Below are 144,179 nucleotides of genomic sequence, written 5' to 3'. Positions count from 1 at the left end.
GCTCCACAATAACAGGTATATATTTAATGCATTAGCAAGAGTAGATACATTGTCATACATGTTTGTGATCATTGTACTATAATCATATTAATGTTTTACGTTATGTTGGGGTTAATACACTAATAGCCAACCTTTAGATTTCTAGCCTCATGTAAGATACATGTAGTATTATAAAAGCCTGGCTATGTTGAATAAAGAGAACTACATTTACTTTTATACCTGCGGTTACAGAGCAAAGAAAAAAACCAAAAACAAAATAAAAAACATTACCGGTGTTTACCTACTGCGGTATTACCGGCATTTCTTTATTTATACATGTACATCCGGGGTGTCCGCGAATCACTACAGTTGTCGTGAATAGACTGACTTACATGTAGCTTATTATGTGATGGCGTGTACAGCTCCCTAGCGTGCTTGAAGATCTTGTTACACATCTTATTACAATAAATACCTAACCTTGTTTTTACATATGTAATCCTCCTATCTTGCTCATTACCATGTACCAGGTGCCAGGTACTTCAAAGTGATGTTTACTCAGGGTTTGAGTTCTCAAATTCCGATTGCTATAAAGTTCAATGTAATGAGTAAAATTTGTTCTAAACACAAAAAGTATTTAAGAAATGAATTATTATTGACAAAACATTCAAAATTTTTACTTTATTATGGAATTAGGCTCAAACAAAAATTGACTTTTAGCCAAACAGAGGAAATTCGAACTAAATTTTGCAGATTTTGTATTCTGCTCAAAGTTTTTTGGCAGTAGTCTAATATTAAAAGTTAGGATTTTATATTTAAGTCTATGTAATTTTGCATATTTTCCATTGGTTTTACCTCACTTATCCATTAATATAATCTTATGGCACGAATTATAAAAATATTGAAAAATGCTTAAAAACAATAAAAGATACCATATCTCAAAATTTTGATCATTGACCTCATATAAATTTTATGCCAACAGAATAAGGTCAATATAAGAAGTTCAATACCATACATGTTTTTGCATTATCATCATTCAATTTTTTGTAAAACTGGATCAAAAATGGGTAGGGATTTGAAAACTGATAGAGGAAATTCGGACTGAATTATTTTTTTAAATTGTTGCTGAAAACTTAATGCTGTGTACTTATTTAGTGCCACCACCATTCATAAACTGTATCTTATTTTTTAAAGTGTTGAATTATTTGTTTTAATCTCAGTCGTAGTGTAAAATTTTATGGGATTTTTCTTGATTTTTCAATAAATATTCAATGGCCATTAACTCAAAAAGTAGGTCATTGACCTACTTTTCTGAAAGTGAAAAATAACAATACAAGCAAAGGTCTACAACACACAATAGATGGTTTGTCATTATCATCAGTGGATTTTTTTTTCATTCTGAGTAAACGTCCTCCTTAAACCCGTAAACAATTGTGAAACAGGCATAATAACGTCTAGTATAGCGTTCCGTCATAAATGTGTTAATCGGTGAATTATTCGAAAAATTCAGAGCTCATTATTTATTTTTCTATAGAATAAAATTGATTAAGTATTCACAAGTGGTGTCTTATTTTTCATAATTCCCAAGCAATACAACAGCAGTCTTTTAATTTACATACACATCTGTGGATTGCTTAAAGAAAAAAAGATTGCTTTTTAAGTTATATAATATGTGTTAGATGCTATCTATGAGCGCCAGTATTTCTTACCGTAATCAAGGGTTGTTTAATTCAGTTTGTGTTGATTTTTCAGTTGCCTTCAGCCGACCTTACCAGAAGCGACTCTTCTATAAGCGATGTCTGTTGAACTAGCCCTGGTTCTGCTACAACCATTTTAACAAGTTAGAGCTTGGACTTAATGTAGTTGTGTTAAACAGCAATGTGACCTAATAGACATGTCTCTTTCATTGCTAGCCACTCCGCCATGGTTCTTTGAAATCAACAAGATTTCCTGGCTTTTGAGCAAAGACTACGCAGTCTGTGTAATCACTTGAAACCATCGTTTTAAACTTGTTTTGATGCAAGAAAAAGATACTAGTTACATTCTACCAAAGTCTAAGGTCTTGTTTAAGGTTCTATTTATCCAAGACGGTATTGCTATGATAGGCGGTCCCACGTTTCTTAATGTAGTTATACCGTAGTCCTGTTGTCATCGACGTGTTACAGTACCAAGTCACTTCAGGAAAATAAACAGAGGGGTGTAGTGGTTGTGTAGTGATAATTCCATGTATCTACATGTAGAAACAATCAAGTCATTTCCCACGGAAGCATTGTTAATTTTCATGCAAAAATTGGCCGTCAACGTTATCAGAATTATGGAAAATGAATGTATCGCAGTGTAAATCTATATCTTCATACGGTTGTTATGGTGAAAAATGGTAAACAATCAAACTGTAAACATAGGAATATACAAACATGTTTTGGATAAGTAGTGTAGATCCATGTTTGAAGTAGGAACCCGGTGTCTTTAGTATGATCGTATGGTGTTTCTGCATGGTAAATAGTTCATGGTACGGAAAACTAATGAAAGCAATTTTCCCAAAACACTTCTTTATAATTTCCTTGAGTAGTGACCTTGGAATACATAATTTATTATTGTTTGTGATGGGGGTGGGGGTGAGAGAAATTTTTATTTATACTTCCCTCGCTATACAGCAAATAATTTAACTAGTCTACATGGAACGGTGAAAAATAAAAACCTTTAAGTACTTGTACACTTTTTTACAGGATCAAGATGTGATATTCATATGCACCTAACTGAAACAACTTGAAAATCTGTGTTTCATTTGTATAGCAAACAATTCTATCAGAGCAACGCAGTCCGTGGGCGTCCTATACCTTTGCAATTTTAACCATCCAGCTACTATTGCTTCTCTCACCGGAGTATTATATTCTATTGTTATACTTTCATGTTAAATACTGAAATCTGATTGGTTAAGACGCAGTTAATAATATTTACTACTACCCTCAGCGTTAGCAACGCACTTGGCAACGGGTAACATTAAAAAATATTACATGCGCGAAAATTATGCGCGTACGGTTCGCTGTAAAATTTACGTTATTCCTATATAAAAGCAGTAAAATTTTCTTAAAAATTTAAAAAAAGACATTCAGTATAACAAAATAAATAGTGCCTGTTTGGGAGGATAACAGTTGAAATTGACACCCCTCGAAAACCATTGTCAACCTCCGCTTCGCGTCGGTTGACAATGGTTTTCTCGGGGTGTCAATTTCAACTGTTACCCTCCCAAACAGGCACTATTTATATATTATGAATGTATGTACAAATTTCATTTTATCAATAAATGAGTAATATTAAATTCATAGAAGGGGATTTTGTAGATTTATGATTTTTTCCCCTTTTATATGCGTACGTCTGGTCGAATGTTATCTTTAATTAAAATACCGGTACAAGGTTGACAAATCCGACATAAACTTGATTATTTGATTGATAAACTGAATAGGATTGGGATATGGGCACAGCTTACATAAGCCCTCTATATCCAGTTTATTGAATTTTACTTTACATAGCGCACATTCATATCTCTAGTCATTTTATTTTATAAAAATCGATTTTTTCAATCCATCTGTACTTAGACTCTTTTCCAACTGAATAATTACTACTGGTATTTTTTTTTCATATTCAATTATTGACTGGATGGTTCCTTTACTATTTATTGGCAATATAATTTAATTCTTTATCCAGCATAAATCCTTTCCTTATTACAATTAAATACTGTGGAATCATTAGAATTCGTGGTGGCTCAATTGTCGTGGTATTTGTGGGTAGCCCTCCCCCACGAATTTAAATCATCAACGAAAACAATTTTAGAAAGAGTTATCTTTGTTGCTTTATCTTTAGTAACCGACGCATCCACGAAATTACATCCCCACGAATCAGCAAAAAAGTCATAATCCACGAAAATTGGCCTCCACGAATTTAAATGATTCCACTGTATATGTTTTTAGTTTTAAAAAATGTTTTCCGGGAGAAAGTACATGTAGACAATGCGATGTACATGTAGCACTTTAAAAAGGTCAAGGAAATTAATGGAGCTTACAGGAGATTTATGAAGTTTAAGATAAAGAATCCTTTAATGCTTTATACAATATTTTGATTAAATAAGACGTATTCGAACATTATTTATAACTAAACACGATAAAGCATTATCTTTTAACATCATTCCCATTGGCTCGCTTTACCTTATTCAATACCTACGGAGTACCTGTTGAACTTATAATTTGCAATGATTGTGAATTTATTTTCTACGTTAGAAATTAACTGAAGGTCAAATCAAATTCCTCTTCGAAATTACTTTTCATTCTAATGCCATTTTGAACGGAGCCCTTAGAAATGGTCGCCATCTCGATGAAGTCTACCTGTAGTTGACCTCAAACCGCGTTGTTCAGCTTACTAAGTGACAACTTTTATTCATTACCCACAATAAATAGTTATTACTATTGTGACTTGCATTATACGTTTGAGGTTAACTGTAAGTAAATTGTTTAGTCGAAACTATAATTTTCAAATTTTGAGCACAGATTGTAGATAACCGCTATTGATGAAAATGCTTTATGTGCCATGTAACGTTCCTCATGTTCCTATCGACGATAACAATAATTCAAGTATTTTTTCTCATCCTTCATTTACCAAAAAAAGTTTTATTTAAAGTTCTTTGGAATACTCACATAAAGACTTAAACTTCTTGAGTATTCTCTATGATGTTTTCATGCCTAAATATTGTTATAAAAACAAGTAGAAGGAGGGGACATTTGGTAACCCGAATGGATATACATTTATTAAGAATGTAAATTATTCATATTTTAAATTGATTTCTTGAAGCGAGACAATGTAAATTAAGCTGTTATCAAACCGTCGGTTTTTTTTGGATATGAAATTTTGACTTGAAATTACGACGGACAAAAAATATGAAATAATCATTATTAACATCGTCATAGTCATCATCTTGCAGTATTAAATAATGATGAAAAATTGACAAATTGAGCCGAAATAGGTCACCAAAAAACCAGATAGTACTTATAAATAAAGTCTTACTCTATCATTTTTTATTATACAAAACGTATACTGTAACAGTAAAAACAAATAATAAAAGTTGGTTTACATCATCTCAAGTACATTTAAACAAGACAACAAAAACCAAAAAAGGAAAACAAAACAAAAAACTGTTTCGCCATTTCTTGCACCAATCACTCGTTAATTCTCGCGTAACAGTCACTGTTGGATATACGTGTACATAAGTGTGCATTTAACATTTGTTTGTTAAAAATCTTTTAACATGTTCTTTTTCATCCATACACTAGTAGGTGTAAAAAAAATCATCTTATTTTAATATGCACGCCCTTCAATATATAGAATATTAAGAAAAACGTTGGGGATTAGGACAAGAAAACTTGTCCAGGTTCAATTTTCTCTGGTGACTTAGCTCTGTATTGATTATGTTTTGTTTACTGTAATGTATCTATATAATTAACAAGTAGATCTTCTTACATAAACTATCGACCCCTTACCCTGTCATCCATTGTGATGAAAAAGACAAATATGACGTTCATCGAAAAAAAAAATAACAATGACAAAACTTTTGATATAAGGGAAAAATATTGTATGTTTCTATACTTCGCAAATTTTTGATAATATACGTTCATACGATATGTACAATGTATACAAAATACATAAATAAATGAGAAAAAAACAACAAATCATCACAGTTCATCTCGTTAAAATATAAATGACACAAGTCACCAATCATAAACTTGTAACTTGGTTCGTGGTAACATCATTGTTGACCGATTCCGGTTCTTTCCTGTGTATACACCCCCCGGAAACGTTGCCATTATACCCCCCGGAGCAATATATATGTTGGCTATGATCCGAAAAATTGGAAACTCTGCACACGATTCGAAGAACAATGGAACGGAATTTTTGTCCTGTAGCACAATACAGAAAAAAATTCATAGAATGATTAAGGTACATTAACAGTTCTGCTGTGGTGCGTACCAGCCACAGTTTGGCCATTTCTTTGGGGCTATCGCTGATTTGATAACTTGCTATCATTACTACATTCATTGGGAGAGTCGTTACACAAAACGCAAACGATATTGTTAGCAACATGATTGTTAATTTCGAGCTCTTGTTCTTCGACCGTCTCTTTAGCTCCATGTTGTTCAATGGAACGTGTTGTAAGGATTTGCGACTGTGGGTGGCGCGAAGCACTTGTCTTATGATAAGAATATTAAAGAGTGAAATGGCGATCACAGGAATCGTAGAGTACAGTGCCGCATCGATCCAAGGAAAGACTTTTCTGACGAGAAATTCATATTCACCAAGGCCTTCGCATTCCGTTTTTCCTCGATCTGACCGTATTCCAATAGTCCAAATAAGATGAGAATTGATGAGGATGAAAATGACTGCCAATAGTATTACTGTTTTTCTGGCCCGTTCCCTACTACACCAACGAGATGCATGTAAAGCATGGCACACGACTATATATCGCTCAACAGTCACGGCTAAAATCAGCCAAGCAGAAAATTGACTAGAACTGTACGTTAATAAACTCAAGAATTTGCACATGAAATCTGACGTGTTTTGAAAATCTACATCTGCAACTTCGCTAATCCACAAACCAAGTAGTCCAACGAACAATACGATGAGATCGGCGATTGATAACGCAGCAAGAAAAACATTGGTTGAATGACGCGCCATTGACTTGTGACGTAATATAAAAAAAGACATCACATTACCCACGAGACCAATCAGCATCAAGAATGGAGGAATGTACCGTTGAAGGAAACGATGAATTTGGAATTCTTTATAAGACTCAAGGGTGTCTTGAGGCTGCACGGAGTTAGAGATAATACCAGAGATTTTGTTTAAAAAATCCTCCTCCGATTGGTTGTATATTCGAAGGTATATTTCCAGTTCCTGTGATAAAGCGTCCGTCACATTGGGACTTTTAGAATTCATCAAATTTTTCACCAGCCGGGATAGATTGCTATAAAAAACAACTGCAAAGTATAATATCATGTCTGCTATCATTAAAAATATAGATACATCTATCATTTATCAAAACTTTTCTTTGTGAAAAAAGGGTAGTAAGTACGTAAAGACGCTTTGGTTTCTCAAGCGTTTTTTTTTCTCAAGAATTCACTGTAAAAGCTTAATATAACGATTTTCTGTGTTACCCATACATCTATATTAAACCATGGTTTGAATAGAGGTTGAATTCTTTATAATCATTTAGACTCATTCCGTTAAAAGAAAAAAATAGGGCCTTAATTTTTTCATCAAAATACTAAATATAGATTGATTGAAGTACTGGCTTAATGAAAACTGCTTTTATTGTTTTCGTAACTCGCAATGAATTTGGATTTTAAAGATGAAAATGATCAAGGAGGGAAAGACAATAAATATCGGGAAAGCTAATATTAAAAAAAAAATACCACAGATGGGCATAAAAGTGTTTCCATAAGATAAACTAGCTCTAAAATTATTTAGGCCAACGTTTCATTCACTTTTTTGCATTATCATTGCACTCTGCTCTATAGTCTATTGAGTTTTCTTTTTAAAAAAAGATTTATAGTTGTATGTTTAGTTGTAGTGATAGTTTCATGTTTTTTTTATTGTTCTTGTCCTAAAAAATGGACAGCTTGTCCTGAAATTTTAAAATTGATATTGCTCGTGGCGTAGGTCATTTCGAGTGTTTTTAACCCCCCCCCCCCTTTTTTGTGCCTGAGATTCAATTATATGTGGAAATTATTCTTAATCTTAAATATTCACTGAAAATATTCCATTAATTCCATTTTCAGTGGAACATTATATATAAAATATATTTATTTTTCTCTTAATGTTTTTTGTTATTTAGTTTCATGTTAAACATCATAATACTCTCCAATAATGTGGAGGAAATAAAGAATATCTTATCTTATCTTATCTTATCTTATACTAAATTACCTCAAATTCTTTTTTCTACACAGTCTACAATATTTTATATCACTATATAACTCATATTTATAAAGGAGATAATGCATTTATACACTAACCCGATAGTCTAACATTTTCTCCCAATTAGCAATTGTCGCAATTTTCCCCCCATTATCTTGTAATACGAAATATTCCACATTAAGAATACATGTGTTCTAATGTTCGGTCACAAAGACTCAATTTAGAGTCACGTAAATAAATATTAGTATCATACTCTGGTCAGTAGGAATTTGTTAATGGCAAAGAGGTGAAAACAACATATGCTTCCCTTATGAAATCTAGAATAAAGACACTTAAACTGTTATCGTATCGTGATATCCGGTAAAGAGTCGCAGTTCTGAGCATGCGTGATAGTGTCGTAATACACGTGCATCAGCATTTTGGAAACCCAAGTCGATTTTGTAGAGTGAAATTCAATTGTAAAACCGTTGTATTAGTGATAAAGAAATAAGTGGTATTAGTTAATAATACAATGTTATGTATTATTTCGGGGTTCTTATCTTTGTATTTTTTTTTTAAATTACCATTAACACCCACTCTAGGCAAAACAGATTCGACCTTGCTACCATGCAGAATAATTATGGGGGATTCTGATGCGCCAGCGGATTCAATTTTCCACCTTAACTCCTCTCTAGATGTCAGTCACTTCCCGTTCTCATTAGAGATGAACCGTGCTTCGTAATTAAGACGGTTTGATGCTAAGAGCGAATTTCGTCGTCTACAATGATAGATTTGTGCTCGGACATGCAGTCGGGTCCTTTATATTCATATACAGGATGTAAGGAAACAGGATTTCATTTGTCTAATATCAAGCTCATCATTGGAATTAATATCTTAATGTTGAAAGTTAATGCTGATATGTTGACATGGACTAGATCCCTTACTCATTTTCAATAAAGCATATATTGATAGAGGTCGTTTTTTGTATTGTATGCATAACTTTTGGTTTATGATAGATTCCATATGTCTTTATTTTTAATTCAGTGACGTAGGGGGGGGGGGGGCTTGCCCCCACATTTATTTTTAAATTTACACAAATAAAAAAATTGAATAATCATGGAGTTTCCCCCTCCACTTTCTTGGGAGAGTAAATGGAATAATAATGAAAGTGAAATGAGGAAATCAACAATTCAATCGAAGCTAAACAAAATATTAACACTATGCAGCTCCCTCCCCCAAGGATAAGGATTTTCATGATTTCGACGTGACCCCCCCCCCTCCCCCCCTGCTTTTTATTTGGCTTGTCCAGAATTTTTGGACGAGGTTGCTCTCCACCCCCTTCCCACTTCAAAAACGATGCTACATGTACATGCACATGCTTGCAATTTTTAAAAATGACATTCTTCCTCTCTACATTTTTATTCAGCAAATACCTTGCTGCAACATACGTGATTGCGTCTAGTATTAATTCCTGCACTTTATTTAGTCAAAGCAAAGTTTGATTTGTTAGAAACCGATTTTATGTATAACAATAATTTATTTACTCAAAAAGACACAATCATTTCTGAAACTATAGCTATTTTCAGATGGCTTTATTACTGTTTTGAAAGTTATCTAGAAAATTGTGTCTTGTGGTGGTAATGACAAGAACATTAAGTTTTGAAGTTGAAGTTCTACATTCAATAACATGGACTTGAAAATTAAGCATACTGACAACCCCATTTTTTGGGTTGCATTAAATATTTTGTTAGATGCATTACTTTGTAATAAATGATATTAATTCACATCTGCGGTGAAGTCTCACGGTTTTAACAAAACTCCATACCTAAAGGTTCAGTAATGATTCCAAGACTGGGGATAAATGAAAAAAAAATTCATTTATTCCATAAATAATCCGCCATTGGTATGCCGTAATGCTACAAAAAGTGTGATAATACGATTACATGTATGCTGAAGGTGGTGGTTTTGGAAATTGGAGTCGCGCAGATTAACATTTTTTTCTTCAAAAAAAAAGGGAGTGGGTCACAGGGAATAATTTTGTCTGTTGGAGGGGGGGGGGGGGGGACCGAGACCATTTTTCGGTAACAGTTTTAAGAAGTTTGAATTTTCAAGAAGGGAAGTCTGTAACCCCCCCCCCCCCCCCCGACGGGTCTCCCGGTCCCCCCTAGATCCGCGCATAAGTTAGACTTGTCCTCTATTGTGAGTTCACCTGGTACATGTAGAAAACCCGATCTTGTGTTATTAGACATTTTTGCCGGTTGTTAAAATGATTTAGCGGTATATGACCTCGGCCTATTTGACATCTGCGGGCCTAGCACTTAATCAGTTAGCCAGAAGGTGTGCTTTCTAAGATGATAGTCATGTCCAGCTGAATTGATTTAGATTATGAACAGATCAGAGACTGGTGTTTGTGTACAGACTACTTTTGAGGTTTGCTTAAGTCAATAATTGACCAATTGGAAAACTGACGCAAAGGCTCAAAAATAGGTTAAGTCACCTAGTTATTTGAGACGTGAAAAGTAGGCCACAACTTATTCACATTAATTTGTGAAATATATTGGATTTATACTGTAGTAACAAAACATCGTGATTAAATAATCTAGCACATGTATATTTTAATTTTAAATCTAGAAGTTATACTCAAAAGTTTAAATTAAGTTTTTTCTTTAGTTTTTAAAAAGTTCAAAATATTATCAAAGTGTTGGAAGTACTGATAATCATCGATTATTTGCGATCTCCGTGAATCTTCCATTCAGACAATGACGTCGTCAATTTGAAACCTTAACAGAGCGTGTCGATTCGTCACGTGACCAGCGAGGATGCATTTCAGTGATTTGTTTGGTTACATTCTGTTCATTAAATTGTGATAACAAAAGTTCTGAAAAAGTATCAAAGGTCAACACATTACCTAGCCTCGGGATCAGTAAGCATTTTGATCAAGTTAAAATTTCAGTCAGTCATAAAATGATTGTTTAGAACAATTTTAACAAGAGCTTGGACTTCGGGTAATTGTGTCAAACAGCAATGTGACGTAGGCCTGTCTATATATCATTGTAGGCACTCAGCTATGGCTCTTTGAAATCAACAAGATTTGTCTGACTTTTGAGCCAGAACTACGCAATCGGTGTATATTTCGCTTGAAAACGCGTCATTTTAACTTGTTTTGACGCGAGGAATAGATAGCTACGTCCTACTAAAAGTCCAAGGCCTTGTTGAAATGGTTCTATCCTTATATGACAATTGAAATTTGTACTTAACAACGTTATTAATATCACAACACTTCTAATACTTTTTCAATTTTTTCAGTGTTTTAATCAAGAGACAATAAGACAGTGTACAACTTTTGACTTAAGTCTGAGATTACTTCATGACCCTGGGGCCTGTACGCATTACAGTGCATAAAAAACAAATATAATAAAAGACAAAGTGTATGTAGTTGTTAAAGACAACAGGTACTTAACTAGTAAGCTCAAAACTCTTTAAAATCATCCGTACGCTGAAAAATAGATTTTCATTTTTCTGCAAGACATAAGGATTCATCTTTCCGTAACAAAACATGGGTGTCTACAACGTGTAAATTACCTATTCTTAAAATATCATTAAACAGTTCATTCAAATTTCTTGAAACACTTTGTTTCGTACAAAAAAAGAAAAGAAATAGTAGTAGTTATCTTCTTATTTTCCACAAGAGCATAGAGGACCATCGATAATTTTAATTGCTACATTAATCTTTATTTAAACTACTATTGCGTCTAAATCTTGTTTAAATGACATTCCAATATCGTTTTCCCAAAGAAAAATAAGAAGGCCTGGAAAGTAGAATAGGGAAACTGTTCTAGAACGAGATTTAAGTTTGAGATTTTCTGATTCATATGAGTTGCATTCCATAAATCAATGGCTGTTGGCAGAAAAGATGATTTGAAATTATTAAGTATTACCTTAAACATAATAAGATTCAAGAAAGCCATCATTTGGAAATATATGTGAAAGTTAATCAGGTATCAGAATGTGATATCTGTTATACATAAGTGTTCTCAGTTTTTCATTTCTTTTATCAACAAGTGCTTCCCACCCGATTTCATAAAAACAGAGAGTATCATGAAGCTAACAAGGTCAGCAAGTGAATTTTACAAGGACAAATGGTCAAGTACTTACCTTCTATATTTTTCTCACTGAAACTTATAAGGAATACACGTTTTCATAACTTTTAGGTCTGTAGCGGCCGTGATGCCACCCACAATTCTACACGATTAACTCATATCAAATGAAATTGTAAAGTTAATAATAAATATTTAAAAAAACCCACAAGTATGGTGATTTCCTGGTATATACAGCGTATCAACTGAAGTTAACTTTAAAGTAGGAAGAACGAATGGTATTTGTTTAGTAAAAATAATAGAGAAACTAATATACCAAAGAAAAAGTAATAATCACAAATTTCCTTCACATTTTAAATTGATGCCCTTTGTTAAATGAGGAAGCAATAACCCTTTAAGTGCGGCTATGTGTCCCCGCTGCCATGGTTACAGGACCAAAGGATGTTTAGGTTGTGGAGAACAAACTGTAAGGCATCTCAACAGTTTCAGATATCAACACTCTTGTTATTCAGAATAAAATGTCAATTTTCAAATAAAATAAAATAATTATACCATAGTTCATGTAATTACACTATACATTAAAGATTTTTTGCCTACTTGATGGCAATTCATGGACTTTTTCGTTCATTGTAAAGTCTGTGGCGTTCTTGCACCCGTTTAAAAGGAGCAATTTTACAAAAAAAATCAATGTATTAAATACATATATTTAACCATCTCCTGTTATATCTCACATTAACATTGGGTTTCACTTTTAATATCTGATCTAGTTTAATATTTATAAAGCATTATTAAGTGGGATATTCGATCTTCCAGAGTTAATTGATTATGTTTTAAAAAGGAAAACTATCACATTCGGAAAATATTCAATGGTCACCATTGTCATGAAAACACGTGACATTCTTAAAACATTAAATCTACGCCCCCAAGTCTATATATTTTGAAAAATATGTTATTTTGAAATAACAAGTTAACAGATATACCTTCCCCTATAGTATGCATGTATCGGCTAACTTACCTTGTCATATGATTTAACAGTATAAAGATGTGCGATTTCTACATTTTTTTCAATCTCTTCATACGCGACAAAAGATACATATAGTAACCAACGTATACGAATCTTTCGACTTTATATATTATTAAATAGCATCAAAAGGTACACCTTTATAGAACTCTCATTTTTGCAGAGAGTTGTCCAAACACAGCGAGCGGTACAAGAATTGCAAAACGATCGGCCTCTTGTACGACCAAATAATTCAATAACACGTTGATAGCTGAATAAACTACTGAAAGCAACGAAGATTAAAATAGTTGACGAGTTCAGAAGTTTATCCAAGGTAGTTGATTAGGCTATGTTGTCTTAGCAAGAATCTGACGGTCAGTGGTTTAAGTGCTTTGTGGAGATCGCACATATTGTAACTTGGAATATTTAGCTCACCTGAGCTGAAAGCTCAAGTCAGCTTTTCCGATCACTATTTTTGCCTGTCCGCCTGGCAGTAAACTTTTTTACATTTTCGATTTCCTCTTCAAAACAACCAAACTTTGCACAAAGTATCTTAGGTCAATTGGATTCAAGTTTGTTTAAATGAAGGGCCACACCCTCTTTAAAGGAGAGGTAAATAAGAATTATTAAAACTTTGTTGTTTTTTTCTTTCAAAAATCTTCTTTTTAAAACCAATTACACCAGAAAAGCTGTAATTTGTGTGAAAACGTCCTGAGGTATTGAAGATTCAATTTTGTTAAAATCATGATCCCCGGGGGCCACAATGGAAGAGGGGCGAATTTTTACATAGGAATAGAAAAATCTTAAAAATCAAATATAAAAGGATAGGACTAAAATGGGAATGGTGAGTGTTTACACAGGAAATAAACTTTATCATTATCAGAATATATAATTTTATTGTACATACAGTCATGTAGTATTACTAAATTTAAATATGCAAGCATTTTCACATTTGATAATTCTCAGTTGGTTTAGACTGTGGCCCCGGATAATTCTTATTCAGCTACGAAATGGGTTTAACATAAGAACATCTTGAGAAAATTTTGAAAATCTTGTAATACAGGATATATATATATTTTACTCGTTCATTGTCCCGTTATTTTGGATATGACTTCATAAAGGTGATATTTAATTATTATGTCTATTGTTGCTTAGGTAAGCGATGTGGCGTTGTTTCCTTTCAGATTGGTTCAGTGTCAAGTAGGTAAGACCCAAATACAAGAATGTTATTTCTACCCCTATTTAGACTAATACAACGTACATCTTAAACAATGGCTATAAGGATAATCATAGCAATAAATGTACACGTTAAACGAAGATTCAATACTAGTAGAACATGTACATTGTTGAGTTGGGAAGGCCGGAAATGGGATTACTCTACTGGAATCGTAACATAAATCTGATATCCCAATTCACCAGAGCTGTTCAATCTTAATAAACGGCCGACTATGATATTTTTAAAGCCCGAGATGATCTATAATGGAGTGCTAATGGAAGGATATTACTGTTTGTGTAATATTTGTCTGCTATAACAAAACGGGTGTGAACGATTCGAAAGTTAGACCGTTGTAGCTCAAATTGGGCTCATGTTTGATGGCCTAACAGACAATAATGCTAGGCCAATGACGTGCTTAATTGTTTATTGTTATTGAATAATATTTTTTTTGTTTAGATTTGTGTTATCATTTCAAATTAGTTTTATTTACATGTAACATGTAATCAATATATGTTCATTAGATACATAACCCTTTAAAATTAGGAACATTGTTTTCAAACATTAAGTGATTAACAATTTTGTAAACAACAAGCATATGCATGTTGTTTACAAAATTGTTAATCATGTAAACAACAAGCATATGCATGAAGAGAACAAATCAATTAATGCATTACTAGAATGTTAAAATGTAATAGTCGTAATCTTATATCTTTAGTTGTTACCCTGGATCGCAATTCTTGCATTCTCATTTAAAGAAAACCTTATAACATATTAAGGAGATATGCCAAATAAAGATTGATTTCTCTACCTTTAAAAAAAATAAATACATCCTCATAAAGATTTCAAGTAAAACTAGTGATAAAATAATAAACTGAGAGGAATTGTCATTTTGTCATTTGTCTGCTTTCGCGTGTCTTTCACATAAAAAAAACTTTTTGTGTTATCGGTACATGATGATGATAAGACTTTATATTATTAAATTCAGCGAAGGAAATTAACAGAAATCTGGAATTTTATGTGGGGTGCCAAACGTGCTGCAATTTCCAATTTATTTGAAACTTCTTTAATGTTTACGTGGGATTCTTTTTCATAAGCAAAGTTGAGAACTTTTAATATATAAAAAAAACCATTAAGCCATTCAGAAAACCTCTAACAAAAATGAACATATTTTACAAATAATGAGAATAAAACTAAACGCAAAAAAATGAAAAAGTTGAAAAGATATAAATATAATGTTAAGTGTAAAAAAGTACAAAAATTTGGATGAGTTCACTGAAATACAAATTGAAATTATACGTAAAAAATCATGATTCATTTCTTAATACGTGTCATCGTGTCATTATAAGCATCCATTTAATCGTACAAAATTACAACTAAATAGCAAAATCTAGAAATCATCTGATTTTGCTACTTCAATAATAACTGTTAAAGTCTTCTACAGTCATTACAAAAAAACCCTATTGATTTTTATCCTTTCAGACTTCCATTAAATACGTATTGAAAGCCTCTCTTTTTTCCTCAATCAAAAGGTCTATCCTCGTTTTGTTTAATCTTCTACACTTCTTTTGCCATTAATCAAATTTATGGCCAAAAATCTTATGCATCGACAACTATCTGAAACAGACAAAGCCTTTCCGTCAGTTTTCCATTAAAGTTATATCATATACAAAATCGTGAGAATTGTCACCACAATCTATTTTAAGTCGACTCGCATTTGCATGCTTCTGACTCTATTCCCATAGAACTGGTAGCCTTTAGACTTCAGTTGAAAGGAATTATTGAACAATTTAGTTTAGAAACAAACGATTGAACAATCCCTTAAAAGATATTTTTTTTTTCTAACTTTATGCATTAAATACACGACCAATAATGCAAATTTATACATTGTTTACGAACTTTGTAAATTAATTTGATCATGACATCGGCAGATTTTGTTTATTTGATTTGTAATATGACGTCGTCTTACTATTGCCCCCAACTGTAACAGCTCTCCGTCATTGATTGAACAGCCATGGCACGTGATCTATAGAGTCTGGATATATATATATATATATATATATATATATATATATATATATATATATATATATATATATATATATATATATATATATATATATATATAAAACATGTTTTTATTGTTATAATCACTTGTCGTAATTTTTTTTAATAAAATAGCCCCAAAATTAAAAATGTAACATAAATTAACACATGGATACTTGAATATTAAACATCTAGAAAATGATTATCAAATAAGACAATCGTGACGTCGTTAAAAGTGTATTTTCCCTTATTCTATTAAGTTTTCGGGTTGTTTCTTTTTAAAAAGTGGACATTTTTCTATTCGAAAAAAAAAATGAGAAAAATATACCCTTTTCATCAACAGCTGAGGAAAATTACATTTTGCTAAAGTCTTTTTGAAAACAGAATGTGAATACCCTAGTATTTTTTACTCATTAGTGTTCAAGGTTCAATGTTTCTCTTTTCATGAGTTTTTAAAACAACTTTTAAATTTCAGGACATATATTGAAAGAAACAGTAGTTTTTTTTTTAAAACGCACGAGAAAAATGAAATGGAAAATCTTGAAAATGAAATCCCATTCTTGTCCCCTGATAAAATTCCATAAGGTCCTTATAGTTTGAGATTTATGACCGTGACGTTTATAATCTATTTGACCTCTGTACAACAGGTTATTAGGCATTTTACAGGTATGTTTCATAGTTGCAACGATTCCCCAGCTAACGATGACTATTAAGTAATGGTTATATATGTAAACTAATAGAAATCAGTTTATTTCTACTGTTTTTGACAAACGTATGATTTGACACATATGTACGTATATGAGACTCCATGATTATAATTTCTTCATCTCAGATGAGCAGATGATGATATAATACATGAAACATTACACCTTAATATATCGATGGATAAAACCAATGTATCGATGCTTATTTCTCGACTTTATCTGGCGTATTAGCATCACACAGTACAAACTGATTTAGTTGTAAACTTGTTTAGTTCTAAAGTTTTCTACCTTCCTTTAATGATTCATAATGATGCATAATCACATATAGTTTATACATTAATCACGATTAAAAGCATTGATTTTGTTCTCACCAAATTGAAAGAAATCCAACACAATAATGTCAAAAATGCCTATTAAGTTGACAAAGGCTTTATACGACATGCAAAAACCCTTCAGCTAGACCCTTAAGTATAAAGGAGAGTGGGAGGATTATATTGATTATTTTGATATCGTACTCTTCACAATTATAAATATGCTTAAATTCCAATATCAAACATATGGTTTAGAGTACCATTCGATACTTGCAAAAATGAAATCACTAGTTTTCATGATAATTAAGCATTTTTTTTCTCTGAAACCTTATACAAGGTATCCTGGAATCTCCAAGAACTATTCAATGTCCAATAATCATGGTACACCTCTCTCATTGACATGTAAATTACTGGCCTTCGCCGCAAATGCCTTCATATGCTTCTGTTGCGACCATTAAGGCGATTTTCTCATGTTAATGACTAAACAAAGCCGCTAAAGATACGTGCTTTTTTTTTAAACAAAGACAGACACATTCTATTACGAATGACATTATCTGCTATTGAGAAGCTGTACGGGTAACTTTAAAAGAATTATTCCAACGATGCCTTTTACTGCGGGTTCAGCTATTGATGAAAAATTTACAGTTATAAATTTATAAACATAAATACAGTAGACATCAGATTATCACACAGACAGATTCAATATCAACGATACGAAATTGGCAGTTGCGATCACAGTTACTTTGATTTTCTGTCCAAATCTATGAATCACAACCTTTCTTATCAAGGAAAAACAACCGAAGTGTGACATCAATTTCATGCATTCTATATCTGTACCAAGTCTCCCAATCTTATCACACGAAACCCACTTACATTTGCTCCTATACACTGTTGCATACAATTAATAATGATCCCACCAACCTGACAGACTGAAAATTTTTTTTTGTATATATGTTAAGTTTCGAGTACTGTATGAACATACAAGATCGTGTACATTTCAAAACATGGAGAATACGGAGAATGAGATGAGAGGGTGTTAACTAATCATGTATACAAATTCACAATGAATGCAGCATTTGAGTACAGCATTTAAAAGACCTTTAAAACCAATGAAAATGAAACCGGTTAAACAAATAGAACCTTTAATTCGTTTAAGTTTATGGGGCTCAATTTTCGAAGACTCTTAAGACAAAGTCAATAAAACATTTTTTTCAACCGACTACTTGTCTGAAGAGTTTACTGTTTTTTATTTACACCGAGAGTTAATGGGCCGTTATTTTAGGAGCAGCGAGCTATAAATAAAACCAAAACAACAGAAAAAACCTTCTTAAATCCAATTTTTTGTCAGATCTATATTTTTTTCTCCAACAGCTACCATGCTTTGTTACCTCTTCATTGTTAATCTGTTATTTTCCCAGGTGTATCTTGATTTATGTGACATATGAAAAAAAAAAGGAACGGCGAAATGATTAGAATCACAGGGCTCAGCTGAGTTTCAAGCCAAGCATTTGAACGGAAAAATATTCATTGCTGGTTTTTTCGATGCAATGTGTCAACAAGCTGCACAATCAACAGACCTTAAGCAATGTGCGATTTACTTCACTTCTTTTCTGTGCTTTAGAGAGAAAACAATACTCCAAAATTTCATCCTGTTTGGTTTAATAAATTGTATGTCTAACAAAAACACCGTCTTACTATTTCATACAACCTTTAAATACAAGAAAACCATTTTAATAAGAATATATCCTTCTAAATTAAAAATAATGATTTTTATCAACTGCAAAAGATAAATTTCCTTACCTCAGATGTTCATCCATAATTCTGCTTCTCTAATAACTTTATTAAACAATCCCCAATGTTAAAACAGACACTACTCCATTTTGTCTAGCATAACGTTTATAAGTTTCTGTGTCGCTCGTCTTCCTATGCAGCATGCGTTCACGGTCTTGTCCTCACCAATACCTCGCCCAGTGATCGACTTGACAAGGCGCGCGTCGCCTCTTCTTTAACCAATAGTATATATCACAGATTTTCCTAGATCGATCTGAAAAAATTTGATCCAAATTCGCCTCATCATTCTCAAAGTTAAAAACCTGCGACGCCAAGCTCTTGTCTTAATGTTTAACCGTGTTTAATTTACTTTCGTTTTTTTCGGGGTTTTTTTTTTTTGCAATACTTCTTTTTTTTGTTTTTATTTTCTTTGAGCAAGCGTTGATCAAATTTTCTCTAGTATATAGTTCCCGGTCGATTGTCGAATCGATGGGATAGCTAAAAGAGGTAATTGTGCATTGTACTTTTTGTCGGCTTGCGGATCAGGAACCAACGGCAAGAGTTGCTGAACTACAATAGCCTTGAAAATACTTTTTGATCGAGTTGTTGACTCTGCCAAGAGAAACTAAATAAGCTGCTAAGTCTAGCGTTGTATTACCTCCATCGAAGTGGATGCAGCTATAATATACCAATTGAGAAGAAGAGTTGGGCGCCACTATTAGGGTATTTGTTCTTAACAACATTTTCTGAGCGGAGTCGCTGGTGAATAGAATGTAACGGACGAAGTAATGATGCGCAATGAAGTTTTCTTTGCAGTTTGAGCTTGATTATTTCCATTGACAGCCAATTTTAAGATTGAGGGAGGAAAAGGCGATTATATAAAAATTATAACGTACATCGATTTTTTTCGGGGGGGGGGGGGGGCATAAAAAGGAGGACCCTTGAACATTTGGATTTCTTTTATAACTATATAAAATAGGAACATTTCAAAAAGTGAGAGTGGCCACTCATTCCTTCCGCCAAGTGCCTTGTAATAACACTTTTAGTTTAAAAAAAAGTTAGTTATCATGTATTGATACGGAGCACACATGTGTGTCTTTAAAAGGTAGTAACCTTATTGAAAATTGAATGTTAAAAATATTAATTTCAATTCAAATAAGTTGATATGTGATTTGAGGTTATTAAACCAGTCTTGGATTTTGTTTCTAAGTCACATTGTATCACAATAACGGGAGGTTAACCTTGAGTAGTGGTTAAATACTATTAGCGCCTACTAAAGCAACGGTATTCCTATACAAAGGCTAGAATGTCTCTTTATCGTGTTTTAATGGCGACAATTGTGTGCCACTGTACATAAAATTGGGTTATTGTATTGTTGAGCATTATTGACCAGAGTCCTATTTGTCCATTATCTTATTTCGCTTTGTCGGTTATTTATTGTTATATCAGCATAAGCCTACAAAGCGAATAAAGATGAAGTACATGTATATCAAGTTGTATTATGAAAATATTACTGTATCGTACACTTTCATTTTTATCAATGTGTGTTTTTTATACATGTGAAATAAAAGGAGAACATAAGAATGACAGTTGTGTGAATGGTTTTTAAGTAAATACTATCAGAACACTTTGGTGTGCTTTTTATGATAGCGCCATGATCAATTCTGTCAGTTATGTCAAGCATATTTAACAGTACAAGTCATCGGTGTTAAAACTTCATGATTTGTCAATACGTTTTCGGGGTTACCTACAAAGTATACACGCTGACGCAATGCCAGCCTGGTGCTCGTAACACAAGGTACTTAATACAAAGACAGTGCTTAAGTAGGACTTATGTATATTCTTAGACTTAAGTCCGTAACTAGAAGAGTGCTAACCTAGGACAATTTACCTAAAACTTAGGCGGCCGGTAGAGGTGACTTATTAATAAGTATGTCTTAAATATTGTTTTCATACATTTAAAAGTTTATTATCAGCATTTGAATACAGTGTATTAATCACATATTTACACAAAATTAATATCTTAATATTCACCAATATAAAAGTTTTGATTTAATTGATATAAATTTTAACAGTGGTCGTAATGAGTTGTATTATTTCCTATGGAACGCCTCAACTGCCTTATGTAGGTAATCTTCATAATATGATGATACTTTAACATTACATGATGGAACTTAAACATTACATACTGATACTCCAACATTACATGATGGTACTTTAACACTACGTGCTGATACTTCAACATTACATGATGGTACTTTAACATTACATGCTGATACTTCAACATTACACGATGGTACTTTAACATTACATGCTGATACTTCAACATTACGTGATGGTACTTCAACATTACATGATGGTACTTTAACATTACGTGCTTATACTTTAACATTACGTGCTGATACTTTAACATTACATGATGGTACGTTAACATTACGTGCTGATACTTTAACATTACATGCTGATACTTCATTATATGATGGTACTTCACTATGCGGTGGATCTAAAAATGGGGAAGTTTTAACATTGGGCTGGTTCTCAGTTTCAGAGATTGATTAGATAGGACTAAGGTCCACTGAGACTAGTTTGGATCATGTAAAAAAGCTGGAACTGAAGAAGTACACAGTAAACTACAGCTCATAAGAGAGGATCTCTACTGAATAAAAATATTGTCGAAACATACGATTTGTTTTGGTGCAATGTATTAAGGCAAACGACAACCACACGTGCAACTTATAAGATCACGGCCCCATTCATGCAAAGGATAAAGCATTGCATTGCTGTTGAATCCTATTTTAGCAGTTACTGTACTGTTGAACAAATCACGTGGATCTCCAGGGAGAACCCATTAATCCCCATAAGTCCAATCTACATGTAACATGATTGACAGAAGTCTTTGTTTAGGTGCTTTTTTTTTAAAATTAGCTGTCTGCTCTGACTAAGCGCCAAAAGACTGGGTTTTGAATGCACATTTTTCGACCAAAATTCCCTGAAAGACTTTTTGTACCCCCTGATTTTTATGCGCTGAGCCCCAATGGACTCACCATGCAGCCATTCTTTAAAATTTAAAATGACCCATTTAAAAGACAACACTTAATCAAATAGTATCATTTGTTGAGTATCTCGATCTAAACTAGATTTAGTGGACCTTAGTCCAATCTGATCAATCTCTGAAACAGAGAAACAGCCCAGTGTTAAAAACTTTACAGGCATCCACGTGTTCTAAGTTTTAGCGTAGTCGCTTCCTTATTTTTAGAACTACCGCATAGTGAAATGCCATGATCATATAACGAAGTATCAGCATGTAATGTTGAAGTATCAGCACGTAATGTTAAAGTACCATCATCTAATGTTAAAGTATCAGCATGTAATGTTGAAGTATCAGCACGTAATGTTAAAGTACCATTAAATAAATAGTGCCTGTTTGGTAGGGTAACAGTTGAAATTGACACCCCGAGAACACCATTGTTAACTGACACGAAGCGGAGGTTGAGAAGGGTTTTCGAGGGGTGTCAATTTCAACTGTTATCCTCCCAAACAGGTACTATTTATTTTATTATACTGAATTTCTAAATATCAGAGAAAATTTTACTGCTTTTATATAAAAATGACGTGAATTCTACCGCGAACCGTACGCGCATAATTTACGCGCATGTAACAATTCGTTGTGTTACCCGTTGCCAAGTGTGTTGCTAAAGTTGAGGGTCATAGAACGGAATATCAACTGCATCTAAACCAATCAGATTTCAGTATCTAACATGAAAGTATAATAACATGTAATGTTAAAGTATCAGCATGTAATGCTGAAGTATCAGCACGTAATGTTAAAGTACCATCACGTAATGTTAAAGTATCAGCATGAAATGTTGAAGTATCAGCATATTATGAAGATTATCTACATAAGGCAGTTGAGGCGTTCCATAATTTCCCATATAAATGTACAATGTAGTATGCTGAATAGGCCTATTCGTAAACACATTATGGTCAGTTTACAAGAGGTTACTAAATATATATATATATATATATATAATATATATATATATATATATATATATATATATATATATATATATATATATATATATATATATATATGAATTGCCTTATTGGTGTGGTTAAATGTAGAACAAAAGCTAAGATAAAACAGAAATCCACTATATTATTCTATCAAGCTTTAACGGCATGGCGATATTGCGCCACAAGCAGTCTTCGAAAACGACTAAAATAGTGAATATTCGTCAAAACAAAGAAGTAAACAAGTAATTGCTTTGGGCTGTTTAAAAATTTTAGGTACATACAATGTATGTATGTATGCTCATGCCACCTTGAATTTTGTGTCTGTTCATTTACATCTATCCCCATCTAATATCAAAGATATCAAGAATAAACAAGTTATTAACCTAAGACAATGATATTTTTACCAATGCATTGAAATTTGAAAAAATAAATGAAGAATTTGTTTTTTGTAAACTTTTTGACATAAGCATGACTTAGCTAAGACATTGCTAAGTTTGCTTTATGTTATGGTTTAAGACATACTTAAGTAGGACTTATGTAGGTATGACCATACTTAAGTCAAAACCTTAGCATGATTTATGCTACAAGGCCCAGGGGCTCGTTACATAAAGCATGCTAAGATTTTGACTTAAGTAGGGTCATAAGTAGGACTTAGGCGAAATCTTAGGACCTACATAAGTCCTACTTAAGTATGTCTTATACCGTAACATAAAGCAAACTTAGCAATGTCTTAGCTAAGTCATGTTTATGTTAAAAAGTAAAAGCGTATTTTTCATTTGAATGTATTGGTTTTTATAGGTACACGTGCATGACATCTTTGATATTAAATGGGGTAGATGTAAATGTACAGACAAAACATTCAAGGTGACATGAGTATATATACATATGTGCCTAAAATTTTTAAAAAGCTCAAAGCGATGGATCTCGGATAATATATTCAGTCTATTGTTGTTGCTTGTTTGTTTTGACCAATATTCACTATTTTAGTCGTTCTCGATGACTGCCTGTGGCGTAATATTGCGATGCCTTAGAACTTGATATAATTATATAGTGGATTTCTTTTTATCTTTTGTTCTACCTCTTACCTCACCAATAAAGCAATTCACATAATCTGGGTATAATTCCTTCATTAAGTCGATATATTGAAATGAGGCAGTCGTCGTCTTTAAAATCGCTAAGGGGTTTTCTGTCTTTGAACATCCTTCTTTTAGTTTCTCAAGTTTCGCGAGTTTATATATATATATATATATATATATATATATATATATATATATATATATATATATATATATATATATGCAGTTACTTCTTGTAAACCGACCATTACGTGTTAACAACCTATTCAGCAGTCCACTTGCATACTACCTGCTTATGGAAAATGTGACAGATTATTACGACCACTATTAATATTTATATCAATCAAATTAAGATATTCATTCTGTGTAAATATCATCATGTGATTAATACTCTGTAAGTATATGCTGAATTTAAATAATTAATAACAATAAAACTTCTAAATGTGTGAAAACAATACTTAAGACATACTTAAGTCACCTCTACCGACCGCCTAAGTTTTGGGTAAATTGTCTTAGCTAAGCACTCTCCCTTCTCTCTCTCGTTGGTGTAAGAAGGTGTTATACCATAGTCGCAAGCCACGGTTCAGAATAGTCACTGCTCTCTCCTAGATGGGGGATATCAGACATATGTTACATGATATAAGCAGTGTCTACAGTCTACTTTCTGTATTCTGATCTGGTCTGAATACAAATGTATGTCATCACACGTTTTGAGTTTATTTATTATTGTAAGATTAAATGAAACACTCGAACTTACATAAATAGTTTGATATGCACTTAGGAAAAATAATCATTAAATCATACCTATTCGTTAATTTTAAAAAATCTCTCCAAAGTCTCTAGCACTATATCTTTAGTAATGGAAGCAAACTAAATACCATATAAATATGGCTGGAATTGTTTTAAATATATACTGATGAATTTTTATTATCAAGTTTCCGATTCGTTTATTTCACCTTTATCCCTACAACATTCTTTGTAAATTGAACCTATACTAAAATACCCTCCTACATTCTACAGCAGATGACTTTACTTCAGTTTTTTTTAAACGCCATCATCAGCCCCATAAAGTGGCGTGGTATATTTTTTACCTATAAAAATGGCGACTCTTGATCCGCTTTTCTAAGTCGGTTATATGTTAAATTACATTTTAAGAAGAGCAATAATGTCTCCCATAACAATCCGAATATAGTTAATGATGTTTTTGTAGTAGTATACCAGTTCTTAGATGGTTATAATGCACATGCCGTACCAAAAAAATTATATAGAGTAAATGAAAGGAGCCCACAAAATCCCTGGAATCAATTTTTTAAAAAGAGAAAGCTAGTTCAGTAAGGTACATATTATATTATGGCATAATGGCATGGTACACACCATGTACAATTTTGTTTTTACAAAAAACATTGTTTTAACATAAACATGTTTTATACAATATCATGACAAAAATCAAGAAAATTTGTTACGATAATGCCAAGGGGATTATTTCCCTTGGCAAACAATTGAAACACTCTACACTCTTCGAAATAATTTTAACATAAATGTACACATGTTTTAGTATGTCTTCTTCCTTAAAATTATATATTTAAACTTAAAATGTTGTTGACATCCTGTAAAGAGAAAACTAAATATCTTTAAATTAAGATATGAGGTCCCTTTGTTCAGGTTTGGCATAATTATCCAAGCCATGATATTCATAAATATATGTTTTACTATAGGGGGTCGGTAAACTGCATAATATATCGCCAAAAGATTTATCGGAGTATTCAACTGTTTCTCCAGACTAAGGTGACCCATTTGATAGTGTATATATATATTTTTTTTACTTTTACTTTAATAAATAAAGTACATTTCTTTTGCTGTTTTGTTTTTCCAGATAACATCAAAATAACCAAGTCCAGCCGTCCTGGTTCTCGATACCTACTAGAAACATTGAGGCCAGGTGTAGTTGATCACGCACCAAAATAAAAATTATACAGTCTTTGTCCCAATCGGAATCCATGTACCATATAAAATCTCAAACACCATTTAGATTGAATTTCAATAAAAACATATTGCGTACAATGCAAAATCAGTTGGTAAATAAAGTCAGCTTAGTTTTATTGATAATCACAATGAAACGTAGTTAAACGCCGAATAATCATGACTGTATCTTACAAACATGTTTCCCTAGAACAAAGAATGCTAAGATGTCGTAAAAACATCACCATCGCCAGACGAGGACAATGGTTATATCAGATTGAGTTTGCTCTGACGTCATCTGTTATTAATAATCATCATGGAACACAACACCGAAAATCAATAACCGTATCCTAATTTTCAGTCACTTCATAAAGAAAGAACAAGGAAAGCATAATTATATAGATATCTGTATATCTATGGAGATTTTAGAATAGAAAGTAGTATTAATTTTACCAAAAGAAAAGAGAGAGAGAGAGAGAGAGAGAGAGAGAGAGAGAGAGAGAGAGAGAGAGAGAGAGAGCAGCACCACATCCAAGTTCATCAAAAATCAATCGGATAGGAACTCATATTTTCATTTAATTAAAAGGAAAAACATCTGCCAACATTCCCATCATCTATACTGGTGTGTGTGTGTGTATATATATATATATATATATATATATATATATATATATATATATATATATATATATATATATATATATATATATATATATATATAAGCACAAATATTGCAATAACTCTCAAATTGACCATAAGTGAAGGATATAGATATACATATACAATGTATATATATATAAGCTCTGGCCGGGGCTTGAACTCACGACCTATGAAACCCACTCTCCTAGCATATAAATATATAATTTATATATATATATATATATATATATATATATATATATATATATATATATATATATATATATATATATATATATATATATATATATATATATTGTGTAAATCAAATTAAAGTTCGGTATCATAATTAAATATTCAGTAAAAAACACGAAACAGGAATAAACAACTCCACAAATACATGCCAAACCAAAAAATGCGTTTACAATAAGTTTACATTTATATATATCACAAACCTACGTATCCAGACGATAAACAGTTATTATATCATTAACACAGTCAAAATCACAAAGTATATCGATATACCTAAAACAAATTTACAATAATAATTGCTCTGTTAAATAAAATTTACTCATGTACTTATTACCGATTGTTAGTAATCATTAATAAAAATTTTGAAGCTTGTTATACATTCTGCACACTGCTTTTCTGCGATTGCCATACTTTAGCGTACTTGTACAAACTCAATTCTGAAAACCGGTGTACGAATTTGCAAAATAATTATTCATGTCCCTTAATTGCTATCCCGTCTTAATTGTATTACACAGAAATACATATTAAAGCACCAATTTTTTTTTTTAAACCTGAATATAAGAAAATGTACAGTGATAAATTTGAGCGTTAAAGGATGTTAGGGGATGTTGTTTGCAAAAATACTGAAAGTGTTCAAGGTTTATAAAAAAAGGGCGATATCTTGAATCACAACGAAGACAAATTGTACCTGTATTTAAGCTATTCTTAGCTAGATTTTAATATGATTTTTTGGTTTAAATGCATAAGAGACAAAATTAATTGTGGTCTATGTGACCATCTTCAATTTATTGTAGTATTCACCGATTTTTCACTCATTAAGAAATAGAAATCGGTAACAAAATGAAAAAAACCATAATTAATTTGAGTGACTCAAAATTCTTTTCCTTTCTTTTTAGTAATTACTTCCACTTTTTTGGTTTCCTTTATTTACAAAAACGTTCTTGGAGTGTCAGAACAACAACAGAAAATATTAGACATAAAATGTACTGTGTAACTCTCATTTTCGGCATTACCCCGGATAAAAGACGTAGCTGTCAACAAGCCATTCAAACTTATAGGAAGACCTTGCCCCGGATATAAGATCTAGCTGTCAAAAAGTCATTCAAACTGATAGGAAGACAATTCAACTTCCGGGATCTGGTGATTTAGACCAGAAATACACTGCAAACCGTAAAGTGTTATGCATTTCAACGTAATTTAAGAAACACCTACTCACTGTTTACAGACCAAAGCTGAACAGTTTTCAGGCTATGCCAAGATAACTTATCATTTTGTTTGCACCTTTTACAAAGATGTTAAAATCTAAATTGTGTGAAGTTATCATCCCTTTAAAGTAAATATTCCGGACATAGAATCAGTCTGTATCAAAATGTGTCAGGGTTACTTACACTGTTTGTTGAATAACGGGGCTAAGGAAGCATATTCATTACATTTCATTTACGTTGGAATGAATGGTAGAATGATTCAAACCTAACGGTTCGTTCATTATTACATGTAGTATAAAGCATTAGTCTAGACACTCGTTTGATTTTCTCGCCCGCAAATATTGCATCATCATGGCAGAGAAAATTTAATTAATACAGCTTTTGTCTTTTATACCAACTCCACAAGACAGGATCCCACGTTAATGTAAACCAGCCAGCATTTTGTCTGGAAATTCTCAAACACTAAACATTAGATGGATCGTGTACTACAATATCCTTTAATGCGAAAGTGAAAAGTAACAGAAATTTAATAAATGAACATATTTGTACGAATTTTCCGTTAGTAATTAATGCAGTCATGCATCAACAAGGTTTGTCTGGCTTTGAATAATGCCTTCGCAATCTCGCAATCTGTGTATATTTCACTTTGGATATTTTAGATTTAAACTTGTTTTGATGCAAGAAAGAAGATATATTCGTCCTACCAAAAGTCCAAGGCCTTGTTGAAAAGGTTCAAATCGATAAATGAATAATAAAGAGATAAAGTGATGGAGAATACATTTACTTCAATGGTTTATACATGTGATAACAGGGAGGGGGGGGGGTGAATTAGACACGTTTAACAACAAAAATGGAAACAATGCATCATTTATGATTATAAACAAAACACTTCGTTAGCTGAAAAATAAATCATACATTAGATGTTGCATATTTATTACTAGATTATGTACAGAGTATTACACGTTTTGACCACTAATGGTGAAAAATTACTATCAAATTTACTTTTGCAATACCGGTGCTAATTCGAATTGATCATAACTACATGTATTATTTCTCACGTTGATGTTTCGGAATAAACAATTTGACTAATGTTTCGATGCGAATTAAATACCATTTTCGCAAGTAAAGAGTTTTCGATCGGTGCTTATAGCAAAGGGAAGGGATCATAAACACTTGCGAAGGTATTCCAATCCGTGCTAACATTGTGACAAGTGATATCTTATTATCAAATACATGTAGGCTATATCTATTGCTTTTTGCCTAATTAACAAAGCAATAATAAAGTAGTAGTATTAACCACTGAATTGAGGCACGCCTTGGCGCTCACTTGATTTAACTTTTATTGATGGACCAGCGAAAAATCTGCGTCTTTGGAGTCCATCTTCTGAATAAATTATTGGAAAAGTTCGTGAAAATCGTCTGTATTATCATATTTGAGAAATAATTCCAGACAATACATTAGTCATCAAGAACCCTCAAATCTGATTCGTAATTGTAAACGATGTGTATGTTTGGCAAGTGTGACAAAACATCTTAATTTAGAAGAAGCATTTGGACGAATCTAAATATTCGTTTTTCGACACGGATTTTTGTAACAGCCGAAAATGCCTTGTGTCCTAATTTCCTACTTTTGTTGATTGAATACGAAAGTAGCATTTAATTGATTTTATAGAAAAAGATTCCTTTTATTTATTAAACCTTAGTCTGATACTCTGTTGTTGATAGCTCCATTGCTCTAACCATTTGTCCTAATCTCGGGAGTTAATCATTAGTTATTCATTAGTTATTTATAAGTTATTGATTTGTGTTTTTACACAGGAATTTAATGTTCTTGCTAATAGAATAGGAACAAATTGTTAATTAAGGATGTCAGTATTTGTGTAGAAGTAACTAAGTTACTTTTAGTATTCATTGCATTAAAGACTCTTTTTTTTTTTTTTTACAAAACACTGAATGTTATAAATGTGTTTAGCCTTGTAAATTCTTTATTTGAAAATTAACCTCATATTCCAATGCTCCGCCTTCCATTGTGAGCAGAATGAGCATTAAATATACTTAAGTAAAACAGCGGCTATAATAAGCTTATTTTTTGTCCACGAAAAACAGCCTTGCAAAAACAAAACGTAAACTACTCAAAAGTACAGTTCATTTTAATTAACAAAGAAATATGGGGTATATTTTAAGAATCTTATCGTTTTAAAATCGTCACGTGTCGAATGAATGACGACCTTAGCTTCTATCTTTGACGCTCCCAAGAATAAATCACTGAGATAAGAAGCAGACGGCAGTTTCAACCTTCAAAACAAAGCTTTTTGGTTGAACGTGCTGCGTCACATCTGTGTCTAAAAAGGTTTAACTTATTGAATGTTTACCTAATGGTATACAGTAACTAAAATGAATGACTAAACCATTCAGCTACATGTATCTGTAAATACTTCAGTGTAATCCGAATGTAGTTGACCAAAGAGCACAATATCATTTTTCATCATGTGCTTATGAACAATATAATACACTCTAGCTAGCGGTCCTCTCTGAATCTCTGTTGTTACATGTAAATTAAGCTGTTTGCTTCTTGAGATGACTAGCGAGTTTTTCTTGATGAAGAGCTCATATTTCCTCGTGTTAGCAAAGCTAGTGCCATGCTTCCTATTTTTTTGGGTGGTTTACATACATGTATGTTGTATATGCTGATAAGAGCATACATGCATTTTCCCACAGATTAGTCTACTGAGTATCTGCAAGTGTCTTATTAACAAAATTTGGCAATTTCTAGTATTGTTAACTACTTCTTTCTTATTTTAAGTAACGTATTCATTTCTCAGCAACTACAGTTTGGCTGACTATTGGAATGTCCTTTAAGTTAGTTAAGAATATTAATATAAAAATAGGAAAAGTAAAATTTGAAAAAAATAGTGACCACGCATCTAGTAAAAGAAAATCTATTCATTTGTATTAAATTCAAAATATCGCCACTTCCATAACCTCTACCCTGCAAACTCCATTATCAGGTTATGTTATTATAAACAACAACCCCTCTACGTCGTTTAAGCCATTAAAGCTCATATTTCTCATTAATACGTAGAAGTTTTTCCAGACTTCTTGTCATTTACACTTTAAAATCTTCGAAGGAAGCCCATGTTATTCTCTCGTGGATTTTCTATTTAAAAATTACATTGTACATTTTTTTACCTCTTGTGATTGTTCAAATAACGATTCTTATCATTTTGCAGATATTTGACCATGTATGATAAGCCACGGCCTCAACAATGTAACATTACGTGTACGGAAATTGATTTGAGAAGATAAATCAGGATTTATAATTATATAAACTGAATGTACCACTAGCAAGTTATTATTTGGCGCCGACAGTTGTCTAATGAGGGATTATAACATCAGTGCTAAACATTGTTACCCAATAGGCAATTACTGAAAATGGGAGGTCATCTTCATCAGAGAGGGAACTTTAAATATGAGTTTCATTAGTTTAAATCTCCCCATTTAAAAAATTGCATAGACAGTCCATCAGCATAAATAAAAAAAATAATATGTCCAGGGATTTTTTTGCTCAACTGAGCATCAATATCAACCCACCCGTAGCTACATGTAAATAGCTTCATTAAAAGGTACATGCAATTGCTTGATTCAATATTGATTTTACAAATGTTATGCATTGTGTCTTTTCCTTTTAATCTGAATTGTTTTCTGTGGGATCATTGCTCAACAAAATTCTGTTTTTGGTTTGCTTTCATTATATTTTCCTCTAGATTTCATCCTCATGGTTTTTTTTTTTTTGGGGGGGGGGGGGAGATAATGTACAATGTATTTATCATATATTTCTGTTTTCTAAAATGGTTGAAATGAGAAAGGGTTCTTCTGGAATAAATCATGAAATTCTTTGCCCCTGGGTCCCTGAATCTGACGTTTGGGCGCGGCTCTCTTGTTGCATGAAAATTGACAATAAAAAACTGTCAATAATCTCATTCATAAAGCGAAATACACATTCATAGCAGAGCAACACGGACCTCTAAAAAGATAGAAGAAGGATCAGGGGCTCGTAACATAAAGGGTACTTAAGTGTAAGACACTGCTTAAGTAGGACTTATGTACATTCTTAGACTTAAGTCCGTAACTAGAAGAGTGCTTAGCTAGGACAATTTACCCAAAACTTAGGCGGCCGGTGTTATATAGTGCCGTTTCCCCCTAGCCATCTTTCCCCCCGGAAATATGGCTATATAGCAGTTCTTCCCCCCGGAAAAATGGCTATATAGCAGTTTTTCCCCCACGGAAAGCTGACTATATAGTGGGCTTTCCCCCTTTTTATAGCCAGATTACCCCCACGGAAAACCTACTATATAGTGGATTTTCCCCCATTTTTACTTTCCGGCCATGTTTATTGCGGACCATTCGTGACAATAATTTGCAATAACTAATATGATATTAATTTCTCACAAAAAAGGATAATTATGGCATTTATTAATACATACAATAAATTACATGGTTTTTCAACCCCAAATATGAACTAAGGCATGCGCCTTCATAACATGCATGCGTCATCATCGTTTATTTCACCTGTTCTTCCCCCTTTTTGGAACACCTTTTCACGGATTTCGGAATACCTCGAATGTTTTTCATCTAATCGATGCTTATCTACAGTTTTGACTTCGACGTTATGAACACGTGAGAACACTTTTTAGTGAAAATACGCCGGTTTGCAATTGGAAATTTAATTTTCCAATGTATTACCATCAATGTATAAGTTTCTCCCAGGGAACTAACTGACCAATCTTGACTTAATGTTGTAGAGGAAGGGAATAAAAAGTGGAAATGTATTACTCCCTTCGTCCAAAAGGCTACCAATTTTAAATTAATACCGTTAGAATTGACGATTTTAAAAACAATTATATATTTCTTCTTCTAAATATCAAACGGGAGACAGGATGCAATGATATGATGAGAAACTGAAATGTTTTAGTTTTACTTTGATTGATGGGGTTCTAAATCATGGTTAAGGGGTATTTTAATTATGTATTAAAAGCATTTGTAAAGTTAGTGTTTACCATTTCGTTTTAAAGATACGTATATTCATATTTTTAAGCACATTTCTACGAAATGCGAGATATAATGATGTAAACAATTTAAAAAACATTGAAATGTCTTCACAACCAGAACAATGTCGGTATCTTCGCTGGTTACTTTGGAAAATGTGAATAGAGCATGAACTAACTTTACGTTTATATTGTGACTCACTATTTGCAAATTTTTCCACTTTTAAGTTTGCAGCGTGATTTATAAATATACTATTTTGAAAACGATGCTATCTAAATCAAGATATATGATTCAATTACCTAAAAAATGTATACTATTTGTTTCATATTTTTGCAATAAAGATTTACTTGTGTACCATATTATTTCTTTGAACAATTAAACAAGGGTAATTAAAAAACAAAAAAACAAAAACAACCAACACATATATTGTGATGAGCTGACTTTTTTTTTAAATATAAGCTTTTTCTTCTAATCAACTAACAAGTAAAAAAGTCGTATATATGCGCTTAGGTTGGTTATTTATTTTTGATTTTCGGTTTCTCCTTTTATGAATAAAAGTTCATTGATTTATTTATCTAATTATTTATTATATCATTAGTCATCTTATGAATTGATTAAATGATTTGAAGAATAATGAATTTTACCTGCGTACCTTTTTAAAAAATTTTGTTCGTAAATTTAAAAAAAGCAGACGAATTAAACGTAATTTTCAATCATTTTGATAAAGAAATATATGGGTGATTGTGTATTTTTAAATGATATTTTTACTTTTAAATGACCGTAAAAATATGTTCATGTGGTCATCTATTATAGTTTTTGAGATATGGGGCCCTAAAACATACATATTCTTTATAATTGGATTTCATACATCGGGCTCGAAACCAACAAAGGCTCCTACCCTGCACGGGGGCTTAATTTTTCGGTGTCATCTACTAGTGGTATACCACTATCACTTTGAAAATATGGTTAATTGGTCATCTCTAGAATTTGAGATTCGGGTCCACACTTATAGAACACTATTCAATCATATGGGGTTTTAAACATCGGGCCCTGAAACACCAAGGGCCCCTACCCTGAGGGCTGAAATTTTCAGCTTTAAGTAGTAAACCACTGCCACTATAAAAATATGGTGATATGGTCATCTCTAGTTTAAGAGACATTGGACCCTAAAGAATATGCACTATAATTATTATAATAGGATTTTAAAAATCGGGCTCTGAAACATCGGAAACAAAATTTCTCTAAAACAGAGGTTTAGCCTGGATGAAATTTTCACAAATAGACAAACAGTCTGATAAATTTATCAAGAAATTCTTAAAACATTCTCGTTTAATACAAATTTAGAACACAGAATTATGCATATAAGTGTATAACTTGTAAATCCTTTTTCGATAAGTTCTAGTTGTAATTCCGTTACACACATGTTCAACTTTCAGCATTGTCTATAAAAATAATAAATCGGCAAAACGAAACTTAACCTGTACAGATGAATGCTGATATCGAGTATGCAACCTGGGAGTGTAGAAACATTGATTTTAATCCTTACTGGATTTCCATAAATATTTTTTATAAAATCTGAACCAAAAACGCGAGGGAGAAACCCTACTATGGGGGAAAAGCTACTATATAGTAGCTTTTCCCCCCGGGGGGAAAGGCTACTATATAGTAGGTTTTCCGGGGGGAAAAGCTACTATGGGGGAAAAACTGCTATACAACACCGGTAGAGGTGACTTAGGTATGTCTTAAGTATGGTTTTCACACATTCAGAAGACTTATTGTTAATTATTTCAATTCAACACATGAATACAGAGTATTAATCACATTGTGATATTTACACAGAATAAATATCATAATACTCATCAATATAAAATTTTTGATTTGATTGATATAAATATTAACAGTGGTCATAATGATCTGTAATTTTTTCCATAAACCAGTAGTATGCAAGCGGACTGCTAAATAGGTTGTAAACACGTAATGGTCGGTTTACAAGTAGTAACTGCATATATAAACTTGCGAAACTTGAGAAATTAAAAAAGGATGTTTGAAGACAGAAAAAAACCTCTGCGATTTTAATGACGACGATTGCATCATTTCAGTATATCGACTTAATAAAGAAATCATACTCAGAATATATGAATTGCCTTATTGGTGAGGTAAGATGTAGAACAAAAGATAAAAAAAAGAAATCCACTATATAATTATATCAAGTTCTTACGGCCTCGCGATATTACCCCACAGGCAGTCTTCGAGAACGACTAAAATACTGAATATTCGTCAAAACAGAAACAACAACAATAACCTGAATATATTGCCCGAGATCCATCGCTTTGAGTTATGTACAAACGTATATATACTCCCTTGAAGTACTTTATATGCCACCTTGAATGTTGTGTATGTACAATGTACATTTAATTACATCTACCCCCATCTAATATCAAAGATGTCATGCACGTGTATCTATAAAAATATGATTATATTACCAATAAATTCCAATTCGACAAAAGAAATGAAAAATACGTTTATACTTTTTAACATAAACATGACTTAGCTAAGACATTGCTAAGTTTGCTTTATGTTACGGTATAAGACATACTTAAGCAGGACTTATGTAGGTCCCAAGATTCCGCCTAAGTCCTACTTATGACCCTACTTAAGTCAAAATCTTAGCATGCTTTATGTTACGAGCCCCAGGTGCCAAGGAGGAGTAAGCATTCCCTGCCGACCGGCCGCACCCGCCGAGTACTCATTATCAATATCATCAAAAACAGTTGAAATCGTAGTCAGTCCGGTGTATAAATTATGTCTAACAAGCATGAAAAACGTCAGGCAGCATATGTGTTAATGAAACACTGTACTTGCTGACAAGGTCATTGTATCGACCATAGAACTTCCGTAAAGATGATTTTAATCGAGATTTTTTATATTAGGTTTTTGATTATCTTGTTCCATCAATGACTTTATGCAAGTGTATGTTCTCTTGTACTGTGCATCTAAAACTCAATCAAGAGCCTAAATGGAATAAGGACATAGGCTTTAACCAATTGTGAAATACAGGATCTTTTAATCATGTGCGGTCGGGAGTTTTGCTGTAAAGCTAGCTAAAGCTATGATGTATACGAAATTTTAATCAGAGACTTGGACTTAATTAAAAATCTCTAGTCAGTTTATCACTCAGAATTTTATAGCTAATATGAGTTGCTTTATAGTTATTATAATAGCCTTTCATCCTGATAAGAGTCATCTCTCTTATCAAGCGTTCAATGCACCTTAAACTATCCATTCCGTCACAAATATGGAAAGACATCGACATGACATAGTATCATTATATGTATGCAAATTTCATAGACAAATCGTAAAAAAGGCACAATTACAACGGTCAACACAAAGCTGTAAATAAATTAATTTGTTATACTTTCATGTTAAATACTGAAATCTGATTGGTTAAGACGCAGTTAATAATATTTACTATTACCCTCAGCGTTAGCAACGCACTTGGCAACGGGTAACATTAAAAAATGTTACATGCGCGAAAATTATGCGCGTACGGTTCGCTGTAGAATTCACGTTATTCCTATATAAAAGCAGTAAAATTTTCTTAAAATTTTTAAAAAAGACATTCAGTATAACAAAATAAATAGTGCCTGTTTGGGAGGATAACAGTTGAAATTGACACCCCTCGAAAACCATTGTCAACCTCCGCTTCGCGTCGGTTGACAATGGTTTTCTCGGGGTGTCAATTTCAACTGTTACCCTCCCAAACAGGCACTATTTATATAATATTAACCGTAAACGTTATTGTTATTATTACAATACTAGTACTGAGATATAGTTTAAGCCTTATCAATTGTTTCAAAGTGGATTCAGTGGCAGCCGCAAATCTCAAACTTTTACAAGGATGTGAATAAAGCATGTATGCCTAAGCCCTGTACTGAGCTTGTTATTTTGCCAGTGCCAGAGCCAAGTCTATCTTGTAAATATACATACATTTGTACATCAATGATTTACATGTTATTATAGATATATCAAGAGCAAATCAAATTTTAAAATAATTTATTAAACCTAAGCAAGAAAACGTTTTCCAACTTTACAATAATTCAACACCAATAAAAACACAAAAATAAAACTACTAACAAGATCACACTATATACAGGCTAGGTGGCTTTCTCGGGGGCTACTCGCATAGAAAAATTGAAATCTCCTGAGCTGGCGCCTTCAGGAAATTATGTGGGTTAATATTAGATATTGGAACCACTTTAAGGGTATCCTGTTCACTAGCTTTCAATTTTAGGCTGATATATCAATTCCAGTACATTTTCATTTGATTTCTATCCATTGAAGCAAAAAAATGCATCGTATCACCATTCGCAATTCCAGTCTTTCTATTTCTTGATTAGAGACAAAAGGCAATGCGTAGATATCTTAAATGCACGGTAGCGTTCCCTAATTTTATTAAAACGCGTAGAAAAAGTCTATGTTATATCTGTTTCAAAACATTTTGTTGTTTGGAGCTTTTTCAAATTTTGAAGCTTGAAATTTATTGAGAAATACGAATCTCAAAAAAGAACTTGCCTTCATGAGAGAATTCACCTTTCACATCTTAATCAGTAAACAAGATAAAGGATTCTATATGCTATTTTAAAAACACATTTGTCTAAATATGTTGGATTGAAACCAAGTCTATTAATTTGCACATACACTGTCATTCATCAATTACAAACCGACAAAGTTTACACCTTGAATCGAAGATAAGATTTTTGTACATCACATGTTATCTCGGTGTTCATAAAAACTGCAAATTAATTATTACTGTACGTGCATGAGTTAAATGTGAAATTATTTACTAGAAAAGATATTCAAAAATCAGAATAAAAGATTCTAGTGTTATGAAATTGATACTTTCTTGCACCATGGACTACTGTGGAATCATTAGATTTCGTGGTGGCTCAATTTTCGTGGAATTCGTGGGTACCTCTCATCCACAAATTAACATCCTCCACGAATTAATAAATTAGGGTAATAAAGTCATATTTCCTTTGTAGGTTTAAGAGGATACACGAAATTACGTCCCAATGAACCTGTAAAATTTAAGCAATCCACGAAAATTGGCCCCCACGAAATTTAATGATTCCACAGTAACTGAAAGTATATAAATACCATAAATCTTACATGAATTATTCAACCTTTTGCACTCCGGTTGCATTATTATATAAATAGTGCCTGTTTGGGAGGGTAACAGTTGAAATTGACACCCCGAGAAAACCATTGTCAACCGACGCGAAGCGGAGGTTGACAATGGTTTTCGAGGGGTGTCAATTTCAACTGTTATCCTCCCAAACAGGCACTATTTATTTTGTTATACTGAATGTCTTTTTTAAAATTTTTAAGAAAATTTTACTGCTTTTATATAGGAATAACGTGAATTCTACAGCGAACCGTACGCGCATACTTTTTGCGCATGTAACATTTTTTAATGTTACCCGTTGCCAAGTGCGTTGCTAACGCTGAGGGTAATAGTAAATATTATTAACTGCGTCTTAACCAATCAGATTTCAGTATTTAACATGAAAGTATAACAATGTGTAATACTACCTGTACATGTATCTATTTTCGATATTTGATCTGGAAAGGCTTTTCGATATTAATGTAAATAAACAGGAATCCGTGATGATGTATTTAGCATCATACAAGTATGCCATATCGGTACAAATAATTCATAAATAACCCATCAAAGAACATGGAAGCATTCACGACGAGTTGTCAGCATATGCAAGAACAATCAACAATTGGATATTTTTGTGTGCGTAGAATATACATGTATTATAAAAGACAACAGCTGAACACCAACTGGCGTTTTTGGTCATGGCTTATTTATTGAAATTGAACATGCATTTTACCAACCGACCTGCTACCCAATTGGCTGCACAATAACGTTAAGATAACGTTAACGTTCAACCATTTGCCCATACTTTGTGTGCAACATATTGGCATAAATTCACTGCTAAAAAAGCAATTAATTAAATACAAACTTTAATGAAAACTCGAATACATGTCCTTTACAAAGCTTTCTATAGGATTATATTTTTTATGAAAAATAAATTAGGTGGGTGGACACCTTCAATTGAATTAAGATAATTGCAATGAAAATCAGACCCAGGGATTATCTGTAACTTTTATTTAACACTGAAAAAAAAATGATTGCAATCAATCAATCAATCAATCAATCAACACATCAACAAACATTTTTTCAATCAATAAATATAAATCAATCACATCAGCAATAGGGTTGTTCAATCAATCAATCAATCAATCAATCAATCAATCAATCAATCAATCAATCAATCAATCAATCCATAAATCAATCAATCAATCAATCAATCAATCAAACTGTTTGATCAATCACTATAAATCAATTACATTAGCAATAGGATTATTAAATCAATCAATCCATAATCAATCAATCTATCAATCAATATAAATCAATCAATCCATAATCAATCAATCAATCAATATCAATCATCATTGTCAAATGATGAATTGAGTCAATAAATAATCAATGGATCAAATAGTAGATAAATAGCGCTTTGCTTAAAGCTCGTTAATAGCTAGGCTAGGTAGACCCTGGGCACAGTTGACCACCTATTCCCACCTGGACATTTTGTGATATCAAGAGTATATTCGGAAATTAATGGCAACAGCATGATTAGATATCAAACTGGAATGCTTTGAAATATCTATGTGAAAAAAACTCTCAATCTATCGTTGATTTAATTATACAAAATCTGAAATATACAAGTCATCCATAATTGAAAAATTCGAGACGGACATCATTTCGCCAATCTATTAAATGCTTTTAGAACTTTTTTTTTATCGGTCAATATAATGCACAGACGTTCTTCACTTAGAAATTTTTCATAACAAAGATGCATTTAAAAGTACAGGATATTCCAGATTAACGTTATAGATTAGTTCAACCATTTGCCCATACTTTGTGTGCAACAAATTGGCTAAATTCACTGCTAAAAAAGCAATTGATTAAATACAAACTTTATAATGAAAACTCGAATACATGTCCTTTACAAAGCTTTCTATAGGATTATATTTTTTATGAAAAATAAATTAGGTGGGTGGACACCTTCAATTGAATTTAGATAATTGCAATGAAAATCAGACCCAGGGATTATCTGTAACTTTTATTTAACACTGAAAAATATGATTGCAATCGGTCTGGTATGCAAACGATGACATTTTAATCTGGAAGACAAATAAAAAAAATTCTTGGTTCTTTAGAACATGAGTAGAATGAGTGAAAATGATTAATTAGAGGTTGCTATCTGCCATTTAACACCGTTGTAATAAGCTTTATTTCCCATTTTTACTGATTGTTGCAAAAACCTTTAAATCCGAAATATAATACTTATGCATGCCATTATGTAATTTGCTGATGGAATTATGTAAATTTCATGGCGTGGGTATTCCTTTTTTTTCCTGTATGTACATATAACTGCTGATCACTGGGTACTTTAAAAGTAGTGATATTTTACAGTGTAATTTTTTTTAATATTAATACTTAAACGTGTGACATGGCGTTTGAAACAAAGGTATGTATAAAGTTTATACCTTGTTAAACATGATTACATAAGTAAGCACAATTCTTACTTTTAAAAAAAAGCCCCGAATTTTAGATTTTAGTTTTTAAAAGAGAGATTATGGCAAAGTTTTGTTTACTACATTTAATTTTCTTCTAATAGGAAAAAATATTGTCCTTTTCAAAATCTCGCAAAGTTTCTCCTGATGAATGGTGAAAAACAATATTCATTCAAATCTGCATAACTATCGAGATGCATATTTTGTAATGGACCAATTCATCATGTTTGACGTCATGCACATTTAATGAGATCTTTTCTGTAAAGTTTGCTTACATCACAGGCAGCTACAATTCAAACATGACTTGCGTTTTTTATGTGTTTTGTTCTTCACTAGCTGTAGAATTCCTTTTCATCATGAATTATTTCAAAATTGGATTGGCTTCAGAAAACTTGAAAATACATGTACAATCGAAATATATTAAATAGAGTAAATGCAAAGTCATATTACTTACGCTATCGTTCGAACACCGACCACTATAGGTGTGTAAACATGTAGATACCGCCAACAAAATTTGTTCATTAATAATATTCATACACGCTGTTCTGAGTGCATAAATGTCAACGACATTGGGTAACAATCAACGACATTATTTTTACAAAACGCCAAATAAATCTTAATCTCTATCTAAACTTAATATCTAGGTAAATCCTTTGTAGTGCCTTATGACGACAACTGATGATGTAATTCAAATGAAACTAATTCCAAATATCCTATGGTATTTTGTATGATTAATTTGGAGCATAAATCGCTTGACTATCTATTCTTTTTTTCCTCAGCAAAATCCTCTCTTTCTTCTTTTTCCTTTAGCAAGATGTTACAGATCTTATGGTTAAGTTGTTGATCACCCAGCCTCTTCAAACAGGAAATGACCGGTACATGTATAAACTGAATCTCAAAATTATCGGACTTGACATCATCTAATTTAAGCCTTGATAGATTGCACTGAATGTCACATCATTATACCTTCCTATCAAAATACCTTCCTAGCAAATGTACTATTGTACATATGATTTCAAAAATTGCATATGCAACACTGTATATGTATATGTCAAACATTGGAGCCCCCATTTTTTTTTAAAGATGTCATACACATGATATGCCAAATTGGTTTTGGGGAAATTTATAGAAATATATTAATTTTGTAAATCCGGCTTTTTTGACATTTTTCTTTGGGTTGAAAGTTTAATAAAATTTTGAATGAGAATAAGCTGTTACAGTCTGTGTGTCGTTCATTCCTCCATTCACAGATATTTAAAAAATATTTTGATTACTTAGATACATGTATATGTGAGCAGCTAGAAATGCAGGGAAATTATGTTGTCAAATATCGTAACAATTAACACAGTTCAATCAAATCTATTTGTAAATCTGTATTCATTGTGGAATAAAAAACTCATCAAAATAAATTTGAGAACATTTCCTGAAAAATCTACTTCTTATATGAATTTATAAAAGGAGATGTAGAATTCAAGTTGCACAGCGAGGCAGTCCTTACTGTTTACTAAATACGTATGGGGTAAAAGTCAGGACTAAGTTCTGGCCATATCTAGTATTTTACAGCTTTCATCTAGATATTTATTTTGAAATGACAAATATCTAATGAAATTGCCACGCCAAAATGCCATCCCTGTCTGAATCCACCCACTGTACAATGTATATCTGGCAATAATAGTTCAGTGCTCCCTACAGAAAAAGTGCTGTTACAAAAAGAACATGAACGTTAATTTCCAAGAAGCGGTGATTATATTGAACGTTAGACTATATATTATACCAATGGCGTGTTATTTCGTTATGTATTTGCAAGGTTCATGTACGAGTCAAGACTAATGACATTGCATATGTGTACTTTAGTTTAACATGTACATGTACAACCTCGTGCCTCGGGAATGTATGTATAGGCCAATGCCCATCCTTAAAAAATGCTTGTTTCGAATTGCCGTCTGGAGGTTTCTAGATCCAGGAGGGAGAAAATGATTTTTTTTCTAACTTAAATTTTAAGTAATTAAAATTGATAAAAAAAAAATTAAAAATCTCCTCAAAAAAAGTTTTTTTGCTAATCAAATTTTATCAGCGGGAGGGGGGGGGGATATTTCAACTAGGCGGAAGGCAATTATGTTTGTGAAATGTCGTGAAAATCACGTTTTTTAAAAAATGCTATGAAATGATCATGCAATAAAAACCAAGTTGAATCATTACATTAAATATGTGAAAAATTACATGTTCTCTCCTTTTTTTCGAATGCAGTATTTTTAAATGTTACGTTATTAAAAGAAGACTTAGTATAAAATTGTCGACCTTCATGTACGCAATGAAAGGCTGTGTGCAAGCAAAATGAGGAACCATTAAATTGACAAGATTCATTTAAGACAAGAAAAATGTGTTATGAAATATATATGTATTACGCAGATTTTACAACCATAATATATTACTAACCGTTTTTAAATCTTCAACAAAGGTTCTAAAAACGAGTTCTGTGGAAACATGGTTGCACTGTTCAGTAACTATCTATTTTTGTTTTCAAGTTTACATATATATCAAAGCAAGCACTAATTAGAGTAATTTTTTGCCATTTTTGATAGATAAAAAAAGTTTCTAAGGAACTAATTCTCTTGATACAGGTAAGTACAATAAGTACTTGTTAAAATTAACCTCATTCTTTTCGATCTATTTCATTGATATTTCTAAAAATAAAAGTAAGTTACGTGTGAGGTGAGGTATACATCTTTCTTTTGCAGCATCATGTTGATTTTAAACAAAGAAGACAACACTCCCACTTGTTTGTGGACACTTATGATACAGTGTACTGTCATCCAAGTGTTTACCAGAGGTTTATCATTTTCTTTCTAAAGGTGCTTAGAAGCAAGTGAATATTATACATCTTTTGTTGTGTCTGAGGTCAATACTATATAAATAATGGCTGTTTGGGAGGGTAACTGTTGAAATTGACACCCCGAGAAAACCATTGTCAACCGACGCGAAGCGGAGGTTGACAATGGTATTCGAGGGGTGTCAATTTCAACAGTTACTCTCTTAAACAGGCACTATTTATTTTATTATACTAAATGTCATTTTTAAAGAAAATTTTACTGCTTTTATATAGAAATGAAGTGAATTCTGCGGTGAATCGTACGCGCATAATTTACGCGCATGTAACAATTCGCTGTGTTACCCGTTGCCAAGTGTGTTGCTAACGCTGAGGGTAATAGAACAGATAACCAACTGCGTCTAAACCAATCAGATTTCAGTATTTAAAATGAAAGTATAATAAAAGGATTTAGCTACCCGAGAAGTTATAACAAAGGTTCACCGAGCCTTAAGACCGGGGTGAATAAAATGTACTTTGAGGGAACACGCGATACATGTATATCATTGTAATGATCGAAAAAAAACCCAATAAGGGTTTTATCACATGATTCTGTACGAAAGTTGAATAGGGCTTCATAAAAAAATAGTTTTATCTCGTAATTACGAGAAAGATCTAGTCACTACAAAAAAAAAAAGAAAAAAAAGAAAAAAAAAAGATTTCGTTAATACGAGTCAATTATCTCGTTATTACGAGAAAAGATCCGACTCGTAAAAACGAGAAAAGATGTCAGATTTTCAGATTATAATCTCCGTAAGGAAGCTGTATTTGTTTGTGTCAATTTCTTTGGATAAAAAGAGATGATACATGTACATGTATGTCAATGTAGAACGACGCCCCCCCCCCTTTTAAATCACTTTCAGTTGAACTTTTCAGGCACGTGGCGTCAGGGGAGGCACCTTCTCTCGCGACAAACACTTTTCTTAAATTTACATATATATAGAAAACTTAATTTTAATTTGAAGGAGTTGCGTTACATTGTTTCAAAAGTATATTTCTGTAAGTTCTGTTATTTTTTTTTTTGTCAAATGATCAATCTAATGTAGAAAGCCTAGACCTATCAATTTATATATATATATATATATATATATATATATATATATATATATATATATATATATATATATATATATATATATATCAGGCTTGGGGTAATGCTAAATGTAATGGTAATGCATTGCAATGCATTTTCCAGGCTCCTCGGATCACGATGGTATTTCTAATGCTGTCTATCATATTTTTATGCTGCCAAATAATTGTAATCGGCGCATACATTTGTTAACTGCATACTGCACTATAAGTCTATAAAAGGTCCTGACAAGCACGCCAAATGTAATTTTGTTACTGTTGTTTTTTTTTTTAATTTTGTATTCCTTGAGGAGGTCAGGTTAATATCAATTTTGTATGTGTAAAGAAAAGGAGGGCTAAATGATCGCTGCATAAATGTTTGCTAAGGAACATTATTTTGATGCAGTTGTCGAGAAATCATTTATACAGTTATAAAATGCCGCAGATAATATTTCTCTTTATATGGCCATGGGTATGAATTTCTTTTGCAAGTAAAATTCGTCAACTAAAAGTAAAAGCAAATCATTCCTTGCCATTTCGGAACGCACCAAAGTGTGCGATTTTTCCCATTTAAAGTCAGTTGTACTTTTCACTTTATAAAATTGATTGAACATTCGTTTAAAAGGAAAACTTGCTTAAAACTGATTTCAATAGCACGAGTTTTGACACGCTGCCCTTCTATTGAGATTATTGTAATTTTGTTTTTTACATTTTTACACCCGTTACAAACCCACGAAGATCATTGCATAATAATCTTCCTACGTTGAATAAAGATTGAATTGGTTTTTTTTTCTCTCTGTTTATGTAAAAATAACATTCCAATAATATTGTTCATCCTTTAGAAGCAAATTAATATGTAAGATTACCTCCAACATAATTTTGCTTGACAGGTGTAGCACGTGGAGTCAACATATAACTCAATAGATATGTTAAAGGATGGTAGTTGTTTTTGATATCACAATATTGGAATTGAAATTTTCGAGGAAGGTATTACATGTAACAGGAAAATTGTTTGATTCAATTAATATGTGTTGTACTAACGTTCATGAGTTGTAATTTTATTAAAAGTAGGTTTTAAAATATGCTCAATTGAAGTTCAAAATTTATGCACGTCAACTTCAAGGTCATGCCAGAGGTCAAATATGATGTCACCAACAATTTATATTAATTTCACTTCGGTCAAGTGTTTTAAAATCTCAATCGAAAAAGCTTGTGTTTCCCTTTTTTAATTGATACTTTTCACTAACAAGGCCATTACAATCAATGCCAAACTGTTTAATTTTATTTGAATTTAAATCAAATTCTTAATTTGTTTTGGAAACCAATTCAAATATGTTTCGGTGCATTTAATTTCAGAAACAAATGGATGTTTTAATGAACAGAAGCATTTTATTTTCACTGAAGAGAGTTTTGTAATCTTATGGTTTGTTTGAAGCAATGCGAGAAATAAATTACTTTCATGCTACAAAACTTCAGGTGTCATTCCATAGAACAAAATTTAAAAAGTTTACAAAAATTGAAGGAAGAAAATGATGGCATAATGTATGTGTTGTGAATTGTCTAAATTTTGAATGGATTGTTTACTACTTAACAATTTTTTTTAAAAATTATATTTTTATTTATAAACAAATTGTTAATTTGTAAAATACACAGATCTACATTACATATTGAAGTGTTTAGCGTATACGCTTAAAAATGAAATGTGCCAGCAAGGGTCGTTGTCTTATGTAGTGTATTGTAACGTCTTCCAACGATAATTGTCCATGTATTTTACTTATTATATAATGGTGCGAGGTTAATATCGCTTAATTCCAACGGCTCTGGATTGAAAACGATTCATACAAAGGAAGGTTTTGATGAAATTTATTTAAACTATGCCCGTTCCCAATTTATCCCTGCTTTCGCCCATCCTACATCCCCTTTGTTTTCTTTCATCAAAAAATCGATTAGAGGCTGAAAGTACTTCTTGAAGGGTTCGGTCCTGATATTAGTGTCCCCTGTCATCTGTTTCAGGGCCTCTTTCCAGTGTTTACTCCCACCTAGTTTCAACATATTCCTGAAATCACAAAATTAATTTTTTTTTTGTTTTTTAAAGATTAGAAAAGCTAGAAATACAAAAATGTCACACGTTCATAGGTTTAATATCAGCGGATATTGTAGCAGATATAGAAAATTACCAAGTTCATTTCGTCACTATGTAAAAGATTTACACTTACAACAGTTTTACTCCTGCTTCCTTTGACCTGTAGAAATCACAAGTATACAAAGGCCCTGTATGGCCACTGGCCTGACACATTGACTCATAAAACTGAAACTGTAGCAGGAAGCTGGCAAAATATCTGAAAATTATATATCATTAATTAAAATCCTTTTATAAGAGAAAAAAAAGAGACGAAACAAAAATACAGTTCATTATTACATGAGTTACACGAGAAATGGCGTAAGAAATGAACTCACATAATATATTGGCTGTTGGCGGCTACATGGAACTTTGCTCCGGGATCAAAGTCCGCATTTGTTCGAGGAACAGGGGAGGTCACTCCTTGATATTCCAATCTTGGAGGAGAGAAGTTAGAACATTAGCTTTGAAATCAATGCATTTCATGATATGAAGGAGAACTAGCGGTCCACTAAATGACATAGAATTCTGCGGAATACAATGTCTAATTTACTGCAAAATAATGTTTCAACGATAGCAAATTCAAGGAATTTTAATATGAACCACCATTTAAATCATTATAATTTCATAATCTATATACATGTGATAACAAAAAAATCCAATAACTTAAAAAAAGTGTAATTATAAATAATCGGGACGCCTGAATAGCGGTCATAATTTTCCACAGAAATAGCACCTCATTTTCCACCATTCTTCATTGTACTTGTCCGGGGTGATTTCTCCACTAAACACCCTCCATCTCCACTTGTCCACCAGATAGCCGAACGGAAGGAAGGCCAACTTTAGAAGCGCTTGGTTCATCAGATAGTTGATGTCGGACTCTGGGTAATAAGCCACATTGCATTCAGGGTTATTTCCAAATAATAAACAGAGAAAGCATTTAATCTTATTCATATATCTTTTGATTTTAGTAAAACTTCGGTAATCGGTGTTGTTAATTTTGATGCATCGTTCGTTTTCATCGCAACATCAATGTATTTTTCTTACGTTGAAAAATATGCATGCAATATTAGAATACCAGATGATCCCTGTGCAAATTTTGACTACCGACTTACATGTACAAAGCAACGGTTTTCATATTATTTGATGGACATTAAGTCGGACAATCTGTCATTCATGTGCTATGCAATACCCCAAATTATGTAAAATCATTGTGTCAGAATCTACCCTTGCTGACTCTCTCATTGAAGATTTCACTTTACATGCAATAATTATGATGCATTTATTGATTTCTTTACACGAAATTATGAATAATTAATATGAAGTTTGAGAATAGAAAAATTATATTTGTAATTTTTCAAGAAACATTCAATTCGTATAATTTTCGAAATTTAACATATAAATCTATTAATGTAAAAAAAAAATAATAACTACTTTTCTTTTCTTCCTCTGAAACATTTGCGTCCTCCAATAATCCGAGCGTCTGGAGATGTTTGCGTGAGCGCACCGACAGGGCTATGGTGTCGCCGATGGCCTCGTGGAATCCCCCATTGGCGCCCTCCCTGTACACTGTCGGTCGGTGACGGTACGCCATGAAGTACTCGATGTGTCCCATCTCGTGGTGTATAGTTTGGAAGTAGTTCATGTTAACCTCCGTGCACATTTTTATTCTTCAAAAAATAAAGCCATTGAAAAAAATTGGTCGTTGAATTGGTGTCATATTGTACATGTAAATTTTGAATTAATAATTATTGAGCGACTCTAAATGCAAATTTGTCACACTGAAAATGTTGATTTAATTTGCATTTACAACAGACCAGTATAGTCGATATGACAAAAACATCAACAAATAGGCAGTTTTCATACTTAATTTTTAGGGTGTTTCTAAATATATATATACCTTTATCAAATATATACATTCGCGCAAAATACTGTCATATTGGCTTTGACTTTACCTGAAAGTATCGTTATTATAGAAATCAAAAGCTGAGGCGTGGCATTGTACTTCACGGTCTTTTTCCGTCGGGCGGACAAGCATGGAATGTCGCCAGAAATCCGGGACCATTTTATACAGTCCTAAGGAGGTATAGAACTCCTCTGCTCTTCTAAACATGTTTCCAACGTTGTATCCTTTCTCTTTCAAAGCCCTATTCATATCCGGTTCCTTTACTTCCGGATATGGCTGTACTATGTCAAAAATGTTGTTCCATTCCTGGGCCCACATGTTACCTATTTGAAATGAGTGACGTTATAGCAATGACTTTGAATTTTTTTTTTATTTAATGGATGTTATTAAACTCCTACAGGATTTTATAGAAAATCCTAAATAAAACCTATCAATTTTTTCTTCGGTTCTAATAATGAACCTGAGATTTTTTTATTTTTTTCAATTTAACTTAATTGTGCAAAACTATCCAAACTGCAAAATTACACTCAAGAGGGGTGGGTGTGTATGGCCATTTTTGACTGTCTTGATCAACTTTAAAAAAGAAAAGCAGTACTAAAATTTAAATGCTAAAATTTATAAGCATTGTATGTTTAATCACTAAAATTAGTTTTAGCTTAACTTATTAAAAAATGTTTTAAAATACAAGGTTTATATGATGGTTATTATTTTACCATCCAGACTCTTTAAGGTGGAATGCTATACCTGTTGATATCAATGTTGATAAAAGAACACAATTATCAAATTACTTTCACCGTCTTAGAATTTTCAATTTTCACGATTTTTTTACCAAAAAAATATTTTGGAAAGGTAATAATTATAAAAGACCCAGCAGGATTCGAATTCATAACTGACGCTCTAACCAATTGCGCTATATTTTCAGGTAACAAATTAGGAAAAGAAAAGAATTATGAAGCAATAATTGGTTTGATTTTATTGTTTATTTCGATCGAAAATACGTCACAATATGGAGATGTCCAATACCACCTTAACTGAAAGTGCTAGCAAAGCCATTCAGTTTTATCCGTGCTTGAAAGAAGAATCAAAGAACATTAACTCTATCGATGTTATTAAACGATTATTATCTGAAGGAAATTACCTAGTAGATGAGCTGGTATACTTCCATCTTTTGGAAAGTCGAAGTCTGGATGGTTTTTGGCGTAGTAGGTTTCCAACTTCCGGCGAACGTAGCTGTGGAGCTGAACGTACATCGGTCTAAGCTCTTGCCATAAATCTTCCACAATTTGTACAAGTTCAGGGGTATCAAAAAATTCCCTCTGTCGCCACGCGTCCCCAAGGTCCTCAAAACCTGCATTGTATGGCGGGATATTAAAAAAAAAAATAAAAAGCTGAAGATATAATTACGGCGGCTATGCAAATTTTGGTGTCTGATGAAACACATTCCCTGAACACGTATGTATTGGATATATTCTATTTTCAGATTTTAAAAAAATGCAAGATAAATGACGTGTCTTTCAAAAAATTGAAAGAAATCAGGCTGATGGTGATAATGACGATGATGATGATGATCATGATTTCAAAATGAAACTGTAGACTGTTGCGTACCATGTTCCAAAGCTCCAGTATTTTGTAGTTCTACAAACTCTGTGTAAAGGTTTGCCATTTTCTTTCCTGTAGCATCCCGCCATTTTACCCATAATTCTGACAAAACTTTCGGATCACGTGATGACTCAAACAGATTAGTAATGCCGGGTTCCAGTTGAAGGGTTGTGCCATTATACTCAACGGTCCCTCTTCCATAAATCTGTTCCAGTTTTGTTTGAATGTCATTCACTTTTCTGTTGAAGAAGTGAAGTAGTTTTATAATACGTTAATATATATTTTTCAAAGACTGTATATATGAAATGAAAAAAGAACCCAGTCATGCTTTACAATTCTGTATTTGATAAATTCCTTCTTATAAAATAATTTAGACAAGCAAATCAAAAGACAATATGACCAATTTACACTTACTTTGGATTTGCATTGCCCTTTATATAATTAAAGAGGCATTTTTGGTGTCATGAACTCACCTGAGTTGTTCCGGATTGGAAGGATCAATGTCGTATGATAGAATTCGGAGTTGGTGCCGAGCATCCTCGGACAATCCGGGAAACTTTAGTTTTTCAGATGCTTCTTTCACACAAGTGCTTTTCCATTGTGAAAAGTCTATATTTACTTTATTGAGCTAATGATAAAAAGAGCACGTTTGTGAGTTATAATTATTCAGTTTTGTAAGTACGTCAGTTTATGCACAATTAAGAGGAATAACAGACAACTGGAAATCGAAAAAAAAATGCTCAATGTCAATGCATCTGAACACTATTTCTTTTCAGCTACTTCTTTGAAAAACTGCTGTTTCACAATATATTTAATTTGACAAGACGAATTGAAAGTAGAAAATGACAGTATGATTTTATAGTGCGGTCGTTAAAAAATCGCTTCTGAAATCCACCTTTTAATAAGATTCATCAAGCGTACCTTTTCTGCATTCTCCTCCGAGAGGTCCGTTTCATAATTCCAGCTTGCAAAAGAAATCTTTTCCAGCCATCTTCGTAACTCCTCATTCTTCGTTGTCAGCCATTCGGAAACTTCAGTATCTATCCCTAGAGTAAAAAAAAAAGAAAGAGAAAATCTGTCTCATAAACAAAATGATACAGACATTTGATACAAGAGAGATAACCCTCCTTTTTCAAAAGAAATTTCAATTTTATTGCCACAATGTATTTTGAATTTGCATCATTTTAATGTAACGTTGCCAATTAATGTTTTGATAACATCATTTTAACAGTTTGGATGTGGTAAGCTTACGCTGTCTCCTTTGCTGAAGGACCTGCCTAAGCCACTGCTGACTGTCATGGCGGTGTCTGGCAATGACACACGTGCATAACACGCAGAGAACGGACAGTCTCCACAAAGCCTTCATCGCATCTTGGAACGTCCACCTGAGAATGGTTAGAGAGCAAGGTCACCTACTCTGTATGCAACAAAATCACCGACCAATGATATTATAATTATTATTTATTATTAAAATTATCTAAAAATGGTAATTTAAGGTTAACCCCCCCCCCCCCCCCCCCGGCCGAAAAAAAAAACAAACAAAACCCAAAACACGGATTAGGGTTTAGACGACTTTGTTTTGTATTTTTTTTTTTTTTTGCTGGTCAAGAAAAGTCTGCCCCCCCCCCCCCCCCAACACACACTTTCAAAACGATGCTACGTGCCTGTTGAAAGTATATATAGTGTTCAACAGACATATCGTTTTATATACATGTAGCTATGTATTTATCAATCGATACAGTATGTATTTATCAATCAATACAATATGTATTTATCAATCAATACATGAAGAGTGATAACAAATTCAATTTAAACACCTGTTATATAGTTAATGTAAACAAACAAATACTTTAAATAAGCATTTACATAGCTTCAACAAATAGTAATTCCATGAAATCATCAAGAATACTATACATGAATGGGTAAATGTCAAGTGTAATAACCAGTTTGTCTGAACTTAAAATCTTATCACCTAATATGTACCAAACACATAAGTATATAATGTAAATATGATATATTGAACTAAAACTAACATGAAATATTAAAACCACAAGGAATTACTACATCCGATTAACTACCAGTAATAATCATGGCGAAATAAATTGGACCTTAAATGCACAAAATGTGATCTATTACCTGATTTGGCTAAATCGTCGCTTTATCTACGATGAAAAATTACAAACTGTGGCCCGCTTAGGGTCGTCATTAGAACGTACGTACAATACGTCTGCTAGTCCCGGATATATACTTGTACATCGATAATAAAATGATTGCATATATGTAACACGTTTTCATAAATAGATCGATCTTTTGAAAGTGTGTTGTATATAAAATAATGAAATTAATGCGTTCAGTTGATGATCTGTATAGTAAAAACGATAGTTTTGTTTCGTCATACTAGACTAATTTCTATCATAATAGTATGGTACTTAGGTAAAGAAAATCAGTCTAGGCCTATTATAAAGGGTTTACCAGCACCAGATGTACATTATATTACAATCTAACTAGATCTTACAAAAATTCATTAACTCTCCCTCTCTCACTTTCGTAAAATGAAGGAAAAATAACTCCAAAATATAGCAGTGTGCTAAAGACTATTGTAAACGCGCTCCCCTTCTCTCTCTCTCTCTCTCTCTCTCTCTCTCTCTCTCTCTCTCGTGTCACATAACTAATTTTTACTTAATTAATTAGCTTAGCCAATGGCATTTCATACTGTACGTATCTGAGTTTTTGATGTTGGCGAAGGACTCCATATGTGCACATATATGTATAGATAAGATTCAATTGATATCTATAGGAAAGTGCATTCGCATGACTACAATACTCATTCACGCTCTCATCAAGCGCTTCAATAACAAGCTATCAAGAAAACTTATTCAAATAAGAGAGAGAGAGAGAGAGAGAGAGAGAGAGAGAGAGAGAGAGAGAGAGAGAGAGAGAGAGAGAGAGAGAGACTCAGGTACATGTAATCACACACCATAGGACTTAGACAAACTGACGTTTTACAAACTTAGAAGTGCCACATACCTCGACTTTCTCTTCTCTGGTTTGTTAAGTCTGTTGTTGTTTACCCTGGAGGTACACTGAATCGGACCTTTACAATTTTTCCGACATCTTGTGACGCGTTTTATCTATTCAATCTACCTGCTCAGGCGAATCGCCATTCAAGCGGATAGGGTAAAGACATTTAAATTTTCGATATTCTGCTTTCTCCCAAATATTATGTAGTGTAGAACAATTGTTATGAACCACTTACCTTTTTCTAAATCTCATTCAAAACATTACTTTAAACGAATAAGAAAATGACGTCATAATGCAAATATCCGCCAAAACCGACAGTACTATAACGTGCGCTTACTAGTATCTCATATTATTCTCATAATTCTGCCTTCCCAAAACAATTAAACAGATATAAATGCAGATCTGTTTAATTAAAACCTAGACAGGGGAACACTTATATAGACTTACGCCTGCATATTAAATTCTAACTAAGATTCAAACTATAATGACAATAATATATAACCATTTTTCTTGTTAAAAAAAACCCGCAAAGCAATACAGAAATTAATATAAAAATGAAACCCAAGCAAACTCTCAGTTCTTCCCATTATGTGCGGATTTCATAAAATGCGTTGCAACTATTTGCAAATAAATAATTTTGAAGAAAGTCCGTTCAAATGACAACCAGCCACTTTCTAACTTATATATATATGTGTATATCAATTAAAAGACAGACCAATTTAAGAATCAACGATTAAAAAAAAACCTCATACCCCCCCCCCTCCCTTACACCCACCACACCCACTCTCGTATACATGTATTTAAGTATAAAACCGAAACGCGAAAATGCACATTTCAAAACAACAATCTTATTTGGATACTGTATGCTGTTGTAAGATACTAGTATAATAACATCAAATTTTTTTTTTTGTCTTTTCTGAATTTTATTTCAGTAGGTCATATGAAGTATAAATTATATGCGTTTATGTAGCTATGTGCTTCATTAATTTAATAAAAATATAGAATTCAATAACGACAGAATTATCAACTCACGCTTGTTTAATGAAATTTATAAAATCTTATTGTATATAACTTATTTTTATTTTTTTCGCACCTCAAAATTGCACGATGTCGTTATATAAAAATCTAAAAATAACGAACGCAGCTTAACTTTCAGAAAAAAATTATTTTTGAGTGGTATAAATTGCTAAACACATAGTAACTGTAATAAATCGGGTTCATTCTGGTGCAAGTAAATGATTATTTAGTAAGTATAAAATTATTACATTTGTAGCCCTCATCAACATGTTCCTCTTGAAATAATAAAGAGGTTTCCTGTATTTAAAACAAGCCATAAACAAAATAGTACCCATTCGGTTCAAATCTTCTTGTATAGGAGCGAAGAAGCAGACAAAGTAGTGAAGAAGATCTTCGCCATCCTTGCTCCTTCGTTGTTGCTTTATAAGCTTCATTCTCGCAGTGTTCATACTTTCATTTATTAATTATCCACAAATGATATAGACATACGGTTATAACATTTACATGAGTGTGATAAAATATCAAATCATGCAAGCGTTAAACGTTAAAGCCTCTCTCTCTCTCTCTCTCTCTCTCTCTCTCTCTCTCTCTCTCTCTCTCTCTCCATACTTACGTTTTACGAACACGAAGAGAAATGAAAGCCTACACAACTTCAAACAAAAGTACACTCTTGAAATACTTACATATATATACGTATCTCGACCGTTCTCTGGTCTTTTGAGTAGTGAGATTTTAAAGCATGCACACTTGCATTTTTCTTTTCATTCATATTAATTGGGACACCGATCCGCAGGATGTGTGAAATCATACGCAATTCAATACCCATGTGTTGAAAAAATGACCGTAGTTCTGTATGAAATGATGTGTTTATTATTAATAACAAATAAAAAATCCGATTGATTGTATTTTATTAAAATTGTACAAGTCTTTAGATGGTATTTGTAGTTGTTTTTTTTTGGCATTAAAAAGCAAGATTGGAACCAGAAAAACCCAGAATAAAAACATTGATTCGTGGTACATGTAGCATAAACTTAATTAATGCAAGCTTCTATAGAATCACATTTCTTTTGAGAAAGCAATTTTTTACCTGTTTATTGGATGTAAGAAAAATATTGCAGAAAGAGAACTTGATTTTCAATATACAGTTTAGTAGAACTATCACATGTAGATGAATTCGGATTAATAATTGGCGGCTGAAATGCGTTAAAAAACCGCATCTCTTATGATTGTCAGATTAGATTTATGGTATATTTTCATAAAAATCAAAACGCACATTAAAAATTACGAACATTCAATATCTGTAAGATCGAGTAGTAAATATATTTTTTCTAGCATTCACAAAACTGATTCTTATATCTAGATAAGAAACCAGATAAATTGGTTTCCTTTTGTGTGCATAAAAGGGACAAATAAGGTTACGCTGAAGTGGTACTTTCATCCCTTGTGACCTGATTCTCGTGGAGCCATCATCAAGAGCTGATGTAAATGAGAGTTAGAGATTACCTTTTTTCATTTTTAACACGTCCTTAACTACCAGGCTGAAGCTAGCAGCCACTAACAGCAGCCACTAAGACCGTAGAAGCTAGCAGGCAATAAGGAAATTCATCAAAGTACTGAGAGTACTCGAACAAAAAATTATATTTTACTTTTTTATCGACATGTCTTAATTGATATCAAAATGATTAATGCTCAGTAATTTGTACGAGCATTGACGACTTCCGAAGCAGTAAAGCTCGCCTAGATAAGAGTTATAAATGCGTCTTTGTTGGATAGAAATGAAATACGTTTATACGAGTCATAAGTTATGAAAATAATGTTATCTTAAGTGTAGACTTATTGATACAAATAGAAAAACTATTATAATATACATCGTATAAAGTGATATGCAAACGTTTTATGATATAAAAGACATGATAAATTAAAGTAAATTATAAAAGGCATAAAATGATACAAATACAATAAAAATCCAAAGCCAATCCAGTGTGGCAAGATAATTTGTTTACATCAAAGTTTAACATGTACGTGTTTAAAAATTTATCCTCGTGCCTTTTCACTCCACGGAACCAACATCAATCGAAAATTAAAAAGACATCGTATTATTACGAATATGAGACAATAGAACACCCAGCATTGTGATTTTATTCTCATAAAAAAATTATAATATGTCGCAGTCAAAAACAGCGAAAAGCATCAGGTGAAATTGGGATTATTTTGTCTCAGCCATGTCTCAGCCATGTTTTGACGTGAACCTTCGAAGAATACAACAATGACAATAAAATGGGTCGGTTTAGCTCACCCGAACTTAGTTATATTTTTATAGCATTTCACAATGATATAGGGTGAAAGGCGGGCCATTATCTCTTTTATCTTTGAAGTGTGCATCAAACGGATACCAGGGCAGTGTAGGGGACCTATGGGGCTATTATTTCCCGGTCTCAAATTTGGGCTGTAGGGGTACCACCAAGTGACTCCCTGGGGTTCTGGCTCATTTCAGGGGTTTATATCTCACTTAAGATTGACCACAAGAACTTTGTAACACTAGGATTAGGATGGGGACCTCAAGACGTATATATAATAAGCGTTAGAGGGCAGCTATGGCCCCTACAGGGGTTCAGTTAGCTCACCCGAACTTTATCATATTTTAGGATATTACCCCTACATCGTTGTGAAATGTGACAAAATGAGGGCAAGCTTACTGAACCCTTGTAGTGATCATATGTGCTTTCTAACGCTTATTATGAATACCTCCTGGGGCCCTCTACCTGATTCTAGTGTTTCCTAGTTATTGTGATCAAACTCAAGTCAGATATAAACCCCTGAAATGAGCCAGAACCCCTGGGAGCTACTTGGTGGTACCCCTACAGCCCATATTTGAGACCGGGAAATAATTGCCCCATAGGCCCCCTACACTGCCCTGGTATCCGTTTGATGCACACTTCAAAGATATAAGAGATAATGGCCCGCCTTTCACCTCTGTATCATTGTGAAATGCTAAAATATGACAAAGTTCGGGTGAGCTAACTGAACCCTTGTAGGGGTCATATGTGCTTTCTAACGCTTATTATGAATACCTCCTGAGGTCCTCTACCTAATCTTAGTATTTCCAAGTTCTTGTGGTCAATCTCAAGTGAGATATTAACCCCTGAAATGAGCTAGAACACCTTGGAGCCACTTGGTGGTACCCCTACAGCCCAAATTTGAGACCGGGAAATAATTGCCCCATAGGCCCCCTACACTGCCCTGGTATCCGTTTGATGCACACTTCAAAGATATAAGAGATAATGGCCCGCCTTTCACCCCTATATCATTGTGAAATGCTGAAATATGACTAAGTCGGGTTAGCTGAATCGACCCTTTTCATTTTCTTTGTTGTATTCTTCGAAGGTTCACGTCAAAACATGGCTGAGACAAAATTATCCCAATTTCACCTGATAATTTTTGCTGTTTTTGACTGCGACATATGATAATTTTTCATGAGAATAAAATCACAATGCTGGGTGTTCTACTGTCTCTTATTCGTAATAATTTGATGTCCTTTTAATTTTCGATTGATGTTGTTTCTGGTGTAAGTAAAAAGGTCCGAGGATAAATTTTTTAAACACGCACATGTTCAGCTTCGATGTAAACAAATTATCTTGCCACACTGGTTTGGCTTGGGATTTTTATTGTATTTGTATCGTTTTATGCCTTTTAATTTACTTTAATTTATCATGTCTTTTATATCATAAAACGTTGGCATATCACTTTATACGATGCATTCAGCTTTTCTATTTGTATCAATACGACTTCACTTAGGATAACATCATTTTCATAACTTATGACCCGTATAGACGTATTTCATTTTTATCCAACAAAGACGCATTTATAACTCTTATCCAGGCGAGCTTTACTGCTTCGGAAGTCGTCAATGCTCTTACAAATTACTGAGCAATAATCATTTTGATATCAATCAAAATATGTCGATAATTTAATTTAAATAAAATATAATTTTCTGTTTGAGTACTCTCAGTACTTTGATGAAATTTCTTATTGGCTGCTAGCTTCTACGGTCTTAGTGGCTGCTGTTAGTGGCTGCTAGCTTCAGCCTGGTTCCTTGACTATCAAAAGCGCTAACATATGGCACTTAAATCACAATGTTTGTATTATAAACTTCCCTAAAACAACAACTGATAATTTTCATCCTCTTCCAAGATAAGAAAACAACAAACATAACACGGACAAAATTCCTTGTGAGGGCAGGCAGATCGCGGGCTTTTTTTAAGTGTAAGCATACGCTGGTCAAATTTCAGTGTGTCACGGTAAACAGTCATGGCATCTGCTCCGTCCGACCGTCTGCCGTCCAAGAAAGGATGGCGGAACATCCTTAACCTCGTGTTCAGCGTTCGGAACCTTTTGACCATCGTCATCACTCCGATAATCTTGCTTCCGATTTTGCTCCTTGTGGAAGGAAATGTAAGTTTCATGTAGATTTTTTTCTCAATTGACACATATGTCATCTGCTTGACTTAAAACAGACCGTGACCTCGCATATTTGTGAATGTTGATTTAATGTTAATGTATTCACATACAGGTGATTTTGAATTTTTAGCACAAGATGTACGTATTTTCTTACCAATAGTAAAGATAAATCATATTTGGAAGTTTGTTCAATCAAATGCAATAATGCATCGTTTGATTGGTGATTAAAAACCCCCGGATGTTCTAAAGCAAATACTGTTGCCATATAGTAACATCAAATCTTTAGGACCACAAAGTCGACACGGTGGATTTGAAAATTTAACTTTTCTTCCGGGGTAGAATTGGCTGTAAATGTTGAAATCTTCCATTTTATCATATTAGATTTTTTCAACTCCGAGGGAGGAAAGGTTGTGTTGTAGATCATGATTTCATACTGGACCAAACTTTTCCTAGGTTCAGAAAAAGAAACCGTTTAAATTTTGTAATGTACTATAAAGACCATTATGGTAGAAATTTACAAACCCATGGTGAGACTGTGTAAAGAGAATTATTAATTTATCTGGAGTGACAAACACATGGCTTTAACAAGCATTTAGTACTCAATTGCAACTAGATAATCAAATGGATTACCTCCCATATTTTCAAAAGTGGTCAAGTGACATTTATTTAATTACCCGTCAACAACAAAGATACAAGTGTACAGGATATTCAAACAGGATTTTAGCTACCAAGATACCTTCTAAAGAAAAAATATTCATACAGTTTCATAAAACAAATCATCGTTGACCAGTATAAACTGGTACTCTCTGAAGATAGCATGAAATGCTCTTCTTTAGCGATGGACCATGTACACTTTGTAGTACACTTTGTAATGAGTAAAATGTTATCTAGGATATAATGGAATTCGTCATCAAATTTCTTCATTCCAGGCATGGGGTCCGAGGCATTATTTAATTTCTCGAGTGCGTGGGGTGGGAGCGGTAGCCCGATACCTAACTTCGATATGTTAACTGCGTAGAGGTAATATGTTTGAATTTTACTTGGGGTTGGGGTTGGGGGGTGTCTAGACACTATGGCGCCTCTAGATCCTCACATGTAATGTGATATTGTACAAACATTGTTTCAATCATACACACTACATATTTACCAATGCATTGTACGAAAATGAACGAATACCATATTTTATTACCAAAGTTTATTTGATTTTATAACATATATTTTTTTTTGGTTCCAGGAAGCAAAATGTGCTTATTGCATCATTGTTATGGCGGTATATTGGATAACAGAAGCGCTGCCTATTGCGGTGACGTCACTGCTTCCCATAATTCTGTTTCCAATGGTCGGGTTACTAAGTGCAAAAGACGTATCCAACAAATACCTCAACGTGAGTACAGTTTATAAATTCTGGGAACCTAATTTTACGAGTTTTATGCAATTATCACACATAACACATTGCTCGTTAAGTATCGACAAAAGACACCCCTCCCCACACCTCGTAAAGAATAAATCCACCAGATAATAAAGTGATAAAAAATATAAAATTCTAAGACAAAGATCGAAATTTAAATACGATTTTTCCCATTTCAGGCCCCGCCTCCCCAACTTTCCTCAAGTCATAACTCAGCCTGAAGTCTGAGTTTTTACCTCAAATTCATGCTCTTTTCCTTTAAGGATTTGAGTTGAGGACTGAGCTGAGGGATTTAAAAATTTTGGTGACGGCGGGGCCAGGACGTCATATCAACAACATCAATTAAATTTTTGTTTAACCTTACAGGACACGGCCATGCTGTTTGTGGGGGGTCTGATCGTGGCGGCGGCCATTGAGTACTGGAACATCCACAAACGTCTGGCTCTCAGGGTACTCATGCTGGTCGGCTCAGAGCCGAGATGGTAATCAATAATAGTAAAAGTTTATGTAGATTGGAATCATTTTGCCTTACAACGAGTTTCGTTCTCCTACATGTATAAAAATTTAAGGTGACTGCAATTTTAATTTTAAAGCTAAATGTAAATAAAATTTACTTAAAAACATTTTAAAAACTATTTTTCCCTTTATTTATCAAAAGCACAATGGAATTAGTTGGTTTAAATCCAGACATCTATATTTAGCAAACATTTTTGATCAGTTGTCGCATTAAATCGTTTGAACAACATTGAATGTGTAACGATTTATGGACTGGATGTTGCGTTCCAGGTTGATGTTTGGGATGATGTTGCCAACTTGGTTTCTGTCCATGTGGATCAGCAACACGGCAACAACTGCCATGATGATTCCAATTGCCAACGCAGTCTTAGTGCAACTCAAGGAAACAAAAGATATAGAAAACTCAGATGCGGCGGAGGATGTAGGTTTGTACAATGTGCATTTTAGAAGGACAAAATAAAATGCTCGTTAATCAAATCAGCTGAATAAGGAAACTTGGAAAAAATTTAAACAATCGCAAACTAAACATTTTAACAACTATAAGTAAAAAGTTAAATACGTCATGTATATTTAGTTAACCATGATGGTTATATTTGTGTTCATTTCTTCAGAACTTACGGAACAAAATGGTGTTACGATAATTCGCGATGAAAAGACAAATACGTAAGATTTACATGTAAATGTAGCAGGTAACAAAATCAGGCATATATATCGGATATGAAAAATCAACTCATTCTTAAAACAAAGAATATGGCTTTTAATGAATGCATAATTTAATTTTTCTTTAGATCAAGGAAAATTCGTGAAAATGAGATTGAGAACCCTGAGTATCTGCGCATGTGCAAAGCCCTGTCCCTCGGAATTGCATACGCCGCTAACTGTGGGGGCGTGGCTAGTCTGACAGGAACCAATCCAAATGTCATCATGAAGGGCGTGGCAGACAAGTATGGAAAAATTTGATTGTTAATATATAATCTTTAACGTTATAATAATGTATAACATAGCTTGCGTAATATATTTACAGGAGAACAAACCGGGAAAAGCATTTTGATCATTTTAATAAAAACTTAACAAATAATTGTGTAAAGGTTCGTAGCTTATAGGGATGTGTAAATTCGTGGGGAAGGGTTACCCACAAAAACCACGAACATTGGTCCCCCACGAACAATGATATATCTCACTTGAAATACATTTTCATTATATTGCAGTAATAATGAAAAGCAGTTTATATTTTTTTTAATCAAAAAACCCCCCAAAATAATCAAATTGATATCGTTTAAATAAATGTGAGTATTTTAGAACTATTCATCAATCAAATCATTTCTGAAATGAAGCATTGCATCGATATCATTGTTAAAAGTCAATTTAATGCATTTTTTTTTATGTTGGTAACATTACAAGCAACTAGAGCGACAAATACTGACAATTTTTTGGACATTGATTGTAATTATTTTGAAAACAAATAATGAGTGTTTTATAAAAAAAAAACCTGAAAAAAAACCTCCAATGCATTTTGAAGGACTTAAATATTTTTAAAACTTGTTTTATAACAATTAAGAATGAGTTTATGCTGAAATGATTATTAAGAAAAGGTAGCTGAATTTATTTATTAAATGAAATCGATCTATTGATTCGTGGTACTTACTTACAAAACCAGTATGCACGCATGCATCAATGTTTGTAGAATTTGATTTTCAAGCCCATGATATCTTTGATACCATTTATGCATTAATCTCTCCGTAGAGTATTTCAATCCCGGAATGCCACATCTCCAGTAACCTTCGCCTCTTGGATACAGTTCTGCCTCCCAATTTCTGCCCTCATTGTAGCATTCATCTGGCTCTGGTTGCAATTTATCTTTCTTCGGTGCAGGCATGTACAGAAAATCTTTAATGAGTTAATTATCAATGAAAAAGGCGGTATTTCAAATCTTCTTATTTGTACATTTAACTTGAAATTGAGGAAAAGATTCACAAATTCTGTGTTAAATATGAACTTGTAAAACTACTGAGAATACTGCCCTCTTTAGCTTTCGTCGACTGGTGTTTGACAGTAACATTCAAGACCCCTTTAAATCGACGTTTTTTTTTTTAAATTAGGAGAAGCACCAATTCGCCAGAACAAGCGCAGCGAGTCAAAGCTGTCATCAGAAGGGAATACAAGAACCTTGGACCAGTCAGGTGAAACCAATTAAGACGCGTCAGTTTATATTAATTAACTTTAATGATTTCCATGAAATATTGTTTAACTTTGCAATTGTACATTTAAAAAACAGTTGAAAATTTATTGATATATGTATATGTACAAGTATATACATTTGGATAGTTTGGTGAAATTACGGAGTCAAAAATATTTGGGATGTATTTAAAAAAAAATTATCAGTTTTAAAAATGTTTGTTGACTTAAAAGTACTATTTTAGAAGAGGATTCTTAAAGCAATATATAGACGTTAGAAATATAGTTTGTCAATGATAAAACCTCGAAATCAATTTGCTCCTCTCACAGTATTTGGATGTTTTCTTTGGTTACATTAAAGTATCATCAGTTTCTCCTTAATTGTTTTAGTTTTGCCCAGGGGGCGGTCATTGTTCATTTTGTGATTTTGGCCGTATTGTGGATCACCAGAGACCTAGGCGGGGCTGGAGGATGGGGCAGAATTTTCCCACCAAAGTATGTTGGCATAAACTTATTAAACGATTGACGCATTTCCTTAAATTATTCTTTTTACTAGACGCAATCTTTACTAATCTCAGGTTCAAATGATCATAAAAACTTACATAAATTCTGTATATTTTAGCGAACAGTTTTCGATTTTTGGCTTTTCTCTTAAAAGTTTGTTCGAAATGTTTCTTTATAAAAGAGGAATTTTAAGTTGTAAACAGCTAAGTGATTGTGGATGGTTATTCATCGTATTATTTTATTGTTAATAAAGTACGTATACGTTGTCGAATATTTTACTGTTGGTCTCGCCTGTAAATATGACATGTATATTTCAGGACAGTGACGGATTCCACGCCTTCTATTTTAGTTTCTATCAGCCTCTTTCTGTTTCCGGCCGTTTTACCCTGGAAATTCAGTGGTTTGTTTAATTGTTTTCAATACAAGCAGTTGTTATTATAGCTAGTGTCTTTTAGTAATCAAATTGTACAACCAAATAAATGTAGCACATCTTGACTTTTTAACAGACAGGTACCATGGAAAAAGTGTGCCAGCTCTTTTACCTTGGAAAGCAGCTGAGAAGATGGTTCCATGGGGCGTAGTACTTTTACTGGGTGGGGGATTTGCTTTAGCTCATGGAAGTCAGGTATATCAATATACCCGGTACATTGTATTTAATCAATAGGACTCCTAATATAAATTTATTATAAATTCAAAATGAAAGACGTGAATAATTCCGTAAAATTCACAATCATGTTTCTGATAGGTATCTGGTCTGTCGGATTGGCTGGGCTGTGAGCTAAGGGTGTTCAAGGATTTCGAGCCCTGGGTGATGAATCTTGTACTTTGCTATATTGTTGCCGCTGCCACAGAGGTGACCAGTAACACGGCTATATGCTCACTGATGATGCCAATAATGAGTGAATTGGTAAGATTAATAGAGAGAAAAGATTGCCTTTTTTGGAGAGAAAAAAAAAAAACTGACAAAATTCTCCCTAACTTGTGTGACATATATTTAAAACATATTTTCCATAAAAGAGAGTGAAGTACTAGATGAAATATATTGATATGATATTATTTTCCACTTTTCACGTTTTTTTTAAGAATTGTACTTTGTTGTCATTGTACAGGCCATGACTCTCGGCGTTAACCCGCTATACTTCATGTTTCCTACTGCCATCGCTACGTCATTTGCCTTCATGCTTCCGGTTGCTACTCCTCCTAACGCTGTCATATTCTCGTACGGTTACGTCAAAGTTGCTGACATGGTACTTTACGATCTATTTTTTGTATACCAAACCATAAGCCAGTAATTTTATAAAGCAGTTGCGTACAGTGTAAATTAATCGAAAGATGTAGCCAGTAGTTAAAATGTCGTTTTATTCAAATTCTTTTGATTTGACATGATAAACATTCAGGATTACATGATTTTACTATTCTTGCAGGCAATGGCTGGATTCATCATCAATATTGTAGCTGTCCTTGTACTAGTTCTAGCAACAGAGACTTGGGGAGATGCCATCTTTGGTTTTCATACACTACCTGCTGCTTTTAAAGCTCTGAATGTCACAGCGTCTAATTCGACATTAAAGTGTTAAAAAAAAACCAACATCATACATGTTATCTAACGTCCACGAAATAACTGTTCAGCTTTAACAACAAACTGAGTCCTTCATACATAAATATTCAATGTATGAATGATAATTTTTTTTTATCTGAGAGTGTCTTAATTCTTGTGTGTTTTTTTTAATTTCAGCTGTAGAGTATTCTCTTTGCATTGTTAAAACTTCTCTTTACAAGAATGAATAAAAAACTTTAATGGATGTACTACAGTTTTATCTTTGTAAAGATATACATACTAGTATTTCAAAACAGAAAGTACAATTAATATAAGTGTCGCTCAATATTAAAGTTAATTACAGTGTATGATTATTATGTAAGAAATGAATAATTTAGATGCTGGTTAGATTGATACACTAGGTACAAGTATAATGATAAAATACATGACATCAAGTTTAACAAAACACGTACATGTATAATTAATAATATTGTATTTTTCGTTAGCTGTTGGAAGTTTCGTTGTATAGCTAGAACCCTTCTCCGAGTAGTCGAATTAATAAAACAAGATTTCGATGTATACGATGTTCATCTCCAACGTGATCATTTGAAACAGCAACTGATGAGAGCCACCCTAGATGTGTTTAAACGCATGAAAGGAATGGTGAAACGGATTTGTAAAGTTTGTGGGAAATCCAGTAACGCAGCACATTCACTACATGTATTCCCTCGCTTACGTAGGCCTGTAAGCGTATCTAGTACTTGCAACTGTATGCACCTTTTTACATTCGTTAGCATACAATGTACATCTGTGCCAAGCTGCCTTGTGTGACAGTCGGTTTGAGAAGAAGCTTACGTTAAACTATAATATTTGAACACGATCACTCTCCTCGAATGTTTGTTCTTTATCGTCCGAAATGATAGCTGAAGATCCCTGTAAGACCAAATCCTTGACAACCTGTCTAAAAAGACTGATAGCATTTCTTGATGACTCTATATAAAGGTATACGTATCTAGATGTAAACAATTTCTAAATGTAAATGTAACGTAGAAGTTGTTGCTTTTTTGTATGTTTTGATTGCATGTGCTTACCTTAGGATTAAAGTGAACGTGTGTTATGTGTTAAAGGATACATATCCTCTTTGCGTTCAGGTAAAATTTAGTTGAGATCTTGCAGTGATGTCGTCTGGTATACGAGGTGCTTGTAGTGGGTTGTTAACAGTACGGAATATCCTGGTCGTTGTCCTAACACCTATAGTCTTGTTGCCCCTCTTACTTCTTGTGAAGGGAGATGTAAGTATTTATTATTTTTATTAAACCTAAAAAAAAAATCACGTTTAACTTTACACGGGGTCTTACGAAAATTTTGCAAATGAAGAAAAAAGAACAGAAACAAATCACTCGTGCGTCACCGTGACGGCGAAACGCCTGTCTAAAAGACATGCATGAGTGAATGAAAATACAATTAACTCCCTTTAATGTCCTTGTAGTGTCAGTTATTTGAGAAATCAAATAAAGTACGAGTTTTCGTGAATGTTGCAGAATAACCTCCGAGGTCGAGAAATGTTGTTTTGAAATATAAAAGCCGAGGCGTTAGCCGAGGCTTTTATATTTCAAACAACATTTCGAGACCGAGGAGGTTATCCTGCAACATTCACGATAACAAGAACTTTATTTCTCTTCTGCTAACAGCTCAGTATTTCTACAGATCATTTCTCCTATAGAGAGACGATCTAGGTCATTTTGACAGCTGTTCCGTGTAACCCCAATGGTTTTGTTAGTAATGTTTACATGTGTATCGATCAAAAGAATCACATGCAGACGACAGAATTTTTCTTTGGATTTTTAATACTCTTTACTTATTTATAAAATATCTTTGAATCATGTTCCTGATATTTTAAGGGCAATTTAATACGATAATTACTACTACACGTTATATATTTTATGTAAAAACAAGCAGTGAAAATGTGCTAGGGAGGTCCTAGGAACAGCCGCATTGATCTCTTAAAAATAAACATTTGAGGCAATACACATCGTTTTGACTGGAACTAACACGTGAAATTGACATGATTTTAAAAAAATTTACGGTTTGAAGTTGTACTTTCATGATCAGTGTGAGACAAATAGGTATTTCTGATCTGATAATTTACTGATGACGTTCGTGGTATATTGGAGAATAATGTCCGCGGCATCTCTTTGATCTCGGCAATAACTGTAGAAGAATCAACAATATTTTCATGGATGTTTGTCAGAACAAATAAACTTTGCATTAAAAGGTTTCAAAGATGTTGAATTTACTGGACAGTGACAAACGCATGATTTTTGCACCTGTATTTATTTTTGAAATCGATGTACATGTAAGTTGTAAACACTATAAACACTGCACTGTGCATTTGGTGTCATGTGTCATTTTGACTTGGTTTGTTTTGAATCGGTTTAACCTATCAATTATCCTGAATTTCGATAAGAATCGATTTATAAAGTTTACGTAGACAACATAGACGTTGAAGAATTTACCCCAAATTGACATTATAACAGCTTTAGCAAGCAAACGAATACGTATCTAACCATGTCTAACATGTATACTCTAAGCATGATAAATCTGATGGCTATCCAGCTAATGTCATGTACCTCTTCAATTTTTCAAATTATCTTGATAGACGACATTGACCGATTTTTGCCGATATTTGCCGACATTGCCTTCTGCAAAGAATCGGCATTAGCAACAGACCAAAACATATCCTAACCAAATATTGCTATGTTTATCTTTCTGAAAACGATAGTGTGGCAGCGAATTTCTAAACACATTTCTAATGGTTATAAGACATTTAATATTTTAAACAAATAATTCATAAACTAACAAATATTACGGTTTGAAATTTGGATGTAATTATTAATAAACAAGATACAAGCAATTTTTGTTGGCAGCGATTTAAAAAGATGTCTTTTTAAACAGAGGTGTCTTGATAAAGAGTAAAATCCGGGACTTTTTCCTTTATGTGCGATATTCTATGTGCTACATGCATCAGAATGTACATATATTTGTGTGGGTAAGATGGAACTGTTTATTTGTGTGGGTATATAGGACCTATAACAGTTTTACTTTTGCTTCATTTTTCAATGCAATTTCACATAATTCGTATAAATACACACTAAAACTTTTAATTCGTATATATTATACATATTTTAGGAGAAGAATTTAACATTATTTGAAGGAATTTTGTACGTTTTACAGGAAGCAAAATGCGGATATTGCATCATCATCATGGCTGTGTTCTGGGTGACAGAAGCGCTTCCTATAGCAGTGACGTCATTGCTTCCCGTTATTTTGTTTCCGATGGTGGGGCTGATGTATGCAAAAGATGTCTCCAGCACATATATCAACGTGTGTTTATATCAAATTTTTGAGATTATTTACCCCCCCCCCCCCAAAAAAAAATAAATTAAACAAAACAAACAACAAACAAACAAACAAATTTCTGACCACTTTGATATTCTGAACAAAGATATTCACCAACATGCTTTGATTTATGATATATTAAAGTCATTAGATATTCATTATAATTGTTAATTGACGAATCATTGGGCCATTAATTATGGAAATAACTGAAGTTTTTGACAAGCGTAAATACTAGTATATACAAAGGGGCACTGGTTAATCTCATTCACGGGCAAGTACTTTTTATCAATTGTTGACGTTTCAGATGTGTTTTTCTTTAAAAGTTCGGTGATCCTTAACAAAAGAAAAGTTTTAAAACTCTAAAATAATTACTGAATGAAAAGTACACAAAATATTTTATTAAATTACTGCCTAACACTTATCTACCTCTAATGTGTAATTCTATGAAAAGATAAGAATTATGGCTTTCCTATTGTCTCTCCACAGGACACGGCCATGCTGTTTGTGGGGGGTCTGATCGTGGCGGCGGCCATTGAGAACTGGAACATCCACAAACGTCTGGCTCTCAGGGTACTCATGCTCGTCGGCTCAGAACCGAGATGGTAATCAAAAATAGTACTAAATTTGTCCACAAACTGTCTAATAACGTTCTATGCTTCTACAAAACCAAAAAATACATGCATATCTGCCATAATCGGTGTCGTTTCATTATTTATAGATGCATATGATGAATTAAACGAAAAAGAACTTGTAGGTTGATGTTTGGGATGATGTTGCCCACTTGGTTTCTGTCCATGTGGATCAGCAACACGGCAACAACTGCCATGATGATTCCTATTGCAAATGCAGTCTTGGTGCAACTCAAAGAAACCAGAGATAAAGACGAGACAGTACGCGTTACAGGTACAAGTAATTTGCCCCCCCCCCGCCCTTTTCTTTCCCCAGTGTTAATGTCATTTTTCCCTCTTTTTAATTAGCTATGCGAAAGTTATCATGTTTTAGGTTGTATATCCCACTACACGAAACTACATGTAGATTTAGTGTTGTCAATTCGACATAAATTAATTTGTTACAGTATTAAAACATACGAGTAGAATCGCTTCACATCTTAAATAGATGACTGAGGCATGCTTAAGACATGATACATACTTAGTCTAGTACTTCTCTTATTTAACAGTCAGTTAAACAATCAAAGATAAACAGGACTCTTTAAATGTAAAACTTAAAGATTGTGGCTGCCATTTAAAATAATAGTACAAGAAAACATTTACACATCTTATCAAGGTCATGTTCTAGTTTTCTACAACGGCATTCCTTACCAACGGGATTATGTAACTTGGCCTGAACTTTAATATAATCTTTTTTTTTAATGTTTCGGTGAGGAGACAAGACGCACAGATTATTTCAGTTACTTCAAATAAAAAACGGGGGTATTGTTAAAAAAGATTGAAGATTAAACAATGTACTTTTATTTCAACCGGATATTTGAATGATCATAATGTATATGAATAAATAAAAAAAAAATTTCCATTATGAGCTTTACGAATCCTGTTGTAGATATGTATAGTAGTTAGAAAGAAAATGGAATATTTGTTGTGTTTTGATTTTCTGAAATTTCCCCTTTTTTTAAATGTTTTGTCTGGTATGCTTGCTAGATCGATGACATAGAAAAAAAAGGAGGATGACAAGCAAACAAGACTGAAACAGTAATTTCTCAATAAAAATATTGATTCTCTTCACAATTGTTTCCTAAATATTTGAATATAAGACAGGATACTAGTAGAACCAAACCTTTATAGGCTAGGGCGATTATCTGTATGTAATACAGGCGATGGGCATCGCTTATTGAAAATAACTTTTGCGCAGGTATTTTTTCCAACAACTTTTTTTTTTCAAAATCATGGTTGTTGGTAAGAAATTTTTAGGTTAATTTTTTTTTAAATCAATGAATGTTTGAGCATCCAATGCCTTGCAAAGTTCGGTCTCATGTTGAGCAGAAAAAGCTTAGGCAAGAACCGTTTTGAGAAAGTGGAGAGGGTTCATAAACGTTCGGTCAACAGTTGGCAAGTTAAACCACATGTCACAAAAATGTGTAATCTGAGATGACTTGATGCGATTTTGAAACAGTATTTAAAAAAAAATATGATGATAATTTCAACTTGAAAATAATTTGTCCTTAGAAAACCACCGGAAACAGCAGAAAATTTTTGATAAACATTTGTATAACGGTTATTAATTATAAAATATATTAGGTACTAGAAGAAATCTGAAAAAAATATTCTATTTAAAATGAATTATTATGACTGTCACATTCAATATTCTTTTGCGACTAACACTACAGTGGTTTATTAAAAATTTAATATTGATTAATTTTTTTGTTTGTGTAATTATCTTTAATAAATTATGTTTATTTTAATTACTCAATTGTCGTAGAAATTTAGTGCGGAGCAATCTTGAATCTGGTTTAGAATGTATTTGCATTGTGTTAAAATTGTGATATAAATTAGACAATTTATTTTTACTCATATTTTGCCTCGTAGCTGTGGGTGAGGAAGACATTCAACTGACAGTCATTGGTAAAGACGAAGTCAAGAACTCCACAAATGGAAACATAAACAACGGCATAGATAAACAAGGGTGCGCTTCGTAATCATCTTAAAAATATATGAATTTCGTGGTTAACCTAAGAAAACAAATTTTTGGCTTTGATCACTACAGTACTCTTACAAGTACAGTGCTAATACAAGGACTTTGATATACATGTACGTCGATTTTTTAAAGATGAATTATAACCAGTAACATCAAATAGGACTATTTCAACTTGATCAAAATGTAGCACAAATGAATCTGATGTATGTTTTTCAATAGATGTACAAAGTAAATGTGTGATTTGTGCTTTATTTAACGTTTCCCAGAGAAAAAAGAAGTGAAGCAGACGATAGGAAAAGTGACGAATCAACAGAGGCGGAGTATTTACGTATGTGTAAGGCTTTGTCATTGGCTATTGCTTACTCGGCCAACTGTGGGGGCGTGGCTAGCCTGACCGGAACTGGTCCTAACGTCATCATGAAGGGTGCTGCAGACATGTACGTCCTACTAAATCGTTGATATCAAACAATTACAAACAAGTTTTATCAGATTAGCGATGATTTAAGCAAGATGATTCAAAATCAAAATTTTAAATTTTGTTTTAACTTCATATAATTATCTACAGTGTTTTCCAAGAAAAGAATATGACATCGCCTGTCACGTTTGCCTCATGGATGCAGTATTGCTTGCCCATCTCAGCAATTATTGTGATATTTGTATGGATTTGGCTTCAAGTTCTCTTTTTACGCTGCAAGTAAGTTGTATAAGACAAATAAATGTTATTAAGATAATTTTCGTGCAAGTGTATTATTCAGTATAAATTGAACTTAACGCAGTTCATTGTGTTTATTCGCGGTTTCAGAACGTATAATTCCGGTTCTCCAGAACAAGCAAAAAGAGTAAGAAATGCAGTGCGGAAACAGTACGAAGAACTTGGACCAATCACGTAAGTGACCCCAATTTACGATATATTTCAATGTATAGTGCAAAATAACATGCATCGAATTTTGAGTTCAATATTCAACAAGTGAAATATATTAGAGGTATATATAAAACAAAGCCAAAATATATTATAAGGTGAATCGCAAATTTAGTCAGAAACAAAGATACATTGAAAAGTACTAAAATCGGATTGAAAAAAATCAACAAAAACTAAAGGAAATTAACGGAATGGATTACGTTTACTCATGGGTGCAAAAAATTGAACCTTTGGGAACGAAGAACTACCAATTGTATATTGTAGTCGTACTATTATAATGTTAGTGCTATTTTTTACTTTCAAATGCTAATGACCTATTTTCATGCTAGTGATCTCTGACTGGTTATTGAAAAATCCGTCAAAATAATCGTCATCAAGTTTAATTTTCTTTATTTTAAAATTATTTCAAAAAATAAAACGATTTGAAGGGTGGGAAACAGTGGATATATTTCCTTATCATGTATTTAAGAAAATTAAACATCAAATGAATTGAATTATATCCAGTGAGATTAAAAAGGGAAAGAGGGTTAGAAGTATAAGTAAGATATATGTTAGAAGTAGCAGGACAAATTCGACCATCGTTGATAACTTGTATTAAGATGATTTGATAACGCGTCAAGTCTACACGCATTCAGATTCGGACAGGTGGCCGTGATCATCCACTTCACCCTGCTGGCCGTGCTGTGGGTCACGAGGGAGCTGGGAGGAGTCGGAGGGTGGGGAGACATTTTTGACGAGAGGTAGGTTTTTTTTTCACACCATCAATAGCAATTATGTACAAAAACTTTTTAAAAAAGAAAAGATTGACACCATTTTTTGTTGGGTTTTTTTTTTATCACTAATTGGAACATTTTTAAATTTTATTGACATTTCTTTATATTTCTTATGATTAGAACAGTTACCGACTCTACGCCCGCCATACTCATATCCATTAGTCTTTTTCTTTTCCCGTCAATATTGCCACATAACTTCAAAGGTATTGTAATCTGGCTCCATATATTTTTTTTTATCTAATTTTGTTAGATATCATTAATTGATTTTTTTTCAATATTTGATAAATGTAAAAAGGATGTATTTTGTGGAATAAAAATAAATCACAAAGAAATTGGAAAACATAGTACTACGTAAAAATAATTATTTTTAACCAATATACAATGTATTGTAAGATTCCTAACATTCTATTCGAAATGGATCGATACTAGTTAAATAACAAAGTAAGTAAGTTAAGTAAATAATTACATTAGGTACATTATGATATTAGTAAGAATTTCAAAAGCGTCGACATTTAATTTCAAATGCAAAATATAATGCTATAATATTTCTTCTTTCAGAAAAAGGCAAACCTCTACCGCCACTTCTTCAGTGGAAAGCTGCAGAAAAAATGGTGCCATGGGGAGTAGTCTTATTGCTAGGGGGTGGGTTCGCTTTAGCTAAAGGAAGTCAGGTAAGTGAACTTGGCATGTTGGTAAAGTAACATAAAAAAGTAATGTAATTATTTAAACTTTTTAAGAATTTTGCTGATAAAATGTTTGTTTTCATCTCTTAAAGGATACAATGCCCATTCATTCCTTTGTAAGGGTTATGAAAAAGATAACATATTTAATCAAGCCTTAAAATTTGTCGGTTCCCTTGTAATTCTGTTTGAGCCTCATAAATTTTCATGGAAGTATTGTTTTTTTAAGGTTTCCGGATTATCAAAATTGATCGGAGACCAACTAACTGTGTTCAAGGATTTTGAGCCCTGGCTGATGAACCTTGTGTTGTGTTTCATAGTAGCCGGGGCCACAGAGGTGACCAGTAACACTGCTATATGTACCTTAATGATGCCAATAATGAAAGAATTGGTAAGATATAGCTAAAGTTTATTCCTTCTCCAGTAAAGTAAATTGTCAACGATCTCTTCCTTCTAAATCTATAATTTTTTAAGTATTATACACTTATTTAAAGTAATGATTATTGATTAGAACCATAATTGCAAGACCGTGGAGTCAAGACGCAACTATCTACTTTTGCATCAAAACAAGTATAAAGTGACACTGGTCTCAAGCAAAATATGCTCTAATTAAGTACGTAGACACAGTTTAAGATAAGTCGTACAAGTCTTGTTGATTTCAGAGAGCAATGTCTGACTGGCCGACAATAACACAGACGGTAGTTTCCAGACTATCGCATTATCCGGCTAGTTATATATGATTAGGAACAGTAAATATATTTGTTGACACAGTACCTTAAAGATGTTTTAATGAAAGCATTTTATTAACTGAGTTTTCCACAGGAAAATTCGGTAGATAGGTAATTAAAATCATGGTGAAAATGGCGGGCGGCTGCCAAAAGGGTATTCCACTTGTACGGATATCTCCTCCTACAGTAGTCAAGATAGATCGTTTTTGCTTTGCAGATCAATTGTATAGTTATATTATACAAATATAGCCCTTTCATGAGGTCGATCCATGGATATATCGACTTCACAGAAAAGCACTTCGTGCGAGGTCGATATGCTTTTCTGTGAAGTCGATATATCTATGGATTGACCGAGTGAAAAGGCTACATTCGTTATATTATTTTCCAAAGAAGAATTGGCAAGATTAAAACAAAATTATTTCTATATTGAGAAAGTACAGGTCAATCTGAGTTTTTAAAGCTTATTTTTAGAAAGTACAGGTCAATCTGAGTTTTTAAAGCTTATTTTTAGAAAGTACAGGTCAATCTGCATTTTTATACTTTGACACGTGATGTCAAAAGAACCAATGATATACTTCGTTACAATGCATGAAAATAATATAATTATATATATATATCAGAGATGTGAATATTACTTGGATTTTGATTTTTGATGATTCATAAAAAATGCTACCTGTTAAACTTATTTATTTATTTATTTTTGCAAAATATTGCATATATGGTCCTGGTACTTCATTTCTCTGGATAGGTCGTGTTAATCAATTCAGGGTTGACATATGGATTATGGATACTGTTCACATAAAAGAAAACCCGGTCTGCTGTCACATTGACAGATTTCACGTGTATTTAGAGCAAATTAGATGTAATATATAATATTTATACATTTGATGTTTCCTCAAAACTTCATGTAAATGCGTGTATAAATACATGTACATTGTATATGTAAGAATACGTAGTCTAGCATTTCATATAATTATTAAAAGCCATTAATAAATCACAATATGTTAAAATCCAATGATGAAATAGAAATTAACTTCATCGATAAATTACCGATCAAACTTAATCTTACCATTATTAGAATAATCAAAAATCGGGAAACTGTTTTCTTTTACTCAGGAACTTACTAGGAACAAGGGTTAAGAACACTTGGCTAATGCTTTTGCTTTTTGTGACCATTTCCATAACTAATATTGACGTTTTATTTCAAACCAGGCAATAACATTGGAAGTAAACCCACTATACTTCATGTTTCCTACCGCAATCGCTACGTCATTTGCCTTCATGCTTCCGGTTGCTACCCCGCCTAATGCTGTCGTGTTCTCTTATGGATTTGTTAAAGTATTTGACATGGTAAGAAACGGTATAAGTATCTAAAATACATATTGCAGTATGTCCGCATGTGGAATAATTTTTCTCACTTTCGGTAAACTAATTAATGAAATTTCATATATATTAAATGCATTTTTCCATATAGTTTTGCTTATTTTATGGTGAAGATACTGCATGAAATTTTCTAATCAATTAAATTTATACATTACAGGTAACAGCCGGCTTTCTATTGAATATCATAGCGGTTTTAGTCCTGGTTTTCGGCACGGAGACTTGGGGAGACGCCATTTTTGGTTTTCACACCCTCCCTGACGGTTTTAGGGTGGCGGTAAACCAGTCACTGTCGACTAACCTTACAGATATCCTGACCACAACAGCAACGTCCTCTATATAACATTAAAATAATCATACTGATTAATAGCCTTGTCACTTTTTTATATATTTTTAAGACCATGTGATAGGTTCTTACATGTAGCTGGTTTGAATAGATGGTGTAGAAGAAGCAGATTTAAAAATAAAAAAAAAACCAAAACATCTGCAGTATATTTACGTTTATGGATACAGCTAATAATGATTATTACATATACTGCACAACTTTCAAAATATGCCTTTTAAAAAAAAAAATAATAAAAGGTAAATGGGAAATGCATGCGTGTAGTAAACATTATTCATTGAAAACCCCAATAATTTTATCTCACACATGACTCGAAGTATTCACAGTTTGTGTTGTAAACCTGATATTCATATAGGGTTTTCTCCAAATATAAAAACTAATCCACTTGTATTAAAAAAATATCTATTTAATAGTTCCGTTGACTTATGTAAGAACATATAAAAACAATAAAAATTTGAAACATTGCAAGTTCATGGGAACTACTGCTGGAATTGGCCGATTCCATCATCATCATTTTTGCGACATTGCTCCAAGTTCCATTGTGTGCATTGGGTTGTATTCCAAGAACTTTGCACATGATCTGGTAAAGTTCGATGTTTGCTAGTGGTCCATTTGTAAAATTTTTCTTAAAAGCTGAAAATGTTAAAAATTGAATATGAAAATTTTTATAAATCAAATATGTAGCCGACATTTTAAGACGCAATGAACAATTACAATTACAGAAAGATACATGTTATGGCTTTTATTTTACAATTACAAATGTACCTTATAACAGCAATCATAGAATCAACATTAAATGAATATTTATTTAAATGACCACCTCAACACATTCATGGATGCCTAAATATATTACAGCTAGATGATCGATCTCCAACGATAACGTTTGTCTGAAATGGGAACTTTTATGTTCTAATGTCATGCAATCCCTAATACGAGTTATTCTTTAAAAGTTCCATCTTTTATCTGTATGTAGACAAGTACATGTATTCCACTATGTTAAAGATAGAGCTCGAGGTCGTAATTTTGATATGTCCAATACTGTTTTAAATATTAGAATTTAAAATGTGATTAATATAAGAAATGAAATGAAATTTTAAGAGTTTAGAAATTGATTGAGTCGTGTGGAATATTTAATAAAACGACTAATGAAATGTACGCTGTTTCAATATTATTTGGGAAACAAATCCCTATGGCAATTTCCTGCTTTTGAACAAGCTTTTGCGTATATTTACTAAATACTGTGGAATATTAAATGAAACGAAGACGTAACACAATCATCGTCACCATAATCTTCATCAATATTTTCCTATTTTAGAACTTAGCTGCAAATCTTCGTTTGAAGCGAAAGAGCCAAATATAGAATGCGACAGAGTACATTTTTACCTGGTCCAGTAGCCCTAAATATTGCCCTCATATCTGGTAATGTATTATCGTATCCATGGAAACCAATGTCAGTGGTTCCGGGTGGAATGACCTGTAATAAAAACAAGCCTGTTATTTTGTTTTGAAAATAAATATAGACATTCTTCTTCCTGTGTCAAAGTTGACTGCATCTTAATATTCACATGCTCTTTTTTTAATCAGCATGTTACTTAAAAAATTTAACTTGGTTAATGTATTTTTACTTATGAACTGAAAACTTAAGAAATAAACAAAAACACACTTGCGCTATTATCTAGAAATCGCTCAGTCTTAAACATATAGTCTCGTAATCCCGTTTATCTACACATATGTACATACATCAAATTGTTTCGTTCCTAAAAGAACATCCAAAATTTTCATGTTGAAAAAGTAAGCAGTATGTTGTAAAATCAGCGACTCTCGCAAAATCCACTAGTAAACTCTGTTTCACATACGAAAGAATCTTACGGAGCACTCGCTGCATTTCCATAGCGCCACGACGGCGACCCCGCTGTCTGGTCGGATCACAATGGGCGCCGTCCTAGGATGTCTTTTGAGGTGATACCGCTCCGGAAGATCTTCCTTCTTAAACACTGTTATATTTGGTTTGTTGGCTCTCACTAAATCATTGTAAACCTCGAAAATTAAAAAAAAATTAACATGAATTCAAAATACGTTGCTTTCGTCTCAAATGTACTATGTACATGTATGCAATATATTTCAAAAGCTATACTAAAAGCAAAATTTATTTGCAATAACGTTCAAGATTTTGCGATTTAAAATTTATCTGTAATTTTTTTTAGAATAGAACGCTTAAATTCTAGGATGAAAAACATCCCAAAATAACCGAGGAAAATCTTTTGGAAGAACAGGCAGGTGTATTGAAATTGCAGAAACTATTAAGTTAACGTAAACGAAAGTAATAAACTTAGGTATTTCATTACTTAGGTCTAGGAATAAACATGTTTTTGAGATGAACAATGCAGTTTTATTAATCTACATGTATATACCTACTTTTTCAAGCTGTCCTTCCTCTGGCCAAATTGTTACGTAAGGTGGTTCCTGGAAGATGTCTTTGATATCTGACATATTCAAGACATCGGTGATATTGACGATCTGCGTTAAATTCGTCATTCCGTGGTCGGAAAATACGATGATATTGACGTCATCATTAAGACCATTTGACGTCAAATTCTGCCGGAAATCTTGTAGAGTTTTGTCAACATCAAGGAGCAGTTGGTTTAATTGAGGCGAGTTTACACCATATTTATGGCCATATGAGTCTATAGCTTCCAAATATATTCCTAAAAAATGTTTTTAGATACAAACATACGCACACAAAATACAATTCCTGTTATAAATGTTGCAATAATTCATGCAACATACATTCTATTAGTAAAAGTTGAACATGAAGTTTCTGCCATAGTTACATGTAGGATTTCATTGACAATTTATACTGCATACTTTACAGTTAGCTAGTTCATAGTACAATGATTACAATTATACGTTATTTTAACTGTAGTAGTTTTATACCCACCAATGAGATCAGCTGAATTGTTTCTTAGAAGACCCATGGTTTGGTGAAGCGAGTTTCGAAAGTCAGCAAGAAGGGTAACTTTGGTATATTTATCACAATGTGTAGGAGTCGTTCCTCTAATTGTGACGTCACATCCGGGCCAATAAAACATGTACGATTTTTTGCCCTTCATAATAAACGTAGCAAGGTAAGTCATCACTAAAAATGTGTAGTAGTAAATCCCAAGAATATAAAAAATAATAATCAAAAATCAAAATGTTAAATAACTTTATTTCCTTTGCGCACCTGTTTCTCTGCAGTAATCCACAAGGGCTCGGCATCCTCCCACCAAAATGATAAACCTTGGTCAGGGTTAAGTCCGATCAGAAAGTTTTTGTCACGAGTCGTGTCATACATAAAATTCCCGACCATTCCATGATTTTCGCAATGTACACCTGGATATTTACAACAAATGATAATACCTTTTATTGCCATATTTAAGGAATAAGGAATCATTCTTTTAGTATTATGAGGTGATAATGTCGGTCGGGGCGTGATCAAATCCAAAAAAGCCCGAAGGGCTTTATGATAGATTTGATCATATATGATAGATATTTTCGGCCGGGGCGTGATCAAATCCGAAGGGCTTTATGATAGATTTGATCACGTCCCGACCGAAATTATCACTTCAAAATATTCAAAGAATGAGTCCTTATTACTTATATTTATATAACTTGAAGCCATCGTATGATTAAATATTTAAATATAAATAAGCAAACCCCGCTGGCGCCTCAATTTGGCGTCAAATGAAGTTATGGGTTATATACTACAAAATCGATACGTAGTGTTATCAGGAAGACACTGGAAAATGTAAATATACTTATTCATTTGCAATTTTTTCTGTTGAATGGAGTCTACTATTAAAAGGCATTTACTTCTTACTCGCTTAAACGAAATTTTACAAACAGGAATATAATTCTTTAATTTCTTTAAAATGATATTGACTCTCTCTCTCTCTCTCTCTCTCTCTCTCTCTCTCTCTCTCTCTCTCTCTCTCTCTCTCTCTCTCTTCTGATAATCCCCTTAAGTATCTGATTTAAAGTCCATAATACAGGTATGCTCTAAACATTTCAAACTGCAACAGATTACAGTATTTTAGTACAATCGAACTCGAAAAATCTAATTAAAATAGGGGTTTGTTTGGGTTTTTATTCAAAACCCAATTTCTCCTAAACCTTTGCGCGGGGATTATGTTAAACGTAGAATTAAACTTGGACAGCCAGTTAATAGGACTAAGCCTAATATACCAAGTCAAGCAGTGCAAACTTGTTTACAGCGTCTACTGTGGTTTCATTAATATTCAAGGGTATCAATTTTCGTGGATAAAGTTCAAATCATGGTTTCAAGGATACTTAAATTCGTGGCCAATGATCCTTTCAATACAAATTATTAGTAGAAATTGCACTTCAATGAACACTTAATTTCATGGATAAACTTAACAACGAAATCCACGAAAATTGGTATTCAACGAATATTGATGAAACCACAGTATTACATGTACATGTAACGTGAAATGCGTTAGCATGGAAATAGTGCATGACATTGTACAAAAAATTGTTTTCGCATGTTTTATAATAAATTCAGAAAATAAATACACGTATCCATGATCCATTTGATTAATTTTTAAATACAATATTAATCATCGCGAATTGATATTAGAGACCCCCTGTCGAGACTAGTGTATATTTAATATCGGCTCAGTTTACACTTTTAAGAGCTACAAATATTTGAATTCATTTAACGATTCCAACTTTTCATCCAGTAAACCTGTCAAAATGGCATTCATTTTATCATTTACAAACACGACAACATTTTCCATCATAGTATTCCGGTAATCCCTGCTGCTTGTACAGGAAGATGATTGTTGTAACCGTTCCTGCATTCAAAGGATGAAGGCGCCGCCATTCTGACAACTTAACGTTAAGGTATAGGATTCGGCTGAATGGTAGAGCAATGTCTTTCACGCACCTTTTAGTTACCTTTCAATCAATTTTCAACATTTGCAGAAAAGATCCCCACCCATTTTTATCATTTGCATCCCTGTCACTGTGTTCTAAACATTCAGGCGTTTATAAGAAGAGCTTAAAAGTTTGGAGTTTAAACCCAAGTTTCGTGGGGGTAAGAATAGATTAATGGACTTCACAGTCACTAACTACAAATAGGTCACACATGTGACTCATGGCTAGTTAAAAGGATTATAAATTGTTCAGATAACTAAATAAATTTTACATGTATACCTGTCATGAGGGAGTAAAAGTTTGGATAAGATATCGATGGGTAATCAGGAACAATGTACGCCGATTTCACACCATCTTGCGCCATTTCTGAAAAACCAGGCATGTGGACATTTTGAAAATAATCCCACCGGAATCCGTCCATAAGAATGACAATAAGCTTAGATCCATCAGATACACAGGCCAAGGTCACCACAGCGGCTAATCCCAAGAAAAACTTGTAGATCATGGTTAGCTTATCTAATGAAAAAAAATTGAATAAAAATAGTCAGTTCATCCGGTTATCCACAGGTGGATGGGTCCGCTGATATACGCGTTACTACGTTGTCTTTTACGTGAGGGTGTACAGTGCATGTAAAGGATGATATACTGTCCTTGTTGAATCAGGTCATCGGGTTGTCGTTTTTATGACGTCACAAAGGGACAGTAATAGCCACTAGAAGATTTCATGGTGACATTTATATTGTTATGGAATCTTAATATCAATATATTTCAGGCACTTTGTTTTTATTTTAAAAAGTCCACCCTGCAGTATAAATACAATACAAGGTATCTAGATCTAAATAAGACCCATTTTAACAAGACCTTTGACTTTCTGTAGGATGTAACGATCTAATTCTAGCGTCAAAACAGGGTTTCAAGCGAAATATACACCGATTGCGTAAATCTTTGCTCAAAAGCCATACATATCCTAGCAGCCATGACTGGGTGGCCTACAATGAAATAGACAGGCCTACATCACATTGCCGTTTGACTCAACTATCCAAAGTTCAAGCTCTAAGACTTGCTAAAATGGTTCTACAAGTACCCTCATCTCCATTGGTGAATTGCAACTATTTATTCTTCCAACGCTAAAGTAGTCAATCTGTGTTTAGAATCGTTTCTATATTCTGTCCCAAGTTATTGCTTCCATCACTTTTTGATGATTTTTAATAAAAATACACATAACTGTGAAAGAAATACAGTTGAAATCGATAAAAGGGAATATATCCAAGATATATTCATTAAACAATTGTCATTTTTCACTCATAAAAATTCACAGGGACGAAAACAAATTTCATACGGAGATTAATAATTGAAAAATTTAATGTTCACATCTTTTCTCCATTCGGAAGTACTCGGGATACCTCGCATAATTTTTCAACGTTATCATCCGGGCTTGATAATGGCTGATGCAATGCAAAATCCCTGTAGACTTTTTATTTTTGGATGTATATTGAAACCTTAAGCGGTAGAGGGGGCGTTTCAAAACAAATAATCTGGACATTTTTCATACTAGTGGATGACTGTAATTTGAGCACAAAGGTATTTATGATTATCGAAATATCAAGCGAAAAGTGGTGGTTCCGAAGCAAAAACTCGGGACAGAGTATACATGTAAGAAGACTCGGTGGTCTAGGCCGTTAGTAGACTGTATTTAAGTTCTTTAACAATCATCTCTGTGCTTTATTTTTTGCAATGATTATTAATAACACAGTATTTTTCTAAACAATTTTTTTTTCATTATGCACGAGACTATATTTCATGGAACATAAGAACTAGTCGTTGAGCAATGTTTCGATTTGCACGCTATTTACACAGATAAAAGAAACAAAAAGAAGCCATGCCTTACATGAGTTTCTTGATAAATTATCGCAGAAGTGTATGGTAGTAAGCACTTTCTTACATGTATTGTGTATCGTCTGAAGGCAAAAATGGTTGCATTTTACGAAAGAGGGAATCAAAGCTTCTTAATTGTAAGTTGGAGTTGAATATCTTGTGCTATTATTATGCAATAGGGTGCTTTTTATTACAGAAACAAGTGCCTGTGCAATATTTGACCGGTTTTAGTTGAATACAATAAGTAACAAACAATTTCATCTCCATCTGCAGATCACAATACTTTGTCATTATCAACCTTGAGATGGTCATTAAATTAATAACAATCAAAGGTTGCTCAAGTCATCAAATAGAAAAATCCGTTATCATAATAGTAAAATTGTTAACTTTCTGAATTGACTTATTATTAATGAAGTCTTGACTGTAGTTTTGATTCTTCATTACTTATTGCAAATTCCTAGAAGGCTAAATATTGATTAATACTCTAACAACTTAACTAATACAGTTGACAACATGTATGTATATGGACATGTACACGTTAAAAAATAAATCAAGGTTACGTACCAGTAAACGATCCCCACTAGACTTAGAGTGAGCTGACATAGAGGATGTGAAATGGCGGAAACTATTACTGTCTAAGTTATAGTATCCGTAAGAATTGAACTTCAGCTGTACGTACTTCTAGTAGGTAATTGTTACTGATACGGACAATGCTGAAATGCATGGGGACTGGATAGATTAATCATAGATCTAGAGATATTTTCATCACCCACGTGAACGTACATCGATATCGCGTTTTAAAAAAAAAAAACATACCATTCAAAAACATTTACATGTAGGCCACATAAAGATGGGGTATGGATTTTTTGAACAGAACATTTTTTCGTTGGCATTGTATGTTATCTCTTTCCACCTTTTTAAACTGTGTCATTTGAAAATAAATAATTAGATTATTATGCCTCAAGACATTTGATCTGACACGTAGCTGTAACATCAAAAGTTACCCCATATAATGAAGGGGTATAAATAGACCTAGAGTGACTATGCCAATACTCTTTTCAATCTTTAAGTAATGTCAAAAATTTTCCTTTTTTTTTTACTATGGAAAGCCTGTTTTTCGACACATTTTTATTACGCTCCCCTAATATAAAAGCGGGGGAGGGGGTTGGGGTGCGGGCTGAATAAAATTTAGATTTAATGGTCCAGGCATCGTTTTTGAAAGTGACAATTTTGACAAGCCAAAAGGAAAAAAAGAAAAAAAGGGCAACTCCTCAAGATCATAAAAAATCTTAATCGGGGTGGGGGTAAAGATTGGGGAACGGAAAAGTGAACCTTTAACTTCAATAACGATTTGGATATGGTAAAAAAAACCTTAAATTAACAACTGTGATTTATATATTTTATTGTGCGAATCCTTTCTCTAAATTATTATGAAACTTAATTTTCATTTTCATTTTCATTTTCAATCGCCGTTTATTTGTTGAATTTGAAAAAATATGTTTGATATGCCTTCAGCAGGTGCACTACAGTAAAGTTTAATTACCTGGTCCTGTGGCCCTAAAGATTGCCCTCATATCTGTCAGTGTGTTCTCATATCCGTGGTACCCTATAGAAGTGGTGCCACCCTTATATTCCTGTCGAGTTATAATAATTGTGTTAAATGAAGAGTTTTTTTTTATTATATGTAACAAGAGAAAAGCTGTCAATGTGAGAGCAAACCGGATTTTCTTTTGTGTGAACAGTATTCATAATCCATTTGTCAACCCTGAATTGATAGACACAACCCATCCAGAAAAATGGGGTACCCTACATATATATGCAATAATCTGCAAGAAAATAACTAAATTCAACTGCTGGTATTTTTTTCAAAAAATTACAAAAAATCAAAATCCAAGTACTGTGCACAGCTCTAATATATATACAATTAATCTGCAAAACAACAACTTCCTATCTTGAAAACTGTACGAGAAGTTATCGGTACAATAGGGGTACCCTACATGCAATATTCTGCTAGAAAATGAAGTTCAACAGCTGGGTTTTATTTTTAAAAATTACCAAAAATCAAAATCCAATTATGCACAACTCTGATATATGTTAACTGATATTCAAAACAACAACTTCCTATCTTGAAAACTGTAAGAGGAGTTATCCGTACAATAAGGGTACCCTTTTTGCAGCCGCCCGCCCGCCATTTTCACTATTCCAATAACCGGATTTTTCCTTCTGAATACCCGGCTAATAAAAATATAATAAAAATATATTGTCCAAATTTCTTTAACGAACTAAAACGTGAGGCGCATCTTCTTTATGAAATATACGTGTACATTTTCTGTAATCGCATGTGAATTAGTTCACCACAGAAATGAAATGATTTCACAATTACCAGGATTAAAACCAAATATTGATATAAACAAATTATTCCCGGAAAATTGAAAGTTAACAAAAATTGCTAAACGCGTCATAATGACGTCATTAATTTTCCACCGAAGAGAATTTTTACAAATACGATAATTATTGTGATAATGGCATTTTATAAGGCAACATTATTAAAAATTATATTAAATGTCCATGTCATTGCTGATCTTACGGAACACTCGGTGCATTTCCATGGCGCCACGACGGCGACCCGGCTGTCTGGTCGGATAACAATGAGCGCCGTCCGAGGATGTCTTTTGAGGTGATACCGCTCTGGAAGATCTTCCTTCTTAAACACTGTTATATTTGGTTTGTTGGCTCTCACTAAATCATTGTAAACCTTTACAAATATCCATTCAGGGAAAGTGAGGTGTAATAGATAAAGTTAATCTCAATAAGTGATTTTTTTTCCCAACTTCCACATTCTTTCATAGGAATTTAAACCTAAAAGTTGGAATGAAAATAAGCTGATCTGTTAACTATTGTATGAAAGTTATGACCAAAATGCAGCTAGTTTATATTGTTTACAAGAAGATCAATGCCAGCTTGAAAATATAGATATTTTAAAGTGAATTATCTATAAGAACAATTTAAGTTGCAATAATTTCAAGTACTTGTAAATCAATGATATTAAATAAAAGTAATACTGGATATTTTAAAAGTTCCGGTATCTAATTGCAAAACAGTGAAACTGATTACTGTTGTAGGCGTATTTATACAATTAACATGCATCCTGGTTCTCAAGACCTTCCTCTGGCTAGATGTATAGGAACGTAACTGTTGAGAACATGACTTTTATATCGGAGTAGTCAATTGTATCAGTGATATTGACAAATTTAGTAATATTCGTCATTCCATGGTCGGAAAATATCATAATATTGACTTCATCACCAAGACCATATATTTGCATTTCCATTGTTCTTTCCCACTGTAAGCCCATACGGAGGAGCTGCAATTATTTCTCTATAATCGCAATTGCTCTGTCAGTATACTATGACGTCATAAAGGTGTAACGTTATATATACTTTTCCATGACGTTATAGATTTAAACCACTATATGATACATCATGTGTTTTTCTCCAACTTCATTAAAATTGACGTATTTACATGTAATATTAAAACATGTTTTTGATAACATTTTAAAGGAATTACTGTTATAACATATCATTGATTCTGTTAACAAATCTATGTGAATTAAAAAGATACATTACAGTCTGAATGTTTACTTTTGATGTAATAGCTAAATGTCAAGGTCTAGGCTAATACAGGGTATTTGCGAGTGGTAAAATGCAAATATAAGTAATAAACAACGATTATTTAGTGAACATGGCGTTATGAATAGCAACTGCTCTGCTGGCATATTTTCCATATGCCAACAGAGCAATTGCTATTCATAACGCCATGTTCACTAAATAACGTTGTTTATTTCTTAAATGACGTCAAATTCTTCCGGAAATCTTGCAAAGTTTTGTCAACATCAAGGAGCACTTGGTTTAACTGAGGCGAGTTTACACCATATTTATGGTCAAAAGTGATCGATTGCTTCTAAGTATATTCCTAGAGCAAAAAATTGAGTAAGAACATCTTAATTACAGATAAAATAAATGAATATTATGATTTAAACATGGTTAGAATTGTGATTTTAAAATTGAAAATCTTAGTGTAAGTAATTTTTTTTTAAAAATTAGATATTTTAATGCTCAATTTTTTTTCTGACAAGAATGCTTGTTCGGGTAAATATTATCATAGTTTTATAAAATGAACCAATGAGATCGGCCGAATTATTTCTAAGTAGGCCCATTGTTTGCTGAAGTGAGTTCTGAAAGTCTGCAAGAAGGGTAACCCGTGTATATTGATCACAATAAGTTGGGGTAATCCCTCTTATTTTGATGTCACATCCTCCCCAGTAAAACATGAATGCCTTTTTCCCCTAAAAAAAAATTCAGCAACAACACCAAAACCAAAAATGATGAAAAAAAAATTAAAAAATATAACAATAAAACATTAATCAATTGATTAATTAACAATTTCAAATAGAAAAAATCGGAAGTTTAAAAACATTAAATATATTAACATATACATCTAGTGCTGATATTCTAATTATACTACTTAATTATGTTTGCATACTTCTTTTTCATATACAAGTCTTTTTCTCGCACCTGTTTCTCTGCAGTAATCCACAAGGGCTCGGCATCCTCCCACCAAAATGATAATCCTTGGTCTGGATTTTGCCCGATCATGAAATTTTTGTCACGAGTCGTATCATACATGTAATTCCCAACCATTCCATGGTTTTCGCAGTGCAGACCTACATTAAGACACACACATAAAACTCCACCATCTTAACAATAAATCTATTTTGAATTCTCAAATAAAATCATCAATTACTTTGAAGGTCAAGAGTTTCAATAAATAACAATCTATATATCCAAACCTGTCATCAGAGAGTAAAAGTTTGGATAAGATAACGATGGATAATCCGGCACAATGTAATCTGATGCCACGCCATCGTGTGCCATTTCAGAAAAACCAGGCATGTGGACATTTTGAAAATAATCCCACCGGAATCCGTCCATAAGAATGACAATAAGCTTAGATGCATCTGAGATATCAGAGCTGCTAATCCCAAGATGTACATGAACATCATCGTTCAACTTCACCTATCTGTTATAAACAAAATCTGATAGATAAGCCGAATATATTCAAAAGTGTTGCTTTCTCTGATCAAGCGTGTTAAAGACACTTTACGTTTTATATTGTAGACACCAAATTATGCAAATTATGTAGGAGAGAAAAATTGGGTCGTATCGTTTAACCCAATGCGTAGTTACATATAGTAACATTTTTTTCCCAAAAAATGAAGCAAATAAATGCACATAACGTAAAAGTAGGCATATAGTCAAAGGAACTGTGTGACATTAGTCTTCTGTATATATATATATACGGAGAAATAATTCTATTTTATAAAAATATCTACATGTTTTATTCAATATGCAAAAGGTAATCATTATGTTTATGATTTGTTGATATTTTAATTTTATAATATCTTATCTATCCTCTTATAGGCAGTTTACACGCCTAATTCACCCATCTTCTTTATCTTGGTATTATGAAAGAAGAGATTTTTGTTAAAAATCAATTGACAAATAATAATCTTATTCGCAACGAATACATTAAATGATGTAGACAGAACATATTTCAGAATTCAACCCCTTTTTGACACACTGTCCAAATGTTACAAGCAAAGTAAAAATGACACGACCGACTCTGCACCAAACTAAATGAAAATGTTCCATGTTCACATTAAAATTGTACGAACTTATTTTCAGGCATTCGTTCATATCACAGCGAAATAATTATATATTAATTCCGATGTTACACAGTCATGAAGTTAAAGTATGAAATCAATGCAGATAGATAACCAACCGCTCAGAAACATTGCTTAACAGCTCATCTTATTGATGGCATTTCTTCTTCTGGTCTCTTGTACAGATGCGCGCGCATAACAAACTATCATACTTAATATGCATTTTAAAGATTGCTGCAATTAACTTGGTAGGGTAAACATTGAATTACTAAATACATGTAAGTAATGGGTTTGAAGACTTTTCCGTCCTCTTAAAGTTATATATCAGCGGTCAAATATGCTAATGTTAAACCCGAAGTATATATGCATCCCTACCGAACGAGTTTGTACAATTATGTTACAGTGTACGTGTGAAAGTATTTGCTTTCTTCGGGAATCTTTTGAAAAAGATATTAATTGAATTAATGTAATAAAAAGCATACGATACTTATATTTAGAATAGAAATAAAACATACATCTAAATATACATATCTAAAAAATTACATTAAAAACTGGACATATTCGGAAAATATTACAATTAATTCTACATTAATATTTTCAAAATTTTCACATCTGCAAATGTAAAGTGTCAGTCAAAACTTTGTAATACATGTATATTACATAATAAACATCAACAGAGTTGGCATTTCATTCAAATTCAATTGCAATTCTATTTATAAATTGGCACATGAACGAAAAACGAAACATTCATAAAAAAAACCACACAAAACAATTCATGCAGCGTTAGTTAAAGATAATGTAGCCTAAACATAGTTGCAAAAATGGTAGTCAGTATGAAAAGAGTTGAGATTCCGTTCTTTTTTCCAGCAGATGTACCATCTTTGATCATCATCTCTGCAACATTGCTCCAAGTGCCATTATGGGCGTTAGGTTTGAGTCCAAGAATATGGCACATTATTTGATAGAGTTCAATAATAGCAATGGGTTTATTCGTAAAATTCCCTTTGAAGGCTAAAATGAACAAAAAAAATTACAAATTATAGAGCACTGAATTAAGATTTTTAAAAATATACAACCGTATATCATTTTTACGTAATATGGTTGCTTTGTTCATCAATAACATGTATATCTAATATGCGAGTAAATGAAAGCAAATATGAATGAAATATTTATGTAATCATTTTTTATCACCTGGTCCAACGGCGCGAAAAATTCCCCTCATTTCTGGATTCACATTGTCGTATCCGTGCATTCCTTTATATGACGAGAAAGTTATGTCCTGTGATAAAAAGGACATATGTATTATATCTGCATAATTATACATGAAACTAGTTTAAGTTTTCTCATTGGCAATATCTGGTTTGTGTAGTGTAAGTGTATAATTCAGGTGTGGACAAATATAATAAAAGATATGCCCATGACTTTTACACACAAAAAAAAAATCTGCTGTAACTTTGAAATCTGGCATGGACACTTAAGGTCATAGTACATTATTTTCATACAAACACTATATAAGAAAGCATGAGCCTGTTAGAGCTTCAAATGAGAAAATAAAAGTATTATTCTGAACAAGACTAGCAAAAATCTTGACTTTGACTTAAAAGTAAGTTGGAAGATTGACTCAACCTACAATCTACTTTAAGAACCATGCGCGGATCCAGTATATTTTCGTAAATTTTACAATGTACATTTATTTAACTAAAGACGTTTGATTTTTCTAGAGAGGGAAAAGGTCCGGACCCCCCAACACCCCCCCCCCTCCTCCTCTAGATCCGCGCCTGAGTACATATTACATCCATGAAGCCTAAACTTTGATACTTTTATATCAGCACTAAAATATTCTCGGAAGTTTCTGACGTCATCGTGTGCAGAATGTCATTTAGGAACATCATTTTGTGTATCAACGGCTGATGCATACGAGTTGTATGCCTTCTTTATTTTCAAATGTCAGTCGAAAAAACGAAATTATAAAAACAGGCTTAAAAAGACGAATAAGTTACAGTATCAATAAAATTAAATACATACATGTAATTTTAAAACCAAAACAAGAAATAAGTGTGAGGTGGGCTCATTTTTTTTTAAATTTCCAATAGAATAGATAGGGAGATTCATGCCAAAGGCAGGCACGTAGCATCAGGGGGGGGGGGGGGGGGGGGGGGGGGGGCGGGGGGGGGGGCCTGGCCCCCCACTTTTTCTCGCAGCAACAAATTTTTTAAAATCTACATATAAAAAAATGAATTATAATGGAGTTGGCCCCCCACTTTATTGGAAGTAAGTAAAGAATTGATATGAAGATAAGGAAATGAGGAGTGAAATTGAAGTTAGCCCCCCCCCCCCCCCCAAAGGATTAGGAATTTCATGATTTGGAGGGAAAAAACTTTTGGTAGGGAAGAATTTTTTTTTTGGAAGTATAGTTTAGTTTATTCCCCCCCACCCACGGATTAGGATTTTGAAGATTTTTGGAAACTTTGAATTTCCTTTTTTTTTTTTTGCTTGTCAAGATTTTTTGGATGGGTCTGGCCCCCCCCCCCCCACTTTCAAAAACGATGCTACGTGCCTGAAAGGTGCCTTTGTAGCCCACGCGATTTTACATTTAAATTCATTTACATACTTTTTGAACAGAAAAGTAAGAGCTCATGACCATGAGGCGAGCACTAAAGAACTTTAAACTAGGTAACTGAGTACCTTTGTAAATAGGTTAACATTGCAGTTTACGGCCAAACCAAAGACATTTTGACATTATATGATTGATAAATGATTCAAAATATTTAGATCTAGCAAATAAAATGTCTCAATAAACTCTAAAATACATGAATAAACCATTATTTCAGTTGAAATACAACCCTACATTGCATTCGCTGCAAATCCACGGCGCTTTGATGAGCACTCCTTGGTCAGCCTCTATAACTATCGGGGCAGTGCGAGGGTGCCTCTTCAGGAAGTATCGGTCCGGAATAGACTCTCTTTTGTAGACTGTAATGTTGGATTTGTTTGCAGATATCAAGTCGTTGTAAACCTATCAAAGAATAGCAACGTCAAAAAAGGCAACTGCCTTGGATGTCCTTGGTTTGTTTTTAATTTGTTTGCTTGGGTTGTCCCAGTTTATGGTCATTTATTTACCTTGTACGGAAATTGTCTTTGCGAAACAGCAATAAATTTGAACATGTGGTCTGTCTGCGTTATCAAATGAAATTACATAATAGCCTTTGATTTTAAATCTTTTTCTCCAAAATGAAAGATTTTGACAAAAGCGGATACTAATTTACAAACTTATTAAATAAGAAGCAAATAAAATTTATAAAAAGCATAATTATAATATCCAAAGCTTATACATGTAGTAGTCAATAACCCCCCAAATCTCTATATCTTTACGAAGGTTCCATTCATATATTCTTTAAAGTACTTTTAACTTAATACTCAATCTGATAAAGTGATAAATCTGAGGTAGAGAATGCAAACCTTTTCAAGCTTTCCTTCCATTGGCCAGATGCTAACGTATGGCACTTCCGGTAAGAGTACCTTAATGTCTTCTGAGACATAAGCGTTTGTGATGTCAACAGTCTTGGTGACGTTTGCCATACCATGGTCAGAAAAGATCATGATATTGACGTCATTATCCAGACCCGATGACGTAAGACTCTGTCTAAATCTGGCTAATCTATCGTCAATTTCTTTTAGCACTTGAGTTAGGTTTTGAGATTTCACTCCAAATTTATGCCCATAGTGGTCTGGGGCCTCCAGATATATGCCTATTCATAAATCACAGCTAATGAAAATCAAGCTTATAAATTTTGTCTTTTAATAAAAATGAGTAGATAATTATACTAGAATTGTTTTCCAAGCTCTGTCAATGATGTTAATGTTTAATTACTTTTAACCTATATCAAGTTCCTTAACTGATTAACAAATAAAAATTATGATAATTTATAATTTAAAGGTTTACGCAGTGGCATACATGACAGTAAAACTAGTTTCGATTTCTGCCTACCTTTAAACATATATCGCCACACAAAACCAGGCTATATATTTATGAATTATCATGTGACGATAACCTTATAATAATTGTTATAAACTAGAGTTTGACCCGTGCGTGCACGGGTTGACATTGCATATCGGACATTTACGAAATAGGTGTATCGACACACCTTATTATTGACATTTATAATGCTATTAGTTTCACTTCACTTTCCTTAGTTTCAATAATCTAACTGTCAGAATGCCTCCCTTATACCCGTAATGTAGCGGAAAATTGCAGAATCGCTCCGGAACGATGTTGGAGAAAATTAATGAAGTTGCCTTGAAAATAATAGTCAAATTCATCACAACAAACCTTTTTGAGACTGCTAATACCTTTTAACTAAAAATTTTAATCCATAGAATGGAAGAATTCAACACCTTTTCACCAACGTACACGTATTTTCTTTGTAAAACTGGGTCCGTAGGACATTATTCATTTTTACGATAAAACATATTCTATCTTTACTCCTATTAAATATAATGTGACTTTTTTGCATGTAATCAAATATTTTTTTGTCACCACGAAGACAAAAGTAAGTACTTAGTTGAAATGTGTATTTGTTATTTTATACTTTCTCTCATAAGAAATCATTAATATATATGAACAGAATATATAGCAAAAGTCCAATGAAAATTTACCCGTATTTGTATTACCATCATGCAGATGTGATAGTGTGGAAACATAAACTAAAGATCCCGTTAGCGTGAATGTATTGCGCATGTGCAAGATTGTAAAATCCAAAAAATCCAGGTGATTTCCGGGATTTCTTGAGGAATTTTCGTTGATTATTAATTAACGAAGCTTAACTGAGAAAAAATAAAAACAAATTGGTAATCTTCAAGTACCAATGATGTTTAAAATATATAAAACAAATGACAGTATTCTTCCGATTTCTCGGTATTAAAGACCAAAAATTCGAGTCTATTATTTTAATATAGTAGTATAGATGTTCCAGCTTCACAATATAATTATAATACTATACCGATTAAATCAGCTGAGTTATTTTTCACTAATGCGCTGGCCTGTTGAAGGGAATACTCAAACTGCGGAACCAGACTCAACTCATAGTGCTTGCAGTAGGTGGGATTGACCCCTCTTATGGTCACCTCACAGCCCGGCCAGAAGTAAAAGAACGACTTCTTTCCCTATGAATCATACAAACAAATAGAAACATAAACGATGATCTTCAATATATATAATGTAACAAAACGAAGAACTAGCACATAATTCGAAACTAATTCATTTACTTAATTTAGTGTAAGAGACTTAATTTCAATTGGAAGATGCCAAAAAAGCGTGATTGTAACAAATATAATGCAATAGAGCCACTGACAGTTCGAGCTATTTGAAAAGGCTAGTATATTGACTGGATGGTAAATGTAGATAATGCGATGAACTTGAAAATAGACAAAACTCTTAGATTTGTTACTTTTATCCTTCATATTTCATAGAGAGTGGTTGTTTTAAACATGATTTTTCATTGTGTTTACCAAAAATTTAAGCCCCGTTACACCCTATGAAACAAAGATATTGTTATGAAACATCATTAAAAAAAATTCATATCTTGAATTCATAAACCTTTAGGCACCTTTCATTTACTAGATCTTGACCTTAACGTCTAGATTTTTTTAATCAATTTCAGGTTTAGGTGAGTAATGAATTGCAATATTTATAGGTGAAGCTTTCGGCGGTGGGTATGCACGTGTTATCAGATCAATGTGGTAGGAAGTATATTAAATAAACTTGCCCTCTTTTCTGCTGTAACCCACACGGGTTCTGCATCATCCCACCACAGCGGCAAACTCTGGTCCGGATTAGCACCAATCAGGAAGCTCTTGTTTTGATTAACATCATACATGTAATTTCCTACCATTCCGTGGGATTCACAATGAAGACCTGTAGATATACAGTATTATTTTAGTTTGAACATGTTGTTAAATGTGAATTACTATGAAATATGAATCAAGGTACTAGGAAAATAAAGAAAGAATATTTATAAAATCCTAGGATATTCAAAGGGCGTTGATGCAACATTTAAGGAGGCTGGCAGGTCAATAAATTAAACATAAGGCCCCATGATCATGAATCAAACTCAGACTTACGTCAAAATTTTACACTGCTTAATGCCTATTGATTGAAGACATTGACAAAATCGAGATGCTATGAAAAGGGACTTGATATAACGTTGTCGATTAAAAATTTTAACCGTCATTTTTTGATAAACGATTTTTTTATGACTAAATGAAATTTGAACTTAAGTCTGAAATTTCTTCATGATCCTAAAATTTAAATTTGTCTTAAAGTTTTACATATGATATATCTGGCCATAAACTAATATTTAGTAAAGAAGAAATCTGAACATGTTAACTTTCATCATTTTCCTACCTATTATCTTTAAACAGAGCTCTTCTACTTAGGGAGACCAAAATAGTCTAAAAATGGCCTCGATCATCAAGCTCTCTTAAAGCAGGAAACGAAAAGGGAAAATGAATATTTCCAAAGAATGCTCTTTACAGCATATATCGCATTAATTACTAATTTAATGGTCAAATGATAATTTCAGTGAAAAAAATGGCGTCCATGTTTGCATTTATTAACATTTCTCGAACGTAATGGCCCGAGACGTTGCAGTAAACAATGCAAGTGAATAATAAAAATTAAATAGGTTTCTATAACCGTACCTGTCATGGCTGAGTAATAGTTGGGATAGGACAATGAGGGATAGTCAGGTTGCATGTAGTCAACTTTCACTCCGTCTTTGGCCATTTTTGCAAACCCTGGCATGTCCACATGATCGAAATAGTCCCATCGGAACCCATCCATTAGAATTACAATAAGTTTGGAAGTATACCCGACATAGGCACAGGAACACAGGAGCACGAACGTGAAAATAGCCCTATCCATAGCCGGTTAATGCCTCACCTTCAACACACTTTAATAGTCAGGAAACGCAATCTCTGTCGACCTATATCGCTTGGGTTTTGTTGATGGAAGCTACGGATTTGAAATTGTTCCGTAATATTGCAAATGATTGATACACCTGGGGCTCCGACCTCGTAACATGAAGCATGCTAAGAGTTTGACTTAAGTAGGGTCATAAGCTAATTAGGACTGAGTGTTTTCTTGTCCCAAGAGGTAACAGTTGTTTATCTATACTTCAGGTAACATGCACCTGGTGCACCTTTTTATGACCCACATATTTGTACAACTCGCATGAAAATATTATGAAAACATATACTGAAAGAGTGACATCCGCGGATCCAGAAATATTTTTGTTTCCGGGGGAGGGGCGGGGGGGGGGGGGATATCTTAGTTTGCCGGGGGTGGGGGGGGGGGGGTCCGAGGCATATATTGGGTAATTTTACTTTGTACCCTGACCCCCTTCCCACTCTAGATCCGCATATAAATGAGTGTTATAAATTTGTAAGTTCAAAGACTTGAACTTCTTGAAGGTATTCTGTATGGGTCATCTCGATCATTTGTGTACATATTTGGTGCAGAGGATGAAATCACTGACATGCCAAGGATTTTCACTATTTTTTACTTACATGCTGCCATAATTCATAACATACTCTGTGAAACAAACCCACAAATCATTAAAAAAAAAACCTATTATAATCGCAGCAAAGTCACCACGCGTCGTTTTCCCCCAAATGAAAAGAGAGATATTTAGTAGAGTATATTAACATGTAAATGTTTTAAAATAATGTTGCGTTGAAAGGTTGAGTTAAGAAATGTAATGATATTTGAAAAGTGTGATATTCATTAACATCAACTGCAAATATTCTGATTCTTTTCTTAATTGGTTCCAAAATGTTGATAGTGTTTACTACTCATGTTCGAATTCCAACCTTTTAAAAGCTTTTTCTTTCGCAACGGTAAATAAATCATAAACAGCCAACATTTTTCATTATTTTTTAACCACTTATAGAACAAAACAATTCTCCCAAAAATCAAACAAACCAAGAAAAAAAATGTATTTTTTGTGACTAAAAAAACCAAGATGATATTAATGCTTCGTCGAGTTAAAAAAAAAATCAAGATGGCATTTATGCTTCATCGTACTTCCTTTATTTTTTTATTTGTTACATTATCGATCGCAAAAAACAGATAAAAAACATGGCGAGTTTTATTCAGATGATCAATGAATGCCAACATTAAACGGGGTCAATAATTTATCGTACAAAACAAGTATTGAAACAGGAACTTCCTACACTTCCGCCAAATTTCCGACGCGGGTACAATTTTATGTTGATAATGCGCTCCGTAAAATATAACCTCTGTCACCTTCCTTGTGTCATTGTACATGTAGTCAGGTGAATGACAATTGTGATTATAGGACTGTGAATCCTTGGTTAAAGAACCGTTGGACGGCCATGGTGCTGTATAATAATCTCTCCGGATTTTCACGATGGATATTTTCAATAGTGTGTTTGCACCTGCTTTTTTCCCGGAACACGTCGGGATCTCGTCTGCTTGTGATACTCTTGGACGGATTCCGATGGGATTATCTGGAACAAGGTGGGCACATGCTGCCTGGGTTTGGAAGCATTCTTCAGCGCGGTGTGAAGGCCGAATACATGATACCTGTGTATCCAACGCTGTCGTATCCTAATTACTATTCCATCATGACAGGTTAGAGGTTAAAGGGGCGTGGTCACGATTTTGATCAAAAAATATTTTTCGATTTTAATGTTTATAATGCTTCTGAGAGGCATTTTTAATAGGCGACCGAAATTTGAGTGTCATTCGTTGAGTTATATATGCGAGTTACATAGCTTAGAATTCTTTGCTATATGTAAACAATCCTGTTTACATTTTGAATTTTGAAGTGAAAATTCCATATTTAGATCAAAAATAAATGTATGTTATGAATGAATAAGAAGATAGACAAATCCGCTTGAAAAAAGATTTTTTTACTGGCATATTGAACATATGTAAACAAAAACAGAATTGTGAGCCCTGTGTCTTGCTGAAAACTCAACGACTGTCTCTCAAATTGTATTTGATCATTAGAAATGCATTCCTAAAGCATTGTAAATAATAAAAACAGAAAAAAAGAATCTGACCAAAATCGCTACCATGAATCTTTAAATACGTACCTGATAGGTCATCTATAATGTAGAAACGATAACACTTGATAAGTTTCAAGGTTTGCATAGTTGTAGCTCTTTTGGTTTAGAGATAAGGTCAGTGTTTTACCTTTAGTTAACCTCGCCGTAACCTGATCTGTAGATACATTTTATCTCCAGAAAGACCAAGGAGTCCGACTTAACCAAACTAAGACCCGTGCGAATGTAGACCCCCCCCCCCCCCCCCACACCCTCCGAAAAATTCAAACTTATTAAAATTACATAGTTAAGTTATTACCCCTCCCCCAGCAAACAAAAATTACTCTCCGGACCCCGGGGAGAATTCTCTTGACCTCGCATAAAGATGAAGACATGTTCTTTGTTGTTACAATTTCAGGTGTCCATACAGAAAGTCATGGTTATGTCTCAAACCTCATGTTTGATGAAAAACGCGGTCGGAACATTTTCATGGACGATGCTAACTTTCCCAAAGAGAAGCACGAGCCTCATTGGTGGGACGATGCTGAACCACTATGGGTGACCGCAGAGAAACAGGTAATGGCCTGTGGATGGGGGTCAGGTGTACTTAATATACTGATTGGCATTTTGATGCGGCTTTCTTTATATTGGGTGATAAACATAAACAGTATCTAAAATCATGTTTTTGTATCATATGCATATATGTCTTTGAAGCATACAAAGCAGCAAGATATGCAGGAATTATAAAAGTCTGGGTTGGTAAAAAAGACAGACATAAGATACTCTAACTTTTGAAATTCTTTTTGTTTTCTGTAAACCAATTTTTATTCGCAACGGCTTTATTACGCAATTAACCTGAGATAAACTGGTTTGCAGCGACTATCCTTCGCGACCAACCAAGTCTGATCCACACCCGTGTTGTAATAGCAACCTTGTTCGCGGCGAGAAATATGCGCAAATTGAAGTTCAACATGGTTCACATGTATATGTAGTTTTCATGATGAATTATAATAATCAGCATTTTTTTGGTTAGAATATTGACTTTTTTTTTTACAAAACTGATGACAATTATTATCATTTTTAGGGTAAAAAGACATACTTTTACTACTGGAGGGAGTGTGATGTTGCCATCAGGGGAGTTAAGCCTACGTTTTGTCTACATAGACCAAAAGTGTCACAAATTCAGGAAATGCAGTATTCAATCCAAGAATCGCTCAATCTATTTCAAAATGGTTCTGCGGATTTTGTTGGTAATTTGAGATGTTAATTGATTATTTATATACTTTATTTAATTATCAAATATACATGTAAGTGAAGATTAAAGTTGATTGAAATCTTTTAAATCTTTAAAGTTTTTTTGCCAAAAATTGGCCGAGAACACATACTTATATTTTTTTATGAATTGATTCATAATTATCTCCTCTGTTTTTGTGTTGAGTATGATTAATTTCGTCTGAATCGTTTAAAAGTTTGGAGCATAGTTTTGTAATGCGTTTCTCGGTTAAAATGTGCATTTTACTATATATTTCATTGAAATGGCGTTGCTTGATTTTATTAATGACACTGTATTTGAAACACGATAACATTATTACCGCGCAGACGAATCTTAAATAAATTTTAGAAATAAAACTATAAAATCTATGGATCACGTGGACAAATTTTCAAGGTAGGTTTTCTCACAGGCAGGTAAACCCGCGAGCTACCTTAAGCATTTTTTTCTAGGGATATACATTGAAGCAGTGGATCATTATGGCCACAGATACGGTGTGGGTTCCAAAGAACTTAAGGATATGATCAAGAAAGTTGATGACGAGATTTACAATCTGATCAAACAAATGACGTCATTAGGGTTGGATGACGTCAGTCTGATGGTATTTTCTGACCATGGAATGGCAAATATTCAAGAAACGGTTGATTTATTTAAAACACTAGACATGGAGGATGTGACAGCATTAATTCCCGAGGGATCCACGGTGAAAATCTGGCCAAAGCCTGGTTTGATTGACAAGGTAAACTAAACTCGAGTACTTGTGTTCTCAGTTGACAATAAATTTGTATCAATCGTCATCATTAAAATTTTAGAATCGAAAAACTCTTGATTTACAAAGTAAGTAACTAGTTGGTTTTGGTTTATTATAATATATCTCAATGTCGTATCTGATTTCATTTTGTTTATGGTTTCGTAGTTTTATCACAATTTAGCAAACCCAGACAATAAACACGATGTTTAACAAATAAAGCAATTTTTAATTTCATCACTGTTTTGTCGATTCTTACATCGATTACATTTTGTTTATATTCAGGGTTTAATTTGAGGGCGTTTGACTACATATAGCAGCTTTACCTCACTGAACCATTTCTTTATTAGCTTTGGATTAGCTTTCAGAAACTTCCTCTCTGCGGGACCATAAAGCCACAAATGTCATTACTGGGAAGCACTTTTAATTAGATTTGCCTGAACTTTGTTTGCAATGTATGTTTAAAGAGGCATGGTCACGATTTTGGTCAAAAATTATTTTCCCGGTTTTTTTATGTTTACAATGCTTCAGTAAGTCATTTTGTAATGGTCAACCAAAATTTGAGAGTCAGTCGTCGTGTTTATTAACGAGAAACAGAGCTTACAATTCTTTGCCATGTAATCAAAGCTTTATTTACGTTTGAAAGAAGTGAACATTTTAGTTTTAGACCAAAAATTAATGTGATAAAACGCTACAGGTACCATTTATTTATAAAATACGCTCAATACGAAGGAGAACAGAGAGAAATAAGCTTGAAAAAAAAATGTGTACCGGTATATTGAACCAATGTAAACAAAACCAAGGTACGAGCCTTGTTTACATGACAAAGAATTATGAGCTCCGTGTTTTGTTTATAATTCACAACTGACTCTCAAATTTTGGTTTATCATTAGAAATGCATTTCTAAAGCATTATAACACTAAAATAGACAAATGAAATTTGACCGAAATCGTGACCATGCCCCCGTTAAAGGAAATAGATTTATTATTTCTAAGAATATACTTTCATCTTAGTTCGTTTTCAAGACATGCATGCAAAAAATTAGTTAGTCTATCAATGTGTTACTTTTTAACAATATTTATTCGTCAGATTGTTCAATAAATCTTTAAATTAACCATTAGATATACGACGCTCTCCAAGAAGTTGCCAAGAACGGTAAAATAACGGTGTACAGAAAAGACAACATACCTGAGCGCTACAATCTAAAGGGCCATTACCGGGTATCCCCCATCTTTGTGGAGGCAGATGAAGGGGTGTACATCACCTCGCCCTGTAAATGTGTGGGGTGTCTACAGTGTGTAAGTGGACGATTCATACCTATTATAAATTCCAAAGATGGCAATGCCATTGTCATCACCTAGGCATTAAATAAAATTGATTTGTTTTCATATGTTGATTGTAGTTTCAACTTCCAAGTGGTGAATGTTTAGAAAATCAGTCTTCATGTTTTCTATTTTTGTTCAGAATATCGTTTATACCAGTATTCCTCGATACGATGGCACTGATCAGATGAAAGGGATGCATGGCTATGACAACGCTGACTCTGATATGAGAGCCATATTTCTGGCCTCTGGACCGGGTACGTACAATGTGATTTATATTCTAAAGTAGATTCAGCTTAAAAATATCTCATTCATCTGTTGCCCATTCCCATATAAAATGAGGGGAGATTACAAAGTGCAAGTTCTCTCTCTCTCTCTCTCTCTCTCTCTCTCTCTCTCTCTCTCTCTCTCTCTCTCTTCTCTCTCTCTCTCTCTCTCTCTCTCTCTCTCTCTCTCTCTCTCTCTCTCTCATATATAACAGCATTTGTAGAGAAAGACAATTACAACTAGCTATGGAATCCAAGGCCATATTTAGTTTTGGTAACATGATTAGCAAGTATAAATTGTCCAATGATAGTGTCCCCCCCCCCCCCATATCCTCGCATGTACATTTAGCCTTCACTGTTCCACATTCTCTTTTTTCCATTGTATTGGAAGTTGTATCGGTAGTTTATACCGAGCGCAGCGAGAGGCGGGCGAAGCCCGCCTCGCGAAGCGAGGATTAATGGTAACACGTATATATAAGAAATTCATTGAAAAATGAAAGTTGAATCAGGGGTACTAAGGCCAAAATAATTTTCTTCCAGCCATGGGCGCCGCCATATTGGCAGCCATTTTGTTTTTAAAAAGTTAACTCGATCATTATTTGACCGGTACTTATCGATGTTTGTTGCCCTAAACTCGATTAAAATGTTCCAGTATTTAAATAGAAGGTAATTTGAATCAAAAGAAATAAAAGAGGACACCGAATAAGTTTCAATAGTGCTTCAGTCAAGAAACACGACTAGTTCTATGTATGTCTTATCAAATTATCAGATGGAAAATAAAAACATTAATATCAAGGAACTGATCTTTTAGATACTGAATAAAGTATTCAATTTTATAACTGCGGCATTTATATGAATTAAATTGATAAACAAGTAAAGAAGAAATATAAAAAAGTTCGGAATAACGTAACTCTCTTCGGCTAATTCCGAAGATAAAACGTGTATTACGTTTGAAACATGACGTCATAATGTAGACTGAGCACGCGACGTTTCGTTAAACTTTGGCTAATGCTTTGAGTAGTCAACCAGGCGGATCCTACTGTGTTGCATTTCAAATAAATTTTATTCTACAAAAATCAAACTGCACTGAGTTAAATCTGCGCTCGGTCCAACGGTCACACCGTTTACATATTAATTTTCCAGGTTTCAAAAAGAACTTCGTCAGCCCACCTTTCTATAATGTCGAGCTCTACCAGCTGATGTGCAATATTCTGGGGGTGAATCCTAACCCACATAATGGAACCTGGTCGAAAGTATCCCCCATGTTGCTAAAAGCGGAACCGGAGCGTTCAGATCATACCATTATGCAAGAACTGTGATTGTAGACTGATAAAGCACGAAGTTCGTTGATAAAGAAAACTTCGAAACTTGTTACATACCGGTATTAAATAATTTATTTGTATCATTTTGCCAAACGTGAAGGCTTTTCTATTTATTTGCATTCACGGTCAGTATATCTAAAATAAGATTTACACCTTTGTCCAAGAACACACATTATTAAAGAAGCATAAACGTTCACACAAATAAGATTCGGTTTCTTTGAAATTTACTTTGCTAAAAATCGTATAAATAAATTAATATATTTTAATCAATAAAAAAATAAAGGAATCTTTATAACGAAATTGTTTATTTTGTTTGAATGTACCCTTACACTTGCATTCATGAGTATATATCGAGACTGCAAAGTACACGTCTGAAAGTACACCAGAAGAACGGAGAAACAGTCCGTTATTATAACTATCTAGTCTTGTGAGAATGGCTGGTTGACAACAATTCTAAACGAGTCATCTATGCCATGCTCGTACTTTGTTGTATTTAATTCGTTGAAATTCTGTTTATTGATAACGTTATTTTTGGTTGCATTTGTAAAATTAGTATTTGATGAGCTGTACTAATTTTTTTTTTAATTTTTTTTCAAAATCAACAATTATGTAATAATTTATAGTCAATAAAAAGATTAAAATCTGTACTGTGTCTGTTTTAATTTCTCTTCACTGTTAAATTCATGTCAACAATATAACAATTAAAAATAAAATATATTAACAAATTGCGTAAAAAAATATTATGATGAGATTCATGACGTCATTCCGATTTCGTCATAGCGGTCAGTGTACATCTCATATCCGGTGCACTAGTACTAAGCTTTGGCGGCCTTTTTCAAGCCATCTTCATCGTCAACATCACTGTCCTTCTTTAACAAACAGCATGCCGCTACTATACCGATCAGCTGAAATTGGAAGTGATCGATAAATTCTAAATTATAGATTTGATATAAAAAGTGGGAACAGTGATTTATTTTAACATTCGAAAAAAAAAATGCAGATGTAAATTAATATTAGATTGCAAATATTGACTCTTTCATGACAGCTGTTGACAGTAACGACGGTCTATTTAATCAGATTAAACAGATATTGCTACAACTTTGATTGTCAAGAATTAGAAATTAAATGAAGTAAGTTTCTTCATTTGTTTTATATGCTACAGTAACATAATTACATGTATGCATGTTATATGATGACTTAATTCACACACCTGTAACAAACCAACGCCTGCTGCTATTCCAATCAGGATATAAAGATACGATTCAAATTTAGACTGTAGTTGATCATAGCATCCCTGAAAGGAAACAGCTTATTATTATTTGCCATATTTTTGTGATTATTCTTTATTTTCCATTTGTTGCATAATAAATTTTAGCCCCTCCCCCATCCTTCATCAAAAAAGGTAGACTGTGGAGTTTAGATGTGAAATCATTACGCTTTAGACGTGGCTATTAGATTAATAGTATTTCTACCTATAAAAATGAATATATAGCTACAACTTTTACAAAGAGACATTATACGTTCATAAACTGTGCTGCTTCTGAAATGCACATCGAGTATTAAAGGGGCATGGTCACGATTTTGGTCAAAAATTATTAATTCGATTTTAATGTTTATAATGCTTCAGTAAGGTATTGGCAACCAAAATTTGAGTGTCATTTGTTGAGTTATAAGCGAGTTACAGAGGTTACAATTCCTCGCTCTGTAAACAAAGCTGTTTACATTTTGAATGTTTGAATGTTGAAGTGAAAATTCCAGTTTTAGACCTAAAATGAATGTGTTAATCGTTAGGAACTGTTTATTTATGCTTAAAAAGAATAAGAATATAGACGAATCATCTTGAAAAAGATTTTTTACTGGTATATTGAACATATGTAAACAAAAACAGGGCACGAGCCTTGTTTACATGACAAAGAATTGTGAGCCCTGTATCTTGCTTAAAACTCATCGACGAGGACCCAAATTTCATTTGAACATTAGAAATGCATTCATAAAGCATTGTAAAAAATAAAAACAGAAAAATAAAATTTGACCAAAATCGTGACCATGCCCCTTTAATGTTGAATAAAAATCCATACAGTTACTAGTATTTTATTTTACTTATAATACCTACTGTTCAATATACACGTTCAGTTTATAAAAGCACTTTGTTGCTTTTCTATTTGCATATGACGGTGGCATTTCATTGTCTGAATCATACTACATGTAGAAAAAGAATGTCTGCCATCTGGGCTATATTCACTTTAATAATTTTCATTACTTGTCATAATTAATGATAATTATGCTTCTGATTTAATGTATATGTCCCTGCACGTCTTCATTTGTGCATATAAAGTTTACAATACAATATAATACAATACACCGAGACTTCGTTAATTTACATTAGGCCTATATTTGATCTGATAATTGAAAACTCAGTCACATTTCACTGAATAAGGTCCAAGGAATTCCAAAGGATGGCGAATCATGTTCTATAGGAAGATCAAAAGTTGCAATTTGTTTGTCCTTAGCACAATCAGCGAGCACGTTCAATGTCCGTAAAGGTCCGGTTATTTCCGTTTTAACCGTTAGCATCCATATTTACATTCAGTGTACATTTCCCCTTATGTTTGCATTGGAAATCTGCGACGTTCATCTTTTGAATACACTTACGCTATGAGCACAAATATAAACGTCATCACGCCTTTTGAGTATATTTATATATTATTTTAAAATTAAATAAAACGTTCAAACTTACGTCACCAATTTGAACTAATGGAAAATGATCGTTAAATTAATTCTATTTGTCAATAAAAAAATATTTTTTGACAAAGTTTCTGGTACTTTGTTTTTACACGTAGTTCCGGAAGCGAACTAAATATCAATCTCAACTTCCCGAGCCTGCCGGAAAGGCCCGAGAAGTTGCGATGGGTTAAATATGACTGTTCCATGTATGTTTCATATCCCTGACTAAGAGCGTATATAATTATGGCTTAAAACCGACGATACACCAAATATCGGTACACATCAGTATGATGTCTAACGCGCGGTATCCAATTTGTCTGCACCGCTTGGTGTGTTATAGGACCAGCGACTTCCAAAAATAAGGATTCAATGCTTAATTGATTTCTGCCTCGATACACGCACTCTGACTAAAATCATCTGTTTTGATAGACTGGTATGCTATCAGACGCGTATCAGAGCAGTTGACTTTAATCAGATTGCAATACGCTGATCTGTAGAACCTTCAATATACATGTACGTGAGGACGACTTTCACCAACGTAAATTCAGCATGCCACCGTTTATCCTTCCGCCGGGCGTCTGTAAGCCTTTTTACGGTGAGGTGAGAATGGGCCAATAAATTAATGTGGATCAAAGTCTTAAGGGGTTATAGTTTTTTTTCTTTCGAAAGAATAACTTACTTTGCAATTTGGTTGTAAAAACCGAAGAAGATAATTGAAATGAAATGAGGGTGTGAAGTTTTACCTGATTGTAATAAGAGTTGGCTTGGTTAATTGGACATTGGTTGTTTGTCATTGAGTTGTAAAAAGTCGTGACGTCTGTAGGAAATGCGTCCTTGTTGGAGAACTCGCAACAAGTGAGGGGTATTGTGGCAGTAGCCACGGTGTAGCTACCTCCACTCTGGTAGACATAAGTGGTATTCCAATTGGTGACCGTTGAGTTAAACTCTGAACCCGATTCAATTCCACAACACTCCAACTGAAAAAAAAATGAATTTTTTTTGAGGGAGGTGAGTGGGTTTTTTTAATTTTATTTTTTGGGGCCTGGCAATTTTTCTTCGTTTGTGTGTTATTTTAAAGACAATTTTACAATACACGATATCGAGAATTATAAATGACATCTGATTATAATCTACCGACCAAAATGAACGTCAAATCGAAAGCCAAGCTGAGGAAGTCTGACGTGTCATACGGGCCTCTGTATCTCGTCTGCATCAAAGTGTTCAGATTTCCTTTGGCGTATTTGTCAAACTGTAAACAAAAGCAAATGGTTTTTAAATGATATTAAAAGATTAATTTTCGTGAAGATTAAGCTATCTTTACTGATGTGTTCCACCAACTGTGTCTCTTGTTTGACCGGAAGTTATACTTACGTCACTTTTGTAAACAACTGCCAAGATGCAAGCTGCAGCTTCCACAGCGAAAATCAGTCCGACGATTATCGCATACTAGAGTGTAAGAAAACAGGAGTTACGCGTGCATGCATATCAGATAAATATTTTAATCATGTATAACAAAAATATTGTTTAAATCAAATTAGATAAATATAATGTCTGTTTTGTTTGTGGCATTGTGAATACCCGTGCCCCTGAACTATATATATAGAAGTAAGTAATACTCTAATCATAGCTGTGGTTCGGACCCTCCCTCTTCTAACAAATGATCAATTCCTTTCCTTTGTGTTTAATATAATATGATTTTATATGATGATCAATTTTATAATAGATTTAAAATTCACTGGAAATGTAATTTTTTTTTTAGAATTCTAAAGAAGTCTAGACATTGAGAATAAAGATATAGTTTTGTTGTCGTCTTGTTTTTATAATTGATAGGTACAATGCATATATACTTTTATAGATAACTCCATGATAATGCAATGCCATTGTTGCCTTAAGAGTTACATTTCTTTGATTACACATACATACAAGTCGTGTTCTATAACTTCTGAATATGAGCTCGTTGGTTTTAAGCAAATACATGACGACTGACAATTCTAATAAAGTAATAACTATCTTATAAGTGAACAGTTTTACCACTGTGAGCATGCATTTGTCTCTTTTCATGGCCCCGCAACATCCTAAGAAAGCCACTAGAAACACGAACCCTCCTCCAGCAATGAGGGCATAAGCGGCCGATTCTAGCAGGGACGGGACGTCAAGACTATCTGTGTCCACACTTCGAGTCAGAACAAGGATTTGATTCTTGTCCACCAGGACATATATCCCCAAACTGAGGCATGCTGCACCAAACAACTGCAAAGCAACAGTCAACACACTGGTAAAAGTAATAGCGTTGATTTATTTCAAAAGCTCTTATATACGTGAAAACTTCAAATAATATTAAAATGTTCATAGGGAAACTAAACTTCTGAGAACTTTTTAATCTCTCTATTTATAAAAAAAAAATTTTGGGGGTGATCAAAGAATGTATAATGACGTTCAGTTATTGGATTTTTTTTTCTTTTTCTGCAAATTGAGTTTCAATACATGATCGAGAGAGAGAGAGAGAGAGAGAGAGAGAGAGAGAGAGAGAGAGAGAGAGAGAGAGAGAGATTTACATGAATAAGAGTATATGAACATTCGATATTTATGTTTATTAAAAACAATTACCAAAAAGAAGGTATTAAAAACAACCAGGAAAAACTTCGAGCAGCAATTACCACACCCCATTATACCTGTAAATAAATAATAGCAGCATTATAGGAAACATATATCATTCTCATAATTCATAATTTAAATTGATGTTGAACATTTTTCGGTATTTAAACTGACCTTTTCAAAAGACATTTTGTAATATATGAAAGTTAAGCTTTCAAATTAAATCTTAAACGCAAATTCCAACAAAAGGCACCAAGCCTAAAATCAAACAACCTGTTCTACATTTTATACTTAGCATACCTTTAATGCTACATGTAACAAATACATTGGTACAGTGTATATACTAGACTAAGTATAAGTCTAATGTGCCAAATCATGAAACTCAGTTGTAATTGCAGCAGTTGTAATTTAGTAGAAGTTCTTACAAGTAGACTGCAATCGTGTTTTTTTAGGCTTCGTGGCAATAACGTCAATTGAAGAATTTATAACAGGAAATGAAATCTCTACGTCATTACTATAAATTCGAAATAATCAGAAAATTGGGGATCGAGAAACATTTTTCCCTTCGAACATCTACATGAGTAGATATAACGATGATTTGATTTGATCAAACGAATTTTGTACAGAAGATGAAACACATACCAAAGGATGTAGATATTTTAACATAATGTACATGTATACATGAACAGGTGACAATTTAAACAATACCATTCAGATAGAGAACTTAGTTTTACATAACGGATACTGAAATAATCGTAAATTGTTATTTTTTACAATTCAATTTAATTCAAATTATTTCACCCAAACCGCCAACGTGACGGTACCTGAGGTCCAAAATAGATAAATATTTTTAAATAAGATACAATGTCAGATATCAGTAAAATTTTTAGAAAAAAGCAAAATTTACAGTCACCCTGCGGCTGGTGAAGGAAGGGGGGGGGGGGTATAAGTCAATAGTCGATGTGACATTCACACTGCCTGAGTGAACGATTTTACAAGCAAAACAGATAAACCACAAAACAACATGTAATAATATAAATTACCGGAACCTCTTGATTGGTACGTTTTGATCATAATAAATAATAAACGGTTATTGTAAGCTGTTTATCACTACAAATTACACTTGATCATTCACCTCTATATCTCAGACTTAAACAACAATTAAAGAAACAAAATTATATATCTATTCTATGAAGATTTTCAAAAACATCTTTCCAGATATACCATTTCCTGAGCAAATTAATAGAAATATTCTTTAATTTCGGTTCACTTACCTCTGTTTCAATTAACACTTCCAAAATGTCGATAGAAAAACCCCGAAACTTAAAACTCGCCCCACTGTCAAGGGGGATTTACAGAAAATTAAAAAGTTTTGGTCCGAGACGAACAGCTATTTCACAAAAGAAAGACAGTAATGGTACTTGAAAACGTGTACCAATATTTAGAGAAAGACTTATGATGTCGACATGTTGTTTTTAATTTTTATTATGAACGGTGAACATAAGGCGTAAGTTCCAATTGTTAGACTATTTAAAAAACCTAACACGCTGTATAAATTGTCATTTTAGAATACGAAGGTAAAGAAGGCTTTTATTGTTTAATTCCTCATTTAATAGTAAATTCAAATTTTTCATGCATTGGTGCAAGTATGAAAATTACACATAACGTTATACATTAAACCTTTAATGCGTCTTTATTAAAGAATTTTGATGAAAATGTTTCGATCTGGATGCAAAATGTTCTTTTCTCAATATTGGCTTCTCATGTTAAAAATGTTAATAAGAAAATAATTTCGTCAATACTTTTTCAAGAATTTATTAGTTTGAATTTTGTGCGATAATGATATAAGTAATCTTATTGATTACTTGACATAATTAAAAAATACATGTACAATACGAAAAAATATAAGCACGTTGTTAAATTTTTTCAAGCATTGTTTTTCAAATCATTTCCACTTCCATACTCGATATACATGTATAAAAGTGTATGTGATTGATGAAACACTAAGTAAAGTGATAAGTAAGAAATAATATGTGAGTGTTGCTTTTAATTAAGAAAATACAGAATCTTGCCACATTCAATCGTTCAAAGGTATAAAACAGTGCCGTTAAGGCTCCCTTTGAGTTAAAACAGCGCAAAGACTCAAACAGTTGATATTATTTCATGCGTGGATCTAGAGAAGGGACAGAGGCGTTGCCAGTGGCTGAGGGTATGCTTTAGGTCCCGGCCCTCCCATCCCCTCGTGAAAATTCCCACTTATCTAATTCACATTGTAAAATTACCGAAGATTGGCATCGGACCTCCCCTGTAAACAAAATTATCCCGCCAACCCCTTAAAAAGAAAATCGGAATCCGCGCACATATTAAACTTTATTAACAACCTATAATTCTCTTTCAAAATGGTCCTAAAATGGTTCGAATGCATTTGTAATTGAATGGTCACGAGACAGGTTGATGTCAAGAAATCCCATCAGGAAATCCGAACAACATGGACGGATCGTAACCTACGGTGTGAATAATGTCTGATGGTCGTGAACATTTGATTTAAATAACATGAACATTTGTAAGGAAAAACCTGATACTATAATATATGTATGTGTTAATCTTAAGCACGTTGTTAAGCTTGTGCGATTTTGTTTCCTCACAAAGCCTTTTTTCTGGCCCAACAAAAAATTCCAACACTTAAAATTCGTGTACTGTCTGTTATTTGTAATTCGATGAGTTGTCAATTTTTAAGAAAAAAAAACCTCAATGTGAGATCAGCTTTAAATAGTGTTTGTAAATGTGTTATTATTTTTTTCGAGTTGAAATTATCAAACACAGTGTTTTAATAGTTTGAAAATACAATGATCAACTGGGCATCTATAATAATATTATATCATAGAATAGGCATTAAACCTTTTCTTCGTTCTTCTACATGTATTTTTCGATTACTCATGGCCATAAACTAATTACATACATGTATGTAATATTCTCACCTAGCATTCATGGCGGACTCCTTTTACTTGGAGCCGCCGAGTAAGTAAACTAGTTATAATTGTACACGCACTTTTTGTAATTAATGCTCTTCTTTTATCTATACATAGACTTGTGACTGACCAAATGCAATATCCAAACGACTGTTGATGAGAAAACGTGACAATACCTGCCAAAGTGCACTGTGCTACATGCTATTTGTAAGTTTGATAATTGGAAATATATTAATATTTTCATGAAATTTTATGCTATCAAAATTTGAGAATCGTGTACCTTTTTCAATTGAGCATACACCAAATAATAAGTAAGTAGAACGAAGCTTCAAGATTATTAATATCATGGCCTAGAAACACGAGGGGTAAAAAAGATGTGGAACATAGTTTTTTTTGTTTTGCTTTTGTTTTTCATATCATTTATAATAAATTGTATTAAAGAAATCTTAGAAATGTTGAAACATTGGATTTTATTCTAATGCTCAAGATAGATAAGCGCAAATATTTACACAAATACTTTCTGGTCTTGCATATGTATTTATATCAAAATGACACGAAGTAGCAGTTTTAAAACAAAAGGAAATTTATTTATCAATTGCTTTTGTAATATCTATTTGTCATTTCTATCCAAAATGCGTGTAGTAAAAATTAGACCTTTATTTATCACTCCATGCGTCAATTTCTTTGTTTGGCCAACAAACATTTAAGATTCACACGATGTTACTTTGATTACTTCATACACTAGGAAGTGTGTAGAGAGTGAGTAGAAATTTATTAATAGCTGCATGGGAGGTGGGGGAGGGGACAAGAGAGTTCGAACAAGAAATATATCAATATTTGGAGAATAAATAACAAAATATTGTTGAATATTTTTTTATTTATGTAACACTTTTTTTCATAAATTATGATAATATAAAACCATGATGAAATAAACTGTAAAATAATGTAAAAAGGAATATTTCTGATTAATTTTAGTTTTGATTGATTTTGTTTGGTTTTTTTTTTACAATTTTTTTTATTGTACTTTATATTAGACTTGTTACACCTGTATACATTGTATAAAACAAATTATTGACTTTTTAATATTGCAAACACAATCTTTATGAAATATTAAATCATTAATTATGTAAAAGATTTTAGTAATACAAGTATGCTTCGATTTTTATTCGATGAACAGATTGCATAATTTTTAAACTCCGGAAAAAAGAATACCCTGCTTTTCAAAGGTGATACACTGGAGCAGGCATTATTTAGAGCTGTCAACTTGTTATATTTTAAAGTCAATACAAGTATGCAAAAATGATTCAAAAAGGATTTTCACTAACATAGAATATTGCCAAGTTTATACGTCACTTCCTCTCTGCGCGTTCATGTGCGTCAGTGTGCGTATTCATGTGAGTAATTTGCCATTTTTTCATCCAGGGACCTTGGATCGTGGTGTCAAACTCTTCGTCGACTATCACCTATAATAACAATAAAACATTTGTAAATTACAATCTTGTTTTCCTTCATTTTTATACATGTACTGTCATTATTAATGACTCATTAAGAGTCCATAACGGTACTAGATTTTTTAAAAATGTATGTAAGCCCTTAGCCCCCCCCCCCTCCAACACTATACAGCAATGCTATAAATTCATGTCAACGTGCATGTAATTGTGATTCTCGGTATTAAGCAACTTACGTCCACGAATCCCTCGACTGACTTCTTCTGGACGGTGGTCCTATCCACCGACTCGAATTTTTCCCAGTCAGGCTCCACATTTTTGCCGTCTTTGCGTAGAAGTAGACCGTCTTTGAGGCCATATAGTCCAAAGGGCTGATCCGGTCGCTGCCATCTGAGATCTAGGGCCCAGCGGATTTGGTTGGAAATGTTTGGGAGACTATGAGAACATTTAAAATGTTGTGGTAAATCTGCAGATTTTGAAATTCAATGAAACTGACACCATATCTTGTAAAGTACTATAAAAGTACTTGTAATATAGAGTGCCATCAACCGCACCCTAATGTGAGTGATTGGAGTAATTACAATTGAATAAGATCATATTAAGCTCTGTGGAAATCTTTCTAAACCTTAAAAAAGCTTCGAACTCGACATCTAATTTCCTGTTGATTCTACGCCTATGAAATGTATCACTCCCTGGATATACATGAACATACATGAATGAAGGTCGAATGACATGTCGTAAGGGTTTTTGATCTCATTGTTTAGAAGCATTGCGTATTTTATATGTCAAAATCGGAAATGATCTAAATAACATCTCTGTGGTAAATCCTTCATTAATGTAATCCACAGCTAATGAAAAACGGTAACGACTGAAAAGTGATAGCACAAAAATATCTTCTTGAATAACGAATTAACGTTATTATTTCCTTAAGATTATTATATTTGCTCAAACCTTCGATGGGGGGTCAGGTTGTTAAACAGCAGCATTCCTCCGTAGGGTACTGGACATGTGATTACGTCATTGTCCATGTCCACTCCTGCAAATCATGTAAACAAACGCATAACAAACAAAATATAACTCTTGGAAGTGAATTGATATTTCCGTTCACGTCATACTGTGGAATCATCAAATTGCGTGGGGGCCAATTTTTGTAGATTGCTGAAATTTTATAGGTTCGTGGGGACGTCATTTCGAACATTTGGAAATTCGTGGAGGGTGTTAATTCGTGGATGTGAGTTACCCACGAATTCCATGAAATTTGAGCCACCACGAAATCTAATAATTCCACAGTATTCATTTTCAGATCAGGAAAAGCATTCTAATAAAACGCCGTTCTAAAAAAATACTTACAAATATATCATTATCTAAAGCTTGTCAATAAATGACGTACATTTTACTGTGTTAAATTACAGGGGAATTAATGAAAATTAATGTGTCAGATTTCTATACATCGAGTTGATCTGGGTCCAAAATGATCTGCAATTTCTTTATTTATTCAAGAATAATTTATTCTGGTTTTAACGCGGCATTTGGTTGGATAGAAAATTTTTAGTTAAATTTGTATAACCTGGTTTGCACGTCACAAGACACGTCACAATTCACCAACGTCAAATACGTACTAATCCGATTGACGTTACGTTTGAAATTTGAACAGATTGTTATTTTTAAAACTAAAACGCACTCAACATGTACAGTAAATTACAGAAAATTAAATTATAAGATATGAACTCAATATCTACCCAAGTTATACGAGTATAACCTGGATTGGAGCATTTTACGCTTTTTTATAATCCGCTTCACGAATCATAAAGCGTAAACTGTCCCAACCCAGTGTATACTCGTATAACTTGGGTAGACATTGAGTTCACTTCTTAAATAGAGCCATTTTGACATGCTCTTGGACTTTCTTTGTGATTCTTCTACATTTTGCATCAAAACAAGTTTTAATGACGCTGTTTCAAGTGAAATATGCAAAGATAATGTAGGTACAGCACTAGAGACAGACAAATCTCGTTAATTTCAAAGAGCCATGATTCAATAATGAAACAGACAGACTTTAAAAAATCGCATTACTGCACCTTAAGTCCAATGTTTTAATTGCATAAAACACTATAGGGGATCATTTATGAAAGCTACTTTCCACTAGTCTTGTAACTGTATAATTGTTATCCTCAAGCATGTCTTTGTTTTAAAAAAATGTTATTTCAGTTAAGGTTATTTTTATATTCTTTACTGACTATAGACATTTACATCACGAGACATCATAAAATTATCTCAAAAGGATTGTTTCTACGCCAGTATAGATTTTCATGTTTAATGATTTCATTGGTTGATATCGTAAGGACGTAATCCAATCAAAATGTAAATTGATATACGCATACCTAATGTTTTCTTCATTTCTTCTTCCTCTAGCATGACGTACCACGTATTTCCCCAGCAACACTGATGCGTTGCTACGCGGCCGGTGCGATGACCTTTCTTTGCAACCTAATAGTTCAAAACATCAGGAGTACCTTTTCCATTTACCACGTGTAAACGCATTTCATATGTTTAATGCTATTAATCATACACATGATAACATATAAATTCTTTCTTCCATTAGTTTTATAAATAACATTTTGCAAAACCTTTACAGAAGATGTATGATATTGTCATGATTTCATACTAACCATATACTCAGTAACCTCGTGCGTGGATCCAAAAATATTTCCGGTTTGGGGAGGGGGATAAGGGTGGAGGGAAAATTGTGTTTTTTTTTTGGGGGGGGGGGCCTGGTTTTGTTACTTTTTTCATTTTCCTTGTGAATTATATTTGAAATTTTCCGGCTTCAAACCTCTATGAACATTGCAACATTTGGTGTAAATATACGGGAGAGCTTACTTGCATTCCTCCGTTGAATTCATCAGTGTCTAAAAGGGGGATCCACGCAGTAGGTATCAACACGTTGTACGATTGGTTGTCGAAGTATCCACTATCTAGAATTAAAATACATCTAGCATGAAATCTTAAATAAAAGGATCTTACTGAAATAAATGACCAGACTTTGAAATACAAAACCTAAAAAAAAAAATCCAATACAAATTCAGAAATGAACTTTAGTAGGAAACAAGAACATTGTATACAATATACGTAATTAAATCTCAATTTGTAATTATTTGCACTGGCAAGTGCTTTATGGACCTAATGAATAAAACGCGCACACACTTACACATGTACCCACGCATACACAAACACGCGCGTGATTTAATTTGATGTATTGGTGGTATCATGTCATATACTGAGTATATATTTATGATAAAATCAAACATTATCGAGGCAATTCTTTCAAGTTAAATATTAAAACATACTTCTTATGATTTCTTTCTTAACTAAATTCATGTTTGGAAAAAAATTAACGACAAAATTGACATATAAACAATGTATATACAAAGAACATGTACAGTGTAGCAAGTTTATTCCTTAATTATTCACCTTGATGCCAAGGAACAATAGTGGCATTGTTTTTTGGCGTTTTTGTTCTCAGATTCCATACAGGTGACGTAGCAATGTCGGGCCCAATCAGCTGCTCGATGACGTTTAATAACCTGTCATTTGCCCACAGATCTCGGAAAGCCTGGAATCAGAAAACCAACCCTTGAATTAGTCATCCGCAAGTTTCTTTTTTCATCTGATTAAAGGCAAAATTGTACTCATCAAGACGTCGCGACGAATTTTGCAAAATTGCGTTTCAAAAACTGATGTGAAACTTTGACGAATTGTCTATCATATTGATTCTATCATATATAATTTGCCAATGGGGATTAAGACTTCTAGTTATACAAAAGATTGGCGGTTGATCTTTATAAACTAAATTTGTCTCAAAAAGAACTTACAACAAATCTTTCAGGAATTCTTATTGAGGCAAATATGATATAATTTTTTCAAATATCAATCGGCAATTATAGATGTTCTCAGATAACATTTTAATGGCGCTAATAATGTTATGCGTTAGGCTTCTTTTGATATGTTTTGAGCTTTTTAAAAGTTAAATAATATCATTAGCACAATTTATAAGCTGGTTTGTCACTCTGTGTGGGCATATTAATGCATGGCGAGGTGTGAAACAAATGTTCTGATTTTAAGCGAAATTTCGCGGTAAATTTTATTGTTATACTTTCATGTTAAATACTGAAATCTGATTGGTTAAGACGCAGTTAATAATATTTACTATTACCCTCAGCGTTAGCAACGCACTTGGCAACGGGTAACATTAAAAAATGTTACATGCGCGAAAATTATGCGCGTACGGTTCGCTGTAGAATTCACGTTATTCCTATATAAAAGCAGTTAAATTTTCTTAAAAATTTTAAAAAAGACATTCAGTATAACAAAATAAATAGTGCCTGTTTGGGAGGATAACAGTTGAAATTGACACCCCTCGAAAACCATTGTCAACCTCCGCTTCGCGTCGGTTGACAATGGTTTTCTCGGGGTGTCAATTTCAACTGTTACCCTCCCAAACTGGCACTATTTATAAAATATCTACACCAACAGCAAAGAGTTAATAAATTTCGTCATTTTTCTTTTAGAATAGCGATTTAGTGAGTCAATATGTCCACTGTGTGTTCAAAATATGACAGTTCTAGTGAAGCATACTAATATTTCTTGAAAATAAAAGTTACATACTAAAGTGGATGATAATTATCATATCATCCATTTCAACAATAATAAATATCGTAGTAATTATACTTTCAATCGTTTGTTTAAACTCTTGTTTTATCATTTCAATGATTAAATCAAATGCCAGATATTACAAATCCTATCAAATCGCTGGATTCAGTACTCCCATACCAGATACTACAAACAGACCATTTCCTATGGAATGAATTTGGTTAAAATGTTCTTTTACCATTCACCAAAAAAAGTTCAATGTTGCTCAGTCGGTCCACACATAAATTAAATCAAATTAACATACACGGCTCAGTTTCAAAATACAGTATATAATTGTACCTGAGGCAGTTTACCCGTCTTGTGAAGTATGATGTTGGCCCCAGGAAACTCTGCCTCGATTTTTGTCAGCCGCTCAAAAAACCCGAGGTCCTTGTACAGCTCTGAATAAAAAAGTATGTACTTGAGAGAGAGAGAGAGAGAGAGAGAGAGAGAGAGAGAGAGAGAGAGAGAGAGAGAGAGAGAGAGAGAGAGAGAGAGAGAGAGATTCTTCAAGTGCTATGTCTAAAAAAGAATTACACCAGTTTAAAAAGAATGACATTTACCATAAATGTATATTTACATGTAATTGTGGCATAATTCTTTAAGCTAAGGAAGTTGTCATACAATATTTGCTTACTTTTAATTTTGCCAGCGTCGTACAGTTTCTTGGCCAGGTCATCCACTAAAGTGTTAATGGCTTCCCTGACTGGGTCCAGCTCTTTCTTTACGTCGAAGAAATCTTCTATCAAAATGTATCCCTGAAAACAAATCAAAATGTAAGGGACTGCGAGAAGATATTTTGTTAGAATGATAATTGGAAATTTTTTAAAAAAAATCTGAAAGTCATTGGGGTATCTCGTAGAAAAATGACTAGCTCCAGGGGATTTCGCGTTGAGTTCAGTTTGCGTTGAGTTAAAAAAAATGTACTTTTATGCATTTGAATGACCCTTGTCTAACATATTACTTTTTTTATTAATTACATTTATAGTTTATTACATCACCATATTTTCCAATGTCGTTATGTATGCATTTCAAATAAATTATATTCTTGATATTTTCTTTATTGGAAGTGATACTTAAAAAATAAAATATCACTTTTGGACAAATAATAAGCAATTTTGACACTGCATTTCGATATATCATTTCTTAGCCGTGACAAGCCAACTTACCATGATCTGAGGCTGAGGCTGTTTGGAGATGTTAATTAAGCGGGTAGCATACTGAGCTTTCTGCTGTTAGACAAACAAATAGTATATAATTATCTTGTCACTGGGGACAAGTTGGACTTGTTTCATTAGCACTATCTTCCTGTATCATTAATATAACTAAATTCAAAAGGACATTTTTTTTCCCCTAACGAAACCAACTCAATGGAATCCCACCGACTGATCTTCGTCTTCAAGTATTGGAGCTGTTTTTATTTTGTTAATTTCTTTTTCATTTCACCCGAAGTTCAGTTACATTTATCTAAATCTTTGTTTATTAGAATATTGTTTATTTGTTTTTTTAGTGTTGCGGCAGCTTTATGGGACATTAATAAGATTACGAGGAATCTTAAAAAATTAATAACTTTAAAACCAAGCGATAAACTCCGTTACTGTTACATGTAAATGCTGTGTTGGATAAAATGGTATGTTAAGATCTGCGCATGCACGAAAGAGTCATGTTTTCTATTTCCTCACCTTCATTTAATGGAGCACTAAACTAACCCGATCGTAGGCGTCGGAACCGGAAGGGGGGGGGGGGGCTTATTTTGCAAAGTTAGACATAACTATCAGGCACGTAGCAATAGGAAGGGTCAGCTCCCCCCCCCCCCCCTTTTTCTCGCAACAAACATAATTTTTCTTAAGGTGGTATGGGACATCTGTTGATATTAATGTGGATTTAAGTACATTATACATTATAATTGAAATACATTCACCGGTTTAGAATTTTCAAATTTTACAATATTTACCCCAAAAATAGCTTTTTAAAATATTTGGAGGGGTTAAAATTGTACAACCACAGCGGGGTTCGAACTCATGACTTACAGATTCATAGTAAACCCTCTAACCCACTGTGCTACGCTGTTAGGTGACAATATGGGAAAGAAACTACTTAAATAATTACTTTTGGTTTTATCGTCTATTTCGATAAACAATACGTCACAACATGGAAGCGTCCTATACCACCTTAAATTTGCATATAAAAAATTGAAGTATCACAAAGCTGCCCCCTACTTTTTTTTTTAAACGATGAAATGAAATTAAAGGAAATCAAGTTACATTAAGTACTGAATGACATAGAAGATTGAAGTTATATGTATACTACACCACCCCCCCCCCCAACACACACACCCACGGATTAGGAATTTCATGATTTTTGGGAGTTGCGTGTTCTTTTTTTTTGTATTTGATTTTTTTTTGTTTTTGGGTTTTTTTTTGGTTTTTTTTTTATAATGATCAAGATTTATGATGATAAGTTTACCCCCCCCCCCCCCTCCCACTTTCAATTTGCTTCCGACGCCACTGTGAATAATAATTCGTTAAAAAATATATTATGACATGTTTTATTGCATTCGGTTTACCTTTTTTTCTTCTTCTGGAAAACGTGGAGGTTATAATATATATTTCTACATGTAAATAAGATTAAAAAACACGTGCACAAGTATGACAGGGTCAACACTCAACATTATTAAAGACAACGATCAAGGGCCCCGCCAGTCTGATAATCAAAGTTGAGAGACCGCGATAATCATTTAAGTGTACATACACGCAGATAGGCGGCACGTTCTCAGTGCTTGAAGCCTAAATACAATTAATCCAGTCGCGTGATCTCAAAAATATGGTGGCATATCTCTGCCCCTTGTGTGCAAGTTTTTTTTCAATCAAATATGTCGACATGGAAGAAAAATATGTTGACATGCAAAATAATTATGTCAACATGCAACATAATTATGTTGACATGCAAGAAAATTACAATCAGAAAAGAATTATACAAAATCTCAAAAAATCTCAAATATCGCCCACATGTGACATCCAAGATACTAGATGCTACCTTTTTATGTCGACATGCAACTTATTTATGTTAACATGCAAGATAAATATGCTGACATGCAACTTCTTTATGTCGGCATGCAACTTATTTAAGTCGACATGCAACTTATTTATGTCGACATGCAACTTACTTATGTTGACATGCGAGACGAATATGTTGACATGCAACTTAGTCATGTTTACATGCGAGATAAATATGTTGACATGCAACTTATATAAGTTGTATGTTAACATAACTAAATTGCATGTCGACATAAATATGTTTCATGTCAACATATCTATCTTGCATGTTAACATAACAAAGTTGCAAGTCGACATAAATAAGTTGCATGTTGACATAAAGAAGTTGCATGTTGACATCAATAGGTAGCGTATCTAGCATCTTGGATGTCACATGTTGGCGATATTTAAGATTTTTTATAACTCTTATAACTTTTATAATTTGATTGCAGTTTTCTTGCATGTCAACATAGTTATGTTGCATGTTGACATAACTATCTTGCATGTCAACATATTTATCTTGCACGTCGACATAATTAATAGAAAAATAACTTGCACACAAGGGGCAGAGATATGCCACCATACAAAAAGTTTCATTGGTGTAATATGTAAGCGTTAACAGCGCGTCTATGTGTAATTGACAGTATAAGGTGCTTACAGTTTTGATATTGGGTGCTCAAATGCCATCACTGGTGATGACAATTCAAAGATATACATTCTAATGTCGATTTTCCGATAAAAATGTATGAAATTATAATCCTAACGTTAACCCGATCACAAATGTATGAATTTATAACCCAAACGTGTGACCGTACAGGTTTGTGACTGACGATACAGATTGGCATGTATAATGTCTTAGCTTCATTCAATATTTTTATAATTGTTATAACCGAAAGCTACTATTTATATTACATGTGCACAAGACGAAGTAATGTCATAATAGACGGTAGATATTTTTGACGAACCTCTTCAAAGAACTGCTTTACGAGATGTTCAGGAAGTTGCCCTGGTTTTTTCTCTTTGGGTTGGGCCGGCATTGCTTCCTTGTTGAAGCATTCTGGGTGACTTTCACTGGTCATTCCCGGATATTCAAATTCTGTCGAGTCCATCGTGGATGTCTCTAAGTTCTATCTCTCTCTCTCTAGTTACCGACGCCAACTGCCAGCTGTTCCAAGGGAAGACAACTCTAAATTTCACGAGTTTTATAGGTCAAGGTGAATGTTCAGATTTCCAGGCACGTACCAGGATGGGGAGGGTAGACTAATCTAAAGAATCTTGAAAATAAGGGGGGACATTTTCCCTAAATAAAAAATAATGCATGAAAATCCTAATCAGTGTGTTTATGTGTGTGTATCACTATGTGTGTTTGGGGAGGGGGGGGGGGGGGGGTATGCGTAGTATACATATACGTGTATATAGTACCTGTAACTTTTATTTTAACTCTTACAGATGTAGATTTTTATATTTTTACTTTCACATGCTCTCAAATTAGTGGGACCAAGTACATCATAATTCACTTTTTTATTACAAAATGTACAATGTACAGCAAAATTCATTTTACAAATACGTGTATTATAAACATACATGTATAATTATTTGGGTTTTTTTTTCCTAAAAAAAAAATGTACGGCTTAAAAAACCCCAACCTGGACTTAAAACTCAATATGACGCTCTCGTCTTTTCTGATTATATATCAAGAATTTAAAGCCTGTGTTGTATAGCAGTTTTTCTCCCATTGTACATGTAGCCCCAACGCCCAACAAGAAAAAGAGGCTATTTTATAGTAGCCACCACCCCACCAGATGTGGTTAACTTGGTTATAAAATGGAGAAATTACAATGTGTAGCCAGCTTTCCGTGAAAGGAAATCACCTATATTGTACATAGCCATTTTCCCGGGATGGGTGGGTTGGGGTGTGAATACTTATATAGTCACTTTTAAATGGGGGATGGCACACAGCGCCGGCTTATCAATAGATGTGCTATTACATGCAATTCTTTACATGTGTACATGTAATTAATAATTGTCATACATTTAGAACATCATGCAAACGTGGTCATTAAATGGGGCTATTATTACTATGCCGCCTAATAATGTCAGTGTATGTACATGTAAGTGCGTTAGTGTCGTAACCCGTCTCGGATGCTGTTTCAAATACATAATTGGTATAATTAATAGGTATGATAGGCAAATTAAATGCATTAAGAGTACTGCATGGATTGTCATTAGCATTTTTAATCTACCCTCTTTTTTTTACATCAAAATTAAGAAAATTTGGCATTTACCCTGGTAAATATATACAAAATATATATATATTTTACATATAAAATGATAAGCTAATAATGTCATGTTGAACATCATAATACATATCGAACTGGTTATTTACTTATCATCCATCCTCTTTCATAAACTTGTATTTTACATTTATAATTGATGGACATTTGTATCTCACACCCTTAAAATGAGGTATTCAAAGAAATCTATCATAAAGTCATCTGGGCTTTATTGGATTTGATCACGCTCCGACCAAAATTATTACCTCATGATACTCAGAGAGTGATTCGTTATTTCTTCCATAATTTTGAGCAGTTATACGAATAAAATTTGAATATTACGTATGCAAACCCCGCAAACAACAAAACGTCATTTGAATTTGACTGTATTGTATAAAAATTCTACTCGTACATGTCGTGTTATTACAGACAAAGACACTGGAAAATGTATATATTTACATTTATCAAAAGAATCTTCACGGATATTCTTTAAAATTTCCGAGGGAAAAAAATTCTCTGTGGGATTTTAACTAAAACTTTCCACAGATTAAAATCAGGCACATCGTTTATTGCATATGATGTGAAGCTCATTCAAGCCCCTTTTTTAGATTTCAAATCTTTAGATAAAAAACAGTCTGTACAGAAACGCGCCAAAGAGCGTTTTCTCCTGGAACTCGAGTTTTCACTCTAGATACCAACTTCTTGATGCGCACGCACAAATTAAGACGAAAAGAAATCAAAGTACTCATAGTACTGAAAAGCGCTAACCCAGCCTCTGAATGTATATTAAGGATAAACAGTGTATGTATATAACATTTCAGCTTCTGTATTGCCACTATACTGTATTTCCTCATCACTGCGTGACACTCCCTGCAATGATTTTATGCAAGTCCCGTACATTAAATTTCCAATAGCCCGTACGATTCACAATAGCCCTTGCAGTTATGTGCATAAACCCCTGAAACTGGTTCCCTAACCAGTTTAAATGATATATACTTCTGCTCATAGGGGGCGGTTATTCGATGCACCGGAAGTAGAAGTCTAACGACAATAAAGCGCTCGGCTATGCTTAGCGCTTTAAAAATCACTCCATGTACTCTCCAAAATGGAGGTTGTCAATAACATTATGCACCGTAAACTAGAAATTTAAAATTTGGAATGAAAATGAGATGCATAGGTACTTTTCCATGAAATTTTCCTTAAAAAACAACAAAAAATTATATATTACTTCTTGCAATATAATATTTGAAAGTTGTTTTCCCCTTTTTTATATTTAAAGAAAGAAACATCAGATATCGGTAATAAACGTAACTTCAATCATTAAAATAAAAAAAAATTGTAGGTTTAAACTAAAATTAATTTTGACAATTTTTAATTTTATAGAATCAATAAGTTTTTAAATCGGACATAGACACATCATACATTACTTGGTATCTGTACAATGTTTTTGAAAGATTTTTATATGGAATTCGTTGTAAAACAAACAAATGATAAAGTATAAAATTTGTGTTTCAATTTATTCTTTAACTATGCACAGCATATGTGTTTATTTTATAATCACATATGTACTCATCGATATATTACGTAAATTTAAAATCTTGAAGGCGTCTGACGCATCCGTGTCCGCCATGTTGGAGAGTCCTTACCCTATTAGATCGAGAGTCGGACTCGACGTAAACTCGGGTTTAAACTCTCGCTGTTTATCTCAAAAACTCGCAACTAGATACCGTACTCGAGTTCCAAAAGAAAACGCGCAAAGAAATCGTTACTCCATTATGTAGAACAAGCAGCAATTCACTAAATGTAGTACATGTATAGGTTACGTAAGCATTTAGGATCGTAAGCGAATATCGCACGCGAAGAGAAAATGATGTCATATTTGTTCACAAGTTGACTTATTAGCAAACAAGATGAGATGATGATCATAAAAAGATCTATAGCCATTGACATGCATCCAACAGTCTCTGAATGGAGTGAGCGCGTTAATTGCTTGTGAGAAAACCTGACATGATAATTTGCCCGCGTGATCCATTGATTTCAAAGTTTATTGGGTTTTTTTTTCTGAAATATATCTTAACATGCACGCTCAAAAACTTTGATCCTTAATTTTACTCGAACTCAATACAATCACAGAAGACAAATTAAATTAATAGAACCATTTTACCGAGACCTTAGACTTTCGGTAGGACGTAGCTATCTAGAACCATTGTAACAAGACCTTTGACTTTCGGTAGGATGTAACCATCTTTTTCTTGCTTCAAAACAAGTTAAATATGACGCTGGTTTCAAGTGAAATATACACAAATTGCATAGTCTTAGCTCAAAAGCCAGACAAATCTTGTTGATTTCAAATAGTCATCATGATGACTGAAAAGCCAGCAATGAAACAGACTGACCAACGTCACATTGCTCTATGAAACAACTACCTAATGTCCAAGCTCTTGTTGAAATGGTTCTAATAAACGTGTTCTTGGTCAATTTTTTGCAAAACTACTTAGTTTTGAAAGGTTTCATAATACGTATCATTCGCTTACATTTACATTCAGTGTATATTTCTCCTAATGTTTGCATGGGAAACGTTTGACGTTCAATTTCCTATGAAAACACTTCAGCGCATGTATATATTACGTTATCGCTTGTTTTGCATGTTTAAAGTTGCAAGATTATATGAAACGTTCAAACTTACATAACCAATTTAATTCGACTTATGAACAATAATCGTTTAATCATTATGGGCATAAAACCCCCAAAACAAAACAAAAATGTAAATGCATCATGGACATGTTTAGAAAAGGGAACCGTTTGATTTCGTCCCCCGAATGTAAGAGTTTATTCAACCCGCATGTTATGCATCGATTGTAAACAAAACAAACTTCAGAATTAAAAAGTGATGAAAAGGTGAATGTCATAGTTTCCTTACATTTCATTCCCTCGACTTATAAAGTCGGGGAGGGGGGTCATCCAAATTCAAATTTTCTATATTAAGATTTAAGAAAAGTTTCTTGTTCCGAAAAACAAAAGGGAGGGGGGTGGGCTAGTTCTCCAAATTTCAGGCACGTAGCATCGGTGGGGGGGGGGGGGGCAGGGGGAAAAAAGGTTTTTCTTTTATTTACATACAAAAAATTGAATTAACATGGAGTTGCCCCCCTCTTTTATGGGGCCATGTAAAAAATTGAATTGAAAGTAAGGAAACAGACAGTGAATTTGAAGTTAAAGGTATATCATTTTTGGTGTGAGGCATCTCTATGGTAGGAGGAATTTAAATTGTGAAATTCATGGCTCTACCCTCCCCAGGGCACCACAGGTGGGGCCAAATATGCAAAAAAGCCAAATTTTCAAAAATCTTCTTCTCTACTCCCACACATGGGTATAGTCCACTAATGCATTTTCCATAGGCGGTAATGTTAACGTTATGGTTCATAGCTCCGGCCCTAATTTTCGTTCAGCAACGAGGGACCTCTTGAATGAAAGCTCATCAAATTGTCTCTTTCCTGTTAAAATTTCGTGGTGTGAAGTCAGATTCGTTTTCCGGCAAAATGCGTCTATATTGGAAAAACTCTGAAAATGAAAGTAAAAGTAGGGAATTTTTCAGTTTTGGAAAGGGTGTACATCAAACAATTTCAATTCTTTTCTTCAAATGATAATTCAATTTTGACACTTGTTTTTAAAATTGCAAATCCTCTTTTCTGACTTGTGTCAAGCATTCTGATTTAAAATGTCCCAATAAATGTATATACACTCTGCAAGTATAGGGACTATTTTGCTTAAAGGCACTACTTTGTTGTCCTACCGATTCTAAAAATAGTTAGAGGGATATACCCACATGTGAGGAAAAAAATTGGTTGCATGTTTATGATGTCCATGAAGACCTCTACCAAAATTGTGAAATTCATGACACCTGTGTCAGGGGTTCACACTCTAGGGTGGGGCCAATATGGCCATATAGTAAAATGTATTAAATCTTTGAAAACCTTCTTCTCTACTCCCATATGTATTTGTTAAAAATTAAATGCATGATTATAATGTCCTTGAAGCCCTCTACCAAAATTGTGTAATTCATGACCCCTGTGTCAGGGGTTCGGGCTATAGGTTGGGGCCAATATGGCCAAACAGTAAACATGTATTAAATCTTAAAAAATCCCTTACATGTGGGCAAAAAAACTGAATACATGGTTATGATGTCCACTAACTCCTCTACCAAAATTGTGAAATTCATGGCCCCTGGGTCAGGGGTTCAGGACATGGGGGGGGGGCAATATGGCAATATAGTGTTAATGCATATAATGTTTAAAAATATTCTTCTCTATTCTCACACACTCACACATCTGTATGAAAAACTGACTTCATAATTATGTTTGCCAGGAAGTCCTCTACTAAGATTTTAAAATTTCATGTCCCCTGAAGTATGGGTTTTAACTCTAGGGCAGGGTCAAAATGGATGTATAGGTGTTAATGCATATAATGTTTAAAAATTATCTTTTTTACTCCTACACGCGTGAAAGAAAAACTGAATTAATGATTTTGTAGACCAGATCTTTAAGTTTTTCGCCAAAATTATAGGTTTCATTGTTCTTTTTGAAAGATTTCAGGCAGGGAGGTGGTCGTCATTACAAATTTATATTTTTTCTACTCCAGAATGTAACCTAATTAAATGCATATATATATGAGACTCCTCGACAAGTTTGTGTCTGGGTTATATGCTACTCGGTGGCCGTTAAGGCATATTGGCCTCTTGTTTAGCCTGTCAAGATTTTTTGGATAAACCTGCCCCACCCCTTTTTTTAAACGATGCTGCGTGCCTGAAATTTAAACTTTCGACATGTAAATTTAAGAAACATTTTTCCATCGAGAATTAGTGATGGACCAACCCAACGCCCTCTTGTCCCCTCCTCTCTCTCCCCTCATCGATGCTTCATCCTTGGACTGAGGTCTTTTATGTCTGATCTTGCCGTTAGACTGTGAACTCCGCCTTCCTTTTTGGCGTGTCTTGTCAGATCACGTTTGCTGTATTTAAAGATGTTTCTCGCGAACAAACGGCTTCAGTATCTCTGTCAACATGCGGGGGATAACAGCATCTTGGATGGTCTTCGTCATCGTAGCGTTTGTAGCTACCTTTGGTAAGTATCCTGTTTATCAAACCTTGAGATATTATTTTTAATTGTCACATTGGATATCTATATCTTGGAATTCATTGAAACGAAATTTTGCTCATGATCAAGTTCAGATGATTAATTTTAAACAGTTTCCTGTTTGATTTCTTGCCTACATTATTGCGTAATATTACTTATTCGTTCAACTCCCTCTCGACTCTGGTATGATTAACAATAGAATTAACACCCATTTAATCAGATTTAAAAATATGATATAAGATTCGTAATAGCAATTTTTGAAATAGTAATTATTGGAATAAATGCCACGTGGGAAGCACAATGAAGTTGGCCAATACTAGTATCAAAAGACATCGGAAAAATAAATTCTGATACCGGGATGATATTTAATTCAAAAGTCCGTTTCCTTCTTAAAATATCAACACATTTAGTCTGCTTCTCTTGATATTTGATTTAATATAATGACAACAAGCACACATGTAGCTTCAAATTTCCGATTTAATGACCAATGGTTGCTAGTATCTCCGCTGGTTTTTTTGTTTTGTTTTTTTTTTTTGTGTACACAAGGCCATAGGTACTTAAATATAAGATTGACATAAAAGTCTTTTTTAGTTACGGAAGTGCTATTCAAAATCCAATCAGCTAGTAAATAAAGCACTTGAAGGAAATGCTTATAAAAGAATACATCAGTGATGAACAGGGCGAATTTATCGTCTTTTTCATTTTTAAACTTATTATTGTTTGACAGAATAAAATGTGTTGAAATCAAATCAAAAATATGGACATATTGTTCTCACATTCCAAAATTTCATTTTAGACATTTTGTTTGAACTTCATGATAAATAAAAAAAAAAAATCAAAACAGATAATGGTACACTGACCGTAGAAAGTTTCTTAAGTTAATTGTAAATATTCTAACTACATGTACCCTAATTTTTTTTTATTAAAATTAGGTAGACGGTAATAGGAAAAGGTCTGGTATGATACTTGCCGTGAAAAAAAAATTCATAAATGTAGTCTCAGTGCCAGAATTATTAATCTATTTTTAAGTTTGGGGGTTTTAAGATTTAAAAAAAAGAGTGGAATGTGTTTGTTATCAGAACTTTGAAAGTCATTGTCATTTAAAGAATAATCAATAAACAATAAACACCCATACATAGACCATTTCCTGCTTCCCGGTTTTTTCTTTCTTTTTTTAAGCATTAGAACATGTACTTTCCATTCCTGTCATATAATTACTTCAAAAGATAAATGTATACAATTTAAAACGTTAACATTTTGTTATTTACCAGTACGGATGATTCAATAACCCGGAAGAATGTTCTCAGAATAATAATTGACGAGACGATAATTAACACGCGGGGTATCTTTCTTTTCCAGAATCATATGGTTCTGCGTGTGTGGAACAGAAACCGTGTGTAAATCGATGTCCTTTTCGATACCAACACGACAGCAATGGTTGCAACACCTGTAAATGTAAGTACAAAGGAAAACTGAGGACTGTCCAATCACTGTGCTCATACTATATTCTCTCCTAACAAACATAATTATACATATGATTATTAGTTTGGTTTTTAATAAAGGAATGTAAATAAGCCTTGCTAGTTTGAAAATAATGAAAAACAGCCAAGATCAAATCTCTGTGGGAAGCAATGCGGCTAATCCTTTTTAAATTGTAGTTTTGCTTACGACTGTGAATTATCAAGGGGTGTTTTCATTGCAGTACATTAAAAACAACCGTTAATTTAATTTTTTTTTATCATAAATTATTTTTTCCTGCAGGTTGCCCGGTGTTAAGGTGTCCGTTTTGCTGGCGTGGTTACATCATCGCCAAGAACGACAATCAGTGTCTGTCTTGTCATTGTAAATGGGGACTCTGAACGTTTCTTTCTGTCCCTATAGATTATGTCATCTACTTCAACTTATTGTCAAATTATGTACATGTATATTATTCCCGGCTTGATCTCGATCTCCTAACAAGAATGTTCTTTTTACGTTGTCATTTATATGGGTTTTTTTGTGTCTGTGTACTAATATCATATAGATTCATTGCTGTAAAATTACTCAAGAACACAATTTTTAACGACGTTATTATTTACTTATTTAGTTTTGTCTCCAATGAAATTGTTTCATGAGAACAATCACTATCATTATTCTTTGTGTTCACAATCTCAGACGAATTAGCTTCTAACTTGTAGCAAACATAACATGCGCATATTTTTACCAGCATTCAAAATACAACTTAATTGTTTTAATCAATTAAGACATATAATAAATGTTAATTTTTCATTGGTTGTGTCTTGTTTTTGTATAGAAAATGCCGAGAAAAGAAATTAATTATTCTTATTGGTTCCAACATCCACGGATCTTAAATCAGTAAAATATTATTACCCCCTCCACCATCATCTTTATTTATTGAAAATTAAAATCTAAACTAACTAACACTTGAAACGTGTTTAAAATGCATAATGCTCTATTTAGATAAGCAATTCATTTGTCTTTTTAAACTTATTCTAAAAACAGCGTTTTTCGACTTACTCTTAAATAGGAGAGAAATGCGAGATTTTTTTAAAAGCTTAATACAGAGTCAAAAAAAATTTTCATTTTCTATGAAATATACAACATTGGAATATCTTCATTAGAAGAGAGTGAGTGTCGGCCTCAGTTTTTTTTTTACTTTAAACAAATCTGAATTTGGGAAGGAAGTAGTGCCCCAAATAATTGTGAGATAACTAACATGCACAGGTGCTTATATACTAAGCTCATCCTGTTAGGAATAACTGGTATATCAAATATCAATTAATCCACATATTTGTCTACAGGTCACATGTCTGTAATGTCATTATGCAAATAATCTCCCTGTCACTCGACGCCAATCGATAACGCTAGGCAGTGCAAAAACGGCACCAAAACGTACTCCTTTAATATTTCGTTTATAAAAGTCATATCACCATTGTGGGAGGATTTCTTAAAAATCTTAATAAACGTGAATTGTTCGTATATAAGCATAAAGGTTTAAGTTTCACATTCTCGTTACAATATACAGCTCAAGTACTAGTACTCCATTGATATAATTGGATGGTACAAAAATAGGCCATGCCTGCTGTCCGATCCTATTTCATTTTGAAATAAAATATTGTTTAAACTATTATAATTGGATAATCTATCAGATTTGTCACGTGATGTTCACTTATACAGCTTATCATACCGAGAAGTTTTGGTTCTGGTTTCTAACATTGCCAAGTCAACGAAAAATACAGCGCACATGCGTAGTAATGCTGGCACTTGGGTCATCCGAGACTGATAATCATTTACTTCAAATGAAACCATTATTTATAGAAAATAATGATGAAACATTTTGACTCTATAAGCTACAATTTATTTCTAAAAATCGCTTTTTTGACTGACATTTTTAAAGATGAGCAACTCTTTCCTCGACGTCTGTTTGGCTCGCCTTAAGAAGCTCCAGTGTTCTGTTGTGTCATATTTTTTTGTAAAACTTAATATTCTTTGAAATTTGTGCAAGATAGTCTTGAATATCCTAAATGAATATCGTCACCGACAAGTAATTTAAATTAAAGTTAAGCTCAAGATAATTTCAAAGCTTAATTTTTCCCTTAATTTTCAAAGTCTAATATACATTTTATCATTGCTTAGGGGAAATAACTCTTATTTCTGATTTTTCTTTCAGATGTATGTCTAAATATTATAAATTTTCTTATACCAACAATTATTTTAACATATGCTTGTAAGTTAGTTTTCTGACACAGTTGACAATTAAATCAAACCAGATGAACAAGTTTCTTGCAACTTAAATTATACTTTTAAACAAAAAAGTACGATTTTCTGATGCTAAAATGTGCTGCAGTTTATGTTTAACTGAAAACATAAATGTATGACGAAAGATTTTCCTGGTATTTCATTTCATTATTGATGAAATTGAAATCAGTTCTTTTTTCAATTTCTGCATAAGTCGAAAAACGCTATTCTTAAAACAAACTCAAACAGACGAATATGTAACATTATTGATATACATATAAAACATAAATACGCATTTTGTGCGAATTTGCCTTAAATTAAAAAAAAATTCATAGGAATAAACACGAGAAAGGAGTATCAATGCCCCAAATGCCTATGATCAGTATATTGCTTTAGCAGTATGAAGTAAGAAATCATTCATCACAAATACACGAGTTGCTACTCAAAGAGACAGTACGGCGCATCTTATCAAAAACCGACTTGAAAAATTTTTCCGATCGGGTTCGGTATTTTTGTACTACTCATGAATGTATAAACTTTCAGAAAATTACAAAGTTCTCCATGAAATAAATCTAATTATTTCATTAAAATTAATAATTATACGTATAACCTATTACATATTTACATCGCAACATGTTACTGGGTTCAGCCTTCTACACTATTACGCATGCGTATTTAGTGTACACAAAACACATGCGGGGCTCGCGAAGATTCTCCTGGACATGTTTGTTGATAAAAATTTGTCTTTTCTGCTTCTCCCAGGTAATAATTGTTCAAAGTTTTTAAAATAACCACAATTATTATTTTGTAAGCATGTATTTTGCGTGTTTATCATAGGAGTTGCTACAACGTAAATTTATTTTTGTAAATTAATGAGGCCCCTTGTGGGGTTATTTGACATATTGATGTCTGTTCATTTTCAAATGAACCAAAATTGGTAAACCATTAATATATTATCGAGAAAGTGACGATGTGTTCCGTGTTAGAGAGTCCCTGTAACCTCGTATACCATGATGACCGTAGTCGGATGAAGATCTTGTAGTTTTCAGCACGTGTCAATTACTGTCAATCAAAGTCCACGTGGTACAAATAAACGATAAAAGGTTATTCCGGTTTGTACGACCCTTGAATTTCCGGAGCTCATAATTACGTTAATTAGGTATATAAAAGAGATTTTTATGTATTTCAACTATTACAATCAACGTTATTTCTTATTCCCTAACGATACAATATGTAAATCTGAAGTTATTCACACATGTGTTTTCAGCTGTACTGTCTCTTTAATGAACTGAGCACAGTACATGCACATGTATTACGTTAAAAGGCAAGAAAAACATACGAAAGAAATACACTGTATGTATCATGATAATTATTCATACGTATTCATACGTAAAAATTGATTTATTTAAACTGGCTCGACGAGGGTTCAGTTTTGTCAGTAGATATGCTACATGTATAACGCACTTAGAAATATTACGCACTTTGAAAACAAATCAAAGTGCGTTAGATTTAGGATCAAGTCAACTCACTTTGAGTAAAATTCATTTTTTTCACAGTGCATAAATATAGTCGATATTTACGCACTATGAAAAAAATATTGTACAGGGTCCAGTCGAAATTGTTAAGACCCTCAAATACTATAAATAATTGTTTTAACCTAGTTTACAAAATTCAGTAGATACATGTATATATTTAAATTATTTAATAAATTAAAAAAAGAAAAGAAAAAACAACATAGAAATCCAACAGGTTCATTTTCATCAGTATTGAGCAGGACCTGTAAAAAAAAAAAAGAATAAATATAGATAAATAAAATTATAATGATTGTCTTGTAAAAAATAATAAATAAATAATTATATAAAATAAAGACTCTCCAGATAAGTAGTTCTTCAAAATGGCGATATTTTCCAATAAGTCAAAATATGAAGATCACAACATTTATACATGTAGAGCTCTATTATCATAAAAAATAATGTGTCTTAAGGTAGTCAATGTATAACGACCACATTTTGTACCAATTAAATGAATGGTCCGATATTCTTAATAACATTTTGAAGCTGTTATCAAATACTCCGACAAAGGAATTTTCAAAATTTTGATTATTGCCCAATAAACTGTACCTTGAATTTTACATTGAACTTCAAGGACAACGCATTCTTTAATTTAGATATTGTAAAAAGTAACTTGAAATTCATACAAATCTCTTGGAGAGTATTTGCTTAACAAACTTTTTCTTTATCAAAATAGGAAATAAAATGAATCATTTACCGCAGATATTTTGAAAAAAATTAAAATTTTCTTATTTCCATCATGGAAAGACATCTCCTCAAACAATTTCAAGATACAAAACGACGGGCTACTTGTATGATGTCATTCATGTGAATTTGGTTCATTTCACTTTCATTGTTATCTAACAATACCTATTCAAATAATTCAAAATGATTCAATATTGTTCAATATCTCTTCATTATACACTGAATACGTTAACCGATAATTCTAGGCGCATAGCCTCTCTTACCATCATTGATTTTCCTTATTCCTGCAAACATTCACCGTCTGACACAACGATGACACCCCTGTTATCAAAAAACATGTGTTATATACATTGCATAATTACATACATGTAAACATTGCAATGACTCTCTGATATATATATATATATATAGAGAGAGAGAGAGAGAGAGAGAGAGAGAGAGAGAGAGAGAGAGAGAGAGTCATTGCAAATTTTATAAAAAAAATTGCATTCCACCTATCCTATCACGAATAGATAGGTCAAATCTTTAATTTTGTCTTGTTGTCTTGTCCGATCTCTATGTCGACTGGTTAGTTATCACGATGAATGATATGGCAAGTAGATGAGAGTAACGCCAAATTAGCATGTGTTGAATAAGGAATAACTGCTAGATTTTGTGAGTTTATGACTAAGATAACTCGGTTATACAAGGTATCGTTTCAAAGTTGCACTGGTTTGATTTTTAAGATGAAAATAAGCAAAATAAAATGGACATTCTATCAATGGACCAGATGACGTCACACTTACAGACAGTCAGCGTCACATTGTGTTCCGTACGTCTTGCCGTCTCCGCCACAGACCGGTTTGTACTGGTGAGGGCAGTTACAAGAGTTCGGACATTCTCCTTTGGAAAAGATTTTGACGCCCCTGGGAAAAAGAATATCACCATGAATTTTCAAATAAAATGTGGCATGATTCCTTATTTTATAAAAACAACTCAAAGTATTGTTGAATAATAAGTCTATAAGCATAGGTCAATGTTCAGTTATGTAGATTCAATACATTAATTTTTAGGTTATAATTTCGGCTAAATAAATCTTCATTTTTTTTGATAGACAGTTTCTTACGCCAAAGACATTTGGCGAGACAAAAGAGCCAACACAACTTACGCGCATTCAGCATAGCAAGTGTTGTCATACGTCTCTCCATCGGCCCCACACACGGGGCTGTACTTGTAAGAACACTTGCAGGACTTTCTGCAGGCTCCGGTGTGTTGAACTATGACTCTCCTATACAGAACAACGTGATAAACTATGGTTACTTTACCTTCATTCCATTAAATGGAAATAGTTTCCAAAAATACCCAACCGTTTGAATTGTGAATGTTTAATCATATAATATATTTTATTAACAACAGTAATTATTTCGGTTTTATTTTAACATCTTTATCATTGTTTAATTAACTTTGTCTTTCTCTTTAATTACAATAAAATATATTACATTATTATCATTTACACGTACTACTTATTATTTAAAAGGCTAACAAATCATGTTTAATAAGCTGAAAAACAAAATGGATGATTTAATGCAGAAAATTATTACCAAACATGCAGAAAGAGTATATTAAAAATATTGTAAATGTCACCAGAAAGAGCAACAAACTCCATGCAAGCATAAGAAAACTCAAAACTATACATGAAACTCAATCTTTTACACTTTTAAACTAAAAAGAATCAGTATTTGATCGAATATCTTAAAATATACATGTACATCTTTCTCAGGTTACAGGTAGAAAAGGAAAGAACAGTTACTACAAGTCATGCAGAAGACTTAAGTTTCTTAGAATGCTTTGGAATCCGACTTACCGACCGGTGTCTTGTTCTCTTTAATTTTATTCGGTTTCAAAAGGTCATTTCAGCATATTGTAGAATTGAAATTATAAATTATCATAAGGATAGAAAAGTGTATTTGTTAAATTGAATCTCAACTGCTTCGATGTATTTTGTTATCATGCCACTGTCGTTTCAACTTTACGATAAAACTATACTCTGTCCCAAGATATCATTGATTCACATTTTACTTAATTACTCGATATATTTATACAAACGATGTTCATTCAAAAGTGTAACAAAAAATTCCAAGATTTCTCAGTTGAAACCCCCGGTAGCTTATCAGGTCTCGATACACGGCTAAAAAATGAGTGATGACTACGGGGATTTTGTATTGTAGCAAGCTCGGATGATAACGTCGAAAAATTGCACGAGGTATTCCGAGTGACCTCCAAATGAAGAAGATGTGTAATCTTCCCCCATTATTAATCTCCGTTAGAACCTGAGATTTTTTTCGAGTGAAAAATGATAAGGTGTCAATGAAGATATTTTACCTTACATCGAGTTTAATTTCACTTTATTCACAGGTATGTATATTGTTTTTTTTATTAAAAATCGTCCAAATGTGCTGCATATATATATTTAGGAACAGACTATACATGTAGTATCTTTTAATGTCATGTACAATTTATTTCTCATTAACCTAAATTGTAATGGACCCTAGCATCCAAAGAAGTACAAACAAAGATCAAGCCAGCTAATGGCGTGCCTACACATACATGTGTTTACCATTTTCAATTTGAATGGAAACATAGACTCGAGACTGAAAGTAATTTTCACTTGAAACTTGCAAAGCAATAACCGTGGATTTGGTAAATTAGTATAATCTAATAAATTATATTTTGATATATATAAGTTTATCCATGAAATATCATACTCTACTGTACGATCGTTCAATAATAGTTCTCGTTTGTGTGTATTTTTGTACATGTAAACCAGTTAACTTAAAGGTTGTGGTAAATTCCAAACTTATATATCATTACTAGAATAAGAACGTCTATGAGTTGTACTAACAGAAGAGTAATAGAATCATTCATTATTACGAGTGTAGGATAGTAAAATTCCACTGAGGGGACAAGATTCACGGTCTAGGACGAGGCTCTGCCGAGTCCTAGACGGTGAATCTTGGCCCCGAGGTGGAATTTCACTATCCCACGCGAGTATGTAATGAATGATTATTTTTCTCGCATTATTCTACATAAAAACTGATGTTTGACAACTTTCTATTTTGACGTTTAAAAGTGTACTTTCGGTTTATCCCGCCGCGCACTACAAATAGTGCAAGTGAAGACGAGATCATACGACAATATTTTCAATGAAAATATGATTGAATTGTAGTCATCTAAACAAAATAATGACTTATAGATGAGCTAATTCCATCATTTATCATTTTCTTGCAGCATACGATTTTTGTTTACATTTAAGAGCGGTGTAGTAATACTCAGTGTAAGACAGAAAAGTTTCACACTGCTGTCTCACACTGGACAAACCGATCTCACACCAGTGATTATGCGAGAACAATAGATCTAGATCTATTTAGTACACGTAGCATTAGCAGAAGGATTCGAAGTTGAATATGTAGTAGTAGTACTTATATGTATGTTTAAAATTTTTAACACGATTTCAAAGATTTTTGATTTTTTTTTCTACGCTCCAGGAGCAAATCTTCGATACTTTTTGTGTTTGAAGATTTCGGATAAACAAAAATGAACAAAAATAAAATTCTGTGACAAATTGCAACTTACGCACAGTCAGCCTCGCATTCGTTACTGTAGGTTTTGTCGTCTGATCCACAAACTGGTTCATAGTTTTCGGGACACGTGCACTTAGTGTGGCACGGGCCAGTATGTACTACTGACACACGACTGTAAATAGAAAATTCATATATCGTTATAGTATCCAGAAACGTACTTTTGTTTTGTACGGACCAGTTATGTTTTATTGTAAATTGTGAGTCAAATATCGCCAAAGTACACAAAGACATGCTTTGGTGTAGAAAGGGTTATAATGTATTATAATTTATGACACACTACTGTAAATGAATTATTTAAAATCTTATATCACTATAGTATAAAGTTTTTAAACGGACTGTAGTGAACTTTTAAGTGTTAAAATTGTTACAGCATACCTCATTTAAAAAGTAAAACAAGAATCTTGCTTGGCAAATAAGGTGCTAGTAATCATCTGTGTCCCAAGAAATGGGCATTTTGACAACCCCTAACGATGGCTTGCTATGCTCTTTTTGATTTATGATCTTCAAATTTTTTATGTTCAGTTGCAGACCTTGTTATTATAGTATGGGTCCATCAGTTCCAAATGTTAAGAATACTGTTTTTCTCAGAAGGCAAAATCAATCCAGGCAGGAAATTCGAATGTGTATTTACGGTAGTAATAATTTTGATTTATTATTTTTCATTGAAAATAAAAGGGTAAATGGCCATTTTGCCATGCCAATGGTCGCTAATTATGTCGCAACAAGATCCATCAAAATTGAACCAGCAGCTATTAATTGATTGATTATTTTAATTGAAAATATATGGGTAAATGACCTCAAAAATATAAATGAGATATAATATAATGATATTGACCTTTTAAAACATCAATAATGTGATGTTTTCCAACCAGTGTGTTTGAGCGAAAAACAATAAAAGTAAAATTTGGCCATATCTTTTTTTCTTGAATGTAAATTAACAAATGACTTTGAATATCTTATTCGAAAAGTTAGAGCTATCATATCATTATTTTTTCATCATTTTTACTTGGATTAGGAACAATATTTGTCTTAAGAAACTTTACAATAATCTGTTCCATTCTTTTCTTTTTGTTATCTCAAGCAAAGAGTAAACGGAATCCCTAACCATTACCAAATTATTAAATATTTGAAATGTATATATTAACGCTATTTCAATGTTTTAATTAGTGAAAGATTTAGGCGTTGTATTTTTACATCAAACACCGATGGAACATACGTTTTGTTGGTTTTAATATTTACGAATAATTTGGATGCATGGCATATCATTGTCAGAAACCCACGGCAAGTCTTACATAACCCCCGAGTGACGATTGGCCAACTGGCTGAACATTTATCGTTCTAACGAATATTTATCATTCTGCTCCCACCAATGAGTATCTTTGGAGGCTTGAAAACAAAGATATTTTCTGTACAAAATCATTTGCTTCAATAAGCATGCATACGTGGTTGATGGGATTTTTTTCTCAAAAGTGTGAAGGAGGCAAAGACGATCGGATCGAGTAAGATTAATATTCATGAGAAAGGAAAAAATATTCAGCAAGTTTGATCTAATCGGCAAGTGTTTGCAATCTTGTTCTTGGGTTTATGATGATGGTTTGTTTTCAGACAGATTAATGCATTTATATATGCAACAGATGAAAGTTCTTCAAAATCATTTGAGCATGTGCTACATTAAAAGATAACAAGCAGATAATTATAAATTTGTTACATATTTATGACAATTTATTACTTTGTGATGTTACTGAATTTGAAAAACATGTTTATTTCTTAGTTATGAAAATAAATTGTTGGGAAAGATGTATCAACTACAAAATTGCGACTGAAATGTACATGGATGTTCTATTATTTATTTTGTATTATATACATGTTCTTTGTTATAACACGTCACTGTACTAAATCTTTACTTAATACTTACTTACCTTAAAACTAAAATATAGAGTTGTTAAAGTTTAGTATATAGTTCTGTTGTAATTGACTTAGAATTGAGATTATCATTAACATAATACTGAATGTCTTACTATTCACATTCGGCGCTACACCAGCTTGAGTAGGTCCTTCCGTCATCCCCACACACGGGGGCGTACGATGTGGTCAGACAGCGGCAGGACTTACGGCATTTCCCCGTGTGTAGCACCTTAGTACCCCTGTAGAAAATCAACAGCATGTATCATAAAAATGACAAAAGATTATTGTTAATTAGTACCTTTGTAAAACATGGATAGAGTTATTTAATTATAAAGAATGATTAAAGATAATATAAGATTTTGTTGTTGAAATTATACTTCATTAAAAACTATATATTACTTAAATTGTGCATATTCTGTGTATTTGATTTGTACAATTTTATTGACAGTTGTTTAATTGTTTTATTGATTTATGATGTAAGCTATTCAAACTTGTTTCTAATCCTTTTGTATATGTTGTATACAATAAAATATATTCAGTTCAATCAAAGGTTATATATATATATATATATATATATATATATATATATATATATATATATATATATATATCTGTTTTTGCCAATAAACAAAACGGAAAGCACAGGCACCCAAAATGCAAAATAACCTTACACAAACAAGTGCTGAACAACGATGTAAGCATTAAAGGTTTATGTTCTTAAAGTATCAAGTTTCGCCAATCAACTTACGCACAAGTCGCCTCGCATTCATTGTCATAAGTTTTTCCATTCTTGCCACACACGGGCTCATTTGTGTTAGGACAAACACATCCTTTAGAACATGGCCCGTCGTATAACTTTTTTACTGATCTGGAACGAAAATAGCATTCTAATGAAGTTTGTATTAGAATAGTAATTGCTTTGATTTTCATTTGTCCTCGAGGAGGACATATTTCATAGTGTATTGACAATCGAATCATATATTATGGAATGACAAGTAACAAACGAATGAATTTAAATAGCTATTTCTATATTTCGTGGTGAAACTGGAAATTCGAACAAATCCGGTCGCAACTTTTAAATTATCACTAACAACCAAAACTATTAACCTTTTGATTTTTGTCTTCATAAGCAACGAAGATAAAACATCGTTTTAAAATAATTAAAATGCACCTTCCCTAATTATATTTGCACCTACAGCAAGAACAAAGGAAATGAGGTTAATTTGAAATCATTTTCTCAAGTGCAGAAATATGATGAATAACCGCCAGCCTGGAGAATGAATAAGACAACTTTAATCTGAACTTTTTCAACTTTCTAAAGACGTTCATTCTTAAAAATTGCGTATTTAGTTCAGCGATACTAATGGCTTAATTTTAAATATATATGATCGTGCACCGCTCGGAAAATGGATTTCGCAGATCGAGAGTTCAAACCCCGTTCGTTGTGGAGTTAAAGCGCAAGTAACTTAAAGATGAATGCATTCGACTAAGATACTATTACGGTGTAAGCGTTTTCTGCCCTGAAATTTTCCATGTAAAGTAAATGTACCGTTTTCCCTATACTTCTTTTAGTTCTACGGCATTTGCTAACAAATGTGTAAATTATTTAGTTATGTCTTCTTAATTTTAATTTTATAAGCATTATGTCAAAATCTTGAATACTGAATTTTACATGTGAACTATTCTAAATTTTTCAGTTATTAACTTTGGTTTTGATTACTTTAGAAAACAAATATTATAACAATATCAAAATTAAAGATTTTTTTAATGCTTAATAGGTTTTTTTTTCAATCTTTACAACATAATGATGTGGAAAATCATACTGCGTATGAAAATGGCATGCCACGTCAGTTCATGCAACAATTTCTGAGAGTAATCGAAAAAAATTAATCCATCATTTCTTTCATAATTTTGTAGCAATAATCATTCATAATAAATACGTATTAAATTTTACAACTGAAATGTTAAAATATGAATTTTAAAAGATCAGATTTATTGAAAATGACAAATAGGTGTTCGTTGTCACTCTTAGTCACACACATCATGGCGAGTTTTGTTTTATGAGCTTTAAAATGGGGTGATTGAAGATACATCATCATTTATATAAATTATAAAATCGTGATTTAAAAAAAAATTGACTACAAAGACTTGGTTGTGGAATAGAAAATGAAGTGATTGTTTTCCCCCCATTATTTCAGGAATATAATGGGCATTATTTTCATTTCAAGAAAAGATATTGTCGTTCACTTATTTGCCAATTTGCATCTGTCAATAAGGATATGACTAAACATCACCATTATAATAATTATGTAAAATGTTTAAATGGCACTTTATTATAAATAACATTTGCTTAAACAGAAAACGGAAGGTCATTGTTGTTCGAGTTAAAGTACATACATCTGAAAAAACTCAGCAGTTATTTGATTTTTGTTATAAATTTTACTCTTGATGAAGATAAATAATTTGAACCAAAAATAAGCATGTGAATGAGTAAATAACTGAATCAGATAGGAAATGTGCATTTTAAAAAAAGGACATTTGTTTCTTTTTAAGTATAAATAAAAAATTAAACTCTCTCATCGGAATAGTCAATAAATATGGTCTTACACGTAAGTAAAAAAAAAAAAAAAAAAAAGGAATATGAGAACTTAATCAGTACTTGATAATAGCTAATAGGAAAAATTAAAGTTGTTTTTTTTTTTTAGAATTTATTTCTTCTGTCATACAGCGTTTGTTAGATGTCTTGAAAATTCTTATAGAAAAATTGGTCTAACCTTTTACAGTCCAGAAGACATGGGTTGTTATACGTGTTCCCATCCGTTCCACAGATAGGCTCGTAATTCCACGGACAGGTACACTTTGGGGGTGGAGGTGGAGGGGGTATTGGAAGAAAAAGCGCAGAAGCAGTGGTCACGGATACAACGTAAATACAGATATCTCTCATTTTCAGCAGCATCTCTGTAAGTATGAAATTATTTCTATCAGTTTGTTATTAACATGTGTCACAACAGTTACCTGTTGCACTGTAGGCAATCATTCATATTACTTTTTTATTACGCAGTTTTTATTCTTGCTAAATTGAGTTGACTTCAGTAGTTTATGGCATTATTAATAATTCATAAACGGTTAATTTGTTTCATAGCCAGAAGTTCTAGGATTCTATTTTTAAGATATAATTTTTTCATTGATGTCGTCTAAAAGAACTTACTTTCGATAGTTTGCAAAATTGGTGGCTTTTATTCTATCGTATGTTATGAAATCAAATACATGTATGATCTGAACAATACATACTAGCATACGATTAAGTAAAAAAAAATGTTATTTTAATGAATTGCATAAATTTTGTTAATTTCTTGGCAGTGTATACAAGTGACCTAGTTTGTTTTCATCAATTTTTGTTTAAGTTTAATAGATTAACATTTTTTTCTCGTCAAATAAATAAATGAATGAAATATTAATTTTTGTATTCTTTTAAGTTCATACCTTGCTCTTTTAAAAGTAAGACGAGGAGTTCTGATTAAAATAAATTGAAATTACCTTTGATTAAATTCCTGGTGTTATTCAATTCAACAGTCCGATTTATATAGGTTTGGGAATGAGGATTGCGCTTGCTTATATTGAGCAAAAACAAATTATGATGAATGTCCTATTGTATTTTATATTGGTTCCCAATTCCTCACCTTGTTATGTAAATTTTGTAACAAAGCCTAAGGGAAATAAAATGAAATGATTTTTTATACTCAAAAGGTAACATATGCAGGAAAGCTACGGATTAACATATTGATGTTTAAACTGATATTTCAAATATAAATATTCGCTTATCTCGAGGACAGGTCACTAGTTGATCAAAAAAAATTAATTAAACCTTTTCATGATAAATGGTGTATTACTCTTAAGCATGTAACGAAAACTAACTATAGTTTGGCAAAGCTTTTGATTATGGGTACTTGCATATTGAATATTGTACATATTTTAATGCAATAAAAAAAGAAAACAAAACAAACATTGTGTTAAATAAAGAAAAGATAATACCCCTTCCAAGAAAATCGAACGACCACACCCCCCCCCCCCCCAAAAAAAAAAATAAAAATAAATAACTAATCAGTGTATCTATATCTGTCTAATAAACTATGTACAGAAAGAGTTTATATCTTTCATAACTTTCATGTGAATGTACTCGATAAACAGAAAGTATCATGCTTGCTGAGCTGAATTCCACAATGTGTTTAGCATACAGAACATGGACTGTTATTTTTTCAGGAGAAGTAAAGTTTTGCTGTTTGAAATTGTATATGTAAAGAATGGTATTTTGTATCTGTTGTCAGTTTATGAAATAGGGTTTTTTTCCTACGTTTTCATTTTTTTTTTATAAAATTGCTTTTGTGCGTTTGGTTCTAACAGATTCATCATGAACAAAATATTGATAGATCATTTTCATTTCACCAATCACAAATGGCTTGGTACGAAAAGAAGGGGGGAAATTGAAGAACTTTTAAATAATAAATAATTTAGTATAGTATATTTCATTTGCTAAAAATCTTACGAATTACAAGCAACATACAATACATTAGAAAATTAATGGTAGCAATGTATAATTATAATAAATTTGTTCGTAAAATATGTACTTTGTATTTGTACATGAGAGACTATTAATACAGAGGGTAATATGCGTTTTAGTTTCATAATAAATATTAAATTGAGGAGAAATTATAGTATTTCATTCGTAAATGTTAGAATCACATACTATTGATGTAGTTTATCAAAGTATCAGAGACCATGATGAAATTACATGTCAGGAAGGTGACTTTGAAACCCAAAACTAGGCGCCATGTGCACAAATGGAACACGTAGATTCAATAATTAAGAATAACTGGATTCCCTTTTAATTCCACCTAATGAAAAACGGTTTGGTTAATCAATTCGTATCTACATGTACATCGTCCTTGACGCCTGGGGACGATTTTTATAATAAAAAACAGCATCGATCTTGATAATCGATTATTAATTAGACTTGATGACATGTATTGTTTTAATCAAATAAAAAAAATAAGAGGCTTGGTATGGAACATATGATTTATCATCATGAAATTGCTTCACAGACGACTAGTGTAAAATATACTAACAAAGAAACATTTTAAAATAAAGGACAGGATATGACCCAATAGTTCGGATATGATCTACATATATTAGATTGACCTTTCAGTACTCGTTTATTATATATGAAAGAAGTGACACTTTCCTAAAATTAGTAATTAGCTTATGTTTTAGACTTTCAGAGTGGAAAATCACACCGCACCATGCAGAGGAAC

At 33.1% G+C, this 144,179-nt stretch overlaps 10 protein-coding genes and 1 long non-coding RNA gene across 17 annotated transcripts; 4 read left to right on the top strand and 7 right to left on the bottom strand.

Moving 5' to 3' along the window:
• Window positions 1-5,033: 5,033 nt before the first annotated feature.
• On the bottom strand, window positions 5,034-19,422 carry LOC105337280 (probable G-protein coupled receptor 139). The gene is made up of 2 exons (XM_011441927.4): window positions 19,086-19,422; window positions 5,034-6,985 (listed from the first exon to the last, which is right to left on the bottom strand). The coding sequence occupies exons 1-2, from the start codon at window positions 19,100-19,102 to the stop codon at window positions 5,740-5,742; spliced, it is 1,263 nt and encodes a 420-aa protein (XP_011440229.1). The 5' UTR covers window positions 19,103-19,422; the 3' UTR covers window positions 5,034-5,739.
• A 27,254-nt stretch (window positions 19,423-46,676) lies between these two features.
• On the bottom strand, window positions 46,677-55,194 carry Ace (angiotensin I converting enzyme). Of its 5 annotated transcripts, none has more exons than XM_011441930.4 (12): window positions 55,176-55,194; window positions 51,706-51,839; window positions 51,376-51,500; window positions 50,928-51,082; window positions 50,461-50,693; window positions 49,994-50,203; window positions 48,905-49,178; window positions 48,384-48,619; window positions 47,686-47,830; window positions 47,288-47,386; window positions 47,047-47,169; window positions 46,677-46,886 (listed from the first exon to the last, which is right to left on the bottom strand). In XM_011441930.4, coding segments are annotated over exons 1-12 (1,920 nt in total). In that variant the 5' UTR covers window positions 55,178-55,194; the 3' UTR covers window positions 46,677-46,702.
• A 3,506-nt stretch (window positions 55,195-58,700) lies between these two features.
• On the top strand, window positions 58,701-65,351 carry LOC105337283 (solute carrier family 13 member 2). Of its 3 annotated transcripts, none has more exons than XM_011441937.4 (14): window positions 58,705-58,944; window positions 60,185-60,334; window positions 60,725-60,840; window positions 61,145-61,299; window positions 61,486-61,537; window positions 61,663-61,818; window positions 62,618-62,746; window positions 62,974-63,054; window positions 63,440-63,544; window positions 63,871-63,953; window positions 64,060-64,178; window positions 64,299-64,460; window positions 64,663-64,800; window positions 64,978-65,347. In XM_011441937.4, the coding sequence occupies exons 1-14, from the start codon at window positions 58,801-58,803 to the stop codon at window positions 65,128-65,130; spliced, it is 1,743 nt and encodes a 580-aa protein (XP_011440239.4). In that variant the 5' UTR covers window positions 58,705-58,800; the 3' UTR covers window positions 65,131-65,347. The 3 variants fall into 3 exon arrangements, with proteins under 3 accessions (XP_065935432.1, XP_011440239.4, XP_065935433.1); XM_066079361.1 differs by lacking the exon at window positions 58,705-58,944 and adding an exon at window positions 59,880-59,970; XM_066079360.1 differs by lacking the exon at window positions 64,663-64,800 and having other exon boundaries at window positions 58,701-58,944; window positions 64,978-65,351.
• Window positions 65,352-65,985: 634 nt separating this feature from the next.
• Window positions 65,986-76,073, top strand: LOC105337282 (Na(+)/citrate cotransporter). The gene is made up of 15 exons (XM_011441936.4): window positions 65,986-66,092; window positions 66,242-66,382; window positions 68,325-68,474; window positions 68,976-69,091; window positions 69,244-69,392; window positions 71,030-71,126; window positions 71,405-71,575; window positions 71,704-71,832; window positions 71,941-72,024; window positions 72,693-72,797; window positions 72,951-73,033; window positions 73,389-73,501; window positions 73,740-73,901; window positions 75,451-75,588; window positions 75,779-76,073. The coding sequence occupies exons 2-15, from the start codon at window positions 66,269-66,271 to the stop codon at window positions 75,959-75,961; spliced, it is 1,794 nt and encodes a 597-aa protein (XP_011440238.3). The 5' UTR covers window positions 65,986-66,092; window positions 66,242-66,268; the 3' UTR covers window positions 75,962-76,073.
• A 273-nt stretch (window positions 76,074-76,346) lies between these two features.
• Window positions 76,347-87,835, bottom strand: LOC105337284 (glycerophosphocholine cholinephosphodiesterase ENPP6). Its single transcript, XM_066077858.1, has 10 exons — window positions 87,621-87,835; window positions 87,346-87,494; window positions 86,887-87,116; window positions 81,176-81,432; window positions 79,185-79,333; window positions 78,900-79,065; window positions 78,377-78,666; window positions 77,831-77,998; window positions 77,345-77,435; window positions 76,347-76,594 (listed from the first exon to the last, which is right to left on the bottom strand). The coding sequence occupies exons 1-10, from the start codon at window positions 87,760-87,762 to the stop codon at window positions 76,368-76,370; spliced, it is 1,869 nt and encodes a 622-aa protein (XP_065933930.1). The 5' UTR covers window positions 87,763-87,835; the 3' UTR covers window positions 76,347-76,367.
• Window positions 87,836-88,963: 1,128 nt separating this feature from the next.
• On the bottom strand, window positions 88,964-95,679 carry LOC105323514 (glycerophosphocholine cholinephosphodiesterase ENPP6). Its single transcript, XM_034482610.2, has 7 exons — window positions 95,193-95,679; window positions 94,259-94,407; window positions 93,494-93,656; window positions 91,953-92,242; window positions 91,342-91,509; window positions 89,685-89,772; window positions 88,964-89,504 (listed from the first exon to the last, which is right to left on the bottom strand). The coding sequence occupies exons 1-7, from the start codon at window positions 95,413-95,415 to the stop codon at window positions 89,281-89,283; spliced, it is 1,305 nt and encodes a 434-aa protein (XP_034338501.2). The 5' UTR covers window positions 95,416-95,679; the 3' UTR covers window positions 88,964-89,280.
• A 948-nt stretch (window positions 95,680-96,627) lies between these two features.
• Window positions 96,628-103,135, top strand: LOC105337285 (glycerophosphocholine cholinephosphodiesterase ENPP6). The gene is made up of 7 exons (XM_034482608.2): window positions 96,628-97,146; window positions 97,981-98,138; window positions 98,647-98,812; window positions 99,285-99,571; window positions 100,702-100,878; window positions 101,045-101,159; window positions 102,312-103,135. Exons 1-7 carry the CDS (start codon window positions 96,888-96,890, stop codon window positions 102,485-102,487), a joined length of 1,338 nt encoding a protein of 445 aa, XP_034338499.2. The 5' UTR covers window positions 96,628-96,887; the 3' UTR covers window positions 102,488-103,135.
• Window positions 103,136-103,151: 16 nt separating this feature from the next.
• LOC105337286 (tetraspanin-18) lies at window positions 103,152-109,213 on the bottom strand. Its single transcript, XM_011441942.4, has 8 exons — window positions 109,084-109,213; window positions 107,822-107,886; window positions 107,246-107,464; window positions 106,586-106,660; window positions 106,353-106,463; window positions 105,958-106,191; window positions 103,701-103,784; window positions 103,152-103,395 (listed from the first exon to the last, which is right to left on the bottom strand). The coding sequence occupies exons 2-8, from the start codon at window positions 107,879-107,881 to the stop codon at window positions 103,306-103,308; spliced, it is 873 nt and encodes a 290-aa protein (XP_011440244.1). The 5' UTR covers window positions 107,882-107,886; window positions 109,084-109,213; the 3' UTR covers window positions 103,152-103,305.
• A 2,798-nt stretch (window positions 109,214-112,011) lies between these two features.
• LOC105337287 (1-deoxypentalenic acid 11-beta-hydroxylase) lies at window positions 112,012-121,151 on the bottom strand. The gene is made up of 9 exons (XM_034482609.2): window positions 120,916-121,151; window positions 117,553-117,673; window positions 117,216-117,316; window positions 115,698-115,839; window positions 115,107-115,201; window positions 114,608-114,713; window positions 113,178-113,262; window positions 112,463-112,661; window positions 112,012-112,241 (listed from the first exon to the last, which is right to left on the bottom strand). Exons 1-9 carry the CDS (start codon window positions 121,057-121,059, stop codon window positions 112,128-112,130), a joined length of 1,107 nt encoding a protein of 368 aa, XP_034338500.2. The 5' UTR covers window positions 121,060-121,151; the 3' UTR covers window positions 112,012-112,127.
• Window positions 121,152-127,188: 6,037 nt separating this feature from the next.
• LOC105337288 (uncharacterized) lies at window positions 127,189-129,621 on the top strand. The gene is made up of 3 exons (XR_901608.4): window positions 127,189-127,340; window positions 128,712-128,807; window positions 129,114-129,621. It is a non-coding gene; the product is annotated as an uncharacterized lncRNA (long non-coding RNA).
• Window positions 129,622-132,777: 3,156 nt separating this feature from the next.
• LOC105337326 (serine protease inhibitor dipetalogastin) lies at window positions 132,778-142,508 on the bottom strand. Its single transcript, XM_066079359.1, has 9 exons — window positions 142,408-142,508; window positions 141,645-141,828; window positions 139,619-139,738; window positions 138,984-139,109; window positions 136,958-137,077; window positions 134,493-134,612; window positions 134,131-134,250; window positions 133,609-133,666; window positions 132,778-132,867 (listed from the first exon to the last, which is right to left on the bottom strand). The coding sequence occupies exons 2-8, from the start codon at window positions 141,824-141,826 to the stop codon at window positions 133,624-133,626; spliced, it is 831 nt and encodes a 276-aa protein (XP_065935431.1). The 5' UTR covers window positions 141,827-141,828; window positions 142,408-142,508; the 3' UTR covers window positions 132,778-132,867; window positions 133,609-133,623.
• Between the last annotated feature and the right edge of the window lie 1,671 nt (window positions 142,509-144,179).

Source organism: Magallana gigas, chromosome 3 (genome assembly GCF_963853765.1).
Source record: "Magallana gigas chromosome 3, xbMagGiga1.1, whole genome shotgun sequence".
In the NCBI taxonomy this organism is placed as follows: Eukaryota; Metazoa; Mollusca; class Bivalvia; order Ostreida; family Ostreidae; genus Magallana; species Magallana gigas.
The sequence above is the reverse complement of the archived record's forward strand: the minus strand, read 5'-3'. Positions and strand labels throughout refer to the sequence as shown.

Coding starts and splice junctions, on each gene's coding strand:
- Ace (XM_011441928.3), bottom strand. Junction 51,501..51,705: donor CCTTCAGCAAAGGAGACAGC/GTAAGCTTACCA, acceptor TTTTTACTCTAG/GGATAGATACTGAAGTTTCC. Junction 46,887..47,046: donor GAAGCAGGAGTAAAACTGTT/GTAAGTGTAAAT, acceptor TTGTGATTTCAG/GAATATGTTGAAACTAGGTG.
- LOC105337283 (XM_011441937.4), top strand. CDS start 58,801: ATGGCATCTGCTCCGTCCGACCGTCTGCCGTCCAAGAAAGGATGGCGG. Junction 61,300..61,485: donor AGATGCGGCGGAGGATGTAG/GTTTGTACAATG, acceptor TCATTTCTTCAG/AACTTACGGAACAAAATGGT. Junction 63,545..63,870: donor GGCAGAATTTTCCCACCAAA/GTATGTTGGCAT, acceptor TGTATATTTCAG/GACAGTGACGGATTCCACGC.
- LOC105337282 (XM_011441936.4), top strand. CDS start 66,269: ATGTCGTCTGGTATACGAGGTGCTTGTAGTGGGTTGTTAACAGTACGG. Junction 66,383..68,324: donor TACTTCTTGTGAAGGGAGAT/GTAAGTATTTAT, acceptor TACGTTTTACAG/GAAGCAAAATGCGGATATTG. Junction 72,025..72,692: donor GAAGAACTTGGACCAATCAC/GTAAGTGACCCC, acceptor ACACGCATTCAG/ATTCGGACAGGTGGCCGTGA.
- LOC105337284 (XM_066077858.1), bottom strand. CDS start 87,762: ATGGACGGATTCCGGTGGGATTATTTTCAAAATGTCCACATGCCTGGT. Junction 87,495..87,620: donor CTTTTACTCTCTGATGACAG/GTTTGGATATAT, acceptor GTCTTAATGTAG/GTCTGCACTGCGAAAACCAT. Junction 87,117..87,345: donor GGATTACTGCAGAGAAACAG/GTGCGAGAAAAA, acceptor ATTTTTTTTTAG/GGGAAAAAGGCATTCATGTT.
- LOC105323514 (XM_034482610.2), bottom strand. CDS start 95,415: ATGGATAGGGCTATTTTCACGTTCGTGCTCCTGTGTTCCTGTGCCTAT. Junction 94,408..95,192: donor CTATTACTCAGCCATGACAG/GTACGGTTATAG, acceptor GTATATCTACAG/GTCTTCATTGTGAATCCCAC. Junction 89,505..89,684: donor TTTTCGCGCCGTTGGACCAG/GTGATAAAAAAT, acceptor TGTTCATTTTAG/CCTTCAAAGGGAATTTTACG.
- LOC105337285 (XM_034482608.2), top strand. CDS start 96,888: ATGGTGCTGTATAATAATCTCTCCGGATTTTCACGATGGATATTTTCA. Junction 98,139..98,646: donor GGGTGACCGCAGAGAAACAG/GTAATGGCCTGT, acceptor TATCATTTTTAG/GGTAAAAAGACATACTTTTA. Junction 101,160..102,311: donor ATTTCTGGCCTCTGGACCGG/GTACGTACAATG, acceptor TTAATTTTCCAG/GTTTCAAAAAGAACTTCGTC.
- LOC105337286 (XM_011441942.4), bottom strand. CDS start 107,881: ATGGGGTGTGGTAATTGCTGCTCGAAGTTTTTCCTGGTTGTTTTTAAT. Junction 107,465..107,821: donor TTTTTAATACCTTCTTTTTG/GTAATTGTTTTT, acceptor GTTGCTTTGCAG/TTGTTTGGTGCAGCATGCCT. Junction 103,396..103,700: donor CAGGCGTTGGTTTGTTACAG/GTGTGTGAATTA, acceptor TTCCAATTTCAG/CTGATCGGTATAGTAGCGGC.
- LOC105337287 (XM_034482609.2), bottom strand. CDS start 121,059: ATGGACTCGACAGAATTTGAATATCCGGGAATGACCAGTGAAAGTCAC. Junction 117,317..117,552: donor CGACGCTGGCAAAATTAAAA/GTAAGCAAATAT, acceptor TTTTTTATTCAG/AGCTGTACAAGGACCTCGGG. Junction 115,202..115,697: donor TATTGTTCCTTGGCATCAAG/GTGAATAATTAA, acceptor TTTTAATTCTAG/ATAGTGGATACTTCGACAAC.
- LOC105337326 (XM_066079359.1), bottom strand. CDS start 141,826: ATGCTGCTGAAAATGAGAGATATCTGTATTTACGTTGTATCCGTGACC. Junction 137,078..138,983: donor TGTAGCGCCGAATGTGAATA/GTAAGACATTCA, acceptor TTCTATTTACAG/TCGTGTGTCAGTAGTACATA. Junction 134,251..134,492: donor ACTTGCTATGCTGAATGCGC/GTAAGTTGTGTT, acceptor TCTTTTTCCCAG/GGGCGTCAAAATCTTTTCCA.